The 144,179-nt window shown below is 42.8% G+C and overlaps 2 protein-coding genes and 1 pseudogene across 2 annotated transcripts in view; 2 read left to right on the plus strand and 1 right to left on the minus strand.

Annotated features, from left to right (window-relative positions):
• Window positions 1-1,845: 1,845 nt before the first annotated feature.
• On the plus strand, window positions 1,846-96,826 carry LOC139531730 (heparan-sulfate 6-O-sulfotransferase 1-B-like). Its single transcript, XM_071328456.1, has 2 exons — window positions 1,846-2,690; window positions 93,766-96,826. The coding sequence occupies exons 1-2, from the start codon at window positions 2,173-2,175 to the stop codon at window positions 94,475-94,477; spliced, it is 1,230 nt and encodes a 409-aa protein (XP_071184557.1). The 5' UTR covers window positions 1,846-2,172; the 3' UTR covers window positions 94,478-96,826.
• Window positions 96,827-100,785: 3,959 nt separating this feature from the next.
• LOC139532909 (leucine-rich repeat-containing protein 15-like) lies at window positions 100,786-102,479 on the minus strand (annotated as a pseudogene).
• Window positions 102,480-102,575: 96 nt separating this feature from the next.
• dnah5l (dynein, axonemal, heavy chain 5 like) overlaps window positions 102,576-144,179 on the plus strand; it is a 73,563-nt gene continuing 31,959 nt past the window's right edge. The window contains exons 1-44 of the mRNA XM_071328458.1: window positions 102,576-102,652; window positions 103,094-103,364; window positions 105,042-105,142; window positions 105,367-105,555; window positions 105,640-105,714; window positions 105,819-105,905; window positions 106,358-106,429; window positions 106,528-106,629; window positions 108,765-108,951; window positions 109,506-109,671; window positions 109,989-110,082; window positions 111,062-111,160; window positions 113,293-113,474; window positions 122,005-122,124; window positions 122,248-122,449; window positions 123,085-123,180; window positions 123,302-123,475; window positions 127,847-127,936; window positions 128,278-128,433; window positions 128,807-128,946; window positions 129,154-129,305; window positions 130,575-130,782; window positions 131,051-131,138; window positions 131,316-131,439; window positions 131,645-131,814; window positions 132,040-132,132; window positions 132,541-132,744; window positions 132,979-133,059; window positions 133,149-133,553; window positions 134,452-134,570; window positions 134,656-134,792; window positions 134,929-135,091; window positions 135,233-135,344; window positions 135,424-135,552; window positions 135,639-135,838; window positions 136,260-136,413; window positions 136,550-136,816; window positions 138,489-138,617; window positions 138,856-139,071; window positions 139,587-139,733; window positions 140,079-140,251; window positions 142,116-142,294; window positions 142,574-142,761; window positions 143,408-143,602. Of these exons, the coding sequence (XP_071184559.1) occupies window positions 103,094-103,364; window positions 105,042-105,142; window positions 105,367-105,555; window positions 105,640-105,714; window positions 105,819-105,905; window positions 106,358-106,429; window positions 106,528-106,629; window positions 108,765-108,951; window positions 109,506-109,671; window positions 109,989-110,082; window positions 111,062-111,160; window positions 113,293-113,474; window positions 122,005-122,124; window positions 122,248-122,449; window positions 123,085-123,180; window positions 123,302-123,475; window positions 127,847-127,936; window positions 128,278-128,433; window positions 128,807-128,946; window positions 129,154-129,305; window positions 130,575-130,782; window positions 131,051-131,138; window positions 131,316-131,439; window positions 131,645-131,814; window positions 132,040-132,132; window positions 132,541-132,744; window positions 132,979-133,059; window positions 133,149-133,553; window positions 134,452-134,570; window positions 134,656-134,792; window positions 134,929-135,091; window positions 135,233-135,344; window positions 135,424-135,552; window positions 135,639-135,838; window positions 136,260-136,413; window positions 136,550-136,816; window positions 138,489-138,617; window positions 138,856-139,071; window positions 139,587-139,733; window positions 140,079-140,251; window positions 142,116-142,294; window positions 142,574-142,761; window positions 143,408-143,602 (6,636 nt within the window). The 5' untranslated portion in view covers window positions 102,576-102,652. The remainder of the gene's footprint in view (window positions 102,653-103,093; window positions 103,365-105,041; window positions 105,143-105,366; window positions 105,556-105,639; window positions 105,715-105,818; window positions 105,906-106,357; window positions 106,430-106,527; window positions 106,630-108,764; window positions 108,952-109,505; window positions 109,672-109,988; window positions 110,083-111,061; window positions 111,161-113,292; window positions 113,475-122,004; window positions 122,125-122,247; window positions 122,450-123,084; window positions 123,181-123,301; window positions 123,476-127,846; window positions 127,937-128,277; window positions 128,434-128,806; window positions 128,947-129,153; window positions 129,306-130,574; window positions 130,783-131,050; window positions 131,139-131,315; window positions 131,440-131,644; window positions 131,815-132,039; window positions 132,133-132,540; window positions 132,745-132,978; window positions 133,060-133,148; window positions 133,554-134,451; window positions 134,571-134,655; window positions 134,793-134,928; window positions 135,092-135,232; window positions 135,345-135,423; window positions 135,553-135,638; window positions 135,839-136,259; window positions 136,414-136,549; window positions 136,817-138,488; window positions 138,618-138,855; window positions 139,072-139,586; window positions 139,734-140,078; window positions 140,252-142,115; window positions 142,295-142,573; window positions 142,762-143,407; window positions 143,603-144,179) is intronic.

A 144,179-nucleotide genomic window follows, 5' to 3' on the forward strand; every position in this document is an offset into this window, starting at 1 on the left:
TGTGTTACATTCTTGGTACATAGGAACTGCATGATTATGACGGCAAGGACTATTTAAATGGTTTTAAAATTCCTGGAACTTTCAATAAATTACTTGGTTTGCCCGAAATCTTGTTCGGAAGATTGCGGATTTAATGCTTAGTCACTCCTGACTACGGGAATAATCCAACCAGGATTTCGGGAAAACCAGGGAATTTATTGAACATTCCAGGAATTGTGCAACCCTATACATAGCCCTGGGAGTAATATAGCACACTGTTTTGTGTATCTGAGGTTAAAGAAGTATCGCCCCCTACTAATGCACCCATGTAACACCTACCTTTTACATACCTGAAGTTTCCAAGGTTTTCTACAGGTTTGATCTTCTGGTTAACATTCTCCTACTGTATTGATAATCATTACTCTCATTTTGGTTACATTTTTGTTGCCTGATACTGTAATTTCAGAGACATTATACCTTGTTAAAACACATTTCACCATGCCCGTTGAAACTATGGGGACAATTTTTGGGATACAATTATACAATACACTGAAATTATGCAAATCCGGGGATTTGGCCATAAATGCACCCTCAAAATGTTGTGCATGACACCACTGTTTTTCACTGTGAAGTGTTTCACTGACATTAGACCTACAAATACTTGTTGTTTGATGATGATAATTACATATTTTGTCACTGTGCCTTTCATTGAGTACGTTCACATGAACACTAATAATTTGATATTGTAATGAAACCCTCGACCCTCGACCTTCTAGCCCGAGGTCCGGCGCGCTATCGACTGTGCCGCAAAAGCATGCTCCAGCGGCAGAGTCGATTTCCGCGCTTATAAACCCAGGGTCGTTACAATATTAATAAACTGATTATGGCAGTAGGCCGAGTATGGCATTAGTCATGTAAACACCTTACTCTTCTTATCTTAATCCGTGTAAACTCATAATCGAAGTAAGCATACGTTTATTAAAACACCTGGTTTTCTGAGCAATCTTTTGAATTATTAGGACATGTAAACGCCTTAATCAGAGTTAGAGCGATACATTTAATCTGCGCACGAGCAGCGCGAGTTTCCTTCTTTTGCGCGAGTGAAATTAGTTCGGAGAAACTAAAAGTATGCATTTAAGAAATAGTTTTCACATACAAACCATAAATGTCTGCACTCCGCACCAAATAGGCATCACAAAAATAACATGGTTGCTGTGGTACGTTTATTCTGATTGGCAATTTTCTGCATCAGGTGGCCTGATTTGAGATGTGTCGATGCAAACAGCATTATTAGGGCAATCATTCTTCTTGCAAAGCATGTAAACGTTTAAATCAAACTATTACTATTCACATCGTATTATTGTGTGCATGTAATCACACTCATTGTATTCATTCCTTAGGATAAATTAGACACTAATTATAAAACACATTGTAGATACCATATATGCTATAGAATATGTTGTTAATTCAGTTTATAATAGTAATTTAATATGGTTTTAGAGACAAGGAATTCCACTGTGGGCGTTGTATTGCAAACAAATAATTACACGTGTAGGCCTATAGGTAGCTTTTCTTGCGTGTGTGAGATGAACGTAAATGTGTGTTGAGAAGTGGGTGTCGCTGTGCATGCTGGTCCTGGAGCAACAGAACAACCGGGTTTTCACTGGTTACCACAGCCACAAAGTGATAATTGGCTATATTATAAAAAATAAAAAAAGGTCTTCATTTGAGGTTAGGCATAAAGTTAGCAGTGGGTTTAAAGTTAGAGTTGAGGTTAGGTTAAGATTTGAAAATCAGATTTTAAGAAGATAAATTGTAGAAATGGGCGGGATTTATGACTTTGTGGCTGTGGTAACTAGTGACGACCGAACAACAGTGTAGAGGGGGAAGACGATTCGAATGCTGCTTACTTTGGTAAGAAGCGAACAGTTCTTCTGCGGGAGCTGAGAGTGCTGTGACTGTCGGCGTAGCAAGGTTCAAAGTTGCTTCTGATCCGCAGCTTTGGATTTTTGCCAACTCGGATTGAGGTTGCTCTGTGAAAGCGGGCGAGATACAATGTATCCACGCCTGCTCTCTCATTGCTCCGTGGTCCTCTGACGAGCTAAAACCCCACTGTCTATGGAGGGACAAACGAAGAGCGCAACGCTCAGGTACCAAGTACCCCCATTTCGGTTATCTGGGAGATGGTAACAAATGAACGGCACTGGAGGGAACATGGTTGAGAGGACCAGCAAATTTTTGTTGATCGTCGTCGGATCCGTCTTCTTCATGATGATTTTATATCAGTACGTGGCTCCTGGGGTGATGAACTTCGGGTCTCCACAGGGGTACCTCGCCGAGGACAATATGGATATTTTCCCTACTCCGGATCCCCATTATGTAAAAAAGTACTACTTTCCTGTCAGAGACTTGGAACGCACCGTTGATTTCGAGATCAAGGGTGAAGACGTGATAGTGTTTCTTCACATACAGAAAACTGGCGGAACCACTTTTGGCAGGCATCTGGTGCAAAATGTTAGACTAGAAGTCCCGTGTGATTGCAGACCAGGGCAGAAAAAGTGTACATGCTACCGTCCCAACAGAAAGGAGACCTGGCTGTTTTCGAGGTTCTCCACTGGCTGGAGTTGCGGGTTACATGCAGATTGGACCGAGCTCACAAACTGCGTTCCTGGAGTGCTCAACAAGAAGGAAAACAAATCGAAAAAACTGAGGTATGTTGTTTTGACATTCCGTTTGCCATCTCATCAGTGGTGCCGTAGGCTATATTAGACTAAAGAGCCACACAACCACAGCCTATGCTGTTGACCCTATGCCCCACTCAACCCAGCGGGCGGTGTAAACACGGGCAATCTGCTCCCAACTGTGAAGGGAAAGTGGAAAATTACTGCGTTATCAACAGCTCTTGTAAACACCGATGGGATTCCTGTTCTGTTTTAAGTGGTTGCAATAACACACCAGGGTACATGTTCACATCGGTGTCCTCAGGAGTAGAAAGTACACCTTTGCCACCTTTTTATCATGACATTATAGGCTACTTAAATGTGTCTATTTCCATGACTACATTATTTAGCACACTGAACAATATAATGATTCTCTATGATTTTATCACATTGGTGTAGCCTACCTCATGAATTCACTTGACTTCAAACCTTTGTTGTTCATGGTGCTGCAAAAAAGCACACACATACAACTAATTCACACATTCTGGGTTTGGACCAGATTAAGCCCATCCCATGCTTCATAAATGCCAGTTTTCACCTCAGTGTTGTTGAGATGTGTGGTACAGGCCTGGCTGCAGTGCAAACTTTGCAGTTTTTTTGGGGGGAGGCTTTGTTACACTCTAGCAACTTCCAATGCTATTTTGACAACAGAGACCCTCTGCAGAGTTCTTCCCATTCATTTGGGTGGTGCGAGGGTTTCCCTCTCTGAGTCTGGGTCTCCTGGCACATGGTACCACAGTAAACCAGGAGCTTCACACTTGACGTTTCAATAATCAGCATGCTCCCTAGCTGTGGACCACACTATTATGGGTGTAGTTTCACCTATCACTATGCTTCCAGGGCCATCTTTGTTTTATTCATTCCCTATGTAGTTTTAATGGCCAGAGAGTCCCAGTGCTGGTTTCTTTTAGCCCGGTGAAAAACAAGTTCCACATTGGGGCTTAACAACCACTAATAACCTAGTTAAATTTGCCTAGTTAAATAAAGGTAAAATATATATATTTTTAAATAAATTAAACCCACCTGTCCTATGTTACTATCAAATCATCATACAAAGTTTGGTAACAGAATGACGGCACAAACGGTCATTCTGTTACGAAACTTTACATCTGCGCTGTTCTTCAAGTAAATGTGTTTTTGTTCAATTTAAAGTTGTATGCACAGCGATTTTTGAACTATTACTTTTGAAAAGCGATATCCCAAGTATAAATACAGTGAGGTACACACACTAAAGGGTAAAACAAATTAGTTTTTAACAAAATAGTGTTTTGTTAAAACTTCTAGGAGTAGTGCATTCAAGGAGTTTGTCTAATGGTAATACGTGATGTCATCGGCCTTCCCCCTTCCTTGAGGAACAATAGAGAACAAAAGAGGAAAGCCCCCCCCACTTGTGCCATGTCATGACTTATCTGGACCACCTATTGAGATGTGCCTTGTGTTAAGTAAATGAGGTGAAAAGCAGACTGGAGTGCCACTTTATCTTTGCAATCATTGGTTTTTATTTGGCATACCTACATTTTAAAGTGAAAAATCTTGAGTCTCGGCATCACTATGTTACCGTGAAATTGCCCTCATGCAGTATTATGAAAGTTGAGCCACAGTTTTAGGAGAGCAGTGGTTTGGAACATAGAATTGTGTCTGGGGTAATCATTCAAAAGGCATGCCGCCTGCATGTTGCAAACCCGTGTTTCCATGGCCAGTGTTAGTTTCCCTGATTCAAGGTCTCCTGACATGCTGTCAAATATGCATGGTGGTGAACAGTAATACATTTGGTTAGTTTTATTTTGTTGTGGCAGACGGAGCCAACATCTGAGATTGGTTTTATGAGGTTTATATTGGTTTACTGTTTTTTCTATGTACATTTCCATGTATATTGAGACATTCATATCTTAGAAATGCTTATTATATTTGTATAGCAACATTTTTTGGAGCTCTATTTCCTGGGGGTGTTTTCATCTCTACCGTTGACCATTCATTGTGAGTGATTTGCCTCTTTCCCTTATATGAGCTCTGGATACCGCTGGCTGTTGTCGTTCTAGTCTCTGATGTGCCTGTATCACTGAAGCATTTTAATAACGACTATATCCCTCCTTTCCCAACCACTGTGAAAAACAAAGCCCTGGATTGTGAGCGCCCCAAAATACATGAAAAGGGGCCTTTTTAGAATGCGGCACAATGGCCGACCATCACGGATGGTCCACCACAGGCTATACTGATGGAAATTGGGCATTTCATGGATGATTATGTCCAATCACTGGCTGAGAAGGGGGTAAAAATACAAGCTCAAGTGGTCTATTGCTGCACACTGCTGACTGAGCGCATCAATTATTTCCTGAAGCGCGGGTCTAATCTGGTTCTGCTGCCAGCAAAGCCTCATAGTTATTACAGATGTGCATCACAACCTGCAGCTCTGACCGATAGATCCACATCAACAAGTATCCCTCCCACCCACTTCTCTGTTTTTAACAACATGGATTGTGTGAGTGAGTTGGCGTACCCTTTGGCTTAATGAATGCACCACGTTTTAGAAACCTGATTATGGTCCCCTCCAGGAGCTCATATTTTGTATTATATTCTACACAGCATGACATGGCATCTGTCTGATAATGAATATGCTAGATGCACATTACATTTCGGTTCAAAATAGACACATGGTAATGTGAAGTAAACATGAGCATGATGTTTAGGTACCTCAACCTCATCATTGCTGGGTTTGAGGAACTGGTCACAGCCAGGGCATGATGTTCATGTGTTTGTTTGCACATCCAATTCAGAACCTCTAGAAAAGTAATGCAAGTACTTCAATCAAATAGTTGATAAGAGTGATGACATCAATGCCATTTTAAATTGTGTATTTGAAAGGAAAGAAATGTCCTAATCACGTCATACAGGGCATTCAAAACCTGTCTGTTGTTTTGATTACTATAATGACCCTTTTTTGCAGTTTTGAAAGTGGCTCCAGTAGATTGTGTGTATGTCTCTGATTAGTCCTCCTTGTTAGTTATATGTGGGTAATGTGGTCATATGATACTGGTGTAATTCAGTGCAGAGCTCAGACTTTTTTTTAATATCCGCCTTTAATGGATTTCATGGAGGGGGCAGTAACTCATTATGGCCATCATAAAGTCCACAGTAAAGGCTCATTATCAGCCCACGGGTTCCCCAATAGGCGGCCGGCGGGTCCCCCTCCCCCCACCCCCACGTTTTCTGCGCAAAAGCAAACTTCTTTTTTGTTGTTGTTGGTCGTCGTAAGACTGTAAAGTCACCAGGGCATCTCCTCAAAGTAATTTTAAATTAGGAAATCTGTTCCCAAGTATTCCCATGCATAACTAGAGAGGCATATGTGATTGTAATGTAATCAATGTTTGCCAAATGCTATCTCTGTTTGGGATTCTAGTGGTCAATTTGCAGTGTACAAATGATTTAGAACTATGTTCCGGCCCCCCGACTACCCGCTCAAGGAAAAATCGGTTGAATGTAATTGGGGACCCCTGGCCTATATGTTATCACACGCACTCATGCATATATTACATAAACACGTGTACTGTACACACACGTGGCAGGGGGGAAGAAGGTGATGAATGGGTGCTTTGGAGTTAATCTCCCTTGATGAAAGAACAGTCTGTTGCATTAAGGTCTTGAAGGCTCTGAATGAAAACATGAAAAAAGATCCCTGAGTGTTCTCACAGCAAAACCTCTCTGGGGAGTAGGACTCGCAGGGTACTCATGAAATATCAAAAGTGCTTCCCTCAAGTATTGGTGTCTTTTTCCCGAAGTCAAGCTTCATCACCGTTGTGGCAATAACAGCTGCAGTGAATGAGGTCTTGCGAGCCAACAAGTACCTCAAACTGAGGCATGGACCACCACCCTATCTCGTCACAAGTATGCTCATATCACCCATGTTAATCTCTTCCATATGTCATGGGTCATTCCACCTCAAAAACCACAAGAAAGAGGATTTTGACACCCACCATCTCGGATTGTTCTGAAAATGTTTCTGTTAGAAACTGATAAGATTAGCATTCCTGCAACATTATTTTGTTGAAATATAATTTGATCTCTTGAGAAATGAAGCTAATTGATTGTAATGCAAATTGGCCATTTTTAATTTATAGGATTCATATAATATTCAATAAATATATAGTACCTAACATCCGATTTAGACTTTTTTCTAACAGTGAGTAGGCTGACATGAGTAATCCAAAGAAATGGTCAAAAGCCACACAATTAGCTTAATTTCTCAGAGATCAAATCATATTTCAACAAAATAATGCTGCAGGAATGCTAATCTTATCTGTTTCTAACTACAGAAATGATTTCAGAACAATCTGAGATGGTGGGTGTCATGGCTTGCTTAAATTACATGGAACGACCCTCATGTTTTCTTAACCTCCTTGCTGCCTTAAGCAGAAATGGGCCCATTTTCTAATCAGCTTGCATGATTAATTATAGAGTCCCTCAAGAATGAAGACAGATTTGCCCAGGTGTGTCAATGCTTTTGCTTGCATCGGTTTATATGGGTATGTGAACTTTGTCAGACTGAGTTTCTTTCACATTCTCTCAGATTCTGCAATATGTTTTTTCTAGAACGGCTGTGTCTGTATGTGCGTGGGACTGGGTCAGGAGAGTTGTCATATCAATTTTACAGTATATTGCCTAGTATGTGAAGTATGTCCTTCAAAATGCATTCAAAAACACTTTCTCCCCCCACAGCACAAACGATTAGTTCCTGGAAAACATTCCCGACCTAGAAACAAGTTTGTGTCTCTACTCTACCAGATTCACTTACAATGGTTGATTATTTGAGCACTAATCTCTTAAGTATCCCTTGGCAACAAACTATTTGGATTCCATGTGGGACTGACTGTCTTGTCCTTTGTCTGCCAACAACAGAAAACATAATATTTAGAAAATAGGTACAATTACCCTATAGCCTTTGTGTTTTAAAGGACCCTCCCCGAGGAAGTTGCCGACACTATTTCAACGTAATTCCCTGTCCTAGAGAGAAAATGCACGTTTAGGTTCCAGCTCTGAAGAATGACAAAGGCTACTTATACAAATTGGGTGTGGGAATTTCCAGGTGGAGTTGATAAACATCAACAAATAGGGCCCTGACGGCTTTCGGTGTAGCTAGCTAGCATGCTAAACTAATCTCGCTATTTTGCACATTTTTATCTAGCGAGCTAATGTTATCTGTTGGATTTTTTTCCTTCTTTTTACTACACCATATTCAAAAGATTAGCCAGCTGGCTCTGGCTGATTCTGGAGCTGGATTTGTCAAACGCATTGATTTATGGAAATCTTTGCCACCGATAGAAACCACTGGCCTATCTTTGAAGTCTGATATGTGTTCTTCTACATTGTAATGGACACTGTGCAACGTTTGCCGGCTGCGGCACAGAAAAGCCAAGTCAGTCCATGCTCATGGTTCTCACAGGGGAAGTGAAATGATAGGCTACAATGACCTTTGAATTTTATTTTGTGGGTGCCTTTTCATTATCTGGTTTCTAGCTAACAATACACCAATGAAAGCAGTGGAGCATTTAGTGAAGCAAATCTTTAGTGGACAAAAAACATTAATCTTGGGGGGACTGGGGGAGCAGGTCTGCAAAATGCTATCATATCATGCAATTATACAATTTTGTAAAATGGTCAGATACTGTATATGAATTTTTAATACAGACTAACTAAAAAGGAAGGGAAAATTGACCAATTATCCAATGGATTATGGTAATTTTCACGTAAAAATAAAAAGCAGAGGTGCAAAAACATACAATTTGCATCCCCTATTTTAATGTGCTCCATGGTTCAGGTGGCCAGGTGGACACAAGGCTGTTTGGCTCATCTCAGTCGCGAAGAGGACTGACGTTGCATCTGTTTCTGATTAATATACAATGCCAGGCTAGTGGGTGGTAACATTCAAATAAAACCCTTCTCTGAAACTAAATTTAGGCTGAAAAAATGTGAATGTCATATATAGGAAAAGACACCGCATTTACACAGATTTTCACAAAGTGGGCAGTTCAGATTTGTCACTTCAAGCCCAAATATATCATACTTTTTGAATAAAACAATGATTTATTGATCGTTGAGCAACATCATGGATAAGATCTGGCCATCTTTAAGCTTTCTACTGGTGTGGCTGTTTTAAAATTGTCAGTCTAGTCTCTTGCTTTGTCATTTAGACAGACATCAACAATTCTTCCCCCTAGAAATTGAAGTGAAGAATTAGTTTGGAGTTTACCTACTCAACCTGCACACTGAAGAGGATCAGTTTGCTGAAACATTTCTGCATAACTTTGACTGCCACGTGCATTTACAAATTTGGCCTAATTATAATGAATAGAAAAATGTAATGTCCCTAAGAATGTTGTGTATGAACAACAATTCGCTAATGCGCTGGTATTCCTGCAAAGGACAAATGTCGTCTACTAGTCCAGCAGCCCAGACTGCGGAACAACATTGGTGTTGAGTGTAACTACTGCCACAATAGCAGCTTGCCTTTCGCACAAGTGATGCCATTGTTCCAGATTTGCCACTGTAGCTTTTCTTGGAACTGAATGTGGTCTATTTAATCTATTAAAGGACACTGTATATCCCCCAGATCTGAATATTAGTGAGTGGTTGTGGGGATGCCCATTTGGGAGGTTGGACATTTTATTGGATGTACCACACTTACCACCTCAGATTTGAATGCTGGTGACAATAATCATTAATAATAATAATCAAATTGACTAATCATCTTGTATTTATTAATATTAGGAATTTTTTATGATTTATACTTTTACTTTTGATACTTAAGTATATTTTTGCAATTACATTTATTTTTGATACTTATGTATATTTTAAACCAAATAATTTTAGACTTTTACTCAAGTAGTATTTTTACTGGGTGACTTTCACTTTTATTTGAGTCATTTTCTATGAAGGTATCTTTATTTTTACTCCATTGCTGAAAACCTTTTACCATCCCGAAAAGTATTATTTGCACCGCTGCTAAATGCATATAGGGGAAACACTGCACACAGAGGGAAAGCAAGCCAGAGAGGCTTTGGCTTTTCATTTGTCTCCACAGACAGCCGTTAGTAGCTTAGCCATGGCCCCCATACCCTGCCACACGCTGGCCGGGCCCTGTCCCACAGCCATGCACTAAATCACATTCGTAAACCACCGGTGCTATTATTACCTCTAAGGAACACCTTTCAACGGGATTACAGGGGTAGGAGGATTCCCCAATTGACAGGTTATTTATATCTGCTCATCCCCCGTACCCTCCTGACCCCTTTTGAAAAATCAGCCCAAGTCCATTGCTCAAGCTAGCCTATATTTTAATACACCAAGCACGTTATCCCACCGAGCCTCTATAGGTGATATTGTGGTGAGCTAGTAACTACACATTATCCTTCATCTAGAATAGGCTACTGAATTCCTGTTCTATTTAGAGGATGGTAGAATATGCTATTCAAAATATCTAGGGTCTCTCTTTATATTTGCATCAATTAAGCATTTGTCACCTAATGATAAGAATTTACGGATTGCCAGCAGCACACTCCAACACTTAGAGAGCACAAATGCATAATTTGTGAGTCTGCCATATCAGAGGAAGTAGGGATGACCAGGGATGTTCTCTTGATAGGTACGTGAATGGGACTATTTTCCTGTCCTGTTAAGCATTCAAAATGTAATGAGTACTTTTGGGTGTCATGAAAAATGTATAGGGTTAAAAAGTACATTTATTTAGGAATGTAAGGGAGTAAAAGTTGTCAAATATAAATAGTAAAGTACAGATGCCTAAAAATTGACTTAAGTAAAAATACTTTCAAGTACTACTTAAGTACTTTACACCACTGGTTTTCAGTGTAAACTAAAAAACTGTAAAATATATGTTACATCTGCCCCATTGCAAAATGAGTAGAAATGTGGAAAATGTGCTTTGACACAGCAATATTCTGGCTCTGCCGCCAAGAGGAGGGCCTCTAAAACCGCACAAATCCTAGTGGAAACAGTGTGTGTGTGAGCGAGCGACTGGTTTTAACCCAACCATATTTTACGAGTAATTTCTTTACTCTGGGATCTTGCCCCGAGTGTGTTATCCTAACCCTGTAGTATGTGTAGACAACAATCTCTCTTGCTCATTTCTTTACCCACACTGTTCTGCTAATAAGAAAACAAAGTGCTTAACCAGATGATGATGTGTTCAATAGCTGCTGTTTATTTAAAAAATGGTCACAGTTATCATGTGTGGTCAGTCTGGGCTTTTGACTGTGGTAGGTTATTTACGAGAGGGCATTTAGCTGACTTGATTCAATTGCCCGAGCTAATACCCGAGCCAATACCCGAGCCATTTGTCAGGCTATCAAGTGTTTCCCCTGTATTCATTTAGCAGGGGTGGGCAGTGGCTGCAAAATCGTTACCGCCATTCCAACAAATAATCATTTTCGGGATGGTAAAACGTTTTCAGTGTAAACTTAAACGTTGTTTTAGAGAATTTGGCAGTACATCAAACCGGCCTCACAACCGTGTAACCACGCCAGCCCAGGACCTCCACATCCGGCTACTTCACCTGTGGGATCGTCTGAGACCAGCAGCCCTGACAGCTGATGAAACGGTGGGTTTGCACAACCAAAGAATTTCTGCACAAACTGTCTTAGGGAAACTCCTCTTCATTCTTGTTATCCTCACCAGGGTCTTGATCTGACTGCAGTTTGGCGTCTTAACCAACTTCAGTGGGCAAATGCTCACCTTCGATGGGCACTGGCACACTGAAGAAGTGTTCTCTTCACGAATGGCATCGTTTGTAGTTTGCTGATGTTCAATGTTTTGAACAGAGTGCCCCATGGTGGCGGTGGGGTTATGGTATGGGCAAGCATAAGCTACGGAAAACAAACACTATTGCATTTTATCGATGGCAATTTGAATGCACAGAGATACCGTGATGAGATCCTGAGGACCATTGTCGTGCCATTCATCTGCTGCCGTTACCTCATGTTTCAGCATGGTAATGCACAGCCACATGTTGCCATGATCTGTACACAATTCCTGGAAGCTGAACATGTCTCAGTTCTTCTATGGCCTGCATACTGACCAGACATTTCACCCATTGAGCATGTTTGGGATGCTCTGGGTCGAGGTACGGCTTGTTCCAGTTCCCGCTAATACCAACAACTTCGCACAAAATTTAAATGTAGCGTAATGTTGTCCACATTACACAGTCCACAATCATCAGCCGGATCAACTCTATGTGAAGGAGATGTCGTGCTTCATGAGGCAAACGGTGGTCACACCAGATACTGACTGTTTTTTTGATCCACACACCTACTTATATAAAAAAACATCTTATGGCTGCAATCCCGTTAACAGGATCGATATGACAACAGCCAGTGAAAGTGCAGGGCGCCAAATTCAAACAATCTCATAATTAAAATTCCTCAAACCTATATGTATCTTATACCATTTTAAAGGTAATCTTGTTGTTAATCCCACAAGTGTCCGATTTCAAATAGGCTTTTCAGCGAAAGCACCACAAACAATTATGTTAGGTCACTGCAAAATCACAGACAAACACAGTCATTTTTCCAGCCAAAGACAGGAGTCACAAAAATCAGAAATAGAGATAAAATTAATCACTAACCTTTGATGATCTTCATCAGATGACACTCATAGAACTTCATGTTACACAATACATATGTTTTGTTCGATGAAGTTCATATTTATATCCAAAAACCTCAGTTTACATTGGCGCCATGTTCAGAAATGCCTCCAAAATATCCGGAGAAATTGCAGAGAGCCACGTCAAATAACAGAAATACTCATCATAAACTTTGATGAAAGATACATGTTTTACATAGAATTAAAGATACACTTGTTCTTAATGCAACCGCTGTGTCAGATTTCAAAAAGCTTTACGGCAAAACACTATTCAATCATCTGAAAATAGCGTTCAGCCACAAAAGCAAGCCATACAGTTACCCGCCAAATTGTGCAGTCAACAAAACTCATAAAAACCATTATAAATCTTCACTTACCTTTGCTGATCTTTGTCGGAATGCACTCCCAGGACTCCCACTTCCACAAGAAATGTTAGTTTTGTTCGGTAATGGCCATCATTTATGTCCAAATAGCTATTTTTGTTAGCGTGTTTGGTAAACAAATCCAACGTCAGGAAGCGCGTTTACTAAAAGCTGACGAAATGTCCAAAAGTTCCGTAACAGCCAGTAGAAACATGTCAAACGATGTATTGAATCAATCTTTAGAATGTTTTTAACATAAATCTTGAATAACATTCCAACCGGAGAATTACATTAACTTCAGATGAGCGATGGAACAGAGCTCCCTCTCATGTGAACCCGCATGGTCAAAGCATGGTCAGGTCATGGCAGACCTGACTAATTCCCCTCTCATTCGGCCCCCCTTCACAGTAGAGGCATCAGACCAAGGTTCTACAGACTGTTGACATCTAGTGGAAGCCGTAGGAAGTGCAAACTCATCCATATCTCGCTGTGAATTCAATAGGATCTTGGTTGAAAATCAACCAGCCTCAGAATTCCCACTTCCTGTTTGGATTTTTTCTCAGGTTTTTGCCTGCCATATGAGTTCTGTTATACTCACAGACATCATTCAAACAGTTTCAGAAACTTCAGAGTGTTTTCTATCCAATACGAATAATAATATGCATATATTTCCAACTGGGACTGAGGAGCAGGCAGTTTACTATGGGCACCTCTGTGCACCTTTCATCCAAGCTACTCAATACTGCCCCTGCAGCCATAAGAAGTTAAAGGTATCTGTGACCAACATGCATATCTGTATTCCCAGTCGTGAAATCTATAGATATGGGCCTAATTTATTTATTTTAAATTGACTTATGTGAACCATCTTGAAATTGTTGCATGTTTAATTTTTTTGTTCAGTGTAGCTTTAAAACGGGTCATTTTCTCTCCCCCATAGATTTATTTTAGAATTGCAGGAAATTAGCTTTTAAACAGCAACATTTTGTCTCTGCGGTCAAGTGGAGGGCTTCCAAAATATTTGGTTGGATACAGTGCTATTGGCCACGCCCACTACTATTTCCCCCTAATCCTACCACACTTCCCCTAATTGGAGTAAACTAATGGACACCAACACTTAGGCTTCTACTTCCAGTATGTACATACTATATACTTTTTTGGACACAGTATATTTTACGGTAGTTATCTTTTGTCTGTTTTTAATCCTGTCCTTCAGCTACCCTCAACCTCTCCCATATATCTCTTGGGTTCTATTTGCCATATATGTTTCAGCTGTGCAGTGATGTTTTACAATTTCTGAACCTTTCTATTCTCATAGTTTCTACAGATTGTAAATTATTAATATTTTTGTATTTTTTGCTAAAAGTATTATATTATTGATCGATTGACTATGACTTTTCAAATCACCCAGCAGTGCTATTTGCAGAATTTAGCTCCAGGCAAAAGTTCAAATTCTTCAGCCATTCCTAAACCTGCTGCGACCAAAAAACAAGCTACATATGGACAGTACCAAAACAAATGATCTAGTCTCTTCGCAGAAAAATCTGCGCTGAATTTGCCACCCCTGTATAAAAAAAGATCCAGTGGGCTATCCGCATTAGCCTCCATCCATGAGGACGGCCACCCCAGCCACACATTCCAAGTCATTGGGAGTCTTAGTCACTCTCACTCCCACCCAATCCCCTTTGGCAACAGTGCATGAACTGTTCAGTCAAGTATGGCCTGCCTGCTATAACACCATTAGCTTTGAGGAGAAACTGCTTAAAGTGGCTAAAAAGGGGAGAAGTTAGGAGAGGGAGGATGGCTTAATTGAAGTAAATTATTGAAGAGGCCCACTTCGCCACTGCCAATAAGCAGAAGAAGGTCAGACCCAAACTATTTTACTTCTGACTCCTCTGGATTTAATTTAGCTGCTCCTCTGAACCTTGTTTTGCTCTGTCTCTGAGCAGAGTGGAGAGAGGGGTCTGTGCCACGGCATCTTGACAATCTATTTCAAGCTTATATTTGATTTCTGTCGTTATCTATTGGAGAGTGCGGGTCTTCTTGCCGTGCATCTGTTGCCAAACCTTCAGTTAGTGAGTTAGTCAGTCAGGGGCAAGCTAATACGGTCATTGGCGCAACTGAGGGTTTGGCTTCAAAATGGAAGTGCAGATGGAAATGGAATGCATAATGCGATTTCATATCAGACAGCGCCCTTTGTGCCTATTTGTGCGCGGTCAATCTGTCTACAATGGTTTTTCTCGTCTTACGATAACCTGCTAACCAAATGCCAGTATTAGCCTACCTCACGATAACCTGCGAACTGGATACCAGTTGACAGTCTTTAGGTCACCCGAGTTTCGCCTAAATCATTTCTCGCCGTCGAATCCGTCTGACCTGACTTTTAGGCGAGCCCAAGGCACCGGAGCAAAGCCATGGCTTTCTGAGCCAGCCTCAGCATAGTCCTCGTGTTAATCCTATCAGATCAGTGGGGATTAAAGGCCGCCGGCACCAAAGAAGGCTCTGCGGCTTTGAAAATCCTTCAGCTTTGTTTGCCTGGGCAAGGATTGTACAGTGTTCGCTGCTCTGTTGCTGTATACAAGACAAGTTAGTAGTATTTTATTTTGTAGGCAGTAAATCCAGTACATGCCTAAGGAGGAGGAGGATTTCTTTTGATTATATAGTTTGGGAATATTACAGCATAAGCGATGCACTAATAATAACGTGAGAAGACACTGGGCTTAGATCCACCTGTTTGACTTGATCCTCTAAACAAATCATTTGATGCTTGCTATGATCTGATTGAGAAACATTTTACCGGTGTTAGCTTATTTCAAGGCAGGCTATAATGGCTTACGTTGCTCAGATCACATATTCTAGGCTTTCTTTAACATGGTTCATCATAAACTCACTAGGGAGGGCAAGGACAAAAAATGTGCCTGATGAGTACAGGGCATTCGGAAAGTATTCAGAACCTTGTGTTATGTTAGTGCCATATTCTAAAATGGATAAAAAATCTTTTTTCCCCTTATCGATCTACACACCATAACCCATAATGACAAAGCAAAAACAGGTTTTTAGAAATTTTTGGGAATGTATTAAAAATAAAAAAACATGATTTACACAAGTATTCAGACCCTTTGCTATTAGACTCGAAATTGAGCTCAAGTGCATCCTGTTTCCATTGATCATCCTTGAGATGTTTCTACAACTTGATTGGAGTCCACCTGTGGTAAATTGAATTGATTCGACATGATTTGGAAAGGCACACACCTGTCATAAGGTCCCACAGAGCAGAAACCAAGCCATCAAGTCAAAGGAATTGTCTGTAGAGCTCCGAGACAACAGGATTGTGTCGAGGCACAGATCTGGGGAAGGGTAACAAAAAATGTCTGCAGCATTGAAGGTCCCCAAGAACACAGTGGCCTCCATTCTTAAATGGAAGAAGATTGGAACCACCAAGACTCTTCCTAGAGCTGACCGCCTGGCCAAACTGTGCAATCTGGGTAGAAGGGCCTTGGCCAGGTAGGTAACCAAGAACCCGATGGTCACACTGACAGAGCTCCAGAGTTCCTCTGAGGAGATGGGAGAACCTTCCAGAAGGACAACCATCTCTGCAGCACTCCACCAATCAGGCTTTTATGGTAGAGTGGCCAGACGGAAGCCACTCCTCAGTAAAAGGCACATGACAGCCAAAAGGCACCTAAAGGACTCAGACATTGAGAATCAAGATTGAACTCTTTGGCCTGAATGCCAAGTGTCATGTCTGGAGGAAACCTGGCACCATCCCTACGGTGAAGCATGGTGGTGGCAGCATCATGCTGTGGGGATGTTTTTCATGGCAGTGAATGGGACACTAGTCAGGATCGAAGGAAAGATGAACGGAGCAAAGTACAGAAAGATCCTTGATGAAAACCTGCTCCAGAGCACTCAGGACCTCAGACTGGGGTTAAGGTTCACCTTCCAAGAGGTGAACAACCCTAAGCACACAGCCAAGACAACATAGGAGTGGTTTCGGGACAAGTCTCTGAATGTCCTTGAGTGCCCCAGCCAGAGCCCAGACTTGAACCTGATCGAACATCTCGAGAGACCTGAAAATATCTGTGCAGCGATGCTTCCCATCCAATCTGACAGAGCTTGAGAGGATCTGCAGAGAAGAATGGGAGAAACTCCCCAAATACAGGTGTGCCAATCTTGTATCACAATACCCAAGAAGACTCAAGGCTGTAATCGCTGCTGAATGTTCTTCAGCAAAGTACTGAGTAAAGGGTCTGAATACTTAATTGTACTTTATTGTACTTTTACTCCTTTTCTCCCCAATTTCGTGATATCCAATTGTGTGCGCCTCATGGGTCTCCCAGCCATGGCCGGCTGTGACATAGCCTGGGATCGAACCCGGGTCTGTAATGACGCCTCAAGCACTCATGCACCCAGTTTCTTTTTTTTCTTTTTAATACATTCGCAAAAATAAAATGAACTGTTTGTGCTTGGTTATCATAGGGTATTGTGTGTAGATTGATTAGGAGAGAAAAATAACTATTTAATCAATTTTAGAGTAAGCCTGAAACGTTACGAAATATGGAAAGTCAAGGGGTCTGAATACTAACCAAATGTGCTGTGTGGTTAACCACAGAAATCTGTAACAATCTAGAAAGAACATGCCGACGCGTGAATGACCCAGCCATAGAAATTGATTCTATTTTCAATGGACCCAGCTATCATTCCTGAGCGCTACTGTTAAAGGTCTTCTGTAATATAGCGTTACCATGAAATGCCCCAGAAAATGCAGCTAGATATCGACCTCGGTCGCTAAACACACGACGACACACGTCGCTAAACAGAAACATTCAATTAATCCCTGCCTTATCTGTTTGCTGAGTTCGACAGAAGAAAAGCAAGCCGCATTGACTTTCCCCAGGCCATTGCACAAACAAGCCGCTTTTACCTCTTTTAGATCTATCAATTGAAGGTATACCTGACTCAACTGGAGCAATTTGACGAAACACGGCTTAAGAGCTCTGTTAAGGGTTATCATTTTCTGTCAGCCATTGACTGATTCAACCCAATTGATTCTCCTTGAGTAATTCTAGCCTCCTTATAGGCTCTATGTGCCTATGATTGACAGCTCATGGAAAATGTTGCCTCATGATGTCAACGCTGCCATCGATTACAGTAGATATCATATAGGATTGCCTATCTTATCAGAGCTACATGTCAGCAAGCCTTTGGAAAATGTCATTCCCATTGGCTTTTTTTGCGAAATGAACTTGACCTTGGTGGTGGGGTGTCTTTTCTCAAAAGAAAATATTTGAACCATGCCTTGATGGAGTGGCGTTCTGTCTTCTATCACACGCCGGCTAACTTATGTTGAAAAATGGCACCCGGTAGTCATTTATAGCACAAAGACATGGTAAATGGGACATCTTCTGTGTGCACTAAATTGATTCTCCCGACAAGGGACAAATTGCAATGAGATGACTGATTAGCCGGAAAAGGCTTCTTTAATTAGGACTTTGTGGCCTTAACGTATGAGTTTGAAGGACAGCGTTGGAGCGATCATCGCATGGTTTGGTTGTGTTCATGAGTTGACAGTGAAATAACAACTGATTTTGCAGCTTTTTCTCTACTCTCTTCCCCATCTTTTTTTCTGTGACCCGAACTTGAATAAAGAGCCCTCAAATGGTTGGGTCTAATAAAAGATAAGAGGCCTATCACATCAATCTGAGGTAATGTGTCTCCTCCAACTCCTCTGGAAGGGTAAGTTCCTCAGAGGCCACCGCTGTGTCAAGGAAACATTCTGATGGGAATTGAGCACATGCCAGCAGGATGTCTAATAGTTCGCTTAATTTCGGTTTGTGACACAAAGCAGGCAAGTATAATGTAGAGAGTCATTGTACTATCTAACCCGCTATAGAATTATATTTTTCATAACTAAAAATATTGTATTTTCAGCTGTTTGAAGCTGGTGTACAAAACCAAAAGTAAAAGACGCAAAAACAAAACTTAAGAATGGGAAGCATAGAAAAAGTGCACATAGAACAGAGCTACCGCTTCTTAGACTTGCTTTTAATGAGAAAGAAATGTGTGTTATAGATATGTCAATGTGCATTTTGTCGGGTTACCAAAAAGTTACCTATTGCTGCTTTAAGTGTTCATACCCCTGAGTCAATACATGTTAGAATCACCTTTGGCAGCGATTACGACTGTGAATCTTTCTGGGTAAGTCTCTAAGAGCTTTGCACACCTGGATTGTACAATATTTGCACATGATTCTTATTAAAATTCTTTAAGCTCTGTCAAGTTGGTTGTTGATCATTGCTAGACAGTCTTTTTCAAGTGTTGCCATAGATTTTCAAGCAGATAAAAGTCAACTGTAACTCAGCCACTCAGGAACATATGCTGTCTTCTTGTTAAGCAACTCCAGTGTAGATTTGGCCTTGTGTTTTAGGGTATTGTCCAGCTGAAAAGTGAATTAGTCTCCCAGTGTCTGTTGGAAAGCAGATTGAACCAGGTTTTCCTCTATGATTTTGCCTGTGCTTAGCTATATTCCATTTCTTTTAATCCTAAAAAAAACTCCCTAGTGCTTGCCGATGACAAGCATACCCATAACATGATGCAGCCACAACCATGCTTGAAAATATGAAGTGGTACTCAGTAATGTGTTATTGGATTTGCCCAAAACATCACATGTTAAATTCAGGACATAAAGTTAATTTCTTTGACACATTTTTTTGCAGTTTTACTTTTAGTGCCTTATTGCAAACAGGGTAGATGTTTTTGGCAGGCTTCCTTATTTTCAATCTGTCATTTAGGTTGGTATTGTGGAGTAACTACATTGTTGTTGATCCATCCTCAGTTTCCTCCTATCACAGCCATGAAACACTGATGGTTTTAATTGGCCTCATGGTGAAATCCCTGAGTGGTTTCCTTCCTTAGGTGCCTTTCTTTGCTAGGCATTGGAAAACCTCCCTGGTCTTTGGTTGAATCTGCGTTTGAAATTAACTGCTCGCCCGCCGGCAGGACCTTACAATTATCTGTATGTTTAGGGTTCAGGTCATTCAAAAATCATGTTACACTATTATTGCGGAGTAAGTCCATGCAACTTATTATGTGGCTTTTTAAGCACATTTTTACTCCTGAACTCATTTAGGCTTGACATAAAAAGGGGTTGGATACTTATTGACTCAAGACATTTCAGCTTTTCATTTTGAATTAATTTAAAACTTTTCTTAAAACATATAATTCCACTTTGACATGATGGGTTGTTGTGTGTAGGCCAGTGACACAAATCTCAATGTAATCCTTTTTAAATTCAGGCTGTAACAACCAAATATGGAAAAAGTCAAGGGGTGTGAATACTTTCTGAAGGCACTGTACATGACCCATAGGGCTGATATTTGCCACAGATTTCACAATACGATATTATAACTATACTTAGGTGCCGATATGCATTGCGTTGCTAACGATTCTATATGTATTGCTATTCGATACTGTGATTTTGTTGCGAATCGATGTTCCAAACATATTGCTCACCATGTGTCTCCTGCGGAGGGACAAGAGGGAGCCATGAGAAAACGAGTTTTGATCAGTCATGGAAAGAAGTGCGAAAAACAAATTGGAGTTTTGGTGCAGGTACAGCAAACTAGCGCAAAAATAATATTGCAACATTGATATACCGTCAAATAATATCCCGATATGTAACTGTATCGATTCCCCCCCCCCCATCACTAATGACCTACAACATGGTCAATCAAGTTAATGTTTCTGACATTTTAAGACTGCTAAACAACTATTGATTTACCGTACAACCACAGAGTTGCCGCAAGTCACAAAAAAACAGGAGCTGCCTCTGCTAACGTCATTTCTGCACCATTTCAACATCCTTAAATCACCTGCTTAGGCTAACACAGTGACAACTTACATACATACCAAAAACATTGTAGTCCAATCAATGTAAGCTAAATATCATGTGGCTGTCCATGGTACTGATTTCTCTCTCTCTCTCGTGTGTGTGTGTGTGTGTGTGTGTGTGTGTGTGTGTGTGTGTGTGTGTGTGTGTGTGTGTGTGTGTTTTGTTGTTGTCGTCCTAGAAAAGGCTACCTGTCTAAAAGGCTTTTTAGTTAGCCTATCTTTAATTGGCAATGATGAGCCAGCTAGTTAACGTTAGCCTACTACATATAGCTACATATTGAACTTCTGTTCTCTCAGGCCAGGGGCACAATGTATGAATCAGCATTATAATCATTGGCCGGTACACCAAGTCCAAATCCCTATCTCCATTCATGGTTGCCTGAGAGGACGACGACACAACAATATGCAACAATTCACGTTTTTTTCTGTCATTGACGTTTTGCCTGTGATGTGAATGGTTTGAAGCCAAATTCAATCTGGCTTCCCATGACAATTTCTTCTTTTGGTGCGCCAGGACCATTCAGAGTTGGGCTCACTCAGTTTAACTCAACGCTGATTGGCTATTCTTTTAATAATAAAAAAAAAGAGGGAGGCCAAATGCTTGCTTGCTTCCCTCGCTATTGAATTCAGCGCTACTGGCGGCAACAATGTCATACTGTTTTTGGCCAGACAGCATCAGATAGATGGGCTACACATACTGAGACAGAGGGCCGCTGTTTTGCTCATTCGGATGCTTTCTCTGGTGACATACATTCAGCCACTTGTGGGATGAAGGACGAACACAGAGAGAGACTAAATACATTTTTTTATATTATTTATTTTTTAAACATTTTTTGGGGAAGCCTGGCTTCCCTTGGCATCCATGAATACACACCACTGCCTATTGGCCTTTATATATGACATTGGATGAATACTATTTTGATCCATCTCACTGATATGATGGACTTCTCATCATATCACCGCTGTAGTTCTAGTAATGTGATGGTCGTGCCATACTACACAATGTGAATGAGAAGGGGACGGGGAGAGGCAAGGAGAAAATGCCTGTAGTGATGTATTGCCCCTGCAGTGTTAGACAACTCAAGATGATCTGCTGCAGAGGGAAAGGGAGAGTGAGGGAGGGACAAGGAGAGAGGGAGGGAGGGACAAGGAGAGAGGGAGGGAGGGAGAAGAAGAGAGGGAGAGTGAAGCCAGGGACAGTTGCTGCAGTGTTACAGCATGGTTGTTAGAGGGTTTCACATTTAGTTTGTAATGGTACACCATTCACACAATTGTTTCCAAATGTGGCTGCATCTTGACTGTATTCGCCCCATTTGTGTGTTCCTTCCCCCCACTTGAGTGTGTGAGTATAAGTCAGTGCAGTGGCTTCTAGTTTCCTAGGGTCTACACCTACAGGAGAGGCCTGTTTGCCTATTCCCTCTTCTGACATGTATCCTAATGCCTCCCATTTAGAGCTGAGCTAGATTACCCTTCAGTTCTGCATGCTGCTGCTGCTACCGCCGCTTATGACGCCCACGACTTAGCCTACCACTCCTCACCGAGCACAGCCATCAACAGAACCCCTGTGGGTTGGAGGAGACCTATGGTGGGTTCTGTAAGAAGGTGCTCCCATTTTAAAACCTGTGGCATGCAAATAAGCGGAGGAAATTGTGTGTATCCATTGGTTACATATTGAGATCCACTTCTCTCATAGTGTGCATCATTCAATGGGACCACCCCGGGCTAGTAAAACAAATGATATGGGTTCTGACAGCAAGGGTTCCCATTTAAATCATACATGTGGGGAAATGAAAGCCATCCATCATGTAACTTCTACAGAAAGTGTCAGCCATTTTGATTTGGCCGATTTTGTATGAGTTTAACCAATTTGTCCTTAGAGGCATTGCTCATACTGTACATACCACTGGGGTTACAGCATTTGACAAGCAACCTCGACGCGGAAGCAATTTTGGTTACGTTCTATGCCTCACTCATGCCTTGTGCGATGGCTGACTTGGGATACAAGTCTGTCTCACCAAGCTACATACTCAATTCCAGCTTACTGTCAAGAGCATTGATAGACAAGAGGCTATGGTAAAGGAGAAACCCAAAGCCAGGAGAGAAATCTGAGGGAAGTGAGTGTCTGACAAGTAGGCGAGAGATCTCCTACCCGGTACGAAGAGAAATGTGACACGAGTGGGAGATGGGACTAGAGAAAAGATTGATGCGCATTCCACAGCAAAGATATTAATATCTATGTGGGCCACTATTTATATCAGTGCTATTGCGCTATACAAGGGGGATCCGAGGGCAGATATGTGGGGATTGCCAGAGGGCGAGTTACTCTACCAAGCATGATATACACTCACCGGACAGTTTATTAGGTACACCCATCTAGTACTGTGTCGGACCCCCTTTGCTTCCAGAACAGACTGAATTCGTCGGGGCATGGATTCTACAAGTCGGAAACTATCCACAGGCGTGTTCCATGCTGATGCGATGGCATCACACAGTTGCTGCAGATTGGGTCCATGGACTCATGCTTCCTACGCCAAATCCAACAGGAATCCACTCCTCAATTGTCCAGTGTTTGTGAGCGAGTAGCCACTAGAGACCCTTCTTGTTTTTAGCTGGAACCCGGTGTGGTCGTCTGCTGCAATAGCCCATTCGTGACCAGGTTCGGCGAGTTGTGCGTTCCGAGATGCTTTCTGCGTACCACTGTTGTACTGCACCGTTATTTCTGTTTGTGGCCCCCATGTTAGCAGGCACGATTTTTGCCATGGCCCTTCGACCTCTCTAATCAACGAGCTGTTTTCGCCCACAGGTCTGCCGCTGGACTGGATGTTTTTTGTTTGACGCACCATTCTCAGGAAACCCCAGACACTGTCATGCGTGTAAAACCCAGGAAGGCGGATGTTTCTGAGATACTGGATACGCCGAGCCTGGCACCAACGATCCTACCACGCTCAGTCACTTAGGTCACTCGTGTTTCCCATTCTAACGTTCAATCGAACAGTAACTGAATGCCTTGATACCGGTCTGCCTGCTTTATATAGCAAGCCAAAGTGATTCACTATCTGTAGGAGCAATCCATTTTTGTGAATGGGGTGGTGTACCTAATACTCTGTCTGGTGAGTGTATATTACTGGAGACAAGGGTCAGAACCTCATGGCAGATAACTGCAGAAGAGCACAGTAAAGGTTGCTCAGTGCTAACTTATGTGATGGAGTGTTTTGGAAATGCATATACCTTGGTCAGGGTGGGAACTTTGCATGATACCCACTGCGATTTACCAACAATGCAGTGCTCTAGGTGGTGGTATTCTTTGTGTAGGCCCTCGAACGGAGAATGCATTCGCTCATCTGTGGACCCCATTTGTGACTCAGTCAGCATGAAGCCAGAAATTGTGCAGCATTTATCCTATTTCCCCTCCCTCCCGCCGATATTATTTGCAGTTATTCTTGGACCCAGCCTCCACTCCCCACAGCTGTTCTATTGGATGACTCGCAAATGTGCCCATCAGTGCAGAAAAAAATTCCAAACATTAGGCTAGAAGAAATCATGGATCAAGAAAAAAAAGGTAGGAAGACGAGGTGAAATGAGGGAGGGGGTGAGAGAGACCGAATGTACAGTCCTGTAGGCTCCACGTTGACCTCCAAAACTGTTGCCGAAGAGTAATTGATGACAAAAGCGAACAATCGTTTATCTCCTCCTCTTCATCAGGGTACACAAAGGCGTCGCTCCGGAAAATAACTTGCCGCCTTTCGTAGTCGTCTATACCCCAGCTTCCCGAGGGGAGCTCATTCACTCTGTCTGCCGGGCCGATAGTGTCGGCGTCAGTCTTCCAGGAAATCATGTCTTCAATCCAGTCCGTGTGTCTCCCCCATACCCCCACCCTGCTTCACTTTATAGCTCGCCGTGAATGAGCTGTCCATCAAAACCCAGATGTGTTTTCCCCTACGCTAGAAATCCACGTCAACTCTGGCATAAATCAAGTCACCTTTTTTATTCAAACCTGCAGAAATCTGACAAGTTATCGCTCATCTTTAATGTTTTTTTAAAGGTTAGTGACTGATAACAGTTTGACTACTCTCTTAATTCCATTTTGATAGTCACATACAATGTTCCCGCAAAACATATTTTCCGGCACAGAGCAAATTTCAGGTCTGCTGAGCACAAACTTGAAAGTTGTGAAAAGTTTATGTGACTTCCAGTGTGCGTTTTACTGTAAACACTGAGTCTGTACCCCTTTAAGTTACAGTGGTCACGTAGGCTACTGTGGCTATTTGATCATAATGTAACATCAAAAACAATAGAGAAAATGCATCCCATAACATTTTAACATGGAAATAGCTGTTCTATCATTCAGCCTACAGTAGCAGCATTCCATGAGACTTTTGAAAAAACATGCAGGACTTGACATTAACCTGTTCAACCACTTGACCTTCAGATAAGGTGACTGAAAATGCTGTTGTGTTTTGATGCAAGAAACCACTTTACAAAATAAAATGAATTATAATTCTCATACCGTTATTACAGAGAATCAGGCAAATTATGCTTCCCTCTGCTACTTAGCTTATTCAAGCCTGGCTCAAAATACAACCCTGCCCCTTTCGGACAAAAAAAAGCTAGTTACCTGACTACATGTTTTGTTCTCTTGTAGGAAGCAATCACTCCCCTATTGCGGACTACAAATGATCTATAACTGTGCGAATAACTACCTAACTAGCAAAGGATATGAAAATAAATGCACACATGGCTACATGCAGCTCTTACTTTAATCTCAAAACAAACCCATCTACTCACGACCACTCATGCTGTAAACACAATCCAGTTCAAAGTAAATGGCACAGATCCGTATATGGCAATGGTCTATCTGCATATAGGCCTACTGCAGCTCTGATTGTTTATGCCGCACAGGTCTGTGTAGAGTACGGGCTGAGTAGTGCGTGTCAATGCAATAGAATCCTACTCCGATGCGTTCTGCCTACAACAAAGTCTCTTGCATAAATCGTTTTGTTTCGGTATGTTGCATTGAAAGTGGCTAACATTGCGGTTGATTCGACCACAATTGTCACAGTAAAGGGAAATGTTGATAGTGTTAACAGGGAAAACTTGAGAACAGTGGTCACCAAACTTTTCTGAGTCGAGATGAAAGCCAAGATCTACCGTGTAAGCCTATGCAACATTAGCCAATTAAAACCAGTTCTGTAGAAATGAGGTTTGTGCAGTAATCTATAGGCCCAATACATTATCACCACATATCAACTGTCCTTGAATTGCCCTGCCAATGCATTGTTGTTTTGGGCCATACATTTTTTTTTTTTTTTTTTATCCACATTTGAGGTAGGCTATATGATCACACTGGTAATAGATCCGTTGTTTTATTACTTGTGAGGCACAGCTGAGTGAGCATACATTTGAAATAATTTGCTTTTTATTTTACTGGGCTGATGCCTGCATCTGATAGTCAGTATCAGCAGAGGGAGAGAGCAGCAGACTGAGGGTCCGCCTCTCAACATCCCTCCGCTCTCCCTTTCCTCCACTGACACCGTCTTGCAGATGATGGCGACACTCGAGTCACACGGCTTTATTTCTGCCTCCTGCACAAATTCATGTTATTCCTATGAACAGAGAGAGTGAAATATTCCTCAATATTAAAGGCCAAAGCCTCTAATAATATAGATACACTTTCCTACTCATTCATTACTGCTGCAGTGCTTGTTGTAGCGCTGAGTGGAAATGGGAACGAACATTTTATGGCTTATAAAAATGTTGAATACAAAGTGTTGACAGTCTCTCTAGTCATGGTTTTAAACATTTTGATATCTCACAGTATCAATTTTGCTGTAGCTTTCTTTTATGCTTGCTACGTTACTGCAGACTCGTTAATCTGAGCAATCCGATTGGCCAGCGGTAGGCCTATGGTGCACTTGATCTGCTCTCTGGGCCTGCCGTGAAGGCAGAGTTAGTACCTTCAGACACATGAAATGGTTCAAAATGGCAACCACTCGCCTAGACGGTGCACAGGGCAGCTGAATCGGGTGCACCTACCGTTAACAGCATGAGACAAATAAAATATGAACAAGGCTTTATCGTATTTTTTTTTTTTTTTTTACAGAAATATTTGCCAATCGACTAGGAATGCCTTGGAGATCGACCAGTCGATCGCGATCGATTGGTTGGTGACCACTGCTCTAGAAAGTTGAGTGAAATTCAATCTCGTGCTTCTCTCAGTGGGGCAGTCCCGGGGAGCTGTGAGGCAGTCTCTGGGTACTGCATGCGTGCAGCTTAGAGGGAACATTGGTCACATAGGACTACTGCTGTAGTAGTAGCAGTATTACTATTGAGTTTCATTGGAAATGGAACAGGCTGTGGTTAATGTGTTAGCAAGGTAGCAAATAACATCAGGAGATTCCAATTCAACAATCTTATGTCATGCTTTTAAGGACCTGAAAGATGACACGAGGGTTTCAGGCGATTTCATTTTAGTCCAGTTGGCACTATCTGTGAAATACTGCAGCTCCATGTCCTGCAACATTCAAACATTTTGCTTTGAATTACTTTCAATACCAAACTCTGGCGCCGGTCCAGCATCTCTCCAGAGTTGAAATGTGATTCAGTGTTTTTCTTTCATTTTTTAAACCACCATATGGTGGACTCCCCTCTCTCTCTCACCACCGTCCTCGGAGGAGATTACATGTTTTGTATTAATGAGATAAAAGATGTAGTAGGGGCTGTATAAAAAGACATGAAACTGCAGCCGGAGAAGCTAATTTGATTTTGAGATTGCCCATACTCGATTGCCTTGCGTTTGGTTCCATTGTTTCGCTTCTATCTGCTCTGGCCTGGAATATTTCACCGGCAACGTTCCCAGGGAACATCAACAAAACAGATTGTTTATGTTTTTTGGAGAAGACTTCACCATGCCCCAAAAAATGCATATGAAGATTAAGATATTAAAACTGTCTGATAGGAAGTTGAGGGATTTGTCTGATTGATTGCCTCAGGGCAGACCGACATTAAAATAGAAGATTAAAAGACTCCTATAAAAAAAAAACGTTTAAGAACGTGATGGGACTTTTTTTTCTCACATGCACTCGACTAGTGGCTTCAGTCCACTCCTCCACCTCCTCTCCCTCTCACTGCGTTGTAATTATTAGCCCTATGGAGCCCTGGTGGAGGGAATTCTTTAAGCTGCCATCTTGGCGGCCTTCCAAAACAGATGTTTTTGAGAACACAGAACAGAGACTGGCATAATCCTCTGTTAGTGCACTACTGAGCGGCTACCAGAGCTTGTTCCTTGAAAGAGATTCAAAGAAAGAGTACTTGCAGAGGGTGTTTGAGGTGCGTTTCTCGTTCTGTGCCGTCCTTTGTATGCTCTTTTGTGTCACAACAAGGGAACACCTTTAAATAGCCCCTTCAGAGGTCAATGTTTCAAGTTGGATTCAAAGCAACCCACTGAGTGTTGTGTTGGGCGAGCTTGAGAGTGTTGGGGTGGGGAGAAAGCTGGAAGGGGTGGGAGGGGTAGCATTAATTCCCCCAAAAAGCTTAGAAGGGTCAGTGTGAGTCGCGGGGTGCCAGTCTTAGTTGGACGGCATGTGAACAGGCCCAGGCGTCTGACAACCGTGCTAATTGAATTGTGGGAAAATGCAAATGCCAAACCGAGGGAAGTATTGGGTTCGCTCTTAAACCGTGATGCACTGCCTTCCCATTGATTCATTCATTATTTTTCTCTCTTCAACTGACCACAGACAACAGCAGCTGCAAGCAAACTTGCTAGGCAGGTGGCGTCGTGGAGAAGTCGATTTCAGTCGTTTCACTCTCCCCTGCAGCTATGTCTTGAATGCACAGCTATGGGGCTTGACGATTCAGTTCTGGTCTTTGAATTCATTATATACTGTTTACCTAAGGGCATTTTTATACTTGAATTCCTGTGGCCAATGTTAGCCCTGTAGTTGGCTAGAATTGTAATGGAGTTGAACCCAACCCCTCTGTATTGCAATAGGAGCTCCAATTTGTAAAACTGGGAAATGGACAAATTTGTGACTGCTGTTAACCCCTTCATTCTAGCCTTATGCATTGCTTACCCGTATTCCCTTACATGCTTTTGTACGCAATGTAGGCCTACTGCATAATGCTATTTATTGTGGCATGTTTCTGCAAAATGTATTCTCTGTGGAAGTGTGACAGCAATAACTAGTGGATGATATTTGCAGGTCACACAACATAACCCCACAGTAATGGGAACCCTTGAGAACCTGAGGGGGAGAGATATATCTTCTTAGCTCTTAGGCCTTCCCCCACCCCATCCCGCTCTCCCTTTCTCTCTTCCTCTGAGCTCTGTTTCTCTTGCTGTCTCGTATTCTCACTCCCTCTCCATCTCAGCAGGTTATGAATTAAACTTTGGAAGAGACAAGAACCCCGTCTCAACACTGTTTCCGTTTTACAGCGGGAGTTGAGAGGACAGGCGTGGGGCGGAAGCCTAGTCAGATTGACGTTGCTCTCACAAACACTGAGTGAAATTTCAGCAGATCCGAGTAAGAACAGTGCACAGGAAGTTCATAGGGAGGTATAGAACCCAGACAATACACCCCCCACCCCCATGTCTCTCTCTTGGAACCTTCCGCTCTCAGAGCATGCACAGTGCATGGACTGAATGGAATGCCCCGGGGGTGGGGGTGTGAAATGTGTCTCTCATGGAAGGAAAAAAAATGCCTTATTCCCCCAGAGTCTTGTCTGCATTTGTAATTAACAGAGGGGTGGGGTAAAACGTTTGCAGGGCATGTTCTTCTTTAAATTATTTATTTATCGTGCCGCAAACCCGCACAGGGTGTGGACATGCACCAGACAAAATCATGTGCAAGTAGTTGAATGCGAGCAGAGAAAGAAAATGGGATATCTATTTCACTACCCCCGCTCTTATCTGCAGGATGCATCTCTTCCGCAGTGTGAATTTCACATCTTCTAAGCTTTTGTTCCCACCTCAAATGTTTTATGTCAGAGGAAGACTGCAGTGCTGAACACTTGTTTTTCATCTCAAGGACAAAGGGGTTTTACAGTCTCAGGGCCAGAACCTGGCCATGGCAAGAGCCTGTCATTCCAGACTACAGCGACATGAGCTAAAGTCCACATTTGAGGTACAGTACACATGCACATTGTCTTTATAATGTATGCGGAAGTATACCTTCATGACTATAGATATCGTAGTTAAACGTTTGCCTCCTTGAGTCAGGGTTTGCACCATTGGTTTCAACTTGTTGAAATGGCAGTTAAACCCTGATAATGTGGTTCCCAAAATTGTTGGGGTTGAGGCCATAACCCACCCAAAGCTGTGCAAGGGATCACGTCACCACGCAATAAACAACGCAAAAGCCTCCAGGGAGCCATGTTCAAGTCCATACATACAGTAGAACCTGGGAAGAATTGGTCATGTTCCACCGGCCGTTCCTCCTGATCTGCCATTTGTGAAACACCACCATGCTGCAGGCCTGCATACCCAAACTGCATACAGATTCCTACGGGTCTCTCTCCATCCCCAACATGCAGTATGTCTCTCCAATTCAGCATCCCCTCCAACACCACACTATCCCCTGCTTACTCTTTCGCTCTTGCCCTCTCTCTCCATGTGGATTTGGTATGTTCCTGGCTGTGCACTTCAAAGGGCCACCAGGCTCATCCCTCATTCAGCCAGAGACACGGAAAAGGAGCGCGGGAAGGAAACAGGATATGGACAGGATAAAGAGAGAGGGGGGAATCCCTCTCTTCATGATTTACTGAGCCTCAAGTTATTCTGAGGTCACCGTATGGAACGTAGTAGTGGGTAGTGGGGACCCCACTGCTTCTTTACACATTGTGTAGACCGCTCTCCTCCTACCACCACACGTGTCAGCCGGCTTCACAAGTTCTTGCTTTTGTCCCATTTCATCCACCTCTCGCTCTTTTTCTTTCTCTCTCAACCTCTGTTTTCCTTCGTCTCCTTTGGTTGTCTGTCATTTTTTTCCTCCACATTCCTTCGTATCCTCTCCGTTTTGTGAACTTAAAAGCTCAGTTCAAATATCTATGGCGCTCGTGTGGCTGTGTAGCATATCCCCCTCAGTGCAAAACGTTTTTCTTTAAAGCCCCCACCCCCTCACCCACACACAAAATGTCATGAAGCTCTCTTGGCAGTTTAACACTAGCTTGTGTGCATTACAATATTGACCAAATGCATTTGTTTGCATGTGTCAGTGTATGAATGTCTGTGTGTGCTTGGGGTACACAGACACACATTGCCATTATAGACTGTTGTGGTCAAGGACCCCTGCCACCCCCATGGCCATTAAAAACAGGAAACGACCACTGGTTCATTGTAGCAGTAATCACTCTGTGTACCAGCTCCCCTTCCCAAATGGTCACGTTATTAGAAAGCGCTAATTACATGTTTGGTAGCTGAGGGTAGTTGCCACACAGAGGGGACGGACGCTTCCGCTTATCAAAAAGGTGGCAGCTGTACCTCATTATCATTTACTGGGGTCACAGTACCCAGGTAGCCTTTCAATGACAGCTGTTAACCCTGCGCCAACGGGTGGTTAATGTAAGACCCTGGACACTACCACAAAAAGCCCAGAATCTTCAACGTACTGCCATGTGTCCATTTAAAAACAAACAGCAGCACAAGCCTTTAAAACGAATTAGAGGGTGAGAGGTCAATTTAAAGCTTTTAACATAGGCATAACATTTATGGGACCTTTTAACGCGCACTGGTTTCCTTGAAAATGTTTAAATGGATAAAACTGCCCATCTCTGTCTGAATACACCTGAGGTTGGCTTCTGAAATAGAAAAAGAGGACTATGGTGTCCATATTCAGTCCTAATATGGACAACGTAGAAGGAGAAAGAGGACCTGCTATATCTTGACTGATTGTTGACTCAGGAGTTTCTCTTCCGGAGTTTCTCTTCCGGAGTTTCTCTTCCGAGCGTTTTCCTTGATACTATGAGACATTTTAATCTCCTGTGCACAGGTTGTGTAGTCTTCATCAAATGGATAGCTGCCTGGAGTCTTATTAGACGACAAATGCCATGTTGATAACAGTATAGCTACTTACAAGCTCATGCATCAGTAGAGATTGTGCCTTACCCTGACTACTACCGTATTCATGCTTATGTATTTCCTAGAAATAGTAACGGCTCATTCAGCTGTGCTATTTCCAACACAAAGCCTTGGGGGACAGTGTATTGATTGCTAATGGTCTGCTGTACTGTGTATAGACACATCTGGGGTATTGAAGGTTTAGACCACTGTATAGCCTCAATGAGGCCTGGCCAGGGCTCCTGTGGGCAGGAATACATAAAAAAAAATATATTAAGTGGAACACAAGAGGGCTATTAGAAATCAATCTTACGTTTGTTGATTTGTTATTTTTTTGAGTACTTAATGATATACTGTGTGTTCTTGTTTGGTCAATGATGATTGTCCGTGGTCTACGAGGTGAGACCACACTGTTTGAAAAGGGAGTAGGGTCACTGTTTGGGGTAATCAGTAACTCTATGAAGAGTGTTTAAGCCTCTCGTTGGTTAATGATAACACAATCCAAAATTGGTTTCAGATGGGAGGCTAAGTCCCTTTTTTTGTTTGAGTTTTTTTATTGTAATAAAAAGCATGAGCTGCCGCACACCCAGAGAAAAATATTTAGTGTAGAGGTGCTGACTAACGGTGAATAAACTGTAAGCTATAAAAATACAGAGTCGCACACTCATAACTCCCAGTAATTTATTGGGTAAACCACCAACGTTTCGGCATCACTCTGCCTTCTTCCGGGTTTTTATTGTAAAAATTGTTCTGGCTCAATTGAATATTGTCATAATCATACGTTTTCAGAGAAGACCGAGTTTATGATTTAAATATAGTCAATGGGAACAATTGACATAACATAACTTTCAGCTGCACTTAACCTTTATCATCCATAAAGTAACATGGCACTTGGAAAAATTCCAGTAGAACATTTGGGAAAGAATGAGGACAATGATTGAATTCACTGATCTAATTTGACCCTGTGTAAAAAAGCAATGTAATTACAGCTCAGAGAAACTGCTTGGCTGGTCTGTGAGACACAACAGACCGACACTTGTTATTCTACAGCTCAGGCTTTTCTATTTTCCTGGAAGATCACACTTTAACATGCCAAAGCTTCTTCTCCATGCTAAGTAGTAAAATGTTCTGGTACCTTAGCATATACAGTGCATTCGGAAAGTATTCAACCTCTTCCCCTTTTCCACATTTTGCTATGTTACAGACTTATTCTATAATGGTTTAAATATTTTTTCCCCCTCAGCAATCTACACACAATACCCCATAATGACAAAGCGTAAACAGGTTTTTTGAAATTTTAGCAAATTTTGTTCAAACTAAAAACAGAACTTATTTACATAAGTATTCAGACCCGTTGCTATGAGACTTGGAAATGAGCTCAGGTGCATCCTGTTTTCGTGGATCATTCTTGATGTTTCTACAACTTGATTGGAGTCCACCGGTGGTAAATTCCTTTTGTTTGACATGATTTGGAAAGGCCCACACCTGTCTATATAAGGTCCCCCAGTTGATATTGCATGTCAAAGCAGAAACCAAGCCATGATGTTGAAGGAATTGTCCGTAGAGCTCAGAGACAGGATTGTGTCAAGGCACAGATCTGGGGAAGGGTACCAAAACATTTCTGCAGCATTAATTGTCCCGAAGAACACAGTGGCCTCCATCATTCTTAAATGGAAGAAGTTTGTAACCACCAAGACTCTTCCTAGAGTTGGCTGCCTGGCCAAACTGAGCAATTAGGGGAGAAGGGCCTTGTTCAGGGAAGTGACTGAGAACCCGATGGTCACTCTGACAGAGCTCCAGAGTTCCTCTGTGGAGAAGGGAGAACCTTCCAGAAGGACAACCATCTCTGCAGCAATCAGGTCTTTATGGTAGAGTGGCCAGACGGAAGCCTCTCCTCAGTAAAAAGCACATGACAGCCTGCTTAGAGTTTGTCAAAAGACACCTAAAGGACTCTCAGACCATGAGAAACAAGATTCTCTGGTCGGATGGAGCCAAGATTGAACTCTTTGGCCTGAATTCCAAGCGTCACGTCTGGAGGAAACCTGGCACCATCCCTACGGGGAAGCATGGTGGTTGCGGCATCATGCTGTGGGGATGTTTTTTAGCGACAGGGACTGGGAGACTACTCAGGATCGAGGGAAAGATGAACGGAGCAAAGTAAAGAGATCCTTGATGAAAACCTGCTCCAGAGCGCTCAGAACATCAGACTGGAGTGAAGGTTCACCTTCCAACAGGACAATGACCCTAAGCACACAGCCAAGACAATGCAGGTGTGCTTCGGGACAAGTCTCAATGGCCTTATGTGGCCCAGCCAGAGCCCAGACTTGAACCAGATCTAACATTTCTGGAGAGACCAGAAAATAGCTGTGCAGTGACTCTCCCCATCCAACCTGACAGAGCTTGAGAGGATCTGCAGAGAAGAATGGGAGAAACTCCCCCAATACAGGTGTGTAAAGCTTGAGGCACCATACCCAAGAAGACTCGAGACTGTTAAAGCACCTTCGGCAGTGATTACAAAGTACTGAGTAAAGGGTCTAAATACTTATGCAAACGTAATATTGAATTGTCAAATTTTAATACATTTGCAAAAAAAATGTAATCTGTTTTTGCTTTGTCATTATGGGGTATTGTATTCAGATTGATGAGGGGGGAAAACGATTTAATCCATTTTAGAATAACGCTGTAACAAAATGTGGAAAAAGTCATGGGTCTGAATACTTTCCAAATGCACTGTATGTCGGGTGTATGGTTGACTTCTAGGCATCCGACGTATAGCAGACATTATCACTCACTGTCTGTGATGTACATATCACCAAGTCTTACACACTGGCGTGCAGAGGATATCTGCCTCGTTGCCACTGTCTAGTCAATAGAGCTATCTTACACTGTGACTGTTTCCGCAATAAGCTAAGAGGGGCACTTGTACGACTTTATCTCATAGGGATGACAGCTGAACTCTTGCTCTGGTTTTTCTTCGTTTCGTAATCATACGCCTGGTGGTTGAGTCTCTGCCAAAAGGCAGAAAGTCTGTGCTGCAGTTTTTTCGGCCAGCATCTGTTTGAGGTTTGCGGTGCATGGGATAGTTATGGTAGAGAGCTCATGGAGTGACAAATTAAAGAGTTTACCCACACAAGACACACTATGCCCTCCCTCATTGTTTCAAAGAAGGCTGAAAGCCTGGTTAGCGTAGCTACGCCGTTCAGGTTACCATTTAGTTAGGCTGTTATTTGTCTTGGATAAGCCTTGTTTTGGGTTCTGTACAGTCTGAACTGACTCATCAAGCCAGACCCTTTCTGTAGCCCCCCCCCCCCCCCACACACACACACACACACTATCCAGAAGGTCACAGTTCATTTAGCATGGTTGCCTGAGTGGTTGCCACCAGACAACGGAAGGAGAAAGGTCAAAGGTCAGCATGGGAACACGTTTCCGAGGGGCGCTCCTTTATTGGTGTGATTAGATTACCGCTCCGGAGGGGGAGGCATCTCGTGTCAAACGCTGCCGTTTATCAAGACCTTGGTGGTGAGGTACTGTCCAGCAGACAAGGCAGGGGGCCTAGCACGGTCCCAGCACGGTCGCAGGATGCCTGGGATTTATCGCTCTTTTCCTTCCTCTGATGTTTATCGTATATGACCACTCTCTTCGAATATTGATTTAAAACCAGTAGCCTTGTTGAATCAGTTCATAGTACTATGTCCATGTTCTCCCAAATCCAATCCGGATGGGACAATCTAGCTAAAATACCATTATGGTAATCATCTTGATTGATGGTTGGTGTCTTGGCTCTTGGGGAGGGGGGTGTCATTGCATGAGCCTGACCCCCACTGATCCCCATCACCCTGTTTTATACTCAGCCAAAGGGGGTCATTCATGTTGCAAGACCTTGAGATCAAAGTACCCATCCACTGGTCCTCTAACTCGTAATAGTGGAGGAATCATAGTGGTTGTGGGGTACCAAAGGGAGTGATGATGCAATCAACCATGAGACCAAATAGTGTCCTGTCAGATAGCATTGTCAGCAGTGCCTAGCATCGTTAAGACAAGGTTTGGTGCATCCACTCCTGACAGTTAATGCCAACAACAGCTGTGGTACTGACAGTGTTTTATATTACTATAATGATGATGGTGATTATGATTGTGGCTCATTTGTTAGATCAAATGACGGGGTGGATATCCCACTCAGTGGGTATCTCTTTGTAAATCCACACCCAGAGTTCAGGAGGGCTTCTGTGGATTGTCAGTCCCTGGTGGTTAAGATTATCCCTCGGTGAGATCCCCTTTGCACATTGTAAACACTACTAATCTGTCCCCCACAGCATATTGTGTGGCATTTAGGGGCCCTATAAAGCGATGATATACTGTACTGCACACAGACTGCTCCAATGGGGGTTCACTGGCACACATAAAAGGTAAAGATTGAGGCTAATATAGGCTATCCATCCTTCAACTTCTCCAACATCCAGCATCATCCCCCCCTCTCTTGCTACCTGGTCTGGAATTAGTCAACAGGAAACGCATGGATTATGAATTAAATATTTTTTTAAATGCAGTTCAAGCTGCCATTAGCACACAAAAAATCTGCACTGAGCTTATTTCTCAAATAAGCTATTTCACTGATCCCTTTCTCCCCTGCCCCCAACAGTGTCAGTTCCCCTCTGTCCAATTACAACATGCAGTAGTACAGCTTGATTTGCAGCCTCTTTCAACACTAACCAAAACATGACGTCGTTTGTGAACACTTCCTGCCAGGAAGGTAGAAAATAATAAAAACGTGCATTTGGCAGGAAAATATGTGATCCATTTCTCTACAACGGCAGCTTTTCCTTCCCCATGTTGCTCTCCTTCTGGTCAGAACAGCAGCTCTTACCGGCAGCTGACAAAGGGCAGCTGACAAAGGTCTCTCTCGCACTCGGGAGAACAGGAGAATACCACTCCGCTTGCCCTGTGTTACAGCGAGCCATGCATATTGCATAGACTCCTTTCTCTCAGAATCCCTTAGAATTGTACAGAGTGAATACAGATGAACATGGGAATGAGATGTATTGTACACATCCTAAGAATAGTATCGCTTAATGTGGTCAGGCAGCTCCTAAATCTTTAATGCGCCATTGTTTCACTCTCTTAAATGAACTTTCATATGCGCATGTGTGCGCACACACACACACACTGAAATTCCTTTTTTTAAAGCATTCTGTAGTTAATCCGTTGGCGCAACCCTGGCTTCAAAATACATGTTTTGATGAAGCGTAAACATCTTTTGGTGACTGTATTCATATTCTCTGACACTAACCCTTTTTTTATTTTCTGACTTTCTCTCCTATTTGGTTTGCTCGCTGGCTGCTTCCTGCCTTGTGGTGTAACACCTACTACCTCGGGTCAAGGTAAGAGAGAACAAGTCTTTTTTTCTAGTACTTCCACATCACTGTCTCTTTCTTGTCCTTTGTCCCTCATTTCATGAAACAGCAGTTCGGTGTGGATGTGTCAATTTGATTGAAACACAGTGTTTGAAACATTTTCTCATGTGGATGCCAATAGGAATGCCCCACGGGGAACAGTGTCCCATTCCACTTCGGTGGCACTGCCTTTTGACCATATGGGCCCAAAATAAGGCGGACATGTGACAGCAAGCACCACCGAGGCCTTGAATGAACTGGTGCTCTTTGATGTGGAGAAGGGGACACTGGAGGAAGACAAATTACTTGTGTGGAGGGAAGAAAACACAGTCAGAAAGATACCAGGGCTGACAACAGGAGAAGAAAGTGTAGGCTGAGGAAGTGGTGAAGTGGACAGGGAATAAGCACAAAGATGTAGAAGCAGGATGACAACGGCATTGCTCAATTTTACTTTTCAATTTGTTTTCGTGACAAAGATGAAAGCATATTGGCAAAGCCAAGCTATTCTTCATATCTTCCAGTCAGTGTCCTCTTTTATACTTATCCTAGCATCTCTCTGAGGTTTTTGAGTTGCCTTCTTGGCCAGGTATTTCTAAATAGATATTCTATATTTCAGGATAACATCCTTTTTTAACTCTTGGTTAAAAAATACAAGCTAAATAAGGTCAACTATTTATCAAAGTTGTGCATGAAGGAATGGATCTCAAAACCCTGCCACGTTGTCTTATCGGGGAAAACACGTTTAAAGGTTAATCACCCATCAGTGTGTCTTCTCTCATAAAAAGTTACCTCACTGTTAAATGTATCAAAGCAGTTGAAAGGGATGAAATGTCAAGAAGTGGATGGGAAAGAAATTTTTTGAATTTGAGACTCAAGTGTCGCTTTCATGTGTTTTAATAGATATTTGGTGTGCTGATAAGAAATACACTACATGACCAAAAGTATGTGGACACCTGCTCGTCATCTCTCTAACATCTCTTTCCAAAATCATGGGCATTAATATGGAGTTGGTCCCCCTTTGTTGCTATAACAGTCTAGAACACTCTTCAGTAAGGCCATTCTACTGCCATTGTTTGTCTATGGAGATTGCATGGCTGTGTGCTCGATTTTATACACCTGTCAGCAACGGGTGTGGCTGCTATAGCCGAATCCACTAATTTGAAGGGGTGTCCCCATACTTTTTTATATATAGTGTAACTCTGCCTCTTGGCCCGTACCTCAGTGGTGTCAAGCAGTAGTTGGCCTATACCATGTTTCTTTTCTGACATGCTTATTTTTGCCAGTGAGAGATTCATGCCACTGACCCTATGGCTGTTCTAGCATTGGGAACATGCATTATGGACAACCATTGCTGCTCCCAGATATCATAAGGAATAGATGTCGTGACCACTGTGGTAACATTCTGTATGGTAAATTCACCTTTCTCCAATCTCTCTGGACTGCTGATGCCTTTTAAGCTGTTTAACATGTCATAAGGAGTTGGAAAACTATTGGAAAACCACCCTTTTCCATATGTGAGATTAGGCCTATACTCTTGTCATGAGCCAATGGGTAATAACCCTTTGAATGAATTGTTCAATATAGAGGAAATGTGGGGGGGAAAGCAAAAACCAAATTTGATAAGATTAAGGGGTTTATGTGTGAGTATTGTGTGTTTTGTGTTGTCTCTCCTTGGTGTTTTGTTTTTACTTCTGAGTTTTCCTTTAGCTCCAGCTTTGACTCAAGCGTTTTGTTTACAGAGACATGTTGAAAGGTCGTGCCCTTTCAGTGACCCCCGGAGGAAGTTTGCGACCCTCTGGCATTTGTGTTGTGACGCGTCACTGTGGCCGGAACCTAGCTGGCTCTGAGCGTTTGAGTTTCGCCTGTACATTTGTGTGAGAATTCTCTCAGCAGTGACCTTCCCACAGATTCTTAAATGCGTTATGATTAGGAGGATCGGTCCTGACAGTGGAAAGCAACACAGCTATCGCCATACAAACAGAATTATGGTGGTACGTTTTGCAAGCCAGTTTTTTGCAGTGTCAGGTAGAGCTTGGCTATATGGACAAAAATCCATATTGCAATAAATTGCCTGAATTGATGGGACAACGATAACTGGTAGGATAAGTTTAACATTAATGTGCACCACGTGTTTTTATGTATGATCTTTGAAAATACTACTACTAGTTTGATGATTGTAGCTATTAATTGTCACATTAACAATCACCTATATTAGCAAACTTATTTCATTTTAAACTTCACATTTCTCTAGTATAGGCTACTTATCATAATGAAGGATATCAGCGAAATTCCTGCTGTTAGTGATCGGTATGGTCGGTTTATCGTCTCAGCTCTATTGTCGAGTGACACATCTCTAAGCTCACTGCTCAGCCCATGAAAGGTGGGTGATCAGACCTGGGTGTTATAGATGCTTAACCTCATACAAAGGTGTATGTATTGCATGGAAAATCCAATGCCCCTCTCTGCTTTATGTAAATTGAGATAAAGAGAGAACATTTTGCCACAGTTTAATGACCATCATGCATCACTTTAACTCCACAGGATGAGTCAGTGTGTAGGAGTGTTGATGAGAGGTAAGAGAAGCTACAGACCCTGTTTCCAACTTGACACCCTGCCCTTTAAAACAGAGATGGGTCTAAATTTAAACAAAGATATCTTGAGATGGGAAGAAAAGCCAACTTTCAATATAGGGTCTAGCATGTATTAAGCACTTCTTCTTTAGACATGCTTAGTCAGTCGACACATCCCCAAACCTTAGAAGAGACCCCCCGCCCCACAATCCCACCCACTCTTTTGTTCATCCCATGGTCCCATCACTCCCTTGTGGGCATGTCTTGAGACATAATGTGGAGAGCAGAGCAAGAACTCTTTGAGTAAGAGCTGTCTGTGCATAATACATGTCCCCAGCACCTCCAGAATGGATGAAATATTCAGTGGTTTCAGGGGATGAAAAAATGATGAACCGAGTTGGAAGGAATCCCACTAATTTCAAACTAGTCAGCTCCTTCTCCCACTTTGTAGCCTAGATAAGAGAAAATGCCCTATAACCGGGAATGGAGGCCAGCAACATTTCTGTTGTTTACAACCAGTTTGAAAAGATTACTTCCTGACCCCCTATTCTCTCGATGGACTGGAGAACACCTGGATGGAACTGATTTGTAATTTCTTTTTCATTCCATTTTGTTTGGTCTGTTGTCCTGAAATTGACTTCTTTGTTCCCGGTTCAAACCAGCTGTGATATTGTTGTGCTCTTCGGTGCTTCCCCAGCGTAGCAGACAGACACCAGCTAGGATCACACTGTGATTTGTGTTCTACTTTTTACCTTGTACTGTGAGCCGTTATCAACTAAACCCACTGCGTAAGCTTCCGTGTTAGTCTGCCAAAATCAACCACATGAATAATGATAAAAGGAGCCGCGCCATCTTGCAGGACAATGCTCTGTCTCTACAGTCTTATGAAAGCGAAACTTGTCTGAATCAGACTCTCTCTTATGTGTGTGTGGGGGTTGGCAAGAAGGCTATGACGAGAGGGAATGTGAATACAGTTCCCAGATATCGGCATGCCCCATAATCTAATAACCCCTCCTTGCAGGTGCAAGCGTTTGGCACAGTTCCCAGCCTGCACCTGCCTAAGCATGTTTTTTACAAGTATTTTGTGTTTTTTGTGGGCAGTTGCGTCTCTTGGAATTGGTCGGTCACCAAGATCCACCTGCATCCAACGGGGATCCATCCCATAGTGCTTTGATTCCTCCATCCCATAGTGCTTTGATTCCTCCATCCCATAGTGCTTTGATTCCTCCATCCCATAGTGCTTTGATTCCTCCATCCCATAGTGCTTTGATTCCTCCATCCCATAGTGCTTTGATTCCTCCATCCCATAGTGCTTTGATTCCTCCATCCCATAGTGCTTTGATTCCTCCATCCCATAGTGCTTTGATTCCTCCATCCCATAGTGCTTTGATTCCTCCATCCCATAGTGCTTTGATTCCTCCATCCCATAGTGCTTTGATTCCTCCATTCCATAGTGCTTTGATTCCTCCATCCCATAGTGCTTTGATTCCTCCATCCCATAGTGCTTTGATTCCTCCATCCCATAGTGCTTTGATTCCTCCATTCCATAGTGCTTTGATTCCTCCATCCCATAGTGCTTTGATTCCTCCATTCCATAGTGCTTTGATTCCTCCATCCCATAGTGCTTTGATTCCTCCATTCCATAGTGCTTTGATTCCTCCATCCCATAGTGCTTTGATTCCTCCATCCCATAGTGCTTTGATTCCTCCATCCCATAGTGCTTTGATTCCTCCATTCCATAGTGCTTTGATTCCTCCATCCCATAGTGCTTTGATTCCTCCATCCCATAGTGCTTTGATTCCTCCATTCCATAGTGCTTTGATTCCTCCATCCCATAGTGCTTTGATTCCTCCATCCCATAGTGCTTTGATTCCTCCATCAATGATTCACGGTAGAATTATTATGCACCAATTATGTTTAAGCAAAATTATTCAAGGTGCATATGGCCTTGACTGTAAACCTTGTCTATTAGTGTAGTGGCCAAGTCAGGCAGAAGGCGCTGAGGAATGATAGCGAGATTGGTAGGCTGAGGCTACCGGGGAGGGTGGTTATGCTTGTAAAGGCCCTTATTAGCTAGTGGGGTTTAGCTTATGTCTCTTCGCGAGTTAAAGGAGAACAGGAGAAGGGGTCATCGGGGAGCGGCTATTACAGAGCTCAGTTCAGGCCCTCTTCGTCTCAGAGGTTCATCTCAGCGGAGCGGTGCGCTTCTCTGCCCCGTATTTACAATAATGGCGATTAGCTCTTCGCTACGGTTCCGCCGGGTCTCGGCTAATATCTTTCTGCATGCACTCATCATGCACGCACTTTGAGACCTCTCCGATTATAAAAGGTGAAGCAGGAGTGCTTGAGACGTCAGCTGTTTTTTTGGCTTCACTGAAGGAGAGTAGCAGAAGGATAGTGCTAGAAAAGGCTATGGCCTTGAACATGCCTTACATGAAAACGTTACATGAATAGGTGAATATATTACCACAGAACAAAAGGCTGACTAACAGATGGAGCCAATACAGACCCGAGACAGCGAGTAAACACTTGTTCTTTCGCAGACAAAGGTGGACACAGGGAGAAATCAAAATGATGGCCATCGTGGCTAAATTGAACAGGAAAATTGATGAGAAAGACGCACAAGTACCAGGTTTAGGGAAATCCAAACAAAGCATAGGTTACAAACGCGGGTGTCATGTCCAGGACAAAAGATAAATGGCAGGCTGGATGTCTCCTAATGATTATGGAGGTATAATTTAATTTCACGTTCGCTCAACATGTCCTTTTCACTCTCTCTCTCTGTCCATCTTTTTTTAAATGGTCGGTTACGGATGCCAGACATAACTCCCGATCTTAAAGGGGCAACAGTAGGCTAATACTATCTACAAAAATGTGATCTTCAAATGTAGTTTATTTGATTAACTGGTTTAGACCTAGAAATGTATGGGCTTAATATGTGCCAGGGAGAGATGAAAACAGACCCAAAGACATTAGTGTTGTCACCATACCAGAACTTTGACTTCGGTACCAGGCTTAGTGTCCCGATACTCGATTCCAAAATGATACCAAACCGATACCACAACAAAAAAAAGGCATATTAACCAAAGTCACAGAATGGCACCTGATCCACAGAAACTCAGTTACTGCTCAGTTCAGTCGTTGGGCATCTTTTGAGTTCAATGTCATTACATTTGAATATTTTTATTGACATTCTTTTAGAGACAGCCATGTATGCATTACGTTTTTTTTTTTACTAGGCAAGTCAGTTAAAAACAAATTCTTATTTTACAATGACGGCCTACACCGGCCAAACCCTCACTTATCCTGGGCGACGATTGGCCAATTGTGCGCCTCCTTATGGAACTCCAGATTTAAGGCCGGTTGTTGTATTATACAAATACAATCAATTTGACTTTGGTAAAAACAATCTAAATACAAAATGGTAATAATTTATTTGAAAAGGTAAATCTATATTGATAAGCTGGGTAAATCAAGATGTAGCTAGCTAGCCTAGGTCTAATCACAATTCAGGTGAATGCATATTATTCGCTAGGAGAGTGTGCATGCATTGAGTTATTGAGCTCGTTTTAGCTGATTTCATGGCGCTACAGATGACAAACAATCCTTTCCATTTAGGACTTATTTTATTGACAACTGCTAGGAGAACATATTTTATTGTACTGATCAACAGCATTTGCATGGAAGAAGCCATCTTCTTTTATAAAAGTGTGTGTTGTCTCTAAGAAAGTAATGATGTCATTTTCAAGGCAGAATGTGGCTATGGAATCTAGTGAAACCGGACAGGAGACAAAAAATAGTTTTTGGTGGCGAGGGAGACAAAGTGAATTAATAACGTTTTTGGTGACAATCAGCATTGAAATCAACATATTTAGTGTTATGGTTTGCATATAATCACAGAGTACTAGGGTAGTGAATTCCACTGTAAGCTAGCAAGGAAAGTTGGCCTACAATTAAAGCTGGAAGCTACAGGTATCATCTTGCATTGTGAAGTGTTTTAGGCTGTACGGACGTTGTTTTGTTAACAGTAATGAACAGTTTCAACATTTATACATGCCATGTTGCATTATTCAACTGTGTTAACTGCTGTGCAGCATGAGTGGGGAGCTAACATGGGTCCTCACATCTTCGAAAAGTTCTACAGCTGCACCATCGAGAGTATCATGAATGGTTGCATCACCGCTTGGTATGGCAACGGCTCGGCATCCACACTATAATGGGGCTGCGCTGATACAGACTTGATCCTCAATCACATGACTCATTTGACAGAAGTACCGAACGTAACAAACTATTTTATTTTAGTCAGAAGTACAGGAGTTTTGGTATACCACAGAACACCAGAAGACACTGCATCCATTGAGGGCCGACGTTGTGCAACCCTGACCTAAGATTAGAATAAAAGACTGATATTGAACTTTAGGACTCGTGACTCAATTTTCACAGAACATTCTCAATTCTATGCATTTAGAATCAGAATGAAGAATAATCTTGTTAATACAGTGTCCGAATGCATTTTAAATGTGCCTTTAGAGGCCATGCAATTCAATACTCGTCTTTTAAAGCAAAAGCAATTTAGGTCAAAATAATTCATATTAACAAAGGAAATAGAGGGACTAACAGTACAGATGGCAATAAAAACTGTACCATAGAGGCACACAATACGTTAGAAGAAAAACAAAAATAAATGGAGGAACTTATTCAAGAAAGATCAAGTGTAATATATTGTAAAATACATTTTAAAGGTATTCAGACCCTTTACGCAGTACTTTGTTGAAGCACCTTAGGCAGCGATTACAGCCTCAAATCTTCTTGGGTATGACGCTACAAGCTTGGCACACCTTTATTTGGGGAGTTTCTCCCTTTCTTCTCTGCAGATCCTCTCAAGCTCTGTCAGGTTGGTTGGGGAGCGTCGTTGCGCAGCTATTTTCAGGTCTCCAGAGATGTTCGATCGGGTTCAAGTCTGGGCTCTGGCTGAGCCACTGAAGGCCATTGAGACTTGTCCGGAAACCACTCCTGTGTTGTCTTGGCTGTTGGAAAAGCATTCGGGGTGAAGCCTGTTGAGAGAATGCCAAGAATGTGCAAAGCTGTCATTAAGGCAAAAGGTGGCAACTTTGAAGAATCTCAAATATAAAATATATTTTGATTTGTTTAACACTTTTTTGCTTACTACATGATTCCATATGTGTGATTTCATAGTTTTGATGTCTTCACTATTATTCTACAATTATTCTACAATGTAGAAAATAGTACAAATAAAGAAAAACCCTGGAATGAATAGGTGTGTCAACTTCTGACTGGTACTGTATATATTTACAAACAACAATATACTACAATCTATCTGCACTACTAAAGCTGATCTACCCTCTAAAAAATAAAATAATAATCACTATGCATCAACTTGATAGGCCAATTAGCATGCACTGAATGTGAGTTGTGCGGTATCCAGATTTTCATACAGGGTTATACAGTATTACCAGAAGTGCACACAAGGGACGCTATTTCTAAACCAAAATATACATTCTGTGTATTTATTTTTATTTATTTTTTTACACGCAACTGGATATAATTTATTTGACACATCTTAGATTTCGTATAGTTATAAGCAGTGGCGTAGAACGCAACCCCTGCGATGCGAGGGTGCCCCCAATGGTATTGAAAATCATACTGTAGGCATTAGAGGTCGACCGATTAATTAGGGCCGATTTCAAGTTTTCATAACAATCGGTTATCGGCATTTTTGGACACCGATTATGGCCGAATACATTGCACTCCATGAGGAGACTGCGTGGCAGACTGACTACCTGTTATGCGGGTGCAGCAAGAAGCCAAGGTAAGGTGCTAGCTAGCGTTAAACTTATCTTTAAAAAAACAATCAATCTTAACATAATCACTAGTTAACTACACATGGTTGATGATATTCATGTTAGCAGGCAATATTATCTAGGCAAATTGTGTCACTTCTCTTGCATTCATTGCACGCAGAGTCAGGGTATATGCAACAGTTTGGGCCGCCTGGCTCGTTGCGAACTAATTTGCCAGAATTTTACATAATTATGACATAACATTGAAGGTTGTGCAATGTAACAGCAATATTTAGACTTATGGATGCCACCCGTTAGATAAAATACAAAAACGGTTCCGTATTTCACTGAAAAAATAAACGTTTTGTTTTCGAAATGATAGTTTCCGGATTTGACCATATTAACGACGTAAGGCTCGTATTTCTGTGTGTTATTATATTATAATTAAGTCTATGATTTGATAGCGCAGTTTGACTGAGCGGTGGTAGGCAGCAGCAGGCTCGTAAGCATTCTTTCAAACAGCACTTTCCTGCGTTTGCCAGCAGCTCTTCGCAATGCTTTAAGCTGTTTATGTCTTCAAGCCTGTCAACTCCCGAGATTAGGCTGGCAATACTAAAGTACCTATTAGAACATCCAATAGTCAATGGTATATGAAATACAAATGGTATAGAGAGAAATAGTCCTATAATAACTACAACCTAAAACTTCTTACCTGGGAATATTGAAGACTCATGTTAAAAGGAACCACCAGCTTTCATATGTTCATGTTTTGAGCAAGGAACTTAGCCTCTCTAGGGTATGTCCCACCTGGCCAACATCCGGTAAACGGCGCGCCGAATCAGGTCTGCAAAGTTCCTCTGTCCAAAATGGCTGTTTACTCGTCGTTTTTCAAAATACATCCCTGAAACCATGTCTAAAGACTTGAGTGGAAGCCATAGGAACTGCAATCTGATTCCTAACCCATTGGATTCTCTATAGGCATTGAGTTGAAAAACAGCCACATGAAAATAATTCCACTTCCTGGATGGATTTTTCTCAGGTTTTCGCCTGCCATATCAGTTCTGTTGTAGTCACAGACATTATTTTAACAGAAACTTTAGCGTGTTTTCCATCCAAATCTAACAATTATATGCGTATCCTAGCTTCTGGGCCTGAGTAACAGGCAGTTTACTTTGGGCACGCTTTTCATCCAGAGGTGAAAATACTGCCCCCTACCCAAGAGAGGTTAAACGTTAGCTTTTTTACATGGCACATATTGCACTTTTACTTTCTTCTCCAACACTTTGTTTTTGCATTATTTAAACCAAATTGAACATGTTTCATTATTTATTTGAGACTAAATTGATTTTATTTATGTATTATATTAAGTTAAAATAAGTGTTCATTGTTCATTCAGTATTGTTGTAATTGTCATTATTACAAAAAAATATATATATATATTTTTTAAATCGGCCGATTAATCGGTATCGCCTTTTTTTGGTCCTCCAATAATTAGTATCAGTGTTGAAAAATCATAATCGGTCGACCTCTAGTAGTTATTTCGAAATACACCGGTATTTGGTATAAACGGTATATCGCCCAAGCCGATGACTCACAAAACTCAAAGGCGCAGTCTAAACTTAGACTCAGACTTGAATGCAGTTGTGTTCCTACACAGGTTTTAATTGTTGCTGAATTGTTCTGTTGCAGTACAGACCTTTAAGTTATCAGTGCACAACACCTAGAGCTTATAGGTTTCTGATTCATCTCGCGCCAGCGGAATTGTCTCGTGGGAGGCCAATATTGATTCTGGAGAGAGTTTACTACCCGGCTATAAGCGTGTGTCTGTTGAAACAACGTTTGCTCACACAGCCCAGTCTGTCTGAGTCTGAGCGGGCAGTTCAAAGCGAAGTCTCATAAGGGCCCTTGTTGTTTTTGCCAACGTTTCTTCTCACCACTGTTTTGCTGCTATAAATAAAATTTGTGGAGATGAATGCCCTCAAGGTGTTCTTAGACGAAGCTTGGAAGAAGTTTTAGCCACTTCATAAACTCCCTGGTTTCTCCATGGCTGGTTGGTTGTTTTGCCTCAGTGATGTGACCACTTCTGCCATCATAGGCCTGTGATGCCTGGTTGGCAGATGCTGATACAGTAGGTTGTCTGTTTACATGGCAAAAGGCTCCGAGTGGCCACAGGTCAGATCTTGGGCCAGTGCCAACGACTTGGCACTGTTGCATTGTTGGCACTGGCAGATTAGACAGAGGTGCGATGTGATGTTGGGTTCCTTTGATTAGGGTGGGTGTGTCTACAGAGTGAAAGCCTTTCAATCTAGGGGGCCCCTGAGCACTAATCTGTCATTTAATTAGCTGGGCTATCCGTCACTCTAATTGGGGGGCGGTCACAGCCTGTCAGATTGGCCCTGGCATACCCGCTTTTACCCCGTCCCCCGTTCAGGAACGGCAAGGGCTGTCTAACCCCGGGGAATGTGGCACCTCGTTCTGTAAACGAGACAACAGGCTGCAGGCTTTCCTTTGAAGCTCCATGCCGCTCCTGCCGAAGTATAACCAACCCTAACTCTCCTCCATCCGACTCCCTGACCACAATGTGCGAGTAAGCACTTGTCAACGGGGGTGTCTAGCAACTCACCCAAGGCGTATATTGTTCATAAATGTTTCAAACACCTTAAGCCTCCTGAAATACAGTATCAGTCAAAAGTTTGGACACACCTACTCATTCCAGGGTTTTTCTTTATTTTTACTATTTTCTACATTGTACAATAATAGTGAAGGCATCAAAACTATGAAATAACACATGGAAACATGTAGTAACCAAGAAAGTGTTCAACAAATCAAAATATATTTGAGATTCTTCAAAGTAGCCACCCTTTACCTTGACAGCTTTGCACACTTTTGGCATTCTCTCAACCAGCTTCATGATGTAGTCACCTGGAATGCATTTCAATTAACAGGTATGCATTGTTTAAAGTTAATTTGTGGGATTTCTTTGCTTCTTAATGCATTTGAGCCAATGACTTCTGTTGTGTGTGTGTGTGTGGGGGGGGTGTATACAGAAGATAGTCCAAGTCCATATTATGGCAAGAACAGCTCAAATAAGCAAAGAGAAACAACACATCATTACTTTAAGACATGAAGGTCAATCAATCCGGAACATTTCAAGAACTTAGAAAGTTTCTTCATGTGCAGTTGCAAAAACCATCAAGTGCTGTGATGAAACTGGCTCTCATGAGGACCGCCACTGGGTCTTCCTTTCCTGAGTAACCTCTGCTGCAAAGGATAAGTTTATTAGAGTTAACAGCCCCGCAAATAAATGCTTTAGAGTTCAAGTAACAGACACATCTCAACATCAACTGTTTAGAGGACACCTTCATGGTTGAATTGCTGCATAAAAAACACTACTAAAGGACACCAATAAGAAGAAGAGACTTGCTTGGGCCAAGAAACACGAGCAATGGACATTAGACTGGTGAAAATCTATACTTTGGTCTGATGAGTCCAAATTTGAGATTTTTGGTTCCAACCGCTGTGTCTTTGTGAGATGCAGAGTAGGTGAACGGATGATCTCCGCATGTGTGGTTCCCACCGTGAAGCAGGAGGTGTGATGGTGTGGGGGTGCTTTGCTGGTGACACTGTCAGTGATTGATTTAGAATTTATGGCACACTTAACCAGCATTTCTACCACAGCATTCTGCAACTATACGCCATCACATCTTTTTTGCACTTTAGTGGGACTATCATCTGGTTTTCAACAGGACAATGACCCAATACACCTCCAGGCTGTGTAAGGGCTATTTGACCAAGGAGAGTGATGGAGTGCTGCATCAGATGACCTGACCTCCACAATCACCTGACCTCAACCCAATTGAGATGGTTTGGGATGAGTTGTACCGCAGAGTGAAGGAAAAGCAGCCAACAAGTGCTCAGCATATGTGGGAACTCCAAGACTGTTGGAAAAGCATTCCAGGCGAAGCCGGTTGAGAGAATGGCAAGAGTGTGCAAAGTTGTCATCAAGGTAAAGGGTGGCTACTTTGAAGAATATAAAATATATTTAGATTTGTTTAACACTTTTTTGATTACTACATGATTCCGTATGTTTTATTTCATAGTTTTGATATCTTCACTGTTATATTATAGAAAATAGTAAAAATAAAGAAAAACCCTTGAATGAGTAGTTGTGTCCAAACTTTTGACTGGTAGTGTATGTCCGAGCAGCCTCCGTTGCTTGAGTCCAAGCAACAGTATCACCCCCACACTCACCTCACCCCAGAAATACAGAGTGCTATTTGTATCGACTTACACAAACAATTGCCAGGCACAAACCCTCACGCAGCTATGCCCAATATCAATACGGGCCTCTTTCCTTCTCTAAAGGAGCATTCCTAATCAATATATGCTTCTTTGGATTGGATATCTCCTATCTCTCTCCCTGTCCCTGTATGAACTGGAATGAAAATAATGTACTCCTTTGGCATATTAATTATCGGCATGCGGAATTAAACCGGATTTGTCCCTGTCCCCGAGGGATGAGCTGTGCATGGGGAATAAAGAGACTTTATCTTCTGAGGGTATTCACTCTGAAGCATGACAGTCAGGCTCACCCTTTTCTCACGTAATAACACACTGTAACCAACTATTGAATCATATCAGCACCTGTAGTGAAATACAGCCCCACTGGGGATTGTCTCTTGGGTGATTCTACTTGGGAGATGTATGAGAGAGGGGGGGAGGAGGCGGCTGGGACACCATATGTGAATTGATTGCCCCCCATCTATCTTCAGAGTTCGTTCTGTTAGGTGACCTAAACTGGGATATGCTTAACACCCCGGCCGTCCTACAATCTAAACTAGATGCCCTCAATCTCACACAAATCATCAAGGAACCCAACAGGAACAACCCTAAATCTGTAAACATGGGCACCCTCATAGATATTATCCTGACCAACTTGCCCTCCAAATACACCTCTGCTGTTTTCAATCAGGATCTCAGCGATCAATGCCTCATTGCCTGCATCCGTTATGGATCCGCGGTCAAACGACCACCCCTCATCACTGTCAAACGCTCCCTAAAATACTTCTGCGAGCAGGCCTTTCTAATTGACCTGGCCCGGGTATCCTGGAAGAATATTGACCTCACTGATATAGCCCTTGGTTCACTCCAGACCTGACTGCCCTCGACCAGCACAAAAACATCCTGTGGCGTACTGCACTAGCATCGAATAGTCCCCGCGATATACAACTTTCAGGGAAGTCAGGAACCAATACACACAGTCAGATAGGAAAGCAAAGGCTAACTTTTTCAAACAGAAATTTGCATCCTGTAGCTCTAACTCCAAAAAGTTCAGGGACACTAAAGTCCATGGAGAATAAGAGCACCTCCTCCCAGCTGCCCACTGCACTGAGGCTAGGAAACACTGTCATCACCGATAAATCCACGATAACCGAGAATTTCAATAAGCATTTCTCTACGGCTGGCCATGCTTTCCTCCTGGCTACCCCAACCCCGGCCAACAGCTCCGCACCCCCTCGCAGCTATTTGCCCAAGCCTCCCCAGCTTCTCCTTCACCCAAATCCAGATAGCAGATGTTCTGAAAGAGCTGCAAAACCTGGACCCGTACAAATCGGGCTAGACAGGCTAGAAAATCTGGACACTCTTTCTCTAAAATTATCCGCTGCCATTGTTGCAACCCCTGTAACTAGTCTGTTCAAGCCCTTTTTCGTATCGGCTGAGATTCCTAAAGATTAGAAAGCTGCCACGGTCATCCCCCTCTTCAAAGGGGGTGACATTCTAAACCCAAACTGTTACAGACCTACAGTGGGGAGAACAAGTATTTGATACACTGACAATTTTGCAGGTTTTCCTACTTACAAAGCATGTAGAGGTCTGTAATTTTTATCATAGGTACACTTCAACTGTGAGAGAAGGAATCTAAAACAAAAATCCAGAAAATCACATTGTATGATTTTTAAGTAATTAATTTGCATTTTATTGCATGACATAAGTATTTGATACATCAGAAAAGCAGAACTGAATATTTGGTACAGAAACCTTAGTTTGCAATTACAGAGATCATACGTTTCCTGTAGTTCTTGACCAGGTTTGCACACACTGCAGCAGGGATTTTGGCCCACTCCTCCATACAGACCTTCTCCAGATCCTTCAGGTTTCGGGGCTGTCGCTGGGCAATACGGACTTTCGGCTCCCTCCAAAGATTTTCTATTGGGTTCAGGTCTGGAGACTGGGTAGGCCACTCCAGGACCTTGAGATGCTTCTTACGGAGCCACTCCTTAGTTGCCCTGGCTGTGTGTTTCGGGTCGTTGTCATGCTGGAAGACCCAGCCACGACCCATCTTCAATGCTCTTACTGAGGGAAGGAGGTTGTTGGTCAAGATCTCGCGATACATGGCCCCATCCATCCTCCTCTCAATACGGTGCAGTCGTCCTGTCCCCTTTGCAGAAAAGCATCCCCAAAGAATGATGTTTCCACCTCCATGCTTCACGGTTGGGATGGTGTTCTTGGGGTTGTACTCATCCTTCTATTCCTCCAAACACGGCGAGTGGAGTTTAGAGCAAAAAGCTCTATTTTTGTCTCATCAGACCACATGACCTTCTCCCATTCCTCCTCTGGATCATCCAGATGGTCATTGGCAAACTTCAGACGGGCCTGGACATGCGTTGGCTTGAGCAGGGGGACCTTACGTGTGCTGCAGGATTTTAATCCATGACGGCGTAGTGTGTTACTAATGGTTTTCTTTGAGACTGTGGTCCCAGCTCTCTTCAGGTCATTGACCAGGTCCTGCCGTGTAGTTCTGGGCTGATCCCTCACATTCCTCATGATCATTGATGCCCCACGAGGTGAGATCTTGCATGGAGCCCCAGACCGAGGGTGATTGACCGTCATCTTGAACTTCTTCCATTTTCTAATAATTGTGCCAACAGTTGTTGCCTTCTCACCAAGCTGCTTGGCTATTGTCCTGTAGCCCATCCCAGCCTTGTACAGGTCTACAATTTATCCCTGATGTCCTTACACAGCTCTCTGGTCTTGGCCATTGTGGAGAGGTTGGAGTCTGTTTGATTGAGTGTGTGGACAGGTGTCTTTTATACAGGTAACGAGTTCAAACAGGTGCAGTTAATACAGGTAATGAGTGGAGAACAGGAGGGCTTCTTAAAGAAAAACTAACAGGTCTGTGAGAGCCGGAATTCTTACTGGTTGGTAGGTGATCAAATACTTATGTCATGCAATAAAATGCAAATTAATTACTTAAAAATCATACAATGTGATTTTCTGGATTTTTGTTTTAGATTCCGTCTCTCACAGTTGAAGTGTACCTATGATAAAAATGACAGACCTCTACATGCTTTGTAAGTAGGAAAACCTGCAAAATCGGCAGTGTATCAAATACTTGTTCTCCCCACTGTATATCCCTCCTGCCCTGCCTTTCTAAAGTCTTCGAAAGCCAAGTTAACAAACAGATCACTGACCATTTAGAATCCCACGTACCTTCTCCGCTGTGCAATCCGGTTTCCGAGCTGGTCACGGGCGCACCTCAGCCACGCTCAAGGTACTAAACGATATCATAATCGCCATTGATAAAAGACAGTACTGTGCAGCTGTCTTCATCGACCTGGCCAAGGCTTTCAACTCTGTCAATCACCGTATTCTTATCGGCAGACTCAACAGCCTTGGTTTCTCAAATGACTGCCTCACCTGGTTCACCAACTACTTCTCAGATAGAGTTCAGTATGTCAAATCGGAGGGCCTGTTGTCCGGACCTCTGGTAGTATCTATGGGGGTACCACAGGGTTCAATTCTCGAGCCGACTCTTTTCTCTGTATATATCAATGATGTCGCTCTTGCTGCGGGTGATTGCTTGATCCACCTCTACGCAGACGACACCATTCTGTATACATCTGGCCCTTCTTTGGACACTGTGTTAACCTCTTTCATCTAGGGGGCACTATTTTTTTTGTTTGGAAATATAACGTTCCCAAGGTAAACGGACTGTTTCTCAGGCCCAGATGCTAGAATATGCATATAATTGACAGATTAGTATAGAAAACACTCTAAAGTTTCCAAAACTGTCAAAATATCTGTGAGTATAACAGAACTGATTTTGCAGGCGAAAACCTGAGGAAATCCAACCCGGAAGTGCCTTTTCTTTGGAAAAATCCCTGTTCCATTGCCTGCCCCTCCATTTAAAGGGGTATCAACCAGATTACCTTTCCAATGGCTTCCTCAGGCTGTGACCAGGCTTTAGACATAGTTTCAAGCTTTTATTTTGAAAAATTAGCGAGATTTATCAAACGCGTCAGGTGTCCTTTGATTAGTTCCTGCGCGCGAGAGTTGTAGCTCGACATTTTCTTTCTCTGTAGTATTGAATAGTTTACCGTCCGGTTGAAATATTATCGATTATGTATGTTAAAAACAACCTGAGGATTGATTATAAAAAACGTTTGACATGTTTCTACGAACATTACGGATACTTTTTGGAATTTTCGTCTGCCCTTCAGGACCGGCACGAGTGTGTGGTTTTCTGAACATAACGCGCAAACAAAATGGAGGTTTTTGGTTATAAAAATCATCTTTATCGAACAAAAATAAAGTGTATTGTGTAACTGGGAGTCTCGTGAGTGCAAACATCCGAAGCTCATCAAAGGTAAGCGATTAATTTTATTGCTTTTCTGATTACCAAGCTAATTTGCGGCTAGCTGTTCTTACTGTTTTGTCTAGTGATTGATAAACTCACAAACGCTTGGATTGCTTTCGCTGTAAAGCATATTTTTCAAAATCTGACACGATAGGTGGATTAACAACAAGCTAATCTATTTCGCAACAAAGCCTCCTTCACTCACACTGCCAAATACCCTCGTAAAACTGACTATCCTACTGTCCTCAACTTCGGCGATGTCATTTACAAAATAGCCTCCAACACTCTACTCAGCAAACTGGATGCAGTCTATCACAGTGCCATCCGTTTTGTCACCAAAGCCCCATATACCACCCACCGCTGCGACCTGTATGCTCTCGTCTGCTGGCCCTCGCTACATATTCATCGCCAGACCCACTGGCTCCAGGTCATCTATAAGTCTTTGCTAGGTAAAGCTCCGCCTTATCTCAGCTCACTGGTCACGATAACAACACCCACCCGTAGCACGCGCTCCAGCAGGTATATCTCACTGGTCATCCCCAAAGCCAACATACCTTTAGCCGCCTTTCCTTCCAGTTCTCTGCTGCCAATGACTGGAACGAATTTCAAAAATTGCTGAAGTTGGAGACTCATATCTCCCTCACTAACTTTAAGCATCAGCTATCTGAGCAGCTTACCAATTGCTGCAGCTGTACACAGCACATCTGTAAATAGCCCATCAAACTACCTACCTCATTCCCATATTGTTTTTATTTACTTTTTGCCCTTTTGCACACCAGTATTTCTACTTGCACATCATCATCTGCACATATCACTCCAGTGTTAATTTGCTAAATTGTAATTACTTCGCTACTATGGCCTATTTATTGCCTTACTTCCTTACTCTATTTGCACACACTGTATATAGATTTTTCTATTGTGTTATTGACTGTACCTTTGTTTATCCCATATGTAACTGTGTTTTTTGTTGCACTGTTTTACTTTATCTTGGCCAGGTCGCAGTTGTAAATGAGAACTTGTTCTCAACTCTCCTACCTGGTTAAATAAAGGTGAAATAAATAAATAAAAGTTGGCCACGGTGCTGGTCCCAGATTTGTGACGATGTTGTCTTAACCTGTATATTTTCGACCTAGGAGAGTGTACCAGTAGGAGCAAAGCAGGAAGTAAAATATGTGCTGTGATTTGTTGATTCAACTCAACTGTTTTTTTTTGTTTATATATAGTTTTTTATTCATAATACAAAAAACAACTTACATTGCTACATCAAACATGTCTAACAAAACAAAGGTATTAACAAGAAAATACTAAAACGTACAATAAATATGAATACAAATAAGAATAAACATTTCTAGTGCAACTGTATTCACTCTGAAAAAATCTTGTTATGATTCAGGAACATGTTATTCTTGTTGTTATTCACTAGGGATAATGTCTTAACTAAATTCAATTAAAAAATAATAATTTTGGTATAGAATTCTAGAATTAGTTTTTTGTATTTGGCAACAATAATTTTTTTTAAATCACAATTTCAATGGTCTTGTTATCATTGCAATAGTAACATATTATATCCTTCATGTCAAAAACATGGGTAGTGTTCATAATGGTAAATAAGTATTCTGCAAAGTTTTCCCAAAATTCTGACACGAATTTACATTCAAAGAACAAGTGAGTCAGATTCTCACCTTTTTCTCAAAAAACTCATATCATCAATAGCCACAAATTTGGACAACGTAGAATTACATGGAAATATCATATGTAGAATTTTAAAGCGCACTTTCTTGAATTTGTTTTGTATACAATATCTGTAAGGCCTTAACCAAGCTTTTTTCCAGACAATGTCAGGAATAAGCATGTTCCAGAAAAATGTTCCTCTAGGCGTAAGTTGGTTCCGTGAATGGAGAATTTGTCTTATATATTTATTACAACAAGATTTCTCAAGTAAGCCCACGCCTTCCAAACTGAGTTCTGGATACGCTTTGCGATCATCACCAAAGCTAAGATTAGTTTATTAGTGTAGTTAGACCACTGGGAATGGCTTTGATCACAGAAATAAATTATCTGAAAGGTATTGGAAACTCATTCAATGTTATAAGTTGTTCATATGTAAGAATATTACCCCTGTTGTCAAAAACATCAAGAACAAAGTCAATATTCCTCATGCCAGCTGGGGTAGAACAATGACTTATTCCTTACAGTTATGTCTGAATTATTCCACAAACTAGCTTTATGTGGGGAACAATTGTGCAGAAAACACATTTTCCAGCCCATTAAAGCTTGTTGGTGAAACCTAGCCAATTTAGCAGGTAAAAATTGAAGACCCCCCAACTTATTAAACACATTATTTGGAATGAAATACCATATTGATTCAGTATTGATCAAACATCTTCTTGAAAGTGTTATTCATGTCGACAAAATCCAACACTTCCAGACCTCCAGTTCTTTTATTAGAGAGGACTGACTTTTTTAGTGTGACTTTTCCAGATGAAGGTCTTGTTGATCTCTTTACAAGTAGAGGGATTTACAAATAAAGATAATGAGGGGTACACAAAGCGAGACAGTCCCTCTTCCTTGGACAGAAGCACTCTCCCAAGTATAGAAAGATCCCTTTGTAGCCAATTATTAAATATATTCCTGGTTTTCTTAATTTTAGGAGAGAAATTCATATGTTGTTTGACTAAGTGTTTTTTGACAGATGTATTCCTAAATATTTAACAGTCCTTTACAGGAATATTTTATATTTCTTTATCATCAGTCATAGAAACATTCAGTTTTAATCCTGATGAAGTAGAGAATGCAGTGATCGCTTTAAGGGCATGGGCGACCTGGTCTTTGTCTCTTAAAAAAAATAGTAATATCATCAGCCAGTTGGGAAAATGTTATTTATTTGTTAAAAATGGTTAAGCCATGCAGATTTGCATTATTTAGAATATCTAGAGATAAAGTTCGACAACCAAAATGATTGAAACATCAAATCTTGGGTCATGGAAGTAGATGGGAATTTTTCAAAATATAAAAGTCAGAGTTGTAGCCATTAAATGTGCCAAAGAGCTGATGCACTTAAATAACCTTAAAGAAAAATAGTTGGTGAGAAATATTTTCTTTTCTTTAGAAAACTGTCAAGCTATCTCAAGTCTGTATTTACATCTTTACAACTAGAATTAGAACAGCTTTGCAAAGATCAAGAGCAAAATGGATTGAAGAGGGGGAAAGAAACACTAGTTACTTTTTTGCACTTGAAAAGAGAAACTACAAAAGACTGCACTCAAAATGAATGATGTGTTAGGCAAAGATCCCATTACAATATCAACATATGTCAATTCCTTTTATGAAAACCTTTACAACTCACAATTTCAGGAAGATGGTTGTGAAAGCTACATTTGCCACATTCAGAATTATGTCCCTGTAATTGAGGATGATTTCCACTCAGTTTGCGATTCACTTGTGTAAATTGAAGAAATTAGAGGCCCTGCATTCAATGAAATTCTATAGACAGTTTTGGGAGTTACTAGAAGACCCTATTTTTAATGTAATTTTTAAGATTGCATTAAAAATGGGGAAATGGTCTCCACTATGAAACTGAGGCCAGATTCACCAAACCTTCTTAAGACTACATTTCTTCTTAACTGCCATTTTTTCCCTTAACTATAGACTTAAGAAGAAAGTTAAGCAAAGTTGCTATTCCTCAAGAACATTTCCAATAACTTTATTAAGGTTTTTCCTCAGTTTCTTCTTAAGAAAAAAGTTGGAATGAAAAAGAAATGGGATTCTTGAAAATAATGCTTTAGGATTTCTTCTTGGAAAGGTACTTAACTATAACACCTTGCCCAAACCGGCTGCGCGCGTGCGCCATCGTGCGCTATCGTGCGCTATCGTGCATACATTTATTTTCCCCCCCCACACCAAACGCGATCACGACACGCAGGTTAAAATATCAAAACAAACTCTGACAAATGACATTAATTTGGGGACAGGTCGAAAAGCATTAAACATGTATGGTATTTTAGCTAGTTAGCTTGGACTTGCTAGCTAACGTTAATTTGTCCTGTTTAGCTAGCTTGCTGTTGCTAGCTAATTTGTCCTGGGATATAAACATTGAGTTGTTATTTTACCTGAAATGCACAAGGATCTCTACTCCGACAATTAATCCACACATAAAACGGCCAACCGAATCGTTTCTAGTCATCTCTCCTCCTTCCAGGCTTTTTCATCGTTTAAATTATATGGTGATCGCATCTAAACTTTCATTGTATTACCACGACTACCGGCAAAACAGTTTTCGTCTTTCTATCACCCACGTGGGTATAACCAATGAGGAGATGGCACGTGGGTACCTGCTTCTATAAACCAATGAGGAGATGGGAGAGGCAGGACTTGCAGCGCGATCTGCGTCAGAAATAGGAACGACATCTATTTTAGCCCTTGGTGTCGCAGACGCTTGTTGGCGCTCGCAAGCAGTGTGGGTGCAATAATTGAATAACATGGGTTTCTAAATGTATTTTGCGACGCTCGCGCACGCAACGTGTCCGGTCTGGTCAGCATGTTAGACAGCTAAACCCTTGTCTTGAGACGAATGGATACTTTTGGAAACATTAACATTTTCTTGCACCACAGACACAGTTGGCTACCGGATATTTAAATACAGCAAGAAAACAAATTAAACATGCATTATCTAGCTAGCTAGTAATTAACAATATTTGAGAAGTGTTAAATAGCAAGCGTTAGCTCGTCAATTTGCTAAGAAGAACTTCGCTAACGTTAACATCGTTAGCTATGTTGTTGGCTATAATGTCGGGACGCGTTGGCTAGCTAAGGTAGCTACCTAAATTACCGGTTGCGCAGTACCTCTACCACCACCTCTCCTATCATGGACGACACCTTCTCCTCTAGTTGGTCCACATTAATGGTCTCTCGGCTCCCTTCTTCTTAGCAGCCGACTTGATGTCGGAACACTTCTTTTTTTACGGCGTCACTGTCCTTTGCCATACCCCCAACGGCAGAGACAAACTCGCCCACCCTCTCTTTTTGGTGTCTGCAGTGACCCCGCAGTTATCAAGTCTCCCCAACAGCAACCTTTTCCTGGCTGCTATTTCCTCCACCATCACTTCAAGCTCTTGTTTGCTGAAGTTTTTATTGCGCTTTCCTTGGTTATCTATTTTTGATTTTGATGTGCAGTAGCTAACATTAGTCTGGCTATAATGTGTGAAAAATAACATTTTCAAGACATAAAGCAAAAAAATAAATGTAATAAAATGTAAATATCAACACTTTATTATAATGGGCCAAATCCTATCATCCCTGTCACAGGCTTATTTATTAGTTTCAAGCGTGTCACTAATGTCAATGCCACATAAGAAGACTACGAATTCCTAAGAACATTGAGGAATTGCATTTACGAACTATCTTATGAACTTCTTATTTTGTCTTTAGCAGCTTAAGTTTTTTCCGTAAGTAATGTTTTGTGAATCCGGCCGCGGGGCCTTATTTCACTGATTCCCGAAGCCCGATAATGATTCAACTCAACTGACATTACAAGAAATACATCCATTGCATGAGCCACATCAGTTAACATCATTTCAATTAACATTCTACATTATCATGGAAATTATTGCATCACAATACCAGGCACCCATGAGTTTACTAGTCAAATTGCTAGAGTTAGAGGTTCCAAGCCTGTTATTTGGTAGGCTAGTATTAGTCAATTAGTTTAACTTTCACATAGTCATTTAAATTAACTGCTTTTTAGGGGTTTTATTTTCAGTTGTTAGTTAGGCCTCCTTGAAATTACCTTGTTCTATATGGTGAGTAGTTCTGTAAGATGATTTACTAGCCTGGTAGGTGGGAGTAGTCTAAGCTGTTTTGCCATTAGCGGAGGTGACAGACTGACATGACGGGAGCAGGGTCAGCCCCAGCAGGGTTGCTCCACCCGCTGCTCCACCCTCATTCCCAGCTGTCATCCACTGCGCCAGACAGGCACGGTGGCATTCCCCGGATAGCGGGAATGACTACACAGCCAACAGAGTGGCAACGGAATGGAACTAGATCTATTACGCCCCGCTCTTTCCCCGTAATTATTTTCTCCGTAAGTGAAAGAGACCGACATGCACATTCCCCTGTGACCAAAACCTCTTTCCATATTGGCATTCTAAGAAAAGTGAGCTGGCTGTACGACAGTAGCACACAGCTGTTATTTTAATACTGGTATGGGAAGCGTACTCTCTTCTGTCTGGGAATGTTTGATGTATCAAGGTGATCATTCCTTATGGATACAGTTCCAGATTCTCTTGGAAATGTGTTTTGAGTAAAGCCTCCCCTCAGTGATTTTCTCCACCTGTATCCTCTGCTGCTACGTAGTATCTGTGTGCAGAAGTAGGCTAGATGGTGTAAGGTCTCCATTGCAGCGTGCACTGCATATTGGAACAAAGGTCTTGAACCTTACACAAGGCCTCAGCCCATTTCTATCCCAATGCACTTTCTTACGCATCCCCACACTCTCTCCTTCTTATGACAGAATCATTTATTATAATCTTTTTAATAAATTGACACTTCCGAATATCCTTGAGGATGGAAAGGATTTTAGTATGGAATTGATAATACATTTCCAAGTTTATGGCCCACTACTTTACACTAATGATCTGTTAGAGAAATGTTGAAGCTGTTTAGAGCGAGTAAACACACAAATCGCTCCCTAATAATACCCAAAGGAAGAGACTGACTGAGTGCCTTGAAGCAGTGTTTTTTTTTTATTATTTATTTGAACCTACTGAAACTATTTACTTTTTGGAACGCTTTCTGCTGTGGGGAAATAGCCTACTTAAAAGCACTTTAGGTTGTCAATTTATTTTAGTGTTTTCTCTTATTTGCAAGGCCATTCCATAATGAAGGGTACTAACACCTAACAATTTAGAGATGATTGCGATTTCCTTTGTTGAAGAATACATCTTAGAGCTGACTTTCTTTGCACAGCATTATCCAAATAAAATCTGGTGCAGAGAGTTGGACATGAAGTCCCGTTATAGCCTTTTGCTAAGGTTTTATACTTCCTTGAATAAGAACCAATCAGGAAATGGGTGATTGTGTTAGGGCCACAGTCTGAATGAGCCCAGAGGAAAACTCTCCACAGTCAGCCATCTTACATTCAACAGTATTTCCATTCTGCTGGGCCCATTCTTCCCCTAAAGAGGGGCGATGCAGAGGGCAGGGGATCTTTAACCTGCCACAACATTCCTTTATTCTGCCGTTTTCACGGCTTATCCTATCGCGCCTCAAGTCTATGTTTACAGGGCTTTGCAGATTTACCATGAGAATAGGGCCACGTCGGGGGATTTTTGCCGTGCACGCTCGACTGCATCTTGTTCAATATCACAACACTTTGATTTGCATGTTAATATGGCCCCCGCTGAAGTCGCCCCATGAGACTCAACAATAAGCAAAGAAAGGATAGAGACTATATTCTCCGTATGTCTGTCTCTCTCTCTCTCTTCCCCCAGGAATAGTGATATTTCTTGTATCTTTTTTTCGGGGGTTGATCTTTTCTCCTCTTCGATATGCTCATAAATCAAAACACAAGACCGTTGCAACATAATTGAGTCGTTAAAGGCCAAAACGGTCATTTATAGGATTGCTATTGCAATTTGGGAGAGTACTCCCCTGCAAATGAACGCCGGCATCCATCTCGATCGATACAGGGCTGTGTGGTTGAGTCATCCAATCTTTCACGGATGCCTCCGTGAGACTAGGGGGTTTTCTTGCTCTTCTGTGTGTATTCTAGTTTTTAGTTTTAGAGTTTTTTTTCTTTTCCATTCCTATAGTGAATTCATCCTAGGAGTTTCAGGGCGATTTGTCAGATTCATTCTCTCATTAGGTACACATCTTCTCCCATAAACCCATCCGGCGTTGCCTCAGTAAGGAGCCTCCATATCCTGGGGGCCCGGCTGCTTGTTGGGCCCCAGTGCTCCTGCTGTGTCTTTCTCCCCCCAACCCTCTTCGCTCTCTACCCCCTACCTCATCTTGACTGGCTTACAGTGTGCAGTAGCATCCTGCCACAAGACGTTGGGGAAAAACATGTATCTTTGTGTGTCATGATGGGATTTAATCCTCACATGCACAAACAGTCGCACTCTCTCACACACACACACACACACATTTGAATTAAACATAAGCTATGGAAGGTAATTGTGTCAAAGCTTCACAGGGAGGTAAAACTGAAAAATGAGGCCCATTAGCATACTGAGCAGGGGAGATGGAGGGAAGAAGAGATGGAGGGTTGGGGAGGAAATCCAGCGAGAGCGGGAGGATTTCTGGAGAATTTCAAAGAGCACGCCTCACCATCGTCTCATTAACTCTCTTTAGCTGAGGTGGCATGTCGAGTTTGGGTCGGAGAATCTTCGAGGGTTTCTCAGATCAAATCATGTTCCCCCCCAACAGCTCTCAGGATCTTTTATCAGCCTGTGTTTCCCTAGGCAGGGTGATAGGTGAAAAATGGGCAAATGACAAACGGATAAGCATGTAGATGACAAGTGAAGGACAATAGCTTGATTACAGTGGGAGCAGCAGATGACGTAGTCTGAGCTTTTCATACATCGCTCAAGTTCAAACACGATTTTGGTGGTGTTATTTGGATGTTTCTGAGATGTTTGGAGATTAGGAGTTGTTCGAGATGTTTTTAATCCACCGGGTACTCAGGATTAGAAACACAGCTGCAATCCCTCAGGGGAAAAAAAGAGAACGCTGATTGGAAATTGAAGGAACAAATGTAAAGATTTTTTTCAGTCGTCATAAGAGTATTGGTGTACAGTGTACTTGGCAGGGGCGTTTTGTTGTTCAGTCCGGCCATGATATGTTTATGCCCAGGCTTCTGTCTCGATCTGCCTCGGCTGGTTTTGAAGGACTGGAAGAGCTGACTAAATCTCTGGGTTGTTTTAGCGAGTCTTTAAAAGCCTCGTCGGAGCAGGCCGCTTTCATACCGCACGCCCACCAATCAAAAGACTGTCTTTTCCCATAATCCCCAGCACAAGGCCTTGAGAGTGACGGTCGTTTGGAGCTCTGACTGCACCATCTGTTTCATCATTAGCCCCATTAACTAGCACTTAATTACCCCATGGCTGATTGTCACTTCTCTGACACACACACACGTCACGACCGGCCTCTTGTTTGGTGCAGTGTACAGTGCCGCACTGTAATTGTGTAATGGTAATCCACTCATCTTGGTCTCTCTGAGGTGCTGGCCTCTCCCTCCAGAACTCACACAGGTCTGTGCCTCTTCTCTTCTCTCCCACTGAGTTGTAAAGAGCATCTCTTAGCTTCCTGTCCTACACAACCACTGATTTGATTGCACTTGACAGGAGACCGCAATACCCAGGCCTTTTCTCTCTATCTAGTTCACTCTCCCTCTTTTATCAGTGGTAGTGAAAGAAAGAAAATGAATATCTATAGCAAGGCTGCTTCATGATTTTAATCCTTAAGTTCATGCAGCTTTTGTTGATTTGTGGGGGCGGGGAAATCAATAGTAACATATTGCAATATTATTTTTAGATGGTAGTATATTGGTGTGTGTGTGTGTGTGTGTATTTTTGCTACTGTAGGTAGCGTTAGCTCGTGCTAGTTGGCTGTACCTGCCCCAAAACGTTCATATTTTTGATCCTACAGTACAGCTTGTTCTCCATCTTATTTTAAAATAGTTAGCCAACGTGTTTTCAGCACTTTTATTTCCCTGACTGATCAAAACTCGTTTTCTCATGCTCTCTTTTGTCTATCTGCAGAAGACGTATAGAGAGCAATATGTTTAGATTGTCAAATCGCAGTGTCAAATCACAATACATATACACTGAACAAAAATGTAAATGCATTATGCAAGAATTTCAAAGATTTTACTGAATTACAGTTCATATAAGGAAATCCGTCATTAGGCCCTAATCTATAGATTTCACATGACTGGGAATACAGATATGCATCTGTTGGTCACAAATACCAAAAAAAAGGTAAGGGTTGGATCAGAAAACCAGTCAGTATCTGGTATGACCATCATTTGCCTCATGCAGCGCGACACATCTCCTTCACAGAGCATTTCAGGCTGTTGATTGTGGCCTGTGGAATGTTGTCCCACTCCTCTTCAATGGTTGTGCGAAGTTGCTGGATATTGGCGGGAACTGGAACACGCTGTCGTACACCTCGATCCATTCCAGAGCATCCCTAACATGCGCAATGGGTGACGTGTGGTGAGTTTGCAGGCCATGGAAGAAGTGAACCATTTTCAGCTTCCAGGAATTGTGTACAGATCCTTGGGACATGAGGTTGTGACTTATCATGCTGAAACATGAGGGGATGTCGGCTGATGAATGGCCCGACAATGGGACTCAGAATCTGGGCACGGTATCTCTATGCATTCAAATTGCCATTGTGTTCGTTGTCTGTAGCTTATGCCTACCCATACCATAACCCCACCGCCACCATGTTGCACTCTGTTCACAACATTGACATCAGTAACCTTGTGTGGCGAGCACCCACATGACGCCATACATGCTGTCTGGCATCTTCCCAGTACAGTTCAAACCGGGATTCATCTGTGAAGAGCACAGTTTTACAGTGTGCAAGTGGCCATCAAAGGTGAGCATTTGCCCATTGAAGTCGGTTACGGCACTGAACTGCAGTCAGGTCAAGACACATTTTTTGCCCCAAATTTGAGAGAAATAAGCTTTTTGAGAGTGTGGAACCTTTCTGGGATCTTTTATTTCAGCTCATGAAACATGCGACCAACGCTTTACATGTTGCCTTTATTATGGTTCAGTATAGAATCGTGAGAATCGCAATGCATATCGGCACCTAAGTAACGTGATCATATTGTATCCTGAAGTCGCTGGCAATTCCCAGCCCTAGTATCATTTGCACTGCAGCAATGAACACAATTGTAATATTTTATAATTGTTTGTTGTTTCTCTGTGTGCTTTCTGCTGGATGTTGTCACACCCTCGCTGGCCTTGTCCTTGGCCCTGGTTTGCTGTAGGTAAGTCACTTGTTAATCTCCCGCCTCTCATAAAGCCAGCTACTGTGACGAAATATGGCACTAGTTTGTCCTGTCGTTGAAACGGTGGCCACTACTGGCAATAGATGTTCATTGTAATTTCAACATCCTAGCCCTGCCACTTTGTTCGGGAAGCTGAGGGATGGGGCTGGTGAATTGTAAAACCAATGGGTATATCATTCATAAGCTATATCATTCATTGAAATGACCATTGAACAGAAAGATGATTGTTCCTTTAATTAAAATAAGAGAAAGAGGGTTTTCTTGCATACCGCCATTATATACAGTATAGTGTGTGTGTGTGTGTGTGTGTGTGTGTGTGTGTGTGTGTGTGTGTGTGTGTGTGTGTGTATGCCAAATCTAGACGCAGTTGGCATTTGGCACTACTGAAAATATCTAAAATCCCATCAAAAGAATCCTGGATTGATTTTTTAAAAGTAATATTTTATTTCCACCTAACTTGTTTTGTAATTGTAAAAGTTTGATTTGAAACAGACCTGCATAGTCTATACTGAATTGCTTTAGCAACAAGGCTGCTAAAGTAATGGCAGAATAGTGTTATCGACAAGGCTGCTAAAGTAATGGCAGAATAGTGTTATCGACAAGGCTGCTAAAGTAATGGCAGAATAGTGTTATCGACAAGGCTGCTAAAGTAATGGCAGAATAGTGTTATCGACAAGGCTGCTAAAGTGATGGCAGAATAGTGTTATCGACAAGGCTGCTAAAGTAATGGCAGAATAGTGTTATCGACAAGGCTGCTAAAGTAATGGCAGAATAGTGTTATCGACAAGGCTGCTAAAGTAATGGCAGAATAGTGTTATCGACAGGGCTGCTAAAGTAATGGCAGAATAGTGTTATCGACAAGGCTGCTAAAGTAATGGCAGAATAGTGTTATCGACAAGGCTGCTAAAGTAATGGCAGAATAGTGTTATCGACAGGGCTGCTAAAGTAATGGCAGAATAGTGTTATCGACAAGGCTGCTAAAGTAATGGCAGAATAGTGTTATCGACAAGGCTGCTAAAGTAATGGCAGAATAGTGTTATCGACAAGGCTGCTAAAGTAATGGCAGAATAGTGTTATCGACAAGGCTGCTAAAGTAATGGCAGAATAGTGTTATCGACAAGGCTGCTAAAGTAATTGCAGAATAGTGTTATCGACAGGGCTGCTAAAGTAATGGCAGAATAGTGTTATCAACAAGGCTGCTAAAGTAATGGCAGAATAGTGTTATCAACAGGGCTGCTAAAGTAATGGCAGAATAGTGTTATCAACAAGGCTGCTAAAGTAATGGCAGAATAGTGTTATCAACAGGGCTGCTAAAGTAATGGCAGAATAGTGTTATCAACAAGGCTGCTAAAGTAATGGCAGAATAGTGTTATCAACAAGGCTGCTAAAGTAATGGCAGAATAGTGTTATCAACAAGGCTGCTAAAGTAATGGCAGAATAGTGTTATCAACAAGGCTGCTAAAGTAATGGCAGAATAGTGTTATCGACAAGGCTGCTAAAGTAATGGCAGAATAGTGTTATCGACAAGGCTGCTAAAGTAATGGCAGAATAGTGTTATCGACAAGGCTGCTAAAGTAATGGCAGAATAGTGTTATCGACAAGGCTGCTAAAGTAATGGCAGAATAGTGTTATCGACAAGGCTGCTAAAGTAATGGCAGAATAGTGTTATCGACAAGGCTGCTAAAGTAATGGCAGAATAGTGTTATCAACAAGGCTGCTAAAGTAATGGCAGAATAGTGTTATCAACAGGGCTGCTAAAGTAATGGCAGAATAGTGTTATCAACAAGGCTGCTAAAGTAATGGCAGAATAGTGTTATCAACAAGGCTGCTAAAGTAATGGCAGAATAGTGTTATCAACAAGGCTGCTAAAGTAATGGCAGAATAGTGTTATCGACAAGGCTGCTAAAGTAATGGCAGAATAGTGTTATCAACAAGGCTGCTAAAGTAATGGCAGAATAGTGTTATCGACAAGGCTGCTAAAGTAATGGCAGAATAGTGTTATCAACAAGGCTGCTAAAGTAATGGCAGAATAGTGTTATCGACAAGGCTGCTAAAGTAATGGCAGAATAGTGTTATCGACAAGGCTGCTAAAGTAATGGCAGAATAGTGTTATCGACAAGGCTGCTAAAGTAATGGCAGAATAGTGTTATCGACAAGGCTGCTAAAGTAATGGCAGAATAGTGTTATCGACAAGGCTGCTAAAGTAATGGCAGAATAGTGTTATCGACAAGGCTGCTAAAGTAATGGCAGAATAGTGTTATCGACAAGGCTGCTAAAGTAATGGCAGAATAGTGTTATCAACAAGGCTGCTAAAGTAATGGCAGAATAGTGTTATCGACAAGGCTGCTAAAGTAATGGCAGAATAGTGTTATCGACAAGGCTGCTAAAGTAATGGCAGAATAGTGTTATCGACAAGGCTGCTAAAGTAATGGCAGAATAGTGTTATCGACAAGGCTGCTAAAGTAATGGCAGAATAGTGTTATCGACAAGGCTGCTAAAGTAATGGCAGAATAGTGTTATCAACAAGGCTGCTAAAGTAATGGCAGAATAGTGTTATCAACAAGGCTGCTAAAGTAATGGCAGAATAGTGTTATCAACAAGGCTGCTAAAGTAATGGCAGAATAGTGTTATCGACAAGGCTGCTAAAGTAATGGCAGAATAGTGTTATCAACAAGGCTGCTAAAGTAATGGCAGAATAGTGTTATCGACAAGGCTGCTAAAGTAATGGCAGAATATTTCTATCAACAAGGCATATAGCATCCTGTTCACGTGTCTAATGACACACAACAAAAGAGAACAAAACAGAACAACACATTACTACCAGATGGTGTACCCCATCGCGGCGGTGCGTAAATAAATAGCCAACAGCTCATTTTGCCAGCGCTAACTGGCATTTAGTGCATTAAGCGACATCAAATGCCTGATGATTTATTTTCAGACGACTTTCATTGAGTTTAATCCGCCACCACTAAAAGGTGTTTAATTGCCGGGCTGCTCTTAAGAAAAGGAACCCGGGTAGCAATAATGCAGATTCATCTAATAGCGTCAATTTGTATTGCTATCATTTTAAGAAGACTTGTGTAAAAATAGTTTTTTGTTTGTTTGTGTGTGCAAGGCATTTTGCCCCAGGGCGTTGGTAGCTATAGGCTATATTGGGAGTTGCTTACAATGATATTTTATTGGTATGCGTGCTCTTATAAATGTAAAGGTAATAATGTTTATGGAGTGATGTGTTTTTAGTGAGAAGTTCTGATTAGAGTTATGTCAATGGGTACCTGCGGTAGACTGTATACTGCCGTGAGACAATGTCTGCTTAGACAGGTCATTACTCTTGTTGACGAAACCTAGCACTAAAGTCACATGACGTAACCCTGTTATAACCTTGTTATAAAGCATAGAACAGTTATGATCGTGCACAGTGACGTTATACCGCCACAGTTACTACGTCTGGTGTGTGTGTGTGAAAGGGACAGGCGCTATATCATTCCCATAAGAGTTCATATAGGCTTGGTGTGTTTGCTAACATCACAGAGAAGTGTACTGAAGTAAGTCAATGCTGCCCAAGGACAAAATAATGACCTGTTAATCCACAGCCAGTGTGTGTGTAAATGAAGACAGAAAGGGGCTGTCACACTTGACAGGTACCCACTCCAGGCTTTCCAATAGGGGGGATGTTTATAACTTACTGACTGTTTTAAGAGGAGAGAAAAATGTCTTGCCACCTCGCTATATTTTCCTCGGCTTGACAATTGTTAGTAACGCCGTCTCTTGTTTTGATGAATAACAACAATGGGAATCTGGAATCTTCCGTGGAATAGAAAGGCATGATATACTATACCTGCCTGCCGCAGCCATCTGGGGTTTCCAAGGTGACTGAATTATGAAAAATAAGCAAAGGGTTGGTAGACTGTGGGGGCTATCAGCTGTCAGGGAAAGTCCGGCTATTGACGGTGTTGGAGCCCATCTAGAACGAGTGGCTCCTACAATAGTTGTGTGAGAGATACGGTTCGGATGCTGGGTGAATGGAATTCCGTTCAGTTTCTGTGTTTATTTCCTCAGTGAGGTCTGAACTGTGAGTTGCGACAACCTTTTCTGAGACCTGTGTGAAGTAGGTGTACCATTGCATGTGTCTTGCATCACATTCCCATCGTCAGATGGCATTGTCTTTGGCCACGGCAGTCCCTTTTGACAGAGTTGCCCCGTACAGTACTAGTCTGAAAGTCTTCCCAGTTCTGTTTGTGCTGTCTTGCCATGGTCATTGCGTTGGCATGACAACGACCATAGGAGTTTGCTATGTAGAGCTCTGAGACAAGGCTAATGCAATACGTCAAGGAACTGTGAATTTCTCATTTGTCCTGCTGACATTCTCTTTGACACCTCTGTTAATGCCATTCTAGCCTTTGTGCGTGTATGTGTGTGTGTATGACCGCCATTCAGGAAGTGGTGACTCACCACCTCTACTCTCCTTCCCGGGGCCATATTCCAACACCTCTACAAGCGCACCACGCAGCACGGCCACGGGATATATCAAACCTGTACAGACCTGGGGTCAGAAGTCGTTTGAAAATGTGTTTGTGGTCATATTCAGTATAATTGCTAGGGAGACAACCTCACTGTGGATCTCTAAAGTAAGGGTCGTGCACTGACTCCCTCATGTCCCAACACATGCCCTGTATTGTAGGAACAAGACTGACAATGCCCCGGGCCAAGCAACTTTTTCCCCAACGATGGTATGTGTTGGCACAGTGCAGCTGGGGCCCCACACTGTACTTTAAACTTCACATGCTCTGAAATATGAGGGGAATGGAAATGGTGAATAAGCAGTGTTGAATGAATGGAATGAGTTTTTCAGAGAAGTCAGGATGTCATCTATTGCCACAGATGAGCGAGCAGAGAGGAAGTGAGAGTTCCCTAAAACAAGGCAGTCGTTTCTAAGTGCTAGGCCGCTTGATGGGATTCCTTCACGGTATTGGGCAACACACTCATGTACGCACGCACACACACACTCTTAAACTAAATGCGGAAGACACATTTCAGTTGAAGGCATTCAGTTGTAAGTTGTGCAACTGACTAGGTATCTCCCTTTCCCAAACGCACATGATTTTCCCCGATATTAATCTATGAAAACAGCTATAAGAGCCATGGTACAGACTGGGCAGGACCACCAGAGGTCCCTGTGCTAGTTGATCTTATCACATGTGTGCAAATAGGTTTCTCTGGGATTGACTTATCTCTGGCTTCTGTCAAATAAATAGGCAGCTTTATACACACCGGCCACAAAGAGAGAAGGAATGATTGAGGAACGTAACGTAATGGTGTGTGTGTGTCTGTCCGTACGTACGTCCGTGTGTGTGTCCACATTTCAAATCAAATTTTATTAGACACATGCGCCGAATACAACAGGTGTAGACCTTACAGTGAAATGCTTACTTGCGAGCCCCTAACCTACAGTGCAGTTTAAAAAAAATACGTATAAGAATAAGAGATAAAAGTAACAAGTAATTAAAGAGCAGCAGTAAAAAATAATATATACAGGGGGGTGCTGGTAGAGTCAATGTGTGGGGGCACCGGTTAGTTGAGGTAGTATGTACATGTAGGTAGAGTTATGAAAGTGACTATGCATAGATGACAACAGAGAGTGGCAGTGGTGTGGGGAGGGGGGGAGGCAATGCAAATAGTCTGGGTAGCCATTTGACTAGATGTTCAGGAGTCTTATGGCTTGGGGGTAGAAGCTGTTTAGAAGCCTCTTGGACCTAGACATGGCGCTCCAGTACCGCTTGCCATGCGGTAGCAGAGAGAACAGTCTAGGACTAAGGTGGCTGGAGTCTTTGACAATTTTTAGGGCCTTTTTAGACACCGCCTGGTATAGAGGTCCTGGATGGCAGGAAGCTTGGCCACAGTGATGTACTGGGCCGTTCGCACTACCCTCTGTAGTGCCTTGCGGTCGGAGGCCGAGCAGTTGCCATATCAGGCAGTGATGCAACCAGTCAGGATGCTCTCGATGGTGCAGCTGTATAACCTTTTTTGGATCTGAGGACCCATGCCAAATCTTTTTAGTCTCCTGGGGGGAATAGGTTTTGTCGTGCCCTTTTCACGACTGTCTTGGTGTGCTTGGACCACGTTAGTTTGTTGGTGATGTGGACACCAAGGAACTTGAAGCTCTCAACCTGTTCCACTAGAGCATCGTCGATGAGAATGGGGGCGTGCTCGGCCCTCTTTTTCCTGTAGTCCACAATCATCTCCTTTGTCTTGATCACATTGAGGGAGAGGTTGTTGTTGTCCTGGCACCACACGTCCAGGTCTCTGACCACCTCCCTATAGGCTGTCTCGTTGTTGTCAGTGATCAGGCCTACCACTGTTGTGTCATTGTCAAATTTAATGATGATGTTGGAGTCGTGCCTGGCCGTTCAGTCATGATTGAACAGGGAGTACAGGAGGGGGCTGAGCACGCACCCCTGAGGGGCCCCTGTGTTGAAGATCAGTGTGGCGGATGTGTTGTTACCTACCCTTACCACCTGGGGACGGCCCGTCAGGAAGTCGAGGATCCAGTTGCAGAGGGAGGTGTTTAGTCCCAAGGTCCTTAGCTTTGAGGGCACTATGGTGTTGAATGCTGAGCTGTAGTCAATGAATAGCATTCTCACATAGGTGAAATAGAGATTGCAAATAGAGATTGCATAATCTGTGGATCTGTTGGGCGGTATGCAAATTGGAGTGGGTCTAGGGTTTCTTGGATAATGGTGTTGATGTGAGCCATGACCAGCCTTTCAAAGCACTTCATGGCTACAGACGTGAGTGTTACGGGTCGGTAGTCATTTAGGCAGGTGACCTTAGTGTTCTTGGGCACAGGCACTATGGTGGTCTGCTTAAAACCTGTTGGTATTACAGACTCGGACAGGAAGAGGTTGAAAATGTCAGTGACGACACTTGCTAATTGGTCAGCGCATGCTTGCAGTACACGTCCTAGTAATCCGTCTGGCCCTGCGGCCTCGTGAGTGTTGATTTCTGTGTAGTACAGTGTTACGTGCGTCTGTATGACTGTCTTGTGTGTGTATCTAATGTGTTTACCCCCTGTATTTAGACATTAATAATAATATATTTGGCTTAATTACGTTTCTAATTACACATGTTTGGCCCCATGCTGGCTCCCTCTGCAGGGAAGTGACAGCTGTTCATTTCCTGGCTCTGACTCAGACACTTGCGTAACTCTGGAGTCGAAAGGGAACACATCTCCGGCAGCTCCATCTTTCTGAGAAAATGCCCCTGGCTTCTTCCCGGTCTGAAGGAGCGTTTGCGGGAACGTTTGGGGAAAAGGCAGGCTGGTAGTGTGTTATAGGGGAAAATGGAAAACTGTTCTGCAGAGAAAAGACACGCGCGCGCACACACGCACACTCTGCATCTATGTGATGGTGGTGTCTGCCTTATCAACGTAATTAATGTCAACATTAGTGCCTGGCTCAGCCCATAATGGTCTCTCTCTCTCTCTCTCTCTCTCTCTCAATGCAGGCATTGCTATTATACTCAGCCACAAACTACCTCTCTGTGAAAGGGACAGTCTCTTATCGATCCAAAGCCCAAATCTGTCTGTCCTCCTCCCTCTACCCCCCCTTGCACCTGACCGTGTGATAGTGGGAGACGTGCTCATCCAAGCCTGACGCCCAGTTGGAAATGGGCAGAACAAAGTCGATTTTAGGGAGGGAGGGCTGACAAAATGCGAAGACCCAAGTTAATGTGCAGATTAACTGATAATCATCTCAAAGCCAGAGTACAGCTAGTGGGAGAGTGAGCTCAACAGCTGTGGTGCGTACAGCACTAAAATACCGTCATTCATCCACCCCGCAGTATGTGGGACGACAATGTATAAGCCAAATGTTACTGAAGGATGTACACACAACAAGATTTGATGTTCAAGATTTTCTATATTGTCATATACTGTCATTCTCTCTCAAGTCATGTTTTACTACCTACCCATTCTCCTATCACCCTTATTTTATTTTATAGGATGATAATGTTGCCAATTCAGTCAGTAGTCACTAAATAATACACCACCAATGTCATTATTGCTCCCCCATTCTCCTTTTCACCCTCTCCTTTTCCCCTGTCCATCCATCTATCCCTCCATTGCTCCATCCCTCCTTACCTTGCTCCCCCCCCCTCTCTCTCTGTGAGATTTGAGCCGTATAGTATTAAAATGTCAAAAGGCCTGCTCTTTTGGACTCTCCCGTCAATGAAGGCAAGTGGCGATGTTTAAGGGATGTGAAGTATGAGGATGTCGGAGGGCAGAGCTCCAACTGTTTACTTTGCCATGTCACGTATCATTAGGCCAGTCGGTAGGGCCTCGCTGCTCATCTCACCTGGCCCTCCACACCAAGGCCTCCCCCACCATAACATGCCCCAGGCCGCTCATTGATCAAACTCAAACGCCTTTTAACAGCTTTTTTATTTACACACACACACACACACACGAGGGGCATGGTGTGTGTAAATAAAAAAGCTTGTGTGTGTGTATGCACACGGGAAAGTAAGGAGGATTTTGGAGACTAAATTCATTCAATACCCATCTATATCTATTGGCTCTGTATGCAAATCTCCTTTATTTCTGGACGTGAGCACTCCGATGATTCTGTTAGCAGATTTCTCACCTTACCCAAGGAGCGAAACAATAAACAAACCTGCCGCATAATGAGCTCGGGGGAAAAAAATAGTGTTTTTCCCAGCAAGACTTGGTGCTTCCAATTATCACTGTGTTACTGTGACAGGCTCCCCGCGGGCTGGGATCTCAGCGCTCCTCCTGAGTGTCTGTTTACACATGTGTACAGTATGTGCCTTAGCATTTGTCTCTGAGGTGTCAGAGGCAGTGTGCATCTGATGCTCCTTGTCCTAACAGAGTTTATTCGCTCATAAGCACATAACCCACCATACATTCATCTTATGTGATAACTCGCCTGTGCGGCAGGCGGCTGCTTTAATCCGACTCCACTTGGGAGTCATTCCGAGCGTTGCACGGAGCTAGCTAGTTCCATAATACACATGGATATGCAGGAACTGTGGTCGACTGTTAGAATAATCATTTTTCCTAATTTTGTTGTTATTGCAGAGTTTGAGAATCTAATTTGGCTCAGAAGCTTATGAGATATTAGTGTCATTCATCAAGAGTACGCTGTTGTCAGCCAGACAGAGAGGGGGAGACCGGGAGGGAGAGAAAGAATAGACGACTGATAAAGAGGGACTCCGAGATGGTGAAAGCGAAATGGACAGAGAGAGGGGGAGAGGCTGTCTGAGAGAAACCTTAGGTGCGGTAAAAGCTATGGCGGGCTCCCCGTTGTGCCTGTCGCTCACCCTCACGGCTGAGCTCTGCCAAAACCACCCAACCAACCCTAAAGCTTGAAAGCCCTGGCCCACAAGAAAATGACAGCATTTTGACAGCAATTTTCCCCCCCCCTTCCCCTTTTTACTCCCACACTTCTCTTCATGTGCAGCCCACCCACTCTCTCCATATTGTTTAGGCTGACAAGACAGGAGCTAAGCGACCGAGCAAGCCAGGAAAAGGAGAGGGAGAAAAGAAATTGGCAGTTCTCCAAAGAAGGCAAGAATAAGGAGAGCTAGTAAGGAGAATGGAGGACGGCGAGAGGAGGGGGGAGAGAAGCAGGGGAAAGGCATCTGCTTCTCGCTTCATCGATTCTCAAAAAAAGAGGGGAAAAGGAGCCACGTTCCTTTCAGATGGAAGGGGAGCAGCACGGCTGCTATCAACTGCCTGCTACCTCACACGGAGGTACATTTCCATGGCAACCCTATTAGAAAGCCAATAGAAAGGGACCTAAGGGTGAAAGGGGAATGCCAAATGCTGGGGCAAAGATGGTTGACTGTGACAGATGGTATAGGCCAGGGTACGGAGAAGGTTATTACAGAGAAAGAAGGGTGGAAAGCCCTACAGATGTTGGATCTTAATTTGATCACCCTGTTGCAGGAGAACTTTCCATTGAAAACTTGAACTGTATTTGAGGTTTAAAAAGGCTTCTGAAGTTTTGTCATTTCCACTTCATCACTTGACTTGATTTTCCCTTACGACAAATGCATCAACCCCTACATAAATGTCCATTAATTATAATCCACATAATAATCCACATTTTATTTTGCTGCAGGATTATTTTCCTGCTGTAGCAAAGGGAATCAAATGTAAGTCCTACATCTGTAGATAGATGTAATCGTGTTAGGTACGTCTCTCGACCTCTTCATGTAGAAATTCAGGAAATATTTGCGGTCATGTAAGTCCCCGACCATGTTTTTCTCAACTGTATCGCTGTCTCTATGTATTGTGAATCAGCCCTACCCTGAATTTGAACCAGCAAACCACAGCAGTTTGCACCCACAAAGACACTCACTGTGCTCTTCAGGCAATAGCTTCTTGTTTCTCACCCTTCTACAGATCTCAAGCAAAGTAACACAGCATCAATACTTAAACTATTATGCCTCACATTCATTCATTCACTTTCCCTCTTAAAACACAGACACACACTTGCTGTAGACACAAGCACACGCATTCTGGCTCTGAAAAGTTCCACACAGCCGGCTAGCCAGCGCTCCTCTAAAGCGTGTAATCTTCAAAAATGTACAAAGCCAAAATCCCTTTGCTTCTGCAAGAAACCTCTGAGGTAATATGCGTGTAAAATATGAAGATTGAGATCCAAGGCTTTCCCTTTTTCTCTCGTCTCTTCCTGCAAGCTTGTTTAGAACACACACCTCTCCCTGAATGACAAGCAGGGTCTCCGAAATGAAAAACCTTGAAGTTCATGGATTGCGGGTCAAAGGTCGCCGAGAGGTGTCCCACCACCGCTCTTATTATCTCCTAGATTTATGGAAGTGTTTCATTTTCCTATCCTTTATTATTCCGCCAGGCTCCACCTGGCAGGAGTTAGTCATAAATAACCATACAGTTAACCATGAAGCTCTCTGTATATCACTCGGGGTCTGTCGAGTTTGAAGAATAACAAATGTCTTTATTAAGTAGCCATACCTCTGCAGTATATCAAGTCTGACTGTAATTCCAAGCCCCCTCCCTCTGTTCTCCCCCCATGTCTTCTCTTTCTCTCCTATGTACATTCCCTACTGCGTTCCTGTTCATTAGTTTGGAGATATTATTCAGCGGGGTTCTGGACATGATTCACCGCCATGACACCTCCTCACGTCGTCTCCACAATGGTTCAGTTTAGTGCACATTTATATCTCTGCTTGACTCAAGCTCGGCACTTTCCCTGACTCCTACAGAGACCCTCCACCAGCTTTCCCCAGTTGAAATGGCAATCTCACATGGACCCCCAACTGTACCCAGTTAAAATGGCAATCTCCAATAAGTGGCCAAAAAGGAGAGTTAAATGGCAACTGTTGCCCTTAGCTTTCAGAAACTGCTAGAAAGGTTAGATATGACCTATACTTTGCTGTGAACTCTAGATAATCACTGGTATTACTACAGATAGGTAGCTTTTGTAAGTGCAAAGATCAAAAGAAGAAAGGAAGGAAAGACTATACATTTCTTTAAACAAACTGTCAAGTGAAAATCTCACTTTTAAACGTTCATATTCTATTAATGCATACACAAATAATGTTGACTCATCCTATTCTCAAGCTTGTGGCCAAAGCATACATTGGAGAGAAAAAAACACTTCAAAAACCCACCTCAAACTTGTACCTCAGCAAACATTTCTGAAACTATTTCCTAATTGAACATGTCATCCTCCACCTCCACACCATTCAAACACAGAAAAGCTGCTTTTTAACATACTCAATTAAAACATTTTGGAAGGAAAACTGTTTCACTCATATTGTAATTAATTATAGGTGATATTTCATAGAAATCTGGAAACACTGGACAGTTACTTTAAGTAAGATAATAGGCTGTGTAATGCAGTTTAGTTATGGCTGTTCTCTCCCCTGGCCTTGTATATTGGCAATGTTGTAATGTAAATGAAGGTAGACCTAATGCTCATACCAAGTGCAATAGCCTTTATCTGTCCTTGTTTGTACTTCTGCACTCACCCTGAAGGCTGTAGCTAGCTAAGTGTACGCCTTAATTGCTAATGCTAATAGCCAGTCATTATGCGGTTGTGTCAAGATGGCGACTGCTGGGTTGGGTATTTGGTTACGTTCATAAAAAAATATATACTCTGGTCCTTCCGTACTGCAGTCAGAGCTTTTGTATACCGGCCATTATCAAAGGTGTCTAGCATATCATACAGGATGATTTGGGGCTGGTTTCCCTGTATATTAGATAGACTAAGATGATCAATACAACCAAAGTCATCCACTGATTTTACGACAATTGTTGTTTGACACAATTTCTAGCTGGAAGACTGGGACCTGATTGTTTTTTGCCTCATTATTTCCGACCTACTCTCTCTTGCAGAACACCTGCCACTGTCGAGCATTGTTGACCATTTAACGACCCCCCCCCCCCCCCCCGAGTGACAGGGAGCCGATCTTGAATTCCACCAGTGTCCGGATTTACCATGCAGTTCTGTTTGGCACACCTATCTGCACACACAAAATTACAATCTTTTATTTCACCACATTGGGTCCTCTGGCATCAAGGGGGCATCTGCCAGTATCGGACATGGCCGGTGTTTACGAGACGCCGGTGTGACAGTAGAAGCCAATCCTTTTTTTCCACCCAAAGGTTATTTATCTACCAATGGTCCCAGTACTGGAAACCCTGGCCGTATTAAACATGTCGGGAAAAACCTTATTTCTTATTGCAGGAAATGTCACCCAAAATTGTAAGAAAAAAATCTTAGCTCTATGGACAAATTCAGAGAATTACAGGAAATGTGGCTTAAAAATGCAAACATTTCACAAAAACCCACCAAGTTGGGGGCTTCTAAAATGGTCTTTAAAATTCAGCCACACCAACAGCGCCCACTGCCACGCCCCTTCCACACCCACTAAGCCGTTTTTAAAACCAGAAAAAACCCTGGACATGTTCACAGTTCCAAGAAAAGCCTGAACTGATCAATTATTCTGGCTCCCAAAAAAGAAAAGGTTCTGAGCTTCTTTGATAGTAGAGGGAAACCTAATTGAAATTCTGCTCCCTGCCTTTCTTTCTCTCTCGTCTCTCCCTCTTTTTATTTTACCCACTTTACTGCCTCGCTGCTGACACTGTGAAATTTCCGCCTACTGCTGCCGCCGCTACCAACTCTGCACCCACACCGCTCTTTGAGCGTTTCAGTGGGAGAGCAGAGCACACCATCCGCTATCCATGTAACCGCGTGGGGGGATTACAGCTTGTCCTAAAATGCCACTGTGTCTTTATCACTGTGTACTTTTCTCATCGAAGTGAAACACCCACCTGCACAACCATCCAGTTGTTTCTATTTAATATAGAAATGGATGTTATGATCCTGGGCGATTTCTGTTTTATATTTATCTCTATGAATGTAACCTTCATTTCTTGATTATGGTTATTATATTCAATCTCCTCTGGATGACTTGTGGGTCTTAGAATAAATAACTCACGGTTACAACGGGTAAAGTACTTTATCTTGTATTAGTTCTCCAAACACAATAACACAGCCAAGTAGGAATCACATCAACATCAAAAGCTATTTTCTTTCCCTTTGGACTCGCACAGGTGCCTTCTGGGAATAATTAAGTGCTTCACAATAAAAGGTGTACTGTCAGTAATAATGACTCAATATACACTACCGTTCAGTTTGGGGTCACTTAGAAATGTCCTTGTTTTTTTTTAAAGAAATGTCCTTGTTTTTTAAAGAAAAGCAAAAAAAAAATGTCCATTTTTAAAATAACATCAAATTGATCAGAAATACAGTGTAGACATTGTTAATGTTGTAAATGACTATTGTAGCTGGAAACGGCAGATTTTTATAATGGAATATCTACATAGGCCCATTATCCGCAACCATCACTCCTGTGTTCCAATGGCACGTTGTGTTAGCTAATCCAAGTTTATCATTTTAAAAGGCTAATTGATCATTAGAAAACACTTTTGCAATTATGTAGCACAGCAGAAAACTGTTGTGATTAAAGAAGCAATAAAACTGGCCTTCTTTAGACTAGTTGCTTATTTGGAGCATCAGCATTTGTGTGTTCGATTACAGGCTCAAAATGGCCAGAAACAAATAACTTTCTATAGAATAGACTGAAACTCGTCAGTCTATTCTTGATCTGAGAAATGAAGGTGATTCCATGTGAGAAATTGCCAAGAAACTGAAGATCTCGTACAACGCTGTGTACTACTCCCTTCACAGAACAGCGCAAACTGGCTCTAACCAGAATAGAAAGAGTGGGAAGCCCCGGTGCACAACTGAGCAAGAGTACATTAGTGTCTAGTTTGAGAAACAGATGCCTCATGAGTCCTCAACTGGCAGCTTCATTAAATAGTAGTCTCAACATCAACAGTGAAGAGGCGACTCCAGGATGCTGGCCTTCTAGGCAGAGTTCCTCTGTTCAGTGTCTGTGTTCTTTTGCCTGTCTTAATCTTCTTTTAATGGCCAGTCTGAGATATGGCTTTTTCTTTGCAACTCTGCCTAGAAGTTGTGCACCAGGGCCTCCCATTCCTCTTTCTATTCTGGTTAGAGGCAGTTTGCGCTGTTCTGTGTGTTTCCAGCTACAATAGTAATTTACAACATTAACAATGTCTACACTGTATTTCTGATCAATTTGATGTTATTTTAATGGACAAAAAATTGGCTTTTCTTTCAAAAACAAGGACATTTCTAGGTGACCCCAAACTTTTGAACAGTAGTGTACACTGAACAAAAATATAAAGCACAACATGCAAAGTGTTGGTCCCATGTTTCTTGAGCTGAAATAAAAGATCCTAGAAATTTCCCATATGCACAAAAAGCTTATTTCTCTCAAATTTGGTGCACACATTTCTTTACATCCCTGTTAGTGAGCATTTCTCCTTTGCCTAGATAATCCATCCACCTGACAGGTGTGGCATATCAAGAAGCTGATTAAACAGCATAAATCATTACACAGGTGCACCTTGTGCCAGGGACAATAAAAGGCCACTCTAAAAATGTGCAGTTTTGTCACACAACACAATGCCACAGTTTTTAGGGAGCATGCAATTGGCATGCTGACTGCAGGAATGTCCACCAGAGCTGTTGCCAGAGAATTGAATGTACATTTCTCTATCATAAACATCGTTTTAGAGAATTTGACAGTACATCCAACCGGCTTTAGAACCTCAGACTCCAGCCCAGTACCTCCACATCTGGGTTCTTCACCTGCGGGATTGTCTGAGACCAGCCACCCGGACAGCTGATGAGACTGTGGGTTTGCACTAGGGTTGGGCAGTATGCAGATTTCCATACCTTCGTACCTGTGGCATCCCGGGATATATATGGTATTACCGGTAGTGCACACAAATGGCTAAAAAAGCCCCAAAAACATAATTTACCAGAATGCTAACAAGTACTAAGGAATTCTCATAGTGGATGCTAGGTAAATGCTAACGAGTGCTTGCAAACTTTTACTACTAGGACAGACAAGCCAGCTCATAAAGCTATGCAAATATCTCGAAATGCAGTTTGCAGCACGCACAAAACAAATATTAGGCAGCAGGGATCTTAATCCAGGAGGGAATTGTTACCAAGTAGCTTGATCTTGCAAGCTAATGTTAGCAATTAGCAAAACCCAGCTGGAGAGAATTTATTTGGCACATTTTAGATATATACCTTACAAACATAAGTAGTGAATGTCATACAAGTGTAACTTGATCACCTCACTTAAGTTGCGCTGCAGGAGTGACTCACCTCATAAAGCTCACATTTTGCCGCGACATTCAAACGAGGCTATAAAGAAAACTAATGGGACTGTAGCGACTGTGTTAACTTCAATATCGGGGGTGTGAACTAGGTTTCTATTCAAGCGTTGATCGACATGGTAATGGCTCTATAGTATTGGAGAAAAGTTTAAAAAACTGACCCTCCGTTACATCGTGACGTGTCATGTCGTAACGTACAGCAAGCATAAAGCAACTATTTCTGTCTTACAATCTCTCTCCACCAGTTGTAGCACTTCTCTCATCGTTTAAAAACAAGAAATGGACAGTGACGGGGGTAAGGGGGGATACCTAGTCATTTTTTCCGTCATCATCATTCTCAAAGCCGCTGTTTACTTCTAAGATCACTTTAGCACCGCCCTAAAAACCTGATTCAAATTCGACACAAACCTTCAAATAGGTATGTAATGACACATTATATAAACTCTTTATAGTGTTTTATTTACATTTTAGAGGCAATAAGGTGATAAGTTGGACAGATCGAGTGAAAAAAGCTATTTTCCCACACGAAATCTGTCCTTCTCACTATCACGCATTAGTTTCGCTTCCCCACCCGCTATTTAAAATAAATAAAAATGCCTGCTTGAATTATGCAGAAACGGGCAGTGTTTAGGTCATGTAATTGATTTTGTTGGAAAGGGGAGAAATTGTGCTTTACAATGGTATTGACATTACAGTTGATCTGGAAGTATTACGTTTTTGGGGCGCTAAATTAAGGGCAATTGTACGGACCAAGGCGATGTACGAGTTTACGTGAGTTTACGTTACCACACAAGCCTAGTTTGCCCAAACTGTCAGAAACCGTCTCAGGGAACCTCATCTGCGTGCTCCTCGTCCTCACCGGGGTCTTGACCTGACTGCAGTTTGACATCGTAGCCGACTTCAATGGGCAAATGCTCACCTTTGATGGCCACTGGCACGCTGGAGAAGTATGCTCTTCGTGGATTAATTCCTGTTTCAACTGTGCCGGGCAGATGGCAGACAGCGTGTATGGCGTCGTGTGGGCAAGTGGTTTGCTGATGTCAACGTTGTGAACATAGTGCCCAATGGTGGTGGTGGGGTTATGGTATGGGTAGGCATAAGCTACGAACAACGAACACAATTGCATTTTATCGATGGCAATTTGAATGCACATAGATACCGTGTCGAGATCTTGAGGCCCATTGTCGTGCCATTCATCCGTCGCCATCACCTCCTGTTTCACCGTGATAATGCACGGCCCCATGTCGCAAGGAACTCTACACAATTCCTGGAAGCTGAAAATATCCCAGTTCTTCCATGGCTTGCATACTCACCAGACATGTCACCCATTGAGCTTGCTTGGGATGCTCTGGGTCAACATGTACGACCGCGCCTTCCAGTTCCCGCCAATATCCAGGAACTTCGCACAGCCATTGAAGAGGAGTGGGACAGCATTCCACAGGCCACAATTCACTCCCTGATCAAACTCTATGTGAAGGAGGTGTCATGCTGCACGAGGCACAGTGGTTTTCTGATCCACGTCTCTACCTTTTTTTTGTACGGTATCTGTAACCAACCGATGTATATCTGTATTCCCAGTCATGTGAAATCCATAGATTAGGGCCTAATGAATTTATTTCAATTGACTGAGCTGTAACTCAGTAAAATCTTAGAAATTGTTGCGTTTTTTATATTTTTGTTCAGTGTAGTTTTAGAATAAAACTATCATTACAAAAACGTAGGCTACAGTCGTCCCCTGCCGCAGAATAAATGGCCCCGTTTCAGGCACTTCAATAGAATTATAATTTGCTTAGGCTGTATACCATAGAATTACCAGTTTGCTCAACAAACTGAATTGTAATCAGTACATGATGATTTAAAAAAAATATAATAACTAGCATGTCACAACACTCATACAAAAATAGCATGAATCGAGAAAGGCACTGAACATAACTGCATCTTTTGTAATAAAGTCAATGACTCAATATAGTTTCTAAGTAAAAGTGTAATACCAAACCCCAGGCTACATGTTCAATCTCTTGTCTATTTAGAATCTAAGATCAAGAGTGTCTATTTAAAGGAAGTACTCCCCCTTCATATCTACAGTATTAAGGCTGAGAGAAGGATCACCATTTCTGTTTTGTATTTCTTTGAATGTTAATGTTCATTCTCTATTTATTATCTATGATCAGGAAAGACTATTTAACAGAAATACTCCACTCCCTGTCTGTCATGGTGCCCCTCTGCATCTCGTTATCTACAGTATTATATTATGGCTGTAGAGGAGGCTCATTTGAGCCTAATCTAAGATGACATGTTCCACTGGAACGCAGAGTAGAAAGAACAGCAGCCTGGAAGATGTTAATGATATGCGGCCATCTTGGTGAAGTGCACCGGCAATTTGTGGTAAATGTATTAATGCTCTATGTGATATCAGTATCGCCCAACCCGTTATTTAGACGATGGGCCTATCGATGTTCTAATGGAGATTCTTTGGTGTCGTATCATATTTCTGTGTTGAGATGTTGCTGTCCAAATACCTCACAATGGTATTATCATTGATAAACACGGAATAAAAATAATTGCAATGTTCAAGACGAGTCAAGTTCCGCAGTTCACACTGATAATCCCAGAGAAGCACAAAATGAGCCATCTTTTAAGTATCTACTTCAAATGCACGTCCAATACCATTGTCTTCGATTCCTATAGATGCCTTTTTATCTCTTTCTCAAAATGGACACTGATGAAGCAATAGTAATTCAAATGTCCTCGGGATACAGACACTTAACTCCCTCTCACTTACTTAATGCACTCCGAAAATCTAAAGCGCTTTCTTTGAGAGAAACTTTCCGTTGAGAGTCAACAACGCTGTTGTGTTCGACAAGGCCTCTGAAAGGCTATGTAAATCCTTGCTCTATATCCCCCACGTTCAAGTCAAGTACTTCTGGCCCCCGAAAAGCTGAAAAGAGACTGCGTTTTGAGTTGTTTGCTGTTGCGGCTGAATGCTTGGTTAGACGCCCTGAAGCCAGTCTGTGCAGCCTCTCGCTGTAGCCTAAAAACGACGGTGTTGCTTGCCGTGTTCCCACTACCAGTGTTATTGATGTGTTTTCCTTTGAAATCCTGTGTTCCCGGGAATCTTCAAAGGCTATTTAATGGGTTTTAATGTGACGTTGGAATTAGACGCCTCACTGTTGCGGCGGTGGCAGGTTTAGGTGTAACTAACCCAGTGGTGCTCCACGAAGTGTCTCTTCCCCCAGTGTTGAATTATTCAGCGTCGCTCTATTTTCACAGTTTGAAAATGCCAGCGGGGTGTTCTTAGTGGAAGACGAATAGAGATGGAGAATTGTGTGTGGGTGTGCCTCACTGCCTGCATATGTGCCTATGAGGTGGCCTTCTTCAACCAAGTAGTACACCACTAAGTCCCTGTCTGGCGACACTAGGCTGCATACTAATTGAAATACCATGAAGCCCCAGCAAATACAAGGAAAGTGCACGTGTGGATTGGACGATGCTACGTGTCCAGAACCAGTGCAAATCTAGTCTCCCGTCTGTTTTGACCATCTCTCATCTCTCCATCTGTGTTTTTCCTTTCTCCTTTCTTTCGTTCTTCAATCTGAAATGTGTGTTGAGTGCCTTTAACATCTGGCCCCGGGCCCCCAGAGTCCTCTTCAGCACTGAAGCCCCTCTCAAATCCCTTAGACTGTCGTCTCTCCTATCAGCACGACAGGGCCTCTCTCTCTCTCTGCGGGTGCATCTCAATAGTCTAAGCTGGCTCATCTCCTCACTTCCATCTGCACTGATGTGGAATAACCTGACAGGTGAAAGGACATGACACTCATACACAATCCATGTCTCAATTGTCTCAAGGCTTAAAAATCCTTATTTAACCTGTCTCCTCCCCTTCCTTTACACTGATTGAAGTGGATTTAACATCAGGGTGACATCAGGGATCATAGCTTTCATCTGTTCAGTCTGTCATGGAAAGAGCAGGTGTTCCTAATGTTTTATCCACTCAGTGACAGTTTCCAGATCACTGCAGATGAAAGAAAATAGAGGAGAAGAAGCTAATTAAGACTTGAGATACACACTTACTCTAGGACTTACTAGCCACAGCCCCACAGACCTCTCTCATCTTCCCATCCTTCTGAGAATATTACCAGCTGGACAGTGTTTCCCCTGCCATTGTATAGGCAGAGCGGGCTCCCCTGCTGGATCTCTTGCACCCCACCTAAAGGATTGGACTGTTGGTGTCAGAGGCCCTGGATGTGGCCTGGAGAAATGAACTGGGGATAAGACTGCAGTTGAGTGATGCTGAGGTTAGTCAAAGGTGTCACATTTAATAGTAACCAACTTCATTAGGACGTTGTAGTAGGTGCATTTACTTTGTTCCCTTGCCGTTGTATCCGCCAAACTCTACCTCGGAACAGTATATTCAGGTGTTGACGTCATGCCAATTGAAGACGACATCAAGTCAATTCAAGGTGGACAACCAAGGACTTCATCACTTTCTTGCTGTCCCTTTTGGCGCTGACGTCCCGCTTAGAAATGTAGGGCTTCCCCTGTTCCGTGTTTGTCGTGTAGAAAATAATTAGTTTAATAATCTAGTCCCTATGGAATCGGAGTGGAAAATGGGTAATCCTCCTCACCCAGAGAGAGCTTGTTTTTCTGCAGAGAAAGAAAAGAAGTGAGGAGTGACTACTGAAGTGAGGAGTGACTACTAAATATCAGATGGGAGGCTTAAGAGACATCCCACTTTGCCTCGCACACACTATGTAATATAGTCTGTCAATGACCTACTCTTTGAGAAACACACACATACATTTATATCCACAGATTTACACACACAGATGCTATAAACAACATACTGAAACCGTAGTCACACATATAGACTACACATCAAATAGGCTAGTGGCCAATCCTTAAAAAGGCCTTTAGTTTTTGAAACCCTAGTTTTTGCATTTAGTTGTTGATAACAAAACACAACAATTTCACATCTTTAATGTCTCCCATTTTATGAAATGGATGGTTGTGGGAAAATATTTTACTGCAAAAGGGGTTAAATTGATAGATATTGTGACACACCCCCTAAACTCAAAACATGCTGAATAATGTCTGGCTGGACGGGGGTGGGCCACATAAGATCATATAACCTAATATTGCAAGCACTAATATTGCAAAAATTGGAATACAAGTAGTCCGTTGTCTGCCCTACATACACAAACAAACAGCATTAGGAGATCTTAATGCTTCTTGGAAATATAGACCTGTAAACACAGAGATGCAAGAGGTGGAAATATCAACTACAAATGATTTATGATGAATGTAAGCTTTACTTTTGGGTAGCTGATAAATAGACAACTTTCCAAGTCAAATGTGCTGACATTCAGTGGTTGTTGGTCCTGCCTGACTAAAATACATACAGTTACATGTTTTTTGATGATGTAGGTATTGTAATCTAATGGGCTTTAAGGAAAACAAGTGGGCTGAGACGGTGAAAACTGTAATTTATTTTCAGTCAAAGATTCCTATGTAGATGTTATATGTTAAGCCTCTTGCAATTACGTTAGGGGGCTCCCCTAGATTTGACTACCACAATAACATTAAATGGTGGTTTAATCACCTGTTTTTACATGTTTTAAATTAGACATCTTTCAAATTTGTGTACTCTACTTATGACCTGTACTCAATAATATTTAATGTCCAATACAGCTATAATGGGTATCCAGTAGTCCTGCCATAATGGCACTCAAACACCATTGTCTGGATATAGAAAAGGCAGCTGACTGCTTGGCATGGCAACACCAAGTATTCCAAGTCACGAGCGTATTCGAAGATCAATGAGGCTCCAACGGAAGGAAGGAGAACCCTGGGCACCAACTGTGTTATAACCTGTACCTCCAGGATTGGGCTCTTAAGTCACCTTATTATTTAGAAGTAACTTTGATCCATTGCTAGTCCGAAAAGGCTGCCTGAATCCAACATGACCTTCCGCTGGCTCGCTGCATTTGTGATGCGCATTGGGACGTTGTCGTGCACTCTTATGCTGTTTGGGTTGAGCTGTCTGCCCTGTCCTCGATAGGCCCACGCCACCATCAGTCCTCCCCTCTGGCAGTTACTAGAGACAGAGACATGTCAGGGGGCCATTCACCAGCCAAGATGCCGTCTGGAAAGTGCTGCTGTGCATTGCCCTTATATGTACCTATTTTGTTACCACCCATGGCTGGCCAGCCCGTGTGACACCTGAAGAATGAGCTCTCATGCTGGGGTGACTCATGCATTGATCTGGGAAACTGTGCACTAATCCCAACACCCCCATAAGGACATAATGCCATCTTTGGCAAACAAGAGGCCCCTTAGGATGGTGGGACTTATAGAAAGATGTTGTATGTCATTGTGTATGGTGGCTGGGGATTGACTGGGGGATAGTGGTCTTTATGGCCCGTGCTTGATCAGCTCTACCACCTCTGCAACCCCTTTTTACTTTTCATTAAAGGAATCATTTTCAAATATGTATGTGGCTGGGGCTGTGCTCATAACCAACGCCTCATAATCAACGCTTCATAGTCTATGACCTACACTCTAAGTAACCTCTAGGAAACCTGAGGTCACCCTCAGGTTCTGTCACTCTCCTCATGTCCTGCTGGTCCTGCCCCCAGACCCTAATCACAACCAACTACCCATAGTAAATATTGGTCAAATAATCATCCTACATGACTTCCAAAGGAATATAAAGGAAAATGTAGGACTTTTTGCCACATTCAACATAACAAACTCTGGTCACGCTTTATTTGGATAGTTCATCTGCTCTACAGATGGTCATACTATCTGCAACTGCTTGCTAAGGTTACGGTTAGGGTTAGGTTCAGAATAAGGTTAAGGTTAGAGCTAGGGTTAGTAGATGGTTAGTTTAAATGTTTCTGATTAGTCTGTAGAGCATGGACTAACCAAATAAACTGTTACCAAAACTCCAACCACACGTCAGTTAGGTGTTGGAAAGATCTAAGGGAAGATCTGATTCTGACAGCTCTTTCACAGACTCTCTCTTAAACAAGCGGACAACCAACCATTCCACTACTGGAGTCGATTTAGATGTTACTGGGATCCCCATTAGCCGACGCCAATGACTACAGCTAGTTTTCCTGGGGTCCGACACATAACGAAAAAGATAATACAGACAAAAATACTTTACTATTTACATTTTAAAAACATTAACAAAGAAGTTAGACTTACACGTATGGTTATTTTATCTTTATTTAACTAGGCAAGTCGGTTAAGAACAAATTATTATTTACAATGACGGCCTAGGAACAATGGGTTAACTGCCTTGTTCAGGGGCAGAACGACAGATTTTTACCTTGTCAGCTCGGGGATTAGATCTAGCAACCTTTCAGTTACTAGCCCAACACTCTAACCACTAGGCTACCTGCCTCCCTTATACATGCATTACTGTTATACATTCAGGCTGAGATAACATTCCAGTTAGTTAATGGGTCTCGTTGGCATTGAAGCGGCATCTGCCTGAATCCAACTGTGTTAGAAATGGAAACTGATCACCTCACAGCCCAGAATACCCTGCCAGCCATACAGGAAGGATACTGGCCTTGTCGCTGCAGCTTGCCCAGAGTCAGTTAGCTGTGCAAGCTGGTCAGGCCCCAGAACTACAACCACTACTGGCTACTGTGTCTACTCACCTTGTTAGGACACACTCATGTCCTGTAACCTCAAAGACGTTGAATACACCTTGCACACTTAGTTTCAGAGGGGACATGTTCCAGCTGTACATATACGCTACAAGAGTGACTGACTGTTGTGTTACAGGTTGCTTTCCTGTTACTTGGTTATGCTACTATGTACTTGTGTTGTGAAAAACATGAACACCATCTAGTTGGCTTCAGCTTTTCATACACAGCGGAGGCATGACCGTGCCACTCACAGTTCTCATACCAAGAGACGTATGTAACCCTTCTAAAATATATCTATCAATTTACCCACTTTTGCAGTAAAATATTTGTACACAACCATCCATTTCATATAGGGGAGACATTAGAGGTGAGAAAACATGTTTGTGTTTTGTTCTACCTCAGGTAGGGGTATCACATTTTTTTGGAGGCCTTGCCAATAGCCTAAAAAAAGTCACATGGCCATAGAAGGGACACACATCTTCCAAGCTAATGCTAACAGGATGCCACTGAATCTGGACTTTCCCCCAGCCCTCTCTCCTAACCCCATGTTTTTCCCCAGCCCTCTCTCCTAACCCCATGTTTCCCCCAGCCCTCTCTCCTACCCCATGTTTCCCCCAGCCCTCTCTCCTACCCCATGTTTCCCCCAGCCCTCTCTCCTACCCCCATGTTTCCCCCAGCCCTCTCTCCTAACCCCATGTTTCCCCCAGCCCTCTCTCCTAACCCCATGTTTCCCCCAGCCCTCTCTCCTAACCCCATGTTTCCCCCAGCCCTCTCTCCTAACCCCATGTTTCCCCCAGCCCTCTCTCCTAACCCCATGTTTCCCCCAGCCCTCTCTCCTAACCCCATGTTTCCCCCAGCCCTCTCTCCTAACCCCATGTTTCCCCCCACCCTCTCTCCTAACCCCATGTTTCCCCCAGCCCTCTCTCCTAACCCCATGTTTCCCCCAGCCCTCTCTCCTAACCCCATGTTTCCCCCCGCCCTCTCTCCTAACCCCATGTTTCCCCCAGCCCTCTCTCCTAACCCCATGTTTCCCCCAGCCCTCTCTCCTAACCCCATGTTTACCTGCGGTATCTTATACTTTTCACCCATTTGAGCCACGCGCCAAAGTGCTCGAGAAAGCAAAATGGTGACTTCTAGAGAGATAATGAAGCAGCACTACTTCAGCAAAGTGTCAGTCAACAGAGCTAAATCCTGAGCCGTATGACCAGCCTGCTACGCCTCAGTAATAAGGCTAAAGCCTTGGCCAGTATTAGTATTGACTGGCCGCGCGTAAAGCGGGCAGGTAGGTAATTACCAGGTTATTGGCTCATGCAGCCATCCTCTAATGCTGTCGGGGCATGCACACGGCTGCCCAGTTTAATCACTGTGGAAACAGGGGGAGTTGGGTGATTAAAAAGGGGGGGGGGTCTATCAGTAGTCAGGACTCGGCCTCACACCAATGGGCTCCAGGGGCCTGCAACACCATAATGACCTCATAGGAGAGAGGAATGGAACAAGGCCTCTCCCCTTGGCAGCAAGAGAGATGGGAAGATAAGCAGGAGATGGAGAAAGAGGGGTGACAGAGTGAGATTAGAAAAGAATGAGAGAAAGAGAGAGGGAAGATTGGTGGTAAGTGGACAAAGGGGAAGGAGAGGAGTGTGAACGATTTGGGGGGAAGGCGAAGAAAACATTTGGGCGACAGACAAAAAAAGAGAAGAAGAAAGAGAGCGAGATTTTGGAAGTGACACGGGTTAGAAGGAAAATACTCCTAATTCTCCCTCTTCTCTCCTCTGTATTACTGCAGTGCACCTCTCCCGCCCTCCCTGCATTGGGACTTTGGCTGAAGTGCCTTTGGTTCTGGTCCAGATATGGCCGGGGAGGTGGCGCGTGTATGCCTGCGCGGATGGCAGGTGAATGGGAGGATATGTCATCGTAATGGCTCTGTGTAATGTGGTGTCACGCCGTGTGAGGAACAGGCACCATTGTAAAAGGGTGCCTATGCTAGCGTTATTCAGAGGCTTGCACAGCACAGCAGCAGCACCGGCCCCGCTCACTCTCCTTCCGCCTCTTTGCCATTTTCAATCTTTCTCATTTCACCTCGTGCTGTTTAATTTCCCTTTTCATTCTCTCATTCTCCTCTGTCTCTTTTGTCATGGTTATATTTAACGTTTTCTCTTTTTTCCTTTTTTGAAGCTGGCCTCTATTTACCCCCCCCACCCCCTTTCTCGCTCTCTCGGTTCTCTTCCCACTCTTTCTCTTTAACTTCCTCTTCGTATAGCTGTTGCCTCCTACTGTGCATATCTTAACGTCAACATTGTTTGTTCTACTTCTCTTAATCTCGGTTTGTCTTTCATCTTTTCAACCAAAGGCGGCCGACCTATGGTCTTTAGGTTGTTATTTTGAGAACTGGTTGATTTTTAAACTACCACTTGAGAATCTATTGAGTTTAGTGTTACCTAATTGTTTGAGAAACACTACTCTGTCCATCTATCTCACTCAATGTTGTGAACATAAGAAAACATGGCCTCACTTATCCTTTTAGAGAACACTGTAAAAACGGACGTCACGCGGCTGTGTGGCTTTTCAAAATATTGTGGTATGGATATCTCTTGCGATATGGATATTGGACATGTGAATTGATGTGAATTCAATTAATTGTGCCGCCTTAATGCATGTGACTTAATTTACTATACAGTAATTGTAAATCAACATGTTCTCAGTGATTCAAGGAATATTTTGTGCATACTGCCATCAAGTGGCATTGTTGTGAATTACATCCTAACTAATACTGTGCTTCTTCCAAGTGTCTGTTTTTAAATGTATGTAAAGTATTTTGTATGTAATGTCTTTTTCTTTATGTGTCGGACCCCAGTAAGACTAGCTGTCAACATTGGCGTTGCCTAATGGGGATCCTAATCAAATCCAAAATCAGTCATGCCTGTGCTACTACACAAAGAACATGTGTGTGTTATAACACTCTATCCATCTTGTGAGACGCTGTCATGTTTCTGAAATACCTATCTTGTGGCAAATTGTCATCATTATTGCTATCCCATTAGAATAGCGCAGTCAGCATTTTTGGCTGATAGATACTACCAGTATTGGGCCCATCCATCAACAGTGGTGCAGAGTTGCTCCGCTGTGGGTGGGTGTGGGAGTGAGACTTCATCGTCCGCGGTTTGGTTGCTTGTGCGTGAATGTGAGTGTGAACTAGATGGTCTGTGTGTGTATGCAAGAGAAAGACACATACACACTCAAATACAACAGCATGGTGTCTAGCAAAAACTCTGAGAGAGAGCAGACACACAAAGTCTCTGTGTCTCTCTCTCACTCTCTCTCTGTGTCTTTCTCTTTGTCTCTTTCTGTCTTTATCTCTCCCCCTCTACCCACCAATTCCAACCCCATCATATCTCATTCTACCAGGTGTGCTGGTGTAGTGAAGGCCCCGGGGGGGGGGGGGGGGGATCCTGCCGTGTCGTACACTCTGATTCGCTCGCAATGTTGACTGAGCAGAGCGCTAATTTGTTATGAGATCAGAACTCCCAATTGTAACCCACCTCCAGACTCCAGTTCTCCCCAATCCAGCTCAGCCATTCATCAAGAAATGCTCATTTTTTTCACTCTCTCGCATTAGTTCCCCCTCTTATCTTCTCTAGTCATACCAGGGGGCATGGCTGGGAGTTGAGGTGTGATACTCTATTCTACTTTTGTTTTGTGCATCTGTATGCTAAAGGGGATAAACTACTTTTTTTTAAAGTTAACAGTCTTTTGTTTCTCAACGTGAGAAAGTGTTGTCTTTTCAACACCCAATTCACTCCAATTATACAATAACTCGCTAATGCGGTCAAGTCCCCTGGAATTTTCCTGAGAATCGCGAAAACCCCAAAGGCCTAGAATTCCAAACTCAAAAATATTGAACCTTGACTACTACACTGATACTAGACAGAGGTGGGCGTGATTGGATACGGAATGAGAGACGATAAGAAGAGTAGTTGTCATCCCCTGTGTACCCCTTCGAAGACCTGAAAGTCTGACCTTTTCACCTGCACCTGCCAAAACAAGGGGCTCCTCTTTTCCCCCTCTGTTACCTGGCACAAAATGGCCACCTTGTTGCGTCGCTGTCTCTCTTTTCCAGCCAGGGGTGTAAACTAAGTAGCAGTTGGCTCTATTCTTGATTGAATTGAACTTGGCATTACTGTGGCCACTGTCTCTGTTTTAAAGGTTGTGTTATGACCCGGCAAATGTAGATAAGAGTATAGGGATCACTCTGAATCATTATCAGACCCCATCTCCAGCTCTCTAACCCAAATCCTATTACCATGGTCTGTCTGTTTTGCTAAGGCAGTGACCCTTGGCTGTTTCTCTGCAGTCAGATTGAATCTTAATGTTATGACATAAGTACAGGCCAGACAGTGGAGTTTAATGGGAAGAATAGCGAACAGTTTGCTCATCTGGCGTGTGAAGGAGAACAGGGTTGTGTAGGCGAGGGCTATGGATGTTGGGGTCAGGGTTGGTCTACAATAATCCACACACACACACACACACACACACACACACACACACACACACACACACACACACACACACACACACACACACACACTGCCCCCAGGAGTTGGAATGTATTTACTGTTGTCTCGGTGTCTGTGAATGTCTGGCTCCCGCTGCAGAGCAGTAGAATACCACACCAAGGTCAGGCCTCTTGCCATTGCACGACAGGTATTTCTGATTACACAGATGCAGAGGAATGTTCCGCCCCTGTTTTCTCTCTCGCTCTCCCCATCTTTTATCCTCTGGAGATGATTGTTTCAAGATGTGCGTCACTCCAGGTCTCTGGTCTGGACCCCGTAGCCCCTGAGGTCTGGAATTTTTGCTATCTGGTTAAGCGCCAACGATAATTTCCCCAATATATCAAAACTGAAGTCAATGTCAACATTCACTGCAGTGATTTGTGGTGACACGAAGCACCCCTGATTCTTCAGACTGCCTCCCCCCATTTGAGTACATTAATACGTTTCACAGGTGTGCTCTTCATAATTCACTTCAGTTTTTGACAAAACTTCAAGTGGTCGGTAGAATGTACATGAAAATCTTTACATTGTCACTGTTGATCCTTGAAGGCTTCCGTAGTTCATCTCATGTTGAGGAGACCATAGCGAAACCAGATTTGATCCTGCTGACTTAGTCAGTCGTCACTCATTCGTGTTTCTTGAAAAATCACTGTGTTGATTTTGTTTTCAGTCACTAAGTGTGTTTTCCTCTGTTGTGTTTTGCAGGAAGTTCTACTACATCACCCTGCTGAGGGACCCTGTGTCACGCTACCTGAGCGAGTGGCGCCATGTGCAGCGCGGCGCCACCTGGAAGACGTCCCTCCACATGTGCGACGGGCGCACGCCCACGCCCGAGGAGCTGCCGCCCTGCTATGAGGGTACGGACTGGTCCGGCTGCACGCTGCAGCAGTTCATGGACTGCCCCTACAACCTGGCCAACAACCGGCAGGTGCGCATGCTCGCCGACCTCAGCCTGGTGGGCTGCTACAACCTCTCCACCGTGCCCGATAAGCGGCGCTCGCAACTTCTCCTGGAGTCGGCCAAGAAGAACCTGCGCGACATGGCCTTCTTCGGTCTGACGGAGTATCAGCGCAAGACGCAGTTCCTGTTCGAGCGCACCTTCCGACTGCGATTCATCCGCCCCTTTGTGCAGTACAACAGCACGCGGGCAGCCGGCGTGGACCTGGACAATGACACGGTGGCGCGCATCGAGGAGCTCAACGACCTGGACATGCAGCTGTATGACTACGCTCGCGACCTCTTCCAGCAGCGCTATCAGTACACTCGGCAGCTGGAGAGACGTGCGCACCGCTTGGCGCTTCGGGGTCGTGGTCTCGACCCCCGGGATTTTCTCAGAGATGAGGGCGGTATGGGGGGCGAAGGGACAGCCAGGCTGCCCACAGAGGACTACATGAACCACATCATTAACAGGTGGTAGCCCCCACCCCAACCACCCACCTAGACACCCACTTTCCTGACCTCCCCATTGTCTGGTATGGTGAGGTTGCATCAGAGTGAATGTATAGGAAAGTTTAAATTTGGCACTTGTGGTTTGGGAAGGAGACAGTTGCAGAGGATTGGGTGACTTACCTATGGACTTTGCATGAGCCAAGCTGTGGGTTGCGGACCAGATGATATCCCTTCTAGCTCCTAGATGACATAGACGTTTTGGTCTTCTTAGACTATGTGGAGAGGTCAGATATTTGTGATTGGAAGACCATGATAAACCTGAGTCACTCTCTGGAGTTCTAGAAGCAGCAACTGTCTCTACACTCCTCAGATTTTCCTTTACAAAGTAAACAAACTTGTTTTACTTGCCGTTCTATGTCTTAGCCCACAAGAATAACCTATGTGCTTAATAAGTTGTTTGAGGAGTTTCAAAGCAGTGAGATGAGAAATTACCTGTACTTTGGGCCAAAAGTATTTCAATAGTGTCTAAGCAAAGGACATTTCCGACAAGCTATCTTTTTATTTATTCAATTGCTTTCTGATCATTTGAAATAGATATTTTTCCAATGTGAGAGACTATTTGGCCCACCTTGATATACAGTATGGCACTTGTAAGTGATATAAAGTCATGATTGTCATAACATACCCATCAATTTGCTGAAAGTTTACTAACATGTATCAAAGTTTAGAGTTATATCTTAATATAAATGACGGATAAACAGATTTTTTTTTTACACTTGTATGTTTTCACCATTTTGTCTGAATGTCTATGAAGAGGCCAGTCTCTTTGGTTCCGATGTATTTTAATTCACCCGTTGGATTGTGATCTGTACACTAAAGGAGATGTACATGAATGAGAAGGTAAATGATTGACATGAAGGTTCGTCATGTGATTGTCTAGGAACATTTTCGACCACATAATCTACATACAACAAAGGATGCTCAACAGGAGACGGACTGGGGGTCTCATACTGAAGGGAGACACTAAAAACAGGAAACACTGTCATTCTTATTACTTGTACAAAGGTGTGTGTGTGTGTGTGTGTGTGTGTGTGTGTGTGTGTGTGTGTGTGTGTGTGTGTGTGTGCGCTTTTGTTTCTGTGCTTTCATGCTCAATACATTTCCCTTCTCTGTTTGGGATCAAGTGTGTCATTTAAAACCAGAATACAATGAACATGTGTAATGGATGGATTATTAGTCGAGGTTGCCATGCTCCCTAAGATGTGTTTTATTTTTAATAATGCATATTTAAATGTATAAAAGTGCAGGTAAAATATTAAAGTTGAAGAATGGACAGCCTCTTGCCAACCACAAACTCTTTTTGTTAATAATCTTTTAATTAAAAAAAAAAAATAGAATGATCCCCTGGAGAGCGGTGTGTTTAATTAAAATTCAAACACAATGGGTATGGACATGATATAACCATTATCATTAAATGCTGGTGTATATGGAACCTCCATATTTGTCCTATTTATAATTCTGCTCATAAAGTCTCCAATCCAACAGCAAATACTGTGATCCCACAGGCATGGCCAGTACTAAAAACAGGGCCACATCTGAATGTTTTGGGAGTGTTAAGATGCTAAGGAATTATTATTATTATTAAGGAAATATGGACCAGTGTGTGCAGATCCTGCAAATGACTCATAGTCTTGTCATCAATAGCAGAATGTTTGTTTGAATGAGTTATACTTATGTCCCAGGGCTCATAAGCAACCATTTCACGGTAAAGTCTACACCAGTTGTATTCGGTGCATGTGACAAAATAACATTTGATTTGATTTGACCCTCTCCAGAGCAGAGGTCAAACAATGGGTTCCGGAAGATTCCGCTGATGCAAAGTATTTTTTATCTTATTTGGGAAAGATAGTTTTGGGGAGGATTGGTTACAAATCGTGTGTGTGTGTGTGTGTGTGTGTGTGTGTGTGGACATGTTTAACTATACTTGTGGGGACCAGTAGTCCCCACAAGAATAGTAAACAAACAACATTTTGACCAACTGGGGACATTTTGTTAGTCCCCACAAGAAAAAGGGATATTTCTAGGGGGTTAAGGTTCAAATTAGGGGTTAAAGGTTACTGTTACAAGTTACGGTTAAGATTAGGGTAAAGGGTTAAGTTTAGGGTTAGGGAAAATAAGATTTTAAATGGTAATCAATTGTGTGTCCCCACAAGGTTAGTTAAACAAGACTGAGTGAGAATGTAGTGATGTAGGACATTTGTAAACAGTCTCCGGTCTGGTTTTACCCATATTGTATTATTGCTGTGAGTATTTCTGTTCTTCATGCAGATTGGATCTTCTATTCAACAATAAAAATTAAAAAAGATATTAGTTTGTATTTCAGTCTCTGCTCCTATTCCTTGTACTCAGAATGGACCGGGCAGAATCCTAAAAACTGCTCTGAGATCAACCTCTCATGGAGCGAGCTACAGCATGTTGCCAAGGACTGAAAGACATGGGAGCACATTGTGGTCATGTCCCATAGGGGATGAAGAGGGTAGAGTAAGTAAGTATTGGTTGTTTCAGTTCACACACAAATTACCTCATCAATGACCCGCAATGAAAAGGATGAAGCTGCTAATACATATCATGGTAGCATCTCTATGAAATGTTTTCAAAAGTAACATAGCCCATTTCATTTGATCAACACAGAAGTAATTCCCTTTATGAATAATGTCCACCCAAATTGTGGCCAGATGGAGAAAACAATCAGTTAAAACATCTTCCAAGTAAGAGGCCTAGCAGACAATCACTCTGGCCTTTCACCATTTTGTCAGGCAGACTCATTGGCAAGGTAAATTGACGCTTAAGCTTAAATTAATAATCCGCAGATGAATGAGTTGCTTTGGGTTGAGAACGGAGACTTGTTCTCAACCCAGTGTCGTCTGCACAAAGTCAGGAAACGGAAATCAGGAAACGTTTTGAGATTGTGTACAGTTGTGTAGGGTTTGAACAAGCGGCAGTGGAAACGTAGAGGTTTTTGGACTATCATGCTCTCCCGTCCCTGCAGAGCCAGGCAAACAAATGGCAACAGCTGGCCAGGTTTAACCCGGGGGGAAATCTGCTCGAGTTGAGCTCCACATGAGGCATAGCTGAGGGCATACCAAGGTCACATTCAATCACCCATTATGTATAATTATTCTCTACAGAAAAACATTGCATTAACAATGTATAAAAGCACTGCCGCAAAACACACGACAGCACCACAGATGTTCTCTTGGAATACTGGTAGCATGTTCTCTGTGTTCATGTTTTAACTTATCAGAACATACAGTAGAGCAAACCGCTTGATTGGAAATTGGGTAATTTATAGGTGAAGTTAGTCCTAAACGTTTTAGTATTTTCTAGTGTAAGCATGACTTTGATAAACAATGTAAACCTACATTTGTTGTTGTCATATGTAGTACTTGTGAATGCTATGCGGAGAGAACATCAACATAAAGCTGGAATCCGCAGTACAGGGAAACAGTGCCACTGGCTGCCCCACTGCGTTATTGTTTTGGTAGCAGAGCTGAGGAGCGTCGCGCTGCTCGCCCAGCAAAACAGAAGAAGAAATACGTTATTGTGCTCTTCTATTGCTCGTGCAATGATGTCTGTGGCGGAGAACTCTGTTTATTGTTGGCAGTAACATCTTAGTTGGTGTAATATTGCAAACTGACATGTCTGTTTCACCATTAAAGATTCCAGTCTTTATACTGATATAGATACACATGTTGTTTCATGTCTGAATCGCAATGAATAAGTCGGGTCAACTGGTGGCTGTGTCTGGAGAGAACTCCAAAGAAAGATATCATCAAAACACTGCATTGAAAAATCTGTGGATTTGGCAGAGAAAGAGAGAGGCTGAGGAAATAGCAGGAAGATAACCCATGTAGTATTGTGCATTTTTCGGTTTGCTCCAGAAATGCCATTTTCCTTATACTTCTCATTACATTTAAATTGTGTTAGTGGGGACAGAATTGAATTAGCAGAGGTATTAGTGTATGTGAGATAATACAGTTTACTTCGTATAAAGCTCTATATGCCACAAGATCAAAAGGGGGAGGCAGGTAGCCCAGTGGTTAGTGTTGGGCCAGTAACCAAAAGGTTGCTGGATCGACTCCCCAAGTTGACAAGGTAAAAATCTGTCGTTCTACCCCTGAACAAGGCAGTTAACCCACTGCTTCCCAGTAGGCTGTCATTGTAAATAGTAATTTGTTCTTAACTGATTTGCCTAGTTAAATAAAATAAATAAGACCATGTTATGGTCTCAATGATTCAGACTATTTGTGTATTTGGTCTCCCTTGATGAGTGATTCTAACTGTTACATTAATTGAATCAAACACAACAGCATTCCAACTCTGAGCGGTATTTATATCATTGAGCAAAGTATTTATTGACATAACAAAATCGTTTTTGTGAGGTGACATAGGGTGACTGCACCAAAACTTTTCACTGAGCCTTGATGTGTATTAAATATTGAACTGTTTAACAAAGATTAGGCTCTGTCTCCATCTGCTGGCTATATGCTGCATGTCAACAACAATTCCAAAACCACATACAGTTGAAGTCGGAAGTTTACATACACCTTAGCCAAATACATTTAAACTCAGTTTTTCACAATTCCTGACATTTAATCCTAGTAAAAATGTCCTGTCTTAGGTCAGTTAGGATCACCACTTTATTTTAAGAATGTGAAATGTCAGAATAATAGTAGAGAGAATGATTTATTTCAGCATTTATTTATTTCATCACATTCCCAGTGGGTCAGAAGTTCACATACACTCAATTAGTATTTGGTAGCATTGCCTTTAAATTGTTTAACCTGGGTCAAATGTGTTGTGTAGCCTTCCACAAGCTTCCCACAATAAGTTGGGTGAATTTTTGCCCATTCCTCCTGACAGAGCTGGTGTAACTGAATCAGGTTTGTAGGCCTCCTTGCTCGCACATGCACATTTTCTATAGGGTTGAGGTCAGGGCTTTGTTATGGCCACTCCAATACCTTGACTTTGTTGTCCTTAAGCCATTTTGCCACAACTTTGGAAGTATGCTTGGGGTCATTGTCCATTTGGAAGACTCATTTGCGACCAAGCTTTAACTTCCTGACTGACTCACTTTTCGCACCAAAGTACGTTCATCTCTAGGACACAGAACGCGTCTCCTTCCTGAGCGGTATGACGGCTGCGTGGTCCCATGGTGTTTATACTTGTGTACTATTGTTTATACAGATGAACGTGGTACCTTCAGGCGTTTGGAAATTGCTCCCAAGGATGAACCAGACTTGTGGAGGTCTACAATTTTGTTTCTGAGGTCTTGGCTGATTTCTTTTGATTTTCAGCTGATGTCAAGCAAAGAGGCACTGAGTTTGAAGGTAGCCCTTGAAATACATCCACAGGTACACCTCCAAGTGACTCAAATGATGTCAATTAGCCTATCAGAAGCTTCAAAAGCCGTGACACCATGTTCTGGAATTTTCCAAGCTGTTTAAAGGCACAGTCAACTTAGTGTATGTAAACTTCTGACCCACTGGAATTGTGATACAGTGAATTATAAGTGAAATAATCTGTCTGTTGGAAAAATTACTTGTGTCATGCACAAAGTAGATGTCCTAACCGACTTTCCCAAACTATAGTTTGTTAACAAGAGATTTGTGGAGTGTTTGAAAAACAAGTTTTAATGACTCCAACCTAAGTGCATGTAAACGTCCGACTTCAACTGTATGTACAATGCTACAGGAGTTTCCATCAGCTCTTCAAGCTTCTTAATTTGAAAATATCCCAGGTCTAGCCAGTGAGCATGGCAAGCTCATCACCATCATCTTCCTCCTGTGTGCTTTCCCTCAAGGCATTCTCAAGTCTGATCCAGAACACCTCCTGGTCACGCTCGTCTGTGGGCCACAACACGTATGTTTTCCGATGCACCATCGTTCATAACCAAGTGTAAGGAGAGAGACAGTAGAGTGTAAGTAGAGAGACAGGGATCTCTTCGAGAAACACCATCAGAAGAACATCGCTCCCCTCACACAGAGGTCTGACTGGCCACCTGGAACTCCAAGGCCACTAGTCACTGCGGAGAAAGTCATGAGTCACCATGCAGATTGTGCGTCTGGCATTGTAGATGGCTGTTTCAATGTTCTCTAGGATAGCCGTGCCCGGACGGAAGTCGCGGTGTTGCAAGCACAGTCGGAACAGAGCTGATCCTAATCCTAGTCCTTTCTAGACGGGCTACCAGCTCACTCACGGCTCATATCTGGAGCTGTAGCAACCTTTTCCCGCTGCCTTATGCCTTCGAAGGCGAGGCCGCAGGAGGCGGAGCATCTAATGGATGGCAAATTTCTGATTGTGCCAGATTAGGCACATGGTCACAGTCACCAAGTCCAGAAGGAAGGTGGCCAAGAAAAGCCTGTGGGAGAACTGGTCATAAGAGCTTGCTTTGTCATCTAATTCCCGCATGTAGTGAGCTGTCCCCATATTGTCACAGTGGCGGTCATAGATATGGGCTATGTGCACAGTAGGATCATTTAAAGCTTTTGAACCTGGCATTTGGGCGGGTACAGTACAGTGGGTTGTCGCTGATATCAAGGAATCGCAACATAGGGAGGTTATCAAACAAAGATTTCTCCAAAACGTGTAAATGGTTGGACTGAATTAGTAAAACCTTCAAGGAATTCCCTGGAGGCAGTAAGTTGTCGGGTAGAGTATCCAGGTCTGTTTTGTAAAAGGTCAGCATTTCCTATGATTTAAGTGGATGAAGGACAGTACTAGATTGGTGTTACTGAAAGTGATGCTGGCCCCAAAATTCCGTCTTAAGTTGACAAGGGGGACAAAGGTATTTGGATGGAAATTGCTCAAAATTGTGCTTACTATGGATAAACTTCTTACGCGCACTTACTCCTTAAAGAAGCCCGGTCCAAAATGTTCAACTCCATCTCCACCAGGGCCTTGGTAGCGTAACTCCACATCCTCCAGGGCGGAGTGTTGTCCTTACCAAAATAAAGGCAGTTGTTAAACAACACCGGCTGTTTCAGTTTCACAAGACCTTGTAAGATGGCAGGAGTTAATCTTTTGATATGCTTCCCAGGTCCAGGTAATCAAGATGTTCCAGGTCTTGGAAGGATCCTTCCTCAATGTATTTGATAATGAGGCCGAGGTCCAGCTTCACAAGTCTGCTGAGTTTGCTGAAAGGTTGATTGGTGATGTATCTAATGACACTGTATAGCATGTAAAACTCTTCAAGATTCTGTATGTCACTGAAAGTATTTGTTATGAATTCAATGATTTCATTTCGATAATAGACAAGCATCTAAGGATCCTTAGAGGGAGGAACCAGCGAGGGTTGAGTTCTTGAATCTTGCTTCTATCTAGACTTACATGCTGACCAGACAGCACGCATGTTGATTTTGTCCCTCCACACCAGACGCGATCAGGACACGCAGGTTGAAATATCGAAACAAACTCTGAACCAATTATATTAATTTAGGGACAGGTCGAAAAGCATGAAACATTTATGGCAATTTAGCTAGCTAGCATGCTGTTGCTAGCTAATTTGTCCTGGGATATAAACATTGGGTTGTTATTTTACATGAAGTTAACAAGGTTCTCTACTCCGACAATTAATCCACAAACAAGACGGTAAACCAGATTAGTTTCTTGTCAACTTGTCAGCTAGTTATCATTAAGTTGTAAAGTTTAAAGACCCTCAAGGCTTTGGAAGGTGGTGTGAGAGATTTCCTTTAAACCACAGTCAACTAGATAAAGTATTTTAATTTTGCTCCCATCCTGCACGAGCTGGGATTCTCCCAAATCCCTAAGATTCGCTTTTCACCTCCACACACACACACACACACACACACACACACACACACACACACACACACACACACAGAGACCGACAGACAGACATAATTCAAGTATCATTCGCGTTGCCAGACTTTAATGACCTCTAGTGTATTCATATGTGGGCAGGCATTTGTTTGACTTACTCCTCTGCTGGTTTTCAGTGGATTAGTCATCCTGGCCAGGGCTAACGTGTTTAGGGTTGCCATGACAACAGTCAAACTTTGTCAGAGCAATTCACCCATTGAGTGCCTTTAGCTTCAGCTAGCTGAGCTGACTCTAGAGGCTCTTTTACCACACATCCCGGCAGGAGAGCAGGAAGAGACAGAGCAGAACAACTGAGGGGAAGGTCTGGTATATTCAACATTTAATTTAGAAATTGTTGGATTATTTATCCTGTGTTCTTTTCCATTTGTGTGGATGCGCATAGTGAATATTATGGAAACACTTGAACTACAGTATCTATAGACAGTGCAGCGCATAGTTTGATTTCAGATTATCATTATACCTGGCATGGAGCATTAGACAATTGCACAATATAAGTTATTCTAATAATAATTTTCAATGGACAAATGGGTTTATTTGTTAAGACTATGTTGTTCAATACTGCAATAAAGTTATGCGTAGATCATGTAAAGGTGTAAGATCATTTTAGCAAACTGGATCAAATTAAGATCCTACACTTGTAGGACTCCAAGTTGGAGGCCTACACGGTGATATGATTTGAACCATGTCGTCTAATAGTCTAAAACCCAAAAGTGACTATTAACTAACTCCTCTGCGCTTTAAGATGTGTGACACTCAGAATCTCCAGCCAGTTGAAGTAGTGGACCCTGAGGTGGATGAGGGGTCTGGCATCCCCCCAGCGGAGAAGGTGGATCCAGGGGAGGAAGTATCCAATCCTCCCACAGAGGAAAGCCTTGACTCTGGGGAGACGATGCAGGACAGCCCTGAGGAAGCAAAGAGGGAACCAGAGAACAAGGCCGAGGGAGAGCTAAGCCAGACAACTGCACCCGACCATTCAAATGAGTTAAAACCTCCCCTTGTTAGTATACGAAAAGGTATTGTGCAAGTGCAGTGGCTTGCGAAAGTATTCACCCCCCCCTTGGCATTTTTCCTATTTTGTTGTCTTACAACCTGGAATTAAAATAGATTTTTTGGGGGGTTGTATCATTTGATTTACACAACATGCCTACCACTTTGAAGATGCAATCTTTTTTATTGTGAAACAAACAAGAGCCACCTTTTGCCGCAATTACAGCTGCAAGTCTAGGGATACGTCTCTATAAGCTTGGCACATCTAGCTACTGGGATTTTTTCCCATTCTTCAAGGAAAAACTGCTCCAGCTCCTTCAAGTTGGATGGGTTCCGGTGTACAAAATCTTTAAGTCATACCACAGATTCTCAATTGGATTGAGGTCTGGGCTTTGACTAGGCCATTCCAAGACATTTAGATGTTTCCCCTTAAACCACTTGAGTGTTGCATTAGCAGTATGCTTAGGGTTATTGTCCTGCTGGAAGGTAAACCTCTGTCCCAGTCTCAAATCTCTGGAAGACTGAAACAGGTTTCCCTCAAGAATTTCCTTGTATTTAGCGCCATCCATCATTCCTTCAATTCTGACCAGTTTCCCAGTCCCTGCTGATGAAAAACATCCCCACAGCATGATGCTGCCACCACCATGCTTCACTGTGGGAATGGTGTTCTCGAGGTGATGAGAGGTGTTGGGTTTGCGCCAGACATAGCGTTTTCCTTGATGGCCAAAAAGCTAAACTTTTGTCTCATCTGACCAGGGTACCTTCTTCCATATGTTTAGGGTGTCTCCCACATGTCTTATGTCGAACACCAAACATGTTTGATTATTTTTTTCTTTCAGCAATGGCTTTTTTTCTGGCCATACTTCCGTAAAGCCCAGCTCTGTGGAGAGTATAGCTTATTAAAGTGGTCCTATGGACAGATACTCCAATCTCTGCTGTGGAGCTTTGCAGCTCCTTCAGGGTTATCTTTGGTCTCTTTGGTGCCTCTCTGATTAATGCCCTTCTTGCCTGGTCTGTGAGATTTAGTGGGCGGCCCTCTCTTAGCAGGTTTGTTGTGTTGCCATATTCTTTCCATTTTTAAATAATGGATTTAATGGTGCTCCGTGGGATGTTCAACATTTGGGATATTTTTTTATAACCCAACCCTGATCTGTACTTCTCCACAACTTTGTCCCTGACCTGTTTGGATAGCTCCTTGGTCTTCATGGTGCCGCATGCTTGATGGTGCCCCTTGCTTAGTGGTGTTGCAGACACTGGCCTTTCAGAACAGGTGTATATATACTGAGATCATGTGACAGATCATGTGACACTTCGTTTGCACACAGGTGGACTTTATTTAACTAATTATGTGACTTCTGAAGCTAATTGGTTGCAACAGGTCTTATTTAGGAACTTCATAGCATTTATTTCATTTATTTCTTGAAACAAGTTATTTTTTTCATTTCACTTCACCAATTTTGACTATTTTGTGTATGTCCATTACATGAAATCCAAATAAAAATACATTTAAATTATAGCTTGTAATGCAACAAAATAGGAAAACTACCAAGGGGGATGAATACTTTTGCAAGGCACTGTATATGGGTAGAACTATAGACATACAGGAAGTACAAACACAGACCATGCCATACAGTACATATAGATGTGAAGCTCTGATTTTATTGGCCACGAAAATAGACAGTCATGTTTTGCCATATCAACAGACGTGGGTGTGAGTGGACACAGGCGAATAGGAGCTCACAACCCTAAAAGCACCAATCACACGGCATCGGCAGCTCTTCCTTCCTCAACTGCCAGTACAACTGTGAGTATTTACGAAGTCAAGACAGCTGAAAGGGTACAAAGGGCATTAACCCCTCAGTCATTTTAACTTTTGATGGGCAACAACTGATCAGTTATTCATATCTCACAATATGGGTGAAGTTTCTTAATGTGGAAAACCCTAAACCCTGTCTCCCTAAACGAATGTCACAGTAGCTCCGCCAGGTTGTGTTTTCTTTCACTCCCATTCTGTCTGGATGTGATTAGGTTTCAGGGAAACGGACGATGGTACTCTCCAACGAAGCCAGGAAAGAGATGGCCAAGCAGGCCAGGGCTGCCAAGGATGAGCGTCGGGCCATGCTAGACGCCCGCCACAAGTACCTCATAGCCAAGCTTGTGGACAGTGTGAGCCTGGGGGAGACTGAGGTGGAGGAGGCCTTTATATCGGATGACAAGGTAAGGGGGGTGGGGGGTTTGGTCAGACATTCACAAAATGCATCCAAACTCCAATAATACTAACTGTCATAAACTCTGCTCTAGTTCAATTTGATAGAGGAGTTTTTTGCGCCTAATGGATCAAAGAGGTTGATATTCTTCTATCAAGACATGAAAGCGGTAAACTGACCTTTCTCTTCATTGTCATCATTAAAAAAATGGAGTGAAGAACATCAGTCCTATAATATTACATGATGGTCCTTTCCCCATCTCCCTTTTTTCAGCCTTCATCAAACCACCCAACCTGGGCAGACACAGTCAGTTCTACCCCCGGGCAGAAAAAGCTCTTTGTCACCACTGGAACTTCAGAGGTAACGTTTTGCTGCAGAACTGATTGAAGTCGGTGTTGGTTCTACTTCTACTTGAAATCCTCGTCCGGAACTTCTTCCATTTAATAATTATCTCTGACAAAAGTTTCTAGCCCTAAAAGGGGACTTGAATGCCATCATGGCTTTCCAAGACACAGGCTGTAATTTTCACATTGTTTCTTTAAAGTATACAGTCCTGCACTCAACACCTTGCAGGCATAGTCATGGGGAAGAACAGTCTTCGTGAAATATACCAGAGCCACCCTTCTCCAAACAAGCGTGTCAGAATTACCTCATAATTACTAGTTTGGTAATGTTTGTATTACGTTGGTATTGGAGACAGAGCCTCTGCCACTTCTTAAGTGTTGATTTCCATGGTATCAGTAAAAAACAAGACGCTTTCTTTGTTTCTCTCATTCACCAGACCATGTGATGGGTTGGCTCTTATGTTTCAGGCCTTACTTGAAAAGTGTTTGTTTTTCTTGAGAACGACAGACAAGGCCATAACGACCGCCAATGTTTCTCAGGTCAGTAAGCCTAGCGTTTCTGGCCACCACTTTAGTGGCACTGTTTATGGATTGTTTCATTGTTGTGCTATTGCTCTTGTACTACTTGTTTCTTCCAGGAAGTGAATTTCGGAATGCTAGACTGCACTAATGGGAGCATTTTGTACAGTATGGAGAAACTGTTCTCACAAATTATGCTGCCTGCACTCAAGTCTCAAGAGGTAATTCCCTATTGAGTATAATGCCCTATCAACATGCATGCTAAGTTGTTCAAAGTAGACAGAATAATCAAACACAACATAACAGGGCGCTGTAGTGAAGTGGACGACACAACAGTGGTAGGCCTGATCACCGACAACAATGAGACGGCCTATAGGGAGGAGGTCAGAGAACTGGCAGTGTGGTGCCAGAACAACAACTTCTCCCTCAATGTGAGCAAGACAAAGGAGCTGATCGTGGACTACAGGAAAAGGCGGGCCGAACAGGCCCCCATTAACATCAACGGGGCTGTAGTGGAGCGGGTCGAGAGTTTCAAGTTCCTTGGTGTCCACATCACCAACAAACTATCATGGTCCAAACACACCAAGACAGTCGTGAAGAGGGCACGACAACACAGTTTCCCCCTCAGGAGACTGAAAAGATTTGGTATGGGTCCCCAGATCCTCAAAAAGTTCTGCAGCTGCACCATCGAGAGCATCTTGACCGGTTGCATTGCCACCTGGTATGGCAACTGGGGCCAAGCTTTCTGCCATCAAAGACCTATATTCTAGGTGGTGTCAGAGGAAGGCTCCAAAAATTGTCACAGACTCCAGTCACCCAAGTCATAGACTGTTATCTCTGCTACAGCACGGCAAGCGGTACCGGAGCGCCTAAGTCTAGGTCTAAAAGGCTCCTTAACAGCTTCTACCCCCAAGTCATAAGACTGATGAACACTGTATCCAATGGCCACCCAGACTATTTACATTGACCCCCCCACCCAAACCCCTTTGTTTTTACACTACTGCTACTCTGTGTTTATCTATGTATAATCACTTTACCCCTACCTACATGTACAAATTACCTCGAATAACCTGTACCCCCGCACATTAACTCGGTACCAGTACCCCCTGTATATACCCTCGTTATTGTTATGTTATTGTGGTACTTTTTATTTAGTAAATATTTTCTTAACTCTGTTTCTTAAAACTGGGACGCAATCGTTCCACCGGCCAATAGCCAGGGAAAATACAGCGCGCCATATTCAAATAAAATGATATAAAAATCAAACTTTCATTAAATCACACATGTAAGATACCAAATTAAAGCTACACTCGTTGTGAATCCAGCCAACATGCCAGATTTCAAAAAGGCTTTTCGGCGAAAGCATAAGATGCTATTATCTGATGATAGCACAACAGTAAACAAACAGAGTAGCATATTTCAACACTGCAAGCACGACACAAAACGCAGAAATAAAATATAAATCATGCCTTACCTTTGACGAAATTATTTTGTTGGCACTCCAATATGTCCCATAAACATCACAAATGGTCCTGTTGTTCGATTAATTCCGTCGATATATATCCAAAATGTCAATTTATTTGGACCGTTTCATCCAAAAAAACACAGCTTCCAACTTTCACCACTTCACTACAAAATATATCAAAAGTTACATGTAAACTTTACCAAAACATTTCAAACTCCTTTTGTAATACAACGTTAGGTATTTTTAAACGCTAATAATCGATCAATTTGAAGACGGGGTGATCTGTGTTCAATACAAAAAGAAAACAAACTGACGCAACATTTTTCGTAACGTGCCTCTCTCAAAAAATTTACTTCATGTGACCCTCATTTACGATAGCCCTACTTCTTCATTACACAAAGGAATAACCTCAACCGATTTCCAAGGACTGGTGACATCCATTGGAAGCGGTCGGAACTGCAAGCAAGTCCATTAGAAATCTGGTGTCTCTAAGAAAACTCATTCAAAAGACAGTGACATCAAAAAAATAAAAATTCTGAATGGTTTGTCCTCAGGGTTTTGCCTGCTACATAAGTTCTGTTATTCTCACAGACATGATTCAAACAGTTTTAGAAACTTCAGAGTGTTTTCTATCCAAATCTACTAATAATATGCATATCTTATATTCTGGGGATGAGTAGCAGGCAGTTGAATTTTGACATGCTATTTATCCGAAAGTGAAAATGCTGCCCCCTGCCCACAATAAGTTTTAAGGGCTTGTATGTAAGCATTTCACGATAAGGTCTACTACACCTGTTGTATTCAGCGCATGTGACATATACAATTTGATTTGAACTCTCCTATATCTCCTCTACTTCAACCCCAATAAATGTTTTGTTCAATGCTCACCAGAATTGGGGCTCCATGAAGGATGGACTTCAGAATGCTCAGATTCAGGACTTCCTGAGTTCAGTGGACAAGTTCATTAGCAACCTCTCCTCCGCCAGACTGAATATGGAGGGAAGGTTCCAACTCCACAGAGTGGACACTGGACAGAGCCTAAGCAGCCTGCTAGGCCCAGCAGACTACACAGCTGCAGGTATAGAAGTTACCTAAGTTATGGTTTTGAAGTTTTTGTGTGTGATTAGCGACTGTCCAATCTGTTGTATGTTGTGGGAAATGTATTAATTCTTACTTATTTGCCTGTCACTGTTATGCCAAGCAATTATTCCCCCTTAGGGATTAATACAGTTGATTTAATTTAATTTAATTGGTAGTCCTGTGCAAAGACCCTCTGAAAAATCTATTTGAGTAGAATAGACGATGTATAGTACATCCACAGGAGGCTGCTGAGGGGAGGACGGCTCAAAATAATGGCTGGAATGGCACAAACAGAATGGCATCAAACACATGGAAACCATGTATTTGATACCGTTCCCCCGATTCCACTCCAGCCATTACCACAAGCACGTCCTCCCCAATAAAGATGCCACCAAACTCCTGTGAGTACATCCTACAAGGGCAGATACTGGACATGAACAAGCATCATAGAGAAACGTCAACGTCAGCGGTACTGCTAAGCTCATACTGCATATGAGAAAAGAAATGCTCAAAGTAAGTATGTAGCATAGACAGTTTGACTCTTCCCTCCAGCCAATAACTCCGAACTGGTGGAGGAGCTGGAGGGAGTTCTCCTTCACTGGGCCCACCAGATCGAACAGGTGCTGACAGAGGGCGAGCAAATGAGGAAGGAGGCCGATGACATAGGGCCCTCTGCTGAACTGGAGCATTGGAAAAGCCGCATGACCACTTTTAACAGGTACCCATACTCACTTGTCATGCCACCCACCAGAACAATCCCCCCTTTTTCTGACACAGGTGTCAACTCCACACTCAGTCTGTCTCATTACAAACCTTAGAACATCTGTTACATTTACGTAATTTGGCAGACATTAGGGTCAAGTGCCCTGCTCAAGGGCAAGGCCCTTTCGATTACTGGCCCAATGCTCTTAACTGCTATGTTTCCTGCCTATTCCAATGAATTGTTCTGTTATGCTGGCGAATGCTGCATGTCTTGTTTGGTGTGTTGGTTGAGAGCACACTAGTCTATATTGAATGTGATCTATGTTTTCTCAGCCTAATGGATGAGATCAAACGACCTCATGTGAAGAAAGTTATTGGAGTGCTGCAGGTGGCCAAGTCAAAGACACTAAGGACTTGGAGAGAGCTGGTCAGTTTCACTCTCTCTATTTTCTATATACTGTATAAGTAAAGGCCTCTATTTTCTATATACTGTATAAGTAAAGGCCTCTATTTTCTATATACTGTATAAGTAAAGGCCTCTATTTTCTATATACTGTATAAGTAAAGGCCTCTATTTTCTATATACTGTATAAGTAAAGGCCTCTATTTTCTATATACTGTATAAGTAAAGGCCTCTATTTTCTATATACTGTATATGTAAAGGCCTCTATTTTCTATATACTGTATAAGTAAAGGCCTCTATTTTCTATATACTGTATATGTAAAGGCCTCTATTTTCTATATACTGTATAAGTAAAGGCCTCTATTTTCTATATACTGTATATGTAAAGGCCTCTATTTTCTATATACTGTATAAGTAAAGGCCTCTATTTTCTATATACTGTATATGTAAAGGCCTCTATTTTCTATATACTGTATAAGTAAAGGCCTCTATTTTCTATATACTGTATATGTAAAGGCCTCTATTTTCTATATACTGTATATGTAAAGGCCTCTATTTTCTATATACTGTATAAGTAAAGGCCTCTATTTTCTATATACTCTATATGTAAAGGCCTCTATTTTCTATATACTCTATATGTAAAGGCCTCTATTTTCTATATACTCTGTATGTAAAGGCAGGCATTTATTATCAGTTACATTCAGTCAATTTTAACATGGATATTTTGAATTCAAGTGTTACTTTTTGGACTAATGCTCATATATGCTTATAATATATATGCATATAATGCTTGAATTGCACTGTTGGTTAATGGCCAGTAAGTAAGCATTTCTCAGTAAGGTCTACACTTGTTGTGTTCGGCGCACGTGACAATTAAAGTTTGATTTGATATCCTGCTACAGAGTACAGTGATTTTCATTGTGCATTTCACACAGTTCAGTGGGGTTGTGTGGAAGTAAAATCAAGCCCTGTAGAAACATAACACAAGTCTTATCTGCTGTAGGATGGAAACATCACTGTTGTGGCAAATGAAGCAAAAGACAATGTGAAATACCTCTACACATTGGAGAAGTTCTTTGGCCCACTTGGAAAGTGCACTCCGGTAAGAACGTTGACATCAAACAACATTTTATTGGTTGCATACACATATTTAGCAGATGTTATTGCAGCGAAGTGCTTGTGTTCCTAGCTCCGACAGTGCAGTAATATCTAACAATACACAACAACACGCACAAATCTAAAAGTAAAAGAATGGAATTACTAAATATAGAAATATTTGGACGAGCAATGTCGGATTCCGGAGTATATATATACTGTGTGTGTGTATATATACAGTTAATTACATTTTAATACATACATATAGACATTATATAGACAGTATGTGATGGGATAAACAGACATTATGGACAGTATGTGATGGGATGTACAGACATTATGGACAGTATGTGGTGGGATGTACAGACATTATGGACAGTATGTGATGGGATGTACAGACATTATAGACAGTATGTGATGGGGTGTACAGACATTATGAACAGTATGTGATGGGATGTACAGATATTATGGACAGTATGTGATGGGATGTACAGACATTATGGACAGTATGTGATGGGATGTACAGACATTATAGACAGTATGTGATGGGGTGTACAGACATTATGAACAGTATGTGATGGGATGTACAGACATTATGGACAGTATGTGATGGGATGTACAGACATTATGGACAGTATGTGGTAGGATGTACAGACATTATGGACAGTATGTGATGGGATGTACAGACATTATGGACAGTATGTGATGGGATGTACAGACATTATGGACAGTATGTGGTAGGATGTACAGACATTATGGACAGTATGTGATGGGATGTACAGACATTATGGACAGTATGTGGTGGGATGTACAGACATTATGGACAGTGTGTGATAGGATGTATAGACATTATGGACAGTATGTGATGGGATGTACAGACATTATGGACAGTATGTGATGGGATGTACAGACATTATGGACAGTATGTGATGGGATGTACAGACATTATGGACAGTATGTGATGGGATGTACAGACATTATGGACAGTATGTGATGGGATGTACAGACATTATGGACAGTATGTGGTGGGATGTACAGACATTATGGACAGTATGTGGTGGGATGTACAGACATTATGGACAGTATGTGGTGGGATGTACAGACATTATGGACAGTATGTGGTGGGATGTACAGACATTATGGACAGTATGTGGTGGGATGTACAGACATTATGGACAGTATGTGATGGGATGTACAGACATTATGGACAGTATGTGGTGGGATGTACAGACATTATGGACAGTATGTGGTGGGATGTACAGACATTATGGACAGTATGTGGTGGGATGTACAGACATTATGGACAGTATGTGGTGGGATGTACAGACATTATGGACAGTATGTGGTGGGATGTACAGACATTATGGACAGTATGTGATGGGATGTACAGACATTATGGACAGTATGTGGTGGGATGTACAGACATTATGGACAGTATGTGGTGGGATGTACAGACATTATGGACAGTATGTGGTGGGATGTACAGACATTATGGACAGTATGTGGTGGGATGTACAGACATTATGGACAGTATGTGGATAGAATGTGTAGTATATCTGAGGAATAGTATATGTACAGCAATAGTTAAATAGGGTGGCCTTGACTAGAATACAGTATATACATGTGAAATAGGTAAAACAGTATGTAAACATTATTAAAGTTACCGGTGTTTCATGTCTATGTACATAGGGCAGCAGCCTTTAAGGTGCATGGTAGAGTAACCGGGTTGTAGCCGGCTAGTGACAGTGACTAAGTTCAGGGCAGGGTACTGTGTGGAGGCTGGCTAGTGATAGCTATTTAACAGTCTAATGGCTTAGAGATAAAAATCTGTTTTTCAGTGATATCAGGGTGGGTGGAAATATGCAATAGATAGATGAAAATGCTGCCAAATAATATTCTTAGACTATATATTCTGAAGGCTAGAAATTCTAATGCTTATGACTTTAGCCATTCGGATTAATGCTTTTGCAAAGTGCAAACAGTCCTCACAGCCTTAGCTCATGTATGTTTATATGCAGATCCTTGGAACTATGCATGCCACAAACAAACATAGGATATAAGACGACAATACTAAAACACTGCACCTGTATGTGTACGACCAATTAGACAAGACATGTCCCTGTTTATTACCTCTTCTAGACGACCATGTTGGAACACATCCCCAGCCTGATGAACAGCATCCGTATGATCCACAGCATCTCCCAGTACTATAACACCTCAGAGAGAATGACCTCTCTCTTTGTCAAGGTCACCAACCAGATGATTACAACCTGCAAGGCCTACCTATGCCAGGATGTGGCCAAGGTCTGGGATCATGACAGGTATTTATCCGGATATAATAATATATGTGATCACTGAAGGAATTGAACCCACAACCTAGGCATTGCTAGCAGCACAATCTTAGCAAATGAGCCACACAGCTGGCTGTCATCCTCCCTGGTACAAAATCAATGATGCTCTGCAATTGTTCTGGTCTGCTGAAGTAAACATGTATTACACGTCCTTAGCAGTGTTCCTGCCTGGTTGCTACAGAAACACGAGTGGACATTATTAATGTTTTAAACCTGTATTGTCAGATTTATGACGTTGCATTCTTAACATAAAAAAATGCCCCTTGTTATATATATATATATATATATACAATGCATTCGGAAAGTATTCAGACCCCTTGACTTTTTTCACATTTTATTACGTTACAGTCGTATTCTTAAATCGATTAAATAGTTTGTTCCCTCAACAATCTACACACAATACCCCATAATGACAAAGCAAAAACAGGTTTTTAGAATTGCAAATGTATTAAAAATAAAAATAAAAAACAGAAATAAAATATTTACATAAATATTCATACGCTTTGCTCAGTACTTTGTTGAAGCACCTTTGGCAGCGATTACAGCTTCGAGACTTCTTGTGTATAACACTACATGCTTGGCACACCTGTATTTGGTGAGTTTCTCCCATTCTTCTCGGCAGATCCTCTCAAGCTCTGTCAGATTGGATGGGGAGCGTTGCTGCACAGCTATTTTCAGGTCTCTCCAGAGATGTTAGATCGGGTTCAAGTCCGGGCTCTGGCTGGGCCACTCAAGGACATTCAGAGACTGTCCCAAAGCCACTCCTGCGTTGTCTTGGCTGTGTGCTTAGGGTCGTTGTACTGTTGGAAGGTGAACCGTCGCCCCAGTCTGAGGTCCTGAGCGCTCTGGAGCAGGATTTCATCAAGGATCTCTCTGTACTTTTCTCTGTTCATCTTTCCCTCAATCCCGACTGGTCTCCCAGTCCCTACCGCTGCAAAACATCCCCACAGCATGATGCTGCCACCACCATGATTTACCATAGGGATGGTATCAGGTTTCCTCCAGACGTGACGTTTGGCATTCAGGCAAAAGAGTTCAATCTTGGTTTCATCAGACCAGAGAATCTTGTTTCTTATGGTCTGAGTCCTTTGGGTGCCTTTTGGCAAACTCCAAGCAGGCTGTCATTTACCTTTTACTGAGGAGTGTCTTCCGTCTGGCCATTCTACCATAAAGGCCTGATTGGTGGAGTGCTGCAGAGATGGTTGTCATTCTGGAAGGTTCTCCCATCTCCACAGAGGAACTCTGGAGCTCTGTCAGAGTGACCATCGGGTTCTTGGTTACCTCTCTGACCAAGGCCCTTCTCCCCCGCTTGCTCAGTTTGGCTGGGCGGTCAGCTCTAGGAAGAGTCTTGGTGGTTCCAGACTTCCATTTAAAAACGCTGAAGGCCACTGTGTTCTTGCGGACCTTCAATGCTGCAGACATTTTTGGTAACCTTCCCCAGATCTGTGCCTCGACACAATCCTGTCTCTGAGCTCTACGGACAATTCCTTCGACCTTATGGCTTGGTTTATGTTCTGACATGCATTGTCAACTGTGGATCCTCATATAGACAGGTGTGTGCCTTAATGGAAACAGGATGCACCTGAGCTCAAAGTCTCATAGCAAAGGGTCTGAACACTTACAATAAGGTATATCTGTTTTTTAATACATTTGCAAACATTTCTAAAAACCTGTTCTCGTTTTGTCATTGTGGAGTATTGTGTGTAGATAAATAAAGAAAACATTGAATTTAAATACATTTTAGAATAAGGCTGTAACGTAACAAAATGTGGAAAAAGGGAAGGGGTCTGAATACTTTCCGAATGCATTGTGTGTGTATGTATATATATATATATATATTGGGTTCACTTAGAAATGTCCTTGTTTTTGAAAGAAAAGCACATTTTTGGTCAGAAATACAGTGTAGACATTGTTATTGTTGTAAATGACTACTGTAGCTCGAAACGGCAGATTTTTTAATGGAATATCTACGTCGGCATACATAGGCACATTATCAGCAACCATCACTCCTGTGTTCCAATGGCACGCTGTGTTAGCTAATCCAAGTTTATCATTTTAAAAGACTAATTGATCATTAGATAACACTTTTCCAATTATGTTTGCACAGCTGAAAACTGTTGTACTGATTAAAGAAGCAATAAAACGGTCCTTCTTTAGACTAGTTGAGTATCTGGCGCATCAGCATTTGTGGGTTCGATTACAGGCTCAGAATATATATATATATACAGTGGGGAGAACAAGTATTTGATACACTACCGATTTTGCAGGTTTTCCTACTTACAAAGCATGTAGAGGTCTGTCATTTTTATCATAGGTACACTTCAACTGTGAGAGACGGAATCTAAAACAAAAATCCAGAAAATCACATTGTATGATTTTTAAGTAATTAATTTGCATTTTATTGCATGACATAAGTATTTGATCACCTACCAACCAGTAAGAATTCCGGCTCTCACAGACCTGTTAGTTTTTCTTTAAGAAGCCCTCTTGTTCTCCACTCATTACCTGTATTAACTGCACCTGTTTGAACTCGTTACCTGTATAAAAGACACCTGTCCACACACTCAATCAAACAGACTCCAACCTCTCCACAATGGCCAAGACCAGAGAGCTGTGTAAGGACATCAGGGATAAATTGTAGACCTGTACAAGGCTGGGATGGGCTACAGGACAATAGCCAAGCAGCTTGGTGAGAAGGCAACAACTGTTGGCACAATTATTAGAAAATGGAAGAAGTTCAAGATGACGGTCAATCACCCTCGGTCTGGGGCTCCATGCAAGATCTCACCTCGTGGGGCATCAATGATCATGAGGAATGTGAGGGATCAGCCCAGAACTACACGGCAGGACCTGGTCAATGACCTGAAGAGAGCTGGGACCACAGTCTCAAAGAAAACCATTAGTAACACACTACGCCGTCATGGATTAAAATCCTGCAGCGCACGCAAGGTCCCCCTGCTCAAGCCAGCGCATGTCCAGGCCCGTCTGAAGTTTGCCAATGACCATCTGGATGATCCAGAGGAGGAATGGGAAAAGGTCATGTGGTCTGATGAGACAAAAATAGTTTCTACAATGTAGAAAATAGTAAAAATAAAGAAAAAACCTTGAATGAGTAGATGTGTCCAAACTTTGACTCGTACTGTATATACAGTGGGGAGAACAAGTATTTGATACACTGACAATTTTGCAGGTTTTCCTACTTACAAAGCATGTAGAGGTCTGTAATTTTTATCATAGGTACACTTCAACTGTGAGAGAAGGAATCTAAAACAAAAATCCAGAAAATCACATTGTAGGATTTTTAATGAATTTATTTGCAAATTATGGTGGAAAATAAGAATTTGGTCACCTACAAACAAGCAAGATTTCTGGCTCTCACAGACCTGTAACTTCTTCTTTAAGAGGCTCCTCTGTCCTCCACTCGTTACCTGTATTAATGGCACCTGTTTGAACTTGTTATCAGTATAAAAGACACCTGTCCACAACCTCAAACAGTCACACTCCAAACTCCACTATGGCCAAGACCAAAGAGCTGTCAAAGGACACCAGAAACAAAATTGTAGACCTGCACCAGGCTGGAAAGACTGAATCTGCAATAGGTAAGCCGCTTGGTTTGAATAAATCAACTGTGGGAGCAATTATTAGGAAATGGAAGACATACAAGACCACTGATAATCTCCCTTGATCTGGGGCTCCACGCAAGATCTCACCCCGTGGGGTCAAAATGATCACAAGAACGGTGAGCAAAAATCCCAGAACCACACGGGGGGACCTAGTGAATGACCTGCAGAGAGCTGGGACCAAAGTAACAAATCCACCATCAGTAACACACTACGCCGCCAGGGACTCAAATCCTGCAGTGCCAGACGTGTCCCCCTGCTTAAGCCAGTACATGTCCAGGCCCGTCTGAAGTTTGCTAGAGAGCATTTGGATGATCCAGAAGAAGATTGGGAGAATGTCATATGGTCAGATGAAACCAAAATAGAACTTTTTGGTAAAAACTCAACTCGTCGTGTTTGGAGGACAAAGAATGCTGAGTTGCATCCAAAGAACACCATACCTACTGTGAAGCATGGGGGTGGAAACATCATGCTTTGGGGCTGTTTTTCTGCAAAGGGACCAGGATGACTGATCCGTGTAAAGGACAGAATGAATGGAGAGATTTAGATTTTGAGATTTTTTGTGAAAACCTCCTTCCATCAGCAAGGGCATTGAAGATGAAACGTGGCTGGGTCTTTCAGCATGACAATGATCCCAAACACACCGCCCGGGCAACGAAGGAGTGGCTTCGTAAGAAGCATTTCAAGGTCCTGGAGTGGCCTAGCCAGTCTCCAGATCTCAACCCCATAGAAAATCTTTGGAGGGAGTTGAAAGTCCGTGTTGCCCAGCAACAGCCCCAAAACATCACTGCTCTAGAGGAGATCTGCATGGAGGAATGGGCCAAAATACCAGCAACAGTGTGTGAAAACCTTGTGAAGACTTACAGAAAACGTTTGACCTCTGTCATTGCCAACAAAGGGTATATAACAAAGTATTGAGATAAACTTTTGTTATTGCCCCACTGTATATGTACACAGTTTTAAGTCGGAAGTTCACATACACTTAGGTTGGAGTCATTAAAACTTGTTTTTCAACCACTCCACAAATCTCTTGTTAACAAACTATAGTTTGGGCAAGTCGGGTAGGACATCTACTTTGTGCATGACACAAGTAATTTTTCCAACAATTGTTTACAGACAGATTACTTCACTTATAATTCACTGTATCACAATTCCAGTGGGTCAGAAGTTTACATACACTAAGTTGACTGTGCCTTTAAACAGCTTGGAAAATTACAGAACATGGTGTCATGGCTTTTGAAGCTTCTGATAGGCTAATTGACATAATTTGAGTCAATTGGAGGTGTACCTGTGGATGTATTTCAAGGCCTACCTTCAAACTCAGTGCCTCTTTGCTTGACATCAGGTGAAAATCAAAAGAAATCAGCCAAGACCTCAGCAACAAAATTGTAGACCTCCACAAGTCTGGTTCATCCTTGGGAGCAATTTCCAAACGCCTGAAGGCACCACATTCATCTGTACAAACAATAGTACGCAAGTATAAGCACCATGGGACCACGCAGCCGTCATACTGCTCAGGAAGGAGACACGTTCTGTCTCCTAGAGATGAACGTACTTTGGTGCGAAAGTGCAAATCAATCCCAGAACAGCAGCAAAGGACCTTGTGAAGATGCTGGAGGAAACAGGTACAAAAGTATCTATATCCACAGTAAAACGAGTCCTATATCAACATAACCTGAAAGGCCGCTCAGCAAGGAAGAAGCCACTGCTCCAAAACCGCCATAAAAAAGCCAGACTACGGTTTGCAACTGCACATGGGGACAAAGATCGTACTTTTTGGAGAAATGTCCACTGGTCTGATGAAACAAAAATAGAACTGTTTGGCAATAATGACCATTGTTATGTTTGGAGGAAAAAGGGGGAGGCTTGCAAGCCGAAGAACACCATCCCAACTGTGAAGCACGGGGGTGGCAGCACCATGTTGTGGGGGTGCTTTGCTGCAGGAGGGACTAGTGCACTTCACAAAATAGATGACATCATGAGGAAAGAAAAGTATGTGGATATATTGAAGCAACATCTGAAGACATCAGTTAGGAAGTTAAAGCTTGGTTGCAAATGGGTCTTCCAAATGGACAATGACCCCAAGCATACTTCCAAAGTTGTGGCAAAATGGCTTAAGGACAACAAAGTCAAGGTATTGGAGTGGCCATCACAAAGCCCTGACCTCAATCCTATAGAACATTTGTGGGCAGAACTGAAAAAGTGTGTGCGAACAAGGAGGCCTACAAACCTGATTCAGTTACACCAGCCCTGTCACGAGGAATGGGCAAAAATTCACCCAACTTATTGTGGGAAGCTTGTGGAAGGCTACCCAAACGTTTGACCCAAGTTAAACAATTTAAAGGCAATGCTACGAAATACTAATTGAGTGTATGTAAACAGCTGACCCACTGGGAATGTGATGAAACAAATTAAAGCTGAAATAAATCATTCTCTCTACTATTATTCTGACATTTCACATTCTTAAAATAAAGTGGTGATCCTAACTGACCTAAGACAGGGAATCTTTACTAGGAATAAATGTCAGGAATTGTGAAAAACTGAGTTTAAATGTATTTGGCTAAGGTGTATGTAAACTTCCGACTTCAACTGTATGTGTATATATATATATATATATACACACACACACAGTGGCAAGAAAACTGTATGTGAAACCTTTGGAATTACCTGGATTTCTGTATAGATTTGTCATAAAATTTGATCTGATCTTCATCTAAGTCACATCAATAGACAAACACAGTCTGCTTAAACTAATAACACACAAACAATTGTACGTTTTCATGCCTTTATTGAACACACTGTGTAAACATTCACAGTGCAGGGTGGGAAAAGTATGTGAACCCTTGGATTTAATAACTGGTTGACCCTCCTTTTTGCAGCAATAACCTCAACCGAACATTTTCTGTCGGAGCGGATCAGACCTGCACAACGGTCAGGAGGATTTTTGGACCATTCGTCTTTACAAAACCATGTCAGTTCAGAAATATTATTGGGATGTCTGGTGTGAACTGCTCTTTTGAGGTCATGCCACAGCATCTCAATCGGGTTGAGGTCAGGACTCTGACTGGGCCACTCCAAAAGGCATAGTTTCTTCTGTTAAAGCCATTCTGTTGTTGATTTACTTCTGTGTTTTTTGTCGTTGTCCTGTTGCACCACTCAACTTGTTGAGCTTCAATTGGAGGACAGATAGCCTTACATTCTCCTGCAAAATGTGTTGATTAACTTGGGAATTCATTTTTCCGTCAATGATAGCAAGCTGTCTAGGCCCTGAGGCAGCAAAGCAGCCCCAAACCCCGATGCTCCCTCCACTATACTTTACAGTGGGGATGAAGTTTTGATGTTGGTGTGCTGGGCCTTTTTTTCTCCACACACAGTGTTGTATGTTCCTTCCAAACAACTCAACTGTAGTTTCATCTGTCCACAGAATATTTTGCCAGTAGTGCTGTGGAACATCCAGGTGCTCTTTTGCAAACCTCTGGCGTGCAGCAATGTTTTTTTTGGACAGCAGTGGCTTCTTCCGTGGTGTCCTCCCATGAACACCATTCTTGTTTCGTGTTTTACGTATCGTAGACTCGTCAACAGAGATGTTAGCATGTGCCAGAGATTTCTGTAAGTCTTTAGCTGAAACTATAGGATTCTTCTTATCCTCATTGAGTATTGTGCGCTTTGTTCTTGCAGTCTTCTTTGCAAGACGGCCACTCTTAGGAAGAGTAGCAACAGGGCTGAACTTTCTCCATTTATAAACAATTTGCCTTACCATGGACTGATCAACATCAAGGCTTTTAGAGATACTTTTGTAACCATTTCCTGCTTTATGCAAGTCAACAATTCTTAATCTTAGGTATTTTGAGATCTCTTTTCTTCCAGGGATGGTTCACATCAGGCAATGCTTCTTGTGAATAGCAAACTCACATTTTGTGAGTGCTTTTTATAGGGCAGGGCAGCTCTAACCAACAACTCCAATCTCGTCTCATTGATTGGACTCGAGGTTAGCTGACTCCTGACTCCAATTAGCTTTTGGAGAAGTAATTAGCCAAGGGGTTCACATACCTTTTCCAACCTACACTGTGAAAGTTTAAATTATGTATTCAATATAGACAAGAAAATATAATCATTTTTGTGTTATTAGTTTAAGCACACTATGTTTGTCTATTGTTGTGACTTAGATGAAGTTCAGATCAAATTTGATGACCAATTTATGCAAAATCCAGGAAATTCCAAAGGGTTCACATACTTTTTCTTGCCACTGTATATATACTGTATGCCATAATTATACCACATTATACATATAAATATACCCCATATTAATCAATCTCCATGTGTGACAAATTAAACCCTGAATGAAAAATATTGATTTATTTTGCAATCTAACAAACTGCAGCTATAAAACCATTTCGACCTATTTCTGTAAAGTACGTAAGCCTCTGAAATTGAAGTAGGAATGCAGGCAATTTTTCAGCACAGTCATGGTATGCAAGCAATATTATAAGTCACCCAATAACTACTTGCAGAAAGTGGCCCTGCTTTCCAACTCAAAGACTCTGTAAACTGCAGTACTATGCTCATATTTCAGGACAAATCTACTCTGAAAAATGTTGCTTCATTCATAAGTACATTTGTCTATTCTAGAGGACATTCAAATTAAAGCAGTTAATTTGACATTTTAGCTTCCAAATAATCAACAACTATGGTGATGCATGTGAGGTTATGTTTAAAGTTGTGCTTAAGTAAAGTAAACCTGTGTCTGTGCCAAGCAACTATTGCGAAATAAATATTATAGTATAATTATATTATTCACACTTTGGAAGGATTTCTATGCCTTATTTGTTAGCATATGAAACAGTGTTATTGAAGGACGTCTATGGCATGTCTCCTCTCAGAAACGAGATGTTGAGGAGGATCAGAGAATGCACACAGCTCAACCAGGAGTATCAGCTGTGCTTCCAGAGGGTGCGAGGGAAGCTTCGGGACAACCCCAACGACAAGCAGTTTGAGTTCAGGTAAACTTTTCTTTTCCTATTCTCAGTTACCTGAGAATAGGAAAAAACTCAGTTTTACCAATAAAATAGTTCAAAAACGAATTTAGCACACCTCAAATAAACACTTCATCTGTGTCACTGCAGTGAGAATTACATCTTCGGCAAATTCGACACATTCTGCAAGCGACTGGAGAAGATTGCAGACATGGCCTCCATTTTGGAGGACCTCGCATCTCTGCAACACATGAAAGTGGAGGGGATCGAAAAGATCTTTGTTCGCTATCAGACCATTGTGACCACCGCCAAGTCCAAGACCTACAATGTGCTTGACCACCGCAAGTTGGAGGTACTATTTTATTTTAATTATATATTTTACCTATATTTTACCAGGCAGGTCAATTAAGAAAAACATTGCATTTACAATGATTGCCTGGCAAGAGACATAAAGCCTACTGTGGGGCAGGGGGCGGGGATAAAAATAAAACACAGACGGAAGACACTTGTCAACAGTACAGATACATCACCAGACAGACAGTGGAAGCAAAGCACATCACGACAAGAAAGGCATCGCCGCACTACATGAAGAGAGTCCTATGGCAACAAACACCATGGCACAAACAATGTTAAGGGCAGACAACAGAACAAGAGAAAACGACAAAGTGTCAGACCACAATACAAGTAGCATAGCACTACTGAATAGCCAAATGGACAGATAGAGGCAACAAATAATAGCAGCGCAAGCAGCCAGTCAGAAAACAGAGTGAGAGTGTCCATGATTGAGTCCTTAATATCAAATGTATGATGACGTGCTGGTTGTAAAAACAGACGATAATACCAATTGATCAATCTGGCTAGTACAACTGCCATAACTCCATGAAACTGTAATAAAATGGTTTCTGTGAGGGTTTTAAGTTGATCGAAAGCATTGTATTGAATTGTCTCTGAATTGTATGCGTGCTACAGATCCTGCTCTTTGCTCAGTTTGACAGTGACTACACAGAGTTCAAGTTCCAGATCCAAGGACTCTTCCAGTCTCTCCAGTCATTGCTAGTGACCTGGTTTGAGCAGTCACTAACCGTGAGTTCTGATCCAAAAGTCTCTATGACATCTAAGGGTACCAACTAATCTCGAATTGTAAAGCATGCTTCTATGATGATTGGTCACCTTTCACTTCGCTGAATTCTTTCTCTACCATTAGACTGAGCGAATGCTTGAACTCCTCTCTAAGTTTGAGAATGGCGTCGGTAAGCAGCTGGACCTCACAGACAAATACATGGCAGTACTGCAGCGCTATAGCCGAGACCTGGAGCTTGTCAGGAAGCTCTATCAAAAGCAGAAGGACAACCCTCCCATTCTGCGAAACATGCCTCCTGTGAGTCCAGCAAATTGGTAGCATTTCATGATGAATTATGTGTTTTTCTTCCAGCATTCTTAAAAATAAAGGAGAGCCGCACACTCTAGGAGCTCAGATGCAAAAAATATTTAATTTACCAACGTTTCGACAGGCAAGCTGTCTTCATCAGGGTACAATCACAGACACTGCGGGATGACTCGTTTATATAGTGTCAAGACACACAGGTGTCTGTAATCATGGCCAAGAGTGGCCTAATATCATTGGTTAATTTCTCAAATATTAAAATGGCATAGAAAGAGCAGCATACAATAAATACAAATGGATGGCATACGATCATAGACTCACTTAAGACCACACAAGCCTACAAACAACCACAATGGCAAAGTCACAACAATCACAAGAATCAATCAATCAATCAATTTTATTTTATATAGCCCTTCGTACATCAGCTAATATCTCGAAGTGCTGTACAGACACCCAGCCTAAAACCCCAAACAGCTAGTAATGCAGGTGTAGAAGCACGGTGGCTAGGAAAAACTCCCTAGAAAGGCCAAAACCTAGGAAGAAACCTAGAGAGGAACCAGGCTATGAGGGGTGGCCAGTCCTCTTCTGGCTGTGCCGGGTGGAGATTATAACAGAACTATGCCAAGATGTTCAAAAATGTTCATAAGTGACAAGCATGGTCAAATAATAATCATGAATAATTTTCAGTTGGCTTTTCATAGCCGATCATCAAGAGTTGAAAAACAACAGGTCTGGGACAGGTGGCGGTTCCATAACCGCAGGCAGAACAGCTGAAACTGGAATAGCAGCAAGGCCAGGCGGACTGGGGACAGCAAGGAGTCACCACAGGCGGCAGTCCCGACGCATGGTCCTAGGGCCCAGGTCCTCCGAGAGAAAGAAAGAGAGAAGGAGAAAATTAGAGAGAGCCAAGATTTTCAAAATTTCCATAAATGACAAGCATGGTCAAATAATAATCAGGAATAAATCTCAGTTGGCTTTTCATAGCCGATCATTAAGAGTTGAAAACAGCAGGTCTGGGACAGGTAGGGGTTCCATAACCGCAGGCAGAACAGTTGAAACTGGAATAGCAGCAAGGCCAGGCGGACTGGGGACAGCAAGGAGTCACCACGGCCGGTAGTCCCGACGTATGGTCCTAGGGCTCAGGTCCTCCGAGAGAAAGAAAGAGAGAAGGAGAAAATTAGAGAGAGCCAAGATTTTCAAAATTTTCATAAATGACAAGCATGGTCAAATAATAATCAGGAATAAATCTCAGTTGGCTTTTCATAGCCGATCATTAAGAGTTGAAAACAGCAGGTCTGGGACAGGTAGGGGTTCCGTAACCACAGGCAGAACAGTTGAAACTGGAATAGCAGCAAGGCCAGGCGGACTGGGGACAGCAAGGTGTCATCATGCCCGGTAGTCCTGACGTATGGTCCTAGGGCTCAGGTTCTCAGAGAGAAAGAGAGAACGAGAGAATTAGAGAGAGCATACTTAAATTCACACAGGACACTGGATAAGACAGGAGAAGTACTCCAGGTAACCAACTGACCCTAGCCCCCCGACACAAACTACTGCAGCATAAATACTGGAGGCTGAGACAGGAGCGGTCAGGAGACACTGTGGCCCCATCCGAAGAAACCCCCGGACAGGGCCAAATAGGAAGGATATAACCCCACCCACTTTGCCAAAGCACAGCCCCCGCACCACTAGAGGGAAATCCTCAACCACCAACTTACAATCTTGAGACAAGGCCGAGTATAGCCCACAAAGGTCTCCACCACAGCACAAACCAAGGGGGGGCGCCAACCCAGACAGGAAGATCACGTCAGTAACTCAACCCACTCAAGTGACGCACCCCTCCTAGGGACGGCATGAAAGAGCACCAGCAAGCCAGTGACTCAGCCCCTGTAACAGGGTTAGAGGCAGAGAATCCCAGTGGAGAGAGGGGAACCGGCCTGGCAGAGACAGCAAGGGCGGTTCGTTGCTCCAGAGCCTTTCCGTTCACCTTCACACTCCTGGGCCAGACTACACTCAATCATATGACCTACTGAAGAGATAAGTCTTCAGTAAAGACTTAAAGGTTGAGACCGAGTCTGCGTCTCTCACATGGGTAGGCAGACTGTTCCATAAAAATGGAGATCTATAGGAGAAAGCCCTGCCTCCCGCTGTTTGCTTAGAAATTCTAGGGACAATTAGGAGGCCTGCGTCTTGTGACCGTAGCGTACGTATTGGTATGTACGGCAGGACCAACTCGGAAAGATAGGTAGGAGCAAGCCCATGTAACGCTTTATAGGTTAACAGTAAAACCTTGAAATCAGCCCTTGCCTTAACAGGAAGCCAGTGTAGGGAAGCTAGCACTGGAGTAATATGATCAAATTTCTTGGTTCTAGTCAGGATTCTAGCAGCCGTATTTAGCACTAACTGAAGTTTATTTAGTGCTTTATCCGGGTAGCCGGAAAGTAGAGCATTGCAGTAGTCTAACCTAGAAGTAACAAATGCATGGATTAATTTTTCTGCATCATTTTTGGACAGAAAATTTCTGATTTTTGCAATGTTACGTAGATGGAAAAAAGCTGTCCTTGAAACAGTCTTGATATGTTCGTCAAAAGAGAGATCAGGGTCAAGAGTAACGCCGAGGTCCTTCACAGTTTTATTTGAGACGACTTTACAACCATCAAGATGAATTGTCAGATTTAACAGAAGATCTCTTTGTTTCTTGGGACCTAGAACAAGCATCTCTGTTTTGTCCGAGTTTAAAAGTAGAAAGTTTTCAGCCATCCACTTCCTTATGTCTGAAACACAGGCTTCTAGCGAGGGCAATTTTGGGGCTTCACCATGTTTCATTGAAATGTACAGCTGTGTGTCATCCGCATAGCAGTGAAAGTTAACATTATGTTTTCGAATAACATCCCCAAGAGGTAAAATATATAGTGAAAACAATAGTGGTCCTAAAACGGAACCTTGAGGAACACCGAAATGTACAGTTGATTTGTCAGAGGACAGACCATTCACAGAGACAAACTGATATCTTTCCGACAGGTAAGATCTAAACCAGGCCAGAACTTGTCCGTGTAGACCAATTTGGGTTTCCAGTCTCTCCAAAAGAATGTGGTGATCGATGGTGTCAAAGGCAGCACTAGGGTCTAGTAGCACGAGGACAGATGCAGAGCCTCGGTCTGACGCCATTAAAAGGTCATTTACCACCTTCACAAGAATGGCTTCAGATCAAAGTCCACGTTGAGACCGAAGGGAGCAAGGGTCTTTAAGTTAAAGATCCAGGCAGCCTCTCGTTTTAACAATAAATGATCAAGGTCACCCCCTCTCCTAGTGAGGGTGACATGTTCGATGCCAATATAACGCAGAGACGAAATCGAGTGGCCTGCCTCCAAAAAGTGGGCCGCAACTGGGTAGGTCAAGTTTTGGCACCTAATGGTGCTACGATGCTCTGAGATACGTACTTTTAATTCACGCTTTGTTTTACCCACTTCATTTTTACCACAAGGACAAGTTATAAGATAAATAACTGCCTTAGTGGAGCACGTAATAACACCTTTGATTGGGATCGATTTCCCTGTTTGTGGGTGTTTGAAGGATCTGCATTTATAAGTGCCATTGCATTGAGCACAGCCATTACACTTGTAATTTCCATCCAGTAGGGGCGCAAATAGACGTTGTTCAGGAATATCTTGGGGTGGTAAATCAGAGTGTACCAATTGGTCTCTGAGATTTCTCCCCCGCGAAAATACGACCAAGGGAAGGTCCGAAAACACATTACCGAGACTATCATCGGATTTTAGAATGTGCCAATGTTTGTGAACGATTCCCTTAATTTGTTCAGAGCGCTTTGAATAGCGGGTAGTTAGAATGCAAGAATGCGTCTTTTTGCGAGACTGCCCTTGAAAAAGGTCATGTCTCATTCACTGTTTTGTTATAGTATAATGTACTCAGACCTCTGTGGCTACTGCAAAATACATTTCGCACATTTGCTGGCTGCCCATAGAGCTATGCAGCACTTCCTCAGTTACATTTGATGTGGGATGACTATGGTGTTAATGTCACAGCCTGTATGAAAGAGGATCTAATGCAGGGCTCCTCCAACCCTGTTCCTGGAGAGCAACCGTCCTGTATTTTTTTCACTTCTGATTATAATAATTAGCTGGTTGACGAGATGAATCCGGTTAGAACCAAGCCGGGTTGGAGTGAAAACCTACAGGAGGGTAGCTCTCCAGGAACAGGGTTGGCGAGCCCTGATCTAATGCATTTATCCCTTTTCAGACATTTAAGGCGTACTAAACAAATACTGTGTGAAGAACACAGTCAGCACATACAGAATGTCAAGAGTCTTTTTGGTCTTCATAAGTTTTAAAATGCTTCTCTCTCTGGCAGGTTGCAGGGAAGATTATGTGGTCGCGGCAACTATTCCGAAAGATTGAGTTACCTATGTCTATCCTGAAAAACAAAATGGACATTCTAAAGGTAGTGTTTTACAATTTCAATAACATTTCCTCAATTGTTTTGTTTCATATGTAACCCTAAATTAGGTAGATGTGATACTTTGGATTGACACTTTACCAACTTTGTGTCTTCTGAATTCATACTTTTGTGTGGGAAGCAAATCAAAGGAAATTAAATGTAATGTGACATCAATGAAATGTGATATCTACAGTACCTAATTTGTATGGTCCCCAAAGAAAAAGACGGTTTCATCTATTCTATCATTATATTTAGAATGCATGCCCAGTACATTGCTTCATTCTGAGCAGTATGCTCGTGTAGATATTGTTACAGAGACTCATGCTTCTCTTTTTGTCTGGCAGACCCCTGAGATGAGGAAGGTGATCAGAAGCTATAACAAGATGGCCGCCGTTCTCCTTGAGTTCGAGCTCCTGTACCACAGAGGCTGGAGCCAAGCCGTGGAGATGGGCCGTCACGGCCTGAATGCATCGCTGCTCGTCAGAGACCCAGAAACAAAGGTTCTGCCCATTCCAAAGTGCTGCTAATGTCGACATTATATTCAGACAATGGCCTTTTACTTAGAGGCCAAAGCAACACCTTGCATTATTTTTCATAATGTCAACATTATATAAGCGTGTGTTGTGCAAATTTGAGATTTACATTAACATTTTTGTCATTTATCAGACGCTCTTATTCTTAGCGACTTACAGGAGCAATTAGGGTTAAGTGCCTTGCTCAAGGACACATCGGCAGATTTTTCACATAGTTGTCTCGTGGATTCGAACCCGCAACCTTTCCGTTATTGGCCCAACGCTTTTCACCGCTAGGCCTACCCTCTCCGATTTCTCTCTGTTAACTCACCCTTCAATATTGTGATTCTTACCTGCCCAGAAGATATATGTTAATCTTGACTCCTTGGTCCTGGAGGTTCTGCATGAGGCTAAGTGCATGCATAAGCTTGGCGTCGCGGTCCCAACGGTGATCCTGAATATGTGTGCCAAAGAAGTCGAGCTGAAGGCCCAGCAAAACAGGTGAGATACTATTGATTGAATCAAGTGTTTCAGTAATCAAGTGTTGAACTAAACCAAAACACCCTGTATCTGCCAGGACCAGGTTTGGTGACCAGGTGTTGACTATGGGTCTAATGTACAATACATGTCTATTTTTTACAACAGTTGAAGCAAAAATGCCCATGGTATCACAGAGGATGTTTTAATAGTGAAATCCCTTTGTCCCAGGCTACAGGAAATGCTGCAGGACTTTGAAGCAGTCTTATCCAGGATCCCTCCCATCCTCCTCCCCCTGATGCAGCCCTTCATCAGACACGTGGAGAACTCTCTCTCCCCAGGGCTCACTACTCTCTCCTGGACATCACTCAACACTGACAGATGTGAGAGAAACACTCAGTAGTTTACTGGTACAATTCGACAGGGTTCTCCTATTCCAGTCCTGGGGACGGTTGTACAGTATGTGTGCAGGCGTTAGTTCCAACCCTGTGGTAATACACCTGATTCAGCTAATCATAACCCATTAGGAGGATTATGATCAAATCAAATCAAATCAAGTTTATTTTATATAGCCCTTTGTACATCAGCTAATATCTCGAAGTGCTGTACAGAAACCCAGCCTAAAACCCCAAACAGCAAGCAATGCAGGTGTAGAAGCACTGTGGCTAGGAAAAACTCCCTAGAAAGGCCAAAACCTAGGAAGAAACCTAGAGAGGAACCAGGCTATGAGGGGTGGCCAGTCCTCTTCTGGCTGTGCCGGGTGGAGAATATAACAGAACATGGCCAAGATGTTCAAAATGTTCATAAGTGACAAGCATGGTCAAATAATAATCAGGAATAAATGTCAGTTGGCTTTTCATAGCCGATCATTAAGAGTTGAAAACAGCAGGTCTGGGACAGGTAGGGGTTCCATAACCGCAGGCAGAACAGTTGAAACTGGAATAGCAGCAAGGCCAGGTGGAACTGGGGACAGCAAAGAGTCATCATGCCCGGTAGTCCTGACGTATGGTCCTAGGGCTCAGGTCCCCCGAGAGAGAGAAAGAAAGAGAGAAGGAGAGAATTAGAGAGAGCATACTTAAATTCACACAGGACACTGGATAAGACAGGAGAAGTACTCCAGATATAACCAACTGACCCTAGCCCCCCGACACATAAACTACTGCAGCATAAATACTGGAGGCTGAGACAGGAGGGGTCAGGAGACACTGTGGCCCCATCCGATGATACCCCCGGACAGGGCCAAACAGGAAGGATATAACCCCACCCACTTTGCCAAAGCACAGCCCCCGCACCACTAGAGGGATATCTTCAACCACCAACTTACAATCCTGAGACAAGGCCGAGTATAGCCCACAAAGATCTCCACCACAACACAAACCAAGGGGGGGCGCCAACCCAGACAGGAAGATCACGTCAGTAACTCAACCCAAGTGACGCACCCCTCCTAGGGACGGCATGAAAGAGCACCAGTAAGCCAGTGACTCAGCCCCTGTAATAGGGTTAGAGGCAGAGAATCCCAGTGGAGAGAGGGGATTGGGTTAAATATTTGAATCAGGTGTGTTACTGCAGGGCTGGATTTAAGCATTGAATCTGGGATTGTGTTCTTTCAGTAATATTCAGACTTAACCAAACAGACTGTTCTTTTCTTGTAGTCATAGAGAATGTATATGGAGTACTGCAAGAACTGGAGCAAGTTGCAAAGGTTGCCATGGATACACTGGAGTGTCGCATCGAGAGAATCCTACAGGCCATGTCATCCACTGCCCTGCTGGTGTTGCCCGAGGATATGCCCGTTTCATCCCAAAACTTTCATAGCCAAGCTGAGGACACTGTGAGGTCTGCTGGGAAGGCACTGAGCATGTGAGTGCTGACTGAGCTCTACAAATTATACAGAAAGGTCAATTATGCCTATGTTGGGTTAGTCCAATATGTGAAATCTTAGTGTCATTACATGGTTTGATATGGACTTGCAACAAGTGACCAACAGACAAAGGAAAATAAATGATTGGTGTTTTCAGAGTAATCGTCTCTCTATTACCATTACCAACAACAGCATCGTTGATCAAATCATCAGGGTATCATTGTTTGCTCAGTTTCACTTCAGCTGTTTATCTTGATTTCACTGCAGCCAAAGTAAACAAGTGGAAATGTCTATGTACGAGATGACTGATGAGCTGAAAAAGAGGATGTCGCCAGCAGAAGTAGTCAACCTAGAGGTGGGTTAGTGTGACTGACTCGGGGAACAGCGCAAGTTTTCAGGTCTCAGGACAAAGTTACTTTTCACACAAGTGTGGTTCAAGAAACCACCTCTGTTACATTAGCAGTAAACGCACAACTACACCTGTCAACAATGATAGAGCCTTTGTGTAACGCCTCAATGTTCTCTGATTCAGGGGTCTCTCCAGTGTCTACACCCGGATGCTAAACAGAAGACACGCTGCCAGTCGTGTCTAGCCTGTTGCTTTTACAACCTGATGGCTCAGCTGTGCCAGAGGAACACAGAGGCCCTGGTCAAAGGTGAGATTTCCGATTGTTCTTTTACCTATGTGAGGTCATCGGGTTTGGGATCAACTCTGTTTTAATCAAACCAAGACATTCATTCAAATGCAATAATTTAATGAAAACAATACACATTGGCAATAATAGTTAGTTGCTTTCGACTGAGTACCAAAACTGCCCTAAACTGACGTATGTTTTCCTATAATCATTTACATTTTCATAGCTACAAGGTCATCCCTTGATTCTCTGAGGCGAAGGCTTCATGTGGCGAGTTCCAAGTACCAGTCGTCCTCGTACCTGAGTCGAGCACAGGTCCAGGTTCCTCTCTTCAAGGCCTCTATTCAGCTGGCCATTCCCAACATTGTCCTCAAGCCCAGTCTGGAGGACATCCAGGTACTCCTTGACACATTTAAAGAAATAGTCCACAGTCAAAGTTTGTTGGCAAATTGGATAAAAAAGATTAATGGAGAATATATATATTTAAGTCTATTTTATGTTATGAATATACACGTTAGTGTGTTTATTGCTATCTCTTCAATATTCAATTATTTTCCACTGATAAATCACATAGTATGGTGGCATTGTCCTCTGTCTTTGTCCCTTGCTTGTGTCTCACAGAGTACTGTCAACAAAGTTGTGAGCATTGTGCTGTCAATGGCTACAGACATCCCACTATGGACATTTTCCCATCTACATCACAAGCAGCTTCAGGTATGCTTGCTATCTGGTCGATGTATCTGCTGCTTATTACGTCTGCTGTGTTGCCTTGGACTTTTCTGCTCTAACCCACTGTGAATATTTCTTATTGTTGTATATTTGATGAATTTGTACCTTTTCTCCATATAGTGTGTTTTATTTATTTTTAGTGTTATATTTATTTTTATTGTGTGTTGTCCTGTTCACTGTTAGCCAGGTTGTATTGTAAATGAGAATTGGTTCTCAATTGACTTCTCTGGTTAAATAAAAGTGGAATATATAAATAAAATAAATAAACTAAAGATTCCTGAATGGTATTACTATCATATTTCTTTCTTATAATTATTCCTACCTTAAATATTGTTCAGAAATTGAATGTAAGAAGTGATCCAAATTGGGGTCTTTCCCTGTGCCCCTCTCCAGGCAGAGCAGGCTGCAGTGAGGGACGCTGGGGACGACGGCCCCCTGACCAAGCAGCTGGTCCTCAAGCCCCTGGACCGGCAGCTGGCCGAGCACAAGGACGTCACCAAGGCCGTCATCCAGCTGGGTTCCATCGTGTCCTCCCTCAGGACCGAGGCCGGGGATGTACTGCAGGAGTTCCATCAATTCTCCACCCTGTGGAATCAGGTCTGCTGGGCTGGAAATGTTAGCGATACATAAAAGAATGCTGGTGGCATCATCTTTGAATGATCCATTAGTATTCAAGTTCTACCAGAGCCAGGAATGTACGAAGCCAAGAATGAAAGAGAGAAAGACACAATGTCGATGAATTGATGTACTGTATACAATGATTTGATATGATTTGATCATATTTGACCGTTCGGATCTACTATATAACATGACTCGTATTGTTCTCCCCAGGACCCAGAGGAGGAAGTGAAAACGTTCCTGGAGACCAGTCCATCCCTCCCAGCGTTCAGCACTCAGATTTCCTCCTACTCTGTTAGTGACATTCACTCATTGTTTTACATATTGGATGGTTGTCATTAGATTTTGATCTGTTTGATGTGTTACTTGCTCACCTCATGCAGACAATGGAAGCTCAGATTGAAGGCTTGCCAGCCTCCTGCACTGTGGGTTCAGTCCTGTTCCACACAGACCACCTTAAGCTCTCCCTGACCCAGGAGTGCCGTGCCTGGAAACGGGCCTTTGGAGCTGCGCTGAACAGCCAGGCTTCAGCCGACATGGCCGACATCTACTCCTTTGTGGACGGCCTGACCAAGAGGCTCCAGAGGCCTGTCGAAGACCTGGAGGACGTTAGGGGAGCCATGGCCTCTCTCCGAGAGGTCAGAGAGGCAGAGATCCGAATAGACGCCACCATTGGCCCCGTGGAGGAGTCGTTTGCCCTGCTCAACCGCCACGAGTTGATCTTCAGCGACGGGAACGCAGAGAAGGTGGATGGGCTGACGTACACCTGGAGGAACCTCAATGCACTGGTGGGTGGAAAACGAAACCTGTCATGTATTTCACGTCACATTTTCTCACCTGACATTTTATTGTTCCTCTATTCACTTGTCCTGTGTGGAGTGGTGTTTCTGATGCCAAACATTCTCTTGAGCTCTGCATGGCTTGTCAATCACCTTGTAACCCACTGAGGCAAAATATAAGAAAAGGAATTTGGAATTTGATGAAGTTTAAGACTCATGTACATCGACTGTGGTAGTTGTTGCAGCCAACCAAGACATATATTCTGTACATGTGGCAGTAGAGGGCAGCAAACCACTGAGTATGTGATGAACATGCTCTCTCTCAAGTATGAGTCAAAGATGGTGGATAAATGAAGGCCGTTTACCATTTTTATTTATGTCACGGTTCCTGTCTGCTTTAAGGCCCAGTGCATTCAAAAACATGATTTCCCGTGTTTTATATATATATTTACACAACATGCGGATGGAATAATACTGTGAAATTGTGAGAATTATGATAATGCCCTTTTAGTGTAAGAGCTGTTTGAAAAGACCGCCTGAAATGTCCACCTCTTTTAGTGGGATGGATTTTTGGCCTGCCTGGTGACCAGGCAGTAAATTAGTTAGATTAAAAATAAAGAGTTCCAAACCTCTCTGCCAGCTTGACCATTTTAATTGAAAACAATCACAGTAAGGTATTTAATTGTTACCCAGAAATGATTTGATATTGAGATATAAACAGCTGCATTGGACCTTTAAGGGCTGGCTCTCCCATAGGCACCAATGCTTTAGCAGCTTGATCTGGTCTGCTTAGTTCATTAACTGTAAATTAATCAGAAAAAAGGAGCAAGTGAGATGTCTCACTTCCTCTTCCATCTCTGTTTGAGCTGTGCTCTGCATCTGAAACCAAAACAATGTCCATCAAAAGGTGATGGAAACCCAAAACACCCTGGTGAAGATTCAACCTGCCATGAAGGCAGACCTACTGTCAGGGGTGGAGACATTCCAGAACTCTGTCCAGACCTACTACTCAGATTATGACAAAAGGTAGAATACAGTTATATTTTCCATTCAGACATTTTGCTCAATAGTTGATAGATTCCTGTAATCCACATCCTTTATGTTCATCAAGTGGCCCTGGAGTGGAGGGGTTGACCCCAGATGAAGCCAGCGACAGACTGCAGAGCTTCCAGGCCCAGTTCAATGAGCTGTGGAGAAAATATGTTACCTACTCTGGAGGGGAGGAGCTATTCGGCCTCTCAGTTAACGGTGACTATTCTCACATTCATATCCACATTGAAATACACTGTTTCCTAGAACAATATTTTACATATCTTTGGACTTCAAAACACTTTCAATGGAGATTCAGGACTAGGCTAATATGGCTAATATCTCTCATTAACAGAATATCCCGATCTTCAGAGAATTAAAAGAGAGCTGGGTCTTTTGTCGAAACTTTACACGCTCTACAACTCTGTCACTGAAAGTGTCACTAGTTACTATGATATCCAATGGGCTGACCTAAACATAGACAAGATCAACAATGAACTGCAGGATTTCCAGAACAGGTAGAATCCCATGGACTGTGATATATACATGTCAATATGCTGTATTGGAAAATAATCTAAACGATAGATAACAGTTAAAATTGAGTTGCTGACTAATCCTTGTGAACATTGTGATTACTCTATTTTTCCACTTTCCATAAGAATCCGGAAACTTCCCAAGGCGTTGAAGGAGTGGCAAGCCTTTAGTGACCTGAAGAAGACAATCGATGACTTCAACGAGACGTGCCCCCTACTTTACATGATGGCTAACAAGGTGAAACAATACCTTTCATTTAATCATCTCATATTGCTTTTCCTGACGTTTGTCCCTTTCAATCCCCTCTCCCTTTCAGGCGATGATGTCCAGGCATTGGAGCCGCCTGAGTGACCTCACAGGTCACATCTTTGAGGTGGAGTCGGAGAGCTTTGCCCTCAGAAACATCATGGAGGCACCACTGCTCAAATACAAAGAGGATATTGAGGTACTATGTCACCAAATCACCTCACCAAAATGGGCAAACAATATACTTGTAAAATAGAATTAGGCGTGCTATGTTTATCTGGACAGGATGTGTGCATCAGCGCGGTGAAGGAGAGGGACATTGAGGCCAAACTGAAAGACGTAGTGGCAGAGTGGAGCAGCCACACGCTCACCTTCGCCCCCTTCAGGAACCGGGGGGAACTGCTACTGAAGGGTACTGACACTGCAGAGAAGGTGGCCCTCATGGAGGACAGTCTGATGGTGCTGGCCTCGCTCATGAGCAACCGGTAGGTACCACCACATCCTCATGTCTGATTTGATCAGCTGGGTTTCGAACCCAGGTACCACAATATTAGTAATCAGACATGAATTCAGAATTAAATTCAATGTTTACTGTATCTCTTCTAGGTGACCATACAGAAAGTTGTCGATGGCGGCAGGTAGCCTAGTGGTTGAGCGGCAGATAGCGTAGCGGTTTGAGAATTGGGCCAGTAACCGAAAGGTCGCTATTTCAAATCCCTGACCCGACAAGGTGAAAAATCTATCTGTGCCCTTGAGCAAGGCATTTAACCCTAATTGCTCCAAGGTCGCTGTTGATAATGGCAGACTCTGGCTGTGAGGGAGAGTGGGATATGCAACAAAAAACACATTTCCAATTCACACGTGTATTAATACCCACTGTACATGTGTGAAATTATACTTTCCCAGGTATAATGCCCCATTCAAGCCTTCCATCCAGCAGTGGGTGCTGAAGCTGTCTAACACCACTGAGGTCATAGAGAAATGGTTGACGGTTCAGAACCTGTGGATCTACCTGGAGGCCGTATTTGTCGGAGGGGATATCGCTAAGCAGCTGCCCCAGGTCAGAACAAGCTGAACCATGCTCTGTTAACCTGTTGATTCACTATTGTTTCACTTGAATGTGGATTCAATTGGAGCTTAGTGTGGATTCCAGGCTACTCAAGTAAGAATATGGCTACTAAATTTGTCCCATATAGGAAGCCAAGAGGTTCCAGAACATCGACAAGTCCTGGCAGAAGATCATGCAGCGTGCCCACGAGATGACAGGTGTGGTGCAGTGCTGTGTGGGGGACGAGACCCTCAGCCAGCTGTTGCCCCATATTCTGGAGCAGCTGGAGGTGTGTCAGAAGTCTCTGAGCGGCTACCTGGAGAAGAAGAGGCTTGTGTTCCCTCGGTTCTTCTTTGTCTCCGACCCTGCTCTACTGGAGATCCTGGGACAGGCCTCAGACTCCCACACCATACAGGTACTGGACTGGACAAACTAAAAACATTCTATGGCTGGGTTACGTTAGGGCAACATTTTCTTCTACTGTTTCTCCATGTCTGGTATGGCCATAGATACCATAGATACACTACCATGCCAAAAGTATGTGGACACCTGCTCATTGAACAGCTCAATCCAACATCTTGGGGATTAGTATAGACTTGGTCCCCCCTTTGCTGCAATAACAGCCTCCACTCTTCTGGGAAGGCTTTCCACTAGATGTTGGAACATTGCTGCGGGGACTTGCTTCCATTAATCCACAATAGCATTAGGGCACTGAGGTTGGGTGATTAGGCCTGGCTCGCAGTCTGCGTTCCAATTCGTCCCAAAGATGTTCGATGGAGTTGAGGTCAAGGCTCTGTGCAGGCCAGTCAATTTCTTCCACACCGATCTCGACAAACCATTTCTGTATGGACCTCACTTTGTGCACGGGGGCATTGTCATGCTGAAACAGGAAAGGACGTTCCCCAAACTGTTGCCACAAAGTTGGAAGCACAGAATCGTCTAGAATGTCATTGCATGCTGTAGCATTATGATTTCCCTTCACTGGAGCTAAGGGACCCGAACCATGAAAAACAGCCCCAGACCATTATTCCTCCTCCATCAAACTTTACAGTTGGCACTATGCATTGGGGCAGGTAGCGTTCTCCTGGCATCTGCCAAACCCAGATTTGTCCGTCGGGCTGCCAGCTGGTGAAGCGTGATTAATCACTCCAGAGAACGCGTTTCCACTGCTCCAGAGTCCAATGGTGGCAAGCTTTACACCCCTTCAGCCAACGCTTGAAACCCATTTCATGAAGCTTCCGACGAACAGTTATTGTGCTGACGTTGCTTCTGGAGGCAGTTTGGAACTCAGTAATGAGTGTTGCAACCGAGGACAGATGATTTGTACACGCTTCAGCACTCAGTGGTCCCATTCTCTGAAATTGTGGGGCTTACCACTTCGCGGCTGAGCTGTTGTTGCTCCTAGACATTTTCACTTCTGCTCTAGCAGGGCAGAAATTTGACTAACTGACTTGTTGAAAAGGTGGCATACTATGACGGTGCCACGTTGAATGTCACTGAGGGGCGGCAGGTAGCCTGGCAGTTAGGAGCGTTGGGCCAGTAACCGAAAGGTAGCTGGATCGAATACCTGAGCTGACATGGTAAAAATCTTTCGTTCTGCCCCTGAGCAAAGCAGTTAACCCACTGTTCCACAGGCGCTGATGATATGGATGTTGAGTAAGGCAGCCCCCCCACCTCTCTGATTCAGAGTGGTTGGGTTAAATGCGGAAGACACATTTCAGTGGAATTCATTCAGTGGTATAACTGACTAGGTATCTCCCTTTCCTTCTTCAGTAAGGCCATTCTGCTGCCAATGTTTGTCTATGGAGATTGCATGGCGGTGTGCTCAATTTTATAGACCTGCAGCAATGGGTGTGGCTGCTATAGCCGAAACCACTCATTTGAAGAGGTGTCCACATGTATTAATTGCTTGGTGTTTTAACTATTGTCTCAATGTGTAACTGTGCAGTCTGCATGATGTTTTTTGACTGCATAAAATGAAATCAATCAAACTCAATGAAATGTAGTGAGGTTCTAGTTCTATCATTTGTCGTTATCACAAATTAAACCTCTCTCAAACTGTAACTTCTCTTCTCCTTTGGGTACAGGCTCATATGCTGAGTCTTTTCGACAATGTGAACTGTGTGGTTTTCCATGATAAGAACTATGACCAGATCCTAAGCTTCCAGTCCCAGGAGGGAGAGACAGTAGACTTGTCCGAACATGTTTTGGCTCAGGTACACTTAACCTACTGTACACACTGCTGAGTTGAAGGCAATGCTCCTCAATGCGTGACTCACATTTGGCATTGGTGTTCGGATACGTTTCAATACAAAATGGAAGTTTCTTATTCCCATAATAAAAAGCCAATCTGCTTTCATTCCTGATCATCCATCTATTTTATATGTTCACTGGTAGACTAATCATGAGGCCCAGATCCATTACTGAACATTGTTCTCTGATGGTGTCCGATAGGGAAATGTGGAAGCCTGGCTGGGGCTCTTGCTGGACAGAGTGAGGAAGACCATCCATGGCATTATCCGGCAGGCTCACATGTCCATCAGTGACGCAGGACTAAAGATGGTGGAGTTCCAGTCTGTGTTCCCAGCCCAGGTGGGTCTTCTGGGCATCCAGATGATCTGGACCAGGGATGCAGAGGAAGCCCTGGGGTTCAGCAAGGGAGACAAAAAGGTAACAATCTGGGCATTCAACTACTGTACATGTAAGATACTTGCAAGTATTTGAGGTGTGCTTGATTTAGCTTGGAGCTTCCACTTTTGGGACCATTCCATTGGTGCTATTATACTGGGCAAAGTATATATTGTAGAATGTGGTTATACTGTACCTGAAAGGGAATTGTATTTTTTTTATTTTATTTAACTAGGCATGTCAGTTAAGAACAAATTCTTATTTACAATGACGGCCTACCCTGGCCGAACCTTAACCCGAACGACGCTGGGCCAATTGTGCACCGCCCTATGGGACTCCCAATCACGGCCGGTTGTAATATAGCCTGGAATCAAACCAGAGTCTGTAGTGACGCCTCTAGCACTGAGATGCAGTGCCTTAGACCGCTGCGCCACTCGGGAGCCGGAATCTTCACCTCTAGACAAGAAGTAGCTTTATTTCTAAAAATTGATTGTGTTGATTCATTGTTGAATAATCTCTTTTGTGTCTTCTTCTTACTTCTTGACTTGATTGCACAGATCATGCAAACTACCAATCAAAAGTTTGGGGATATCCTGAATGAGCTGATTGATATGACCACTCGAGAATTGACCAGGAATGAACGCACCAAGTATGAGACTCTGATCACCATCCATGTGCATCAGAAAGACATATTCGACGACCTGGTGAGCATCCCTTTTGCATTTTTTCAAAGAATCCTACATATTTTTGATAAGACTTTTCCCCAACCACATACAAGTTGATGTATTAATTATCTTAGAAGCCTTATAGTGTTTTTTGCAAAAGCCCCGCAATAGTAAGATATTGGAATGACATCTTTTTTTTCAATGCAACATTTATACAACCTATTTTTCAGTAAGAAAGGGGGCACATTTTTCATGAACAACCTCTAGAATATTCATTGGGCATTTCATAAGGTATCTTATTAAGCTTTGCATGAGTCTCCCTCAGGTTATACTACAGTATATAAACGTAATCCATGACTAAATCCACATCCCAATATCACTCAGGTGCGAATGAACATCCGATCGACATTAGACTTTGAGTGGCAGAAGCAATCCCGCTTCTACTTCATCGAGGACAAGGACAGATGTATAATCCAGATCACTGACGTGGAGTTTAGCTACTGCAATGAGTATCTGGGCTGTACCGACAGACTGGTCATCACCCCTCTCACTGACAGGTCTTTAATAATTACACTAATGGTATTCTATCTACTCTGAAACTGCTGCTTGTATTATAGTGTTATTGTCTTACTGGGACATATTATGGGCAGATTTCCCAAGCACAGATTAAGCCTAGTGCTGGTCAAAAAAGCATATTCAGTGATGATTCAGGATAAATCTCTGGGAACCCTGAGAACCTATGATATCTACTGTAATGCATACCGGCGCAGACAATACGGCTGAAAAGATCTTATCCAATTGCAAGAATGAGTTTGTTGTAACAACTAAGCAAACTTAAATCAGTTTTACCAAATTTTTACCAGCATGTCACATGTACAACCAGAGAAAAAAAAATCCTAGACCACTTTTACGCCACACACAGAGATGCATACGAAGCTCTCCCTCGCCCTCCATTTGGCAAATCTGACCATAATTCTATCCTCCTGATTCCTGCTTACAAGCAAAAACTAAAGCAGGAAGCACCAGTGACTCGCTCAATAGGGAAGTGGTCAGATGACACGGATGCTCCACTACAGGACTGTTTTGCTAGCACAGACTGGAAAATGTTCCGGGATTCATTCAATGGCATTGAGGAGGACACCACCTCAGTCATCGGGTTCATCAATAAGTGCATCGACAACGTCGTCCCCACAGCAACTGTACGTACATATCCCAACCAGAAGCCATGGATTACAGGCAACATCCGCATCGAGCTAAAGGCTAGAGCAGCCACTTTCAAGGAGTGGATCTGGACGCTTATAAAAAATTCCGCTATGCCCTCAGACGAACCATCAAACAAGCAAAGCGTCAATACAGGATTAAGATTGAATCCTACAACACCGGCTCTGACGCTCGTCGGATGTGGCAGGGCTTGAAAACTATTATGGATTACAAAGGGAAACCCAGACGCGAGCTGCCCAGTGACGCGAGCCTACCAGATTAGCTAAATGCCTTTTATCAATGGGGCTGTAATGGTGCGGGTCGAGAGTTTCAAGTTCCTTAGTGTCCACATCACCAACAATCAATCATGGTCCAAACATACCAAGACAGTCGTGAAGAGGGCACAACAAAACCTTTTCCCCCTCAGGAGACTGAAAAGATTTGGAATGGGTCCCCAGATCCACAAAAGGTTCTATAGCTGTACCATCGGGAGCATCCTGACCGGTTACATCAATGCCTGGTTTGGCATTGCTCGGCATCTGACTGCTCGGCATCTGACCGTAAGGCGCTACAGAGGGTAGTGCGTACGGCCCACTACATCACTGGGGCCAAGCTTCCTGCCATCCAGGACCTATACAATAGGCAGTGTCAGAGGAAAGCCCATAAAATTGTCAGAGACTCCAGTCACCCAAGTTACAGACTGTTTTCTCTGCTACCACACGGCAAGCGGTACCGGAGCGCCAAGTCTAAGATCAAAAGGCTCCTCGACAGCTTCTACCCCCAAGCCATTATACTGCTGAACAATTAATAAAATCGCCACCGGACAATTTACATTGACCCCCCCCCCCCCCCCCCCTCCCTTTTGTACATTGCTGAAACTCGCTGTTTATTATCTATGCATAGTCACTTCACCCCCACCTACATGTACAAATTACCTCAACTAACCTGTACCCTCACACACTGACCCGGTACCGGTGCCCCCTGTATATAGCCTCGTTATTGTTATTCTTATTGTGTTACTTTTTATTATTACTTTTTATTTTGGACTACTTGGTAAATATTTTCTTAACTCTTCTTGAAATGCACTGTTGGGTTAAGGGCTTATAAGTAAGGATTTCACGGTAAAGTCTACACTTGCTGTATTCTGCGCATGTGACTAATGAAGTTTGATTTGATTTGGCCGTCAGCACAATGATGACTGACATGTTAGGACTCCACTAGGTGTTACATCACCCTGTCCCAGGCCCTGGGTATGAGTATGGGCGGAGCCCCGGCAGGGCCGGCTGGTACAGGTAAGACCGAGACCACCAAAGACATGGGCCGTTGCCTGGGGAAGTACGTTGTCGTCTTCAACTGCTCTGACCAGATGGACTATAGAGGGCTAGGACGAATCTATAAAGGTACTAAAGCTTGTCCATGGGGAGATAACATGGAAAGGTCTCTGACTTGACAATTAATCAAAGCTAAATATGATCTGTCAATAGTCATAAAACATTGTTATGAATGTTGCTCTGACACACATAAAGAGGTTATGAGGGTTTTACTAAATGTGTCAGAAAGACATATATACAGTACGGCCCCTTTAAATGAACCATTTCCTAAAAAAAATAGCCACCATAGCATATGGAATTATGCAGAGTACATAAAGGGTATAAACGAAGAGCAAACGTTATCTGCAGGTTTGGCTCAGTCAGGTGCATGGGGCTGCTTCGATGAGTTCAACCGCATTGAGCTCCCTGTCCTGTCAGTAGCAGCCCAGCAGATCTATATAGTGTTGCAGTGCAAAAAGAACAAGAAGACACAGTTTATCTTCACGGATGGGGACTTGGTGGAAATGGACAGAGAGTTCGGCATCTTCCTAACCATGGTGAGAGAATATCACATTTCACATTTTCACAAAAATTGTGCTACATGCATGTAAGGTTCAAATACCAACTGTGAAAGGAAGATTTACTAGACATTATTTAGTGTGGTTTGCACACTTTAAAAAAAATGTTAATAATTTTTTTTCACCCCAATTCCGATCTTGTCTCATCGCTGCAATTCCCCAACGTGCTCGGGAGGTGAAGGTCGAGTCATGCATCCTCTGAAACATGACCCGCCAAACTCCGCTTCTTAATACCCGCCCGGTTAACCCGGAAGCCAGCCGCACCAATGTGTAGGAGGAAACACCGTTCACCTGACGACCGAGGTCAGCCTGCAGGCCCCCGGACCGCCACAAGGAGTTGCTAGAGCGCGATGAGCCAAGTAAAGCCCCCCCTGCCAAACCCTCCTCTAACCCGGGCAACGCTGGGCCAATTGTGAGGCGCCCTATGGGACTTCCGATCACGGCCGGTTGTGATACAGCCTGGGATCGAACCCAGGTCTGTAGTGATGCCTCTCGCACTGCAATGCAGTGCCTTAGACCGCTGCACCACTCGGGAGGCCCCTTGGTATACTTAATTCCTTCTTGAGTCAATTGTCAACGTTTTGTCTCCTATTATCTCTGTTCTACTGGTCTTCTCAAACGGCAGAACCCTGGATATGCTGGCCGCCAGGAGCTTCCGGAGAACCTGAAGATCCAGTTCCGTACGGTGGCCATGATGGTTCCAGACAGAGCCATCATCATGAGGGTGAAGCTAGCCAGCGCTGGTTTCCGTGACAACCAAGTCCTCAGCCGCAAGTTCTACACCCTGTACAAGCTGTGTGAAGAGCAGCTCTCCAAGCAGGTAACATCAAGGTGGTTGGTTTCTCAAATGACTGCCTCTCCTGGTTCACCAACTACTTCTCAGACAGAGTTCAGTGTGTCAAATCGGAGGGCATGTTGTCCGGACCTCTGGCAGTCTCTATGGGGGTGCCACAGGGTTCAATTCTCGGCCGACTCTATTCTCTGTATACATCAATGATGTCACTCTTGCTGCTGGTGATTCTCTGATCCACCTCTATGCAGACGACACCATTCTGTATACTTCTGGCCCTTCTTTGGAGACTGTGTTAACTAACCTCCAGACGAGCTTCAAAGCCATACAACTCTCCTTCCGTGGCCTCCAACTGCTCTTAAATGCTAGTAAAACTAAATGCATGCTCTTCAACCGATCGCTGCCCGCATCTGCCCGCCCGTTCTGCATCACTACTCTGGACGGTTCTGACTTAGAATATGTGGACAACTACAAATACCTAGGTGTCTGGTTAGACTGTAAACTCTCCTTCCAGACTCACATTAAGCATCTCCAATCCAAAATTAAATCTAGAATCGGCTTCCTATTTCGCAACAAAGCATCCTTCACTCATGCTGCCAAACATACC

The sequence above is a fragment of the Salvelinus alpinus genome, chromosome 10 (assembly GCF_045679555.1).
Source record: "Salvelinus alpinus chromosome 10, SLU_Salpinus.1, whole genome shotgun sequence".
In the NCBI taxonomy this organism is placed as follows: domain Eukaryota; kingdom Metazoa; phylum Chordata; class Actinopteri; order Salmoniformes; family Salmonidae; genus Salvelinus; species Salvelinus alpinus.

What these genes read in the sequence shown, in the direction of transcription:
- LOC139531730 (XM_071328456.1), top strand. Translation starts at nt 2,173, where the DNA reads ATGAACGGCACTGGAGGGAACATGGTTGAGAGGACCAGCAAATTTTTG. An exon ending in AACAAATCGAAAAAACTGAG is followed by an intron (nt 2,691 to 93,765) that starts GTATGTTGTTTT and finishes TGTGTTTTGCAG; the next exon opens with GAAGTTCTACTACATCACCC.